Raw genomic sequence first — 119,688 nt, forward strand, 5'->3', positions numbered from 1 at the left:
GGCCCAAGTAATTCGAAGTAAGCCCAAGCTAATGGCCCTGCCTACCTCCGAACAGAGCACAGTTGTTGTTAGGTGCCATAGAGGTGGTTCTGACTCCCAGCGACCCCATGTACAACAGAACGAAACACTGCCCAGTCCTGCGCCATCCTCGTAACCCTTCCTTGCTACGTTTGAGCGGGTTGGCACCCAGAGCGCTACATTCCCCGACTAAACCCGAAGTAAGCCGAAGCCTGTGGCCCTTCCCCCAAACTGTGAGCGCAAGCTCCCGATTCTGCCCGAAGGAATCCGACGCCCTAGGCCCCGCCTCTTTCCGAAAGCTAAGCATCAGGCCCCGCCTCCTTCCCAGGTTCAATCCGCCTTCCCTCCCCGAACAGAAGCCTCTGGCCCCACCTCTTCCCTCCTGGAGCCCCGCCCTCTACGTGCCCGCGGCCGGGCTCTGTAGATCCAGGACCCGGGGTCCACCGGTGGGCTCGTTCTTCCCGGTGGCTCCTTCCCTGCCCAGCGCTGAGCCCTGACGGTGTCCGTGCGCCCGGCTCCCAGAAAGTGGAGTAGGTGGTGCGGGGGCGTCCTGAGCGGGGGAGGCGTGGCCGGACCTGCGGGGCCCAGTAGGCTGGGACTGCTTGGCCGCCTCCTGCCCCGGCGGGGCCGAGCTGCGGGCCCAGGTAGGTCGGGGCGCCCCGAGGACGCGCGGAGTCCGGACAGTGGGGAGGGGTCTTTGCGGATCCGCGAGTTGATGGTATGCGGAGGCGGCTCCTGGAGCACGGCGGAGCACAGGGGTGGCGTAACCGCCTGTGGCTTTGCTGGGGGCGGGATCAGAGCCGCGCCGGTGCGTGGGACCTGTTGGGGTTGGTGGGCGCAGAGGAGGCGAGGTGGGGGCGTCCTCTCGGGAGTCGAGGTAGGAGAGGGGGTCAAGAGGGCCAAAAGAAGGGTAGGCAGGAGGCTCGGACTCTTCCAGGTCCAGGGTTGGGGGCCCCGATACATGGATTCTCAAAGACCAAGGGGCTAGGGGTTTAAAAGAGGGTGGTCCAGAGTACTGGATCATGGAAGCAGGAGGGTGATGGGAGGTCCGAATTCGTGAGTTCTCGAAGGGAAAGGGGCCGGGAGGGGGATTGTTTCTGGATTCTCAAAGGAGGGTGAGTCTGGAAACCTGGGTCCTCAGTGGGGGAGGGGCGGGGGGGGCGCTGAGAAGGCGGAGTGGAGGCTCCCTCTCCGGGTTCCAGGTAGGAGGAGAAGTAGGCGGGAGACTCGGGCTCCTTTGGGTCCAGAGGGTCCTGATACCTGGCTTCTCAAAGAGGAAGGGGCTGGGGGATCAAAAGAGATCTAGATTCCTGGATCCTCCAAGGAGAAGGGTGGCAAGGAGGCCTGGATTCCTGCGCTTTTAGAAGGGAGGGGACCGCGAATGGGGGGTCGTTTCTGGATTCCCAAAAGAGAGGGAGTCTAGAAACCTGGGTCCTCAATGGGGGAGTGGGAAGGGGAGCTATGATTTCTGAATTCTGAAGGAGGGGGTTGGGGCCTGGATTTCTGGATCCTTGAAGGAGAAGGGGGTTGAGGGATTTGGACGCTTGGGTTCTCAAAGGAGAAGGCTACAGGCTTGGACTCCTGGGTTCACAAGGGAGAGGTCTGGGGTCTGGATTTCTTAATACTGGAGGGAGGAAGGGACTGCAGGTCCAGAGTTCTCAAAAGAGGGGAGCTGAGGCCCATACTCTAGAATCCTTGAAAACAGGATTAGGAGTTGGATTCCTGGACCTTTGAAGAGGGAGGGGGCTTAGGCTGGACTCCTGGGTTCTCACTGCAAACCTGTGCCCCCCCCACCACCCCAGACCATGTCACCAGAAGAGTGGACATACCTAGTGGTTCTTCTTATCTCCATCCCCATCGGCTTCCTCTTTAAGAAAGCTGGTGAGTCAGGTTCCCTCCCCAGCGGAAAATAAGGCGGGGGGGGGGGGGAGCCCAGGGGGATGAGGGAGGGACCCTTAGAAGGATCCAGGCTTACTGTCTCTTCTCTCCACAGGACCCGGGCTGAAGCGATGGGGGGCAGCAGCTGTAGGCCTGGGGCTTACCTTGTTCACCTGTGGCCCCCACACCTTGCACTCTCTGATCACCGTCCTTGGGACCTGGGCCCTCATTCAGGCCCAGCCCTGGTGAGAGTTTGGTAGGGGAAGGAAAGGAGAATGCAACCTGTTTACTCTGGGTCTTTATCAGTTCCTGCCTAGTCTCTGAATGTCTCTTGTTTATTTCTTGGTGTCATTTGTCTCATCTGCTTTTTTTCTCACCTGCTTTTTTGTGTCCTGTGTGTTTGTCCCAGTCGTCTACATCCTTGCCCTTGAGAGAGGATACACGGTTCATATTCACATTCTATTTCTGTCTCTGTGTGTCTCTTTGTCTTTCTGTGTCTCTGTTTATATGTCTGTTTTTCTTTGTCTCTCTCTCTTGTCTTGGTCTGTGAATTGTGGAGGTAAGGAAAATCCAAAAACTGCAAACTCTTCACCCTGAACCTTCTCTTCTTTTCTCTTCTGCATGGCTGCACCTTTTCCTCCTGTCTCTCCATCACACTCATTCTGTCCCCATCTCCCTCCCTTCCATTTTCTCTCTGCCCCTCCTCCCATCTCTGCCACTTTCTCATTTCCTCCTCCATTTTCACTCTCTGCAGGGGGGTAGGGAGGGGTTGGAGGTGGATTTATAGCTAGAACCTGGGGGTGGGAGAGGCAGAGGCTGAGGTCCCTCCTGCCTTTGTCCCAGCTCCTGCCACGCCTTGGCACTGGCTTGGACCTTCTCCTATCTACTGTTCTTCCGAGCCCTCAGCCTGCTGGGCCTGCCCACACCCACGCCGTTCACCAATGCCGTACAGCTGCTGCTCACACTGAAGGTCAGACGCGGGGGGCCTGCCATTCAATGTGAACCCAACAACCCGCCCATGCTTCACCTCCTCCAACTGGGACAGGGTTTACTTCCCTTCCCATTGTGGGTGGGGTTTTATCTCCTACACACCCCTAGGGGGTGGGAGTTTTCCTCTCAGATGCCCCCTGGGAATAGGGTTCACCTTTCAGGTGCCCTTGGAACAGGTCTTCACCTGTCCACTGTTCCTGGGGTGAAAGAAATAGAGTAAGTATTGTAATAATAGGTGCCATTTGGCACTTCCCATGTCTTGCCATGTGCCAGAGGGTGGGCTGGGTGCTTTACCAGTGCTGTTCTTGAATCTTTATTGTTGTTGTTGGTTGCCGTCAAGTCGGTTCCAACTACGGCGACCCCATGTGTGTCAAAGTAGAACTGCTCCATAGAATTGGCAAGGCTGTGACTTTTCAGAAGTAGATTGCCAGGCCTTATTTCTGAAGGACTTCTGGGTGGGTTCAAACCGCCAACCTTACAGCTAGTAGTAGACTGCTTAACTCTTGGCATCACTGTAGCAAGCAAGCCATTTTACAAAGAGGAAAAGCAACTCAGGAGAAGGCACTTGGCAAAGGTCACAAAGGCTCTTAACACATATCGGAATCACCTATTGAAATGAGTGAAAACATAAATCCCAGGCCCGCCCCAGAACTCCAGAGCTGTGAATTCTTACCATGTGCTAGGCACCGGCAACATATCTGTGACTAGAACAGTCATGTGAGGTAGCTGGCCAGGTCTCTTCAGCACTTTCGTATTCCCAGCGGGAACTTCTGGATAGGTAGCAGTTGTTAGTTGTTATTGAGTCAGTTCCAACTCATGGTAACCCCATGTGTGAGAGTAGAACTGCCCCAAGGGATTTTCAAGGCTGTGACTTTTTGGGAGCAGATTCCCAGGCCTCTCTTCCAAGGCACCTCTGGGTGAGTTGGAACCGCCAACCTTTTGGCTAGTAGTCGAGCGCTTAGCTGTTTGCGTGACCCGAAGGCCTTGAAGTAGGTCGGAGTTGGTTAGCTGAGAGTTGAAGTTGTAGGAGTTGATTAAGAGGAAAGTGAGGAAGAGCATTTCAGGATGTAGGGACCAGTCTGTGTGTGACAAGCAGGCCAAATCCTACAACCTGTGCACTAGCTGAAAATCCTGGTGGTGTAGTGGTTAAGTGCTATGGCTGCTAACCAAAGGGTCGGCAGTTCGAATCCACCAGCTGCTCCTTGGAAACTCCTTGGGGCAGTTCTACCCTGTCCTGTAGGGTCGCTATGAGTCGGAATCGACTCAACAGCACTGGGTTTGGTTTTTTTTTTGGTGCACTAGCTACAACCACTCTGCAGAGAATGAAGGGGAAAGGGCAGCAGGGGCCACGGTGAGGAGTTTGGACCAACATCAATGGAAGAGGTTTTTTTGTTTGTTCCTGGAAGAAGTAATGGGACCAGATTTACATGAATTTTCTTTTCAAATCCACTCTGGATGCCTAAAGGTGAAGTAGAGCAGAAAAGTTAGGATGAGTACAGGTGACATTTGATAGCAGCTTGACATAGGTTGTCATTGGATCACTCAGAGTCCCAACAGGAAATGCCACATTTAGGATAATTTAAGAAGGTTTTATTTACAAAGGAGTACAGGATGTTAGGAGTTCCTGGGTGGTGCAAATGGGCAGTTGCTGCTACTAACTGGAATGTTGGTGGTTTGAGTCCACCCGGAGGCACCTTGGAAGAAAGGCCTGACAATCTGCTTCTGGAATGTCACAGCCAAGAAAATCCTAGGTAGCACAGCTCTACTTTGCAACACATGGGGTCGCCATGAGTCAGAATTAACAGCAAGTGATTTGGTTTGGGTTTGGGCAGGATGTAGGGGAGCCAGAAAGACTAGTGCAGGGAGCTGTGATTACTAGTAGCAAAGCTGTTACCACCCCTGGACCGAGTGGGACAAGAGGGGAGGCAGGTAGTAGATCCTGGAAGGAAAAAGGGGTCTGTAGAACCACCCAAAGGAGCCCAGGTGGTGCAGTGGTTAAGCACTGGGCTGCTAACTTCAAAGTTTGAAGCTGCTAACCACTTGGGAGAAAGTTGTGGCATTCTGTTTCCGTAAAGATTACACATTGCTGTCTAGCTGATTCTGACTCATAGCGACCCTATAAAAAAAAAAAAAAAATTTTTTTTTTTTTTTAAAACAGTAAAATTGCCCCATAGGGTTTCCCAGGCTGTAATCTTTATAGGAGCAGGTCACCGGGCCTTTTCTCCTGTGGAACCTCTGGGTGGGTTTGGACCACCAACCTTTTGGTTAGCAGCTAAGCACTTAACCACTGCACCACCAGGGCTCCTTCTTTAAAGATTACAGCCTTGGAAATCCTATGGGACAGTTCTCTTCTGTTCTATAGGGTCGCTATGTGTCGGTGACTCAACAGCAGTGGGTAGAGCTACCCTCCTATCAAGGGTCATAGCTGTCCTAGGTAATATCACAAGGGAACAAAACCCCTGCCCTACTCTCCTGTCTTCTTCCCTTTCCAGCTACAGCCCTCCTTTGGCCAAGCCCAGCAGGAAGCTGGAGGACACAGGAGACCTGTTGATGTAGGATTGACCTTGGGGCCTGGGTGGAAGGGGATAGGAGTAGATCTGGAGGGGCAGGCAGGAGACATTCAGCTCAGTAGGAGTCCCTCGTGTCATGCAAGTGGTTAAGTCACTCTCCTGCTGAAAGGCTGGCCAGGAACCCATCCATAGGCACCTGGAGGAAAGGCCTGGTAATCTACTTCTGAAAAATCAGTCATTGAAAACTCTATGGAGGACAGTTCTACTGTGACATGCATGGGGTCGCCATGAGTCAGAATCAACTCGATGTCAACCGTTGTTGGTAGTAGAAGTGGGTGAAGGGGACAGACTTGAGAGACGGAGGGAGTGGATTTGGGGAACAGGAAAGGTTTCTGGCCTGGGCAACTCATAGGATGGCGTTTCTTGAGGGGAAACACTAGAGGAGGATTGACTTTGGAGAGAGTAATGACGTGTTTCATTTTGTATATGTTAAATTTAAGGTGCTGGTAGACATCCAAGGAGCCCTGATGGCACAGTGGTTAAGCACTCAGCTGCTAACCAAAAGGTTGGCGGTTTGAATCCACCAGCCGCTCCACAGAAGAAAGATGTGGCAGTCTGCTTCTGTAAAGATTACAGCCTAGGAAACCCTGTGGGGCAGTTCTACTCTGTCCTGTAGGGTCGCTATGAGTCAGAGTCCACTCAACAACAATGGGTTGGGTCGGTAGACATCCAAATGTAAATGAGAACGGACAACTGGATGAGCAGGTCAGAAACTGGTGGGGGTAGATCCAGATGGGGATAGAGTTTGGGAGTTACCAGCAGAGAAGGAGGGTGAGAATGGTTGCACAACCTGAGGAATGTTGTAGTCACCGTCACTGTTGAATTGATATATGTTTTGCTGTGTATATTTTCTATTGCAACAACTAAAATGATAAATTATGAGAAAAAGAAAGAAAACTTTATGGAGCACAGTTCCACTCTGACACACGGGGTTGCAATGAATCAGAATTAACTCCATGACGGTTGGTTGGTTTTTCACACATGACTCTAAATGCTAGGAGCTGCCTTGGAATACAGATAAAATTCCCAGCCCCGAACTCCCAGCAACTGTTGCCTGCTTGTCTGTCAGCCCCAGAGGCTGCTGGGAGTGGCAGTTGAAGGGAGACAGGTGTGAGGAAGGGCACAGGGTCTGACCTGGCTCCCTGCCACGCCTCTTCCTCCCAGCTGGTGAGTCTGGCCAGTGAAGTGCAGGACCTCCACCAGGCCCAGAGGAAGGAGATGGCCACGGGCTTCAGCAAGGGCCCCACCTTGGGGCTACTCCCAGACGTGCCCTCTTTGATGGAGACATTCAGCTACAGCTACTGCTACGTGGGAATCATGACAGGTGAGCGAGCCTGGCCCTTCAGGGCTGCCTCTCCTTCTCTCTGTCTTCCTCCGTCTCCATCCTCCACCTGACATTAGTGCCTCTTCTGTGTTCTCACCCTGCCCTGGGTTACCTCTGTCTAGAATCTGCCTCTCTGAGGATGAACCTTTGTGTCTGGGCTTGCCTGCTAGGCTCTGTGTTTGACTCTCCCACTGGCCCAGAGCTCTGCCAGGGGAGGGGCTAAACAGTTCTTTGCTTTTCTCCTTACAGCTTTTTGTTGTTGGGTGCTGTCAAGTTGATTCCAACTCATAGCGACCTCATGTGACAGAATAGAACCGCCCCATAGGATTTTCTAGGCTATAATCTTTACGAGAGCAGATCACCAGGTCTTTCTTCCGAGGAGCAGCTGGGTGCGTTTGAACCATCAACCTTTCGATTAGCAGCTGAGCGCTTAACCATTACACCACCAGGGCTCCCGTCCTTATAGCTTACTGGGAGCAAATAGGAGATTGAGATAAAGGAGGAATACATATACAGTAAAACCTGCAAAAGCCAGAACCTGTGTGAGGTGGAAATCTGTCAGAGAAGGAAAACTCAAATATTTTCCACTAAAACAAGTGATAGAATACTGCTAACACTGTACCCTGTCAAAGGCGGGAAACTTACGAGATCCAGAAAACAAGGCAGTTCCATAGAGTTTGGCTCTCAGAGGTTTCACTGTACAGCCTGATATTCCTACCACGAAGGGAACCAATGTTCATAGCTTACAATGCCATTTAAAGAAAGTATTTTTCATTCATGTTTGCCTCATATGAGGTTGTCTTTTTTGTAACTTTTTTTTGTTCACTTATAATCACATACTGTGCAATTTACCCATTAAAGTGTAGAGTTCAGTGGTTTAGTATATGCACAGAGTTGTGCAGCCATCACCACAGTATAATTCCAGAACATTTTCATCATCTCAAAAAGAAACCCCATGCCTTTCCATTCTTTCTGTCCATTTTGTGTTGTTAGCTGCCATCGATTGAGCTCCTGAATCACAGTGACACCATGTGCAACAGAATGAAATATACCCAGTCCTGTGCCATCCCCATGATCAATTGCACATTGGACTGTTGTGATCCACAGGGATTTCACTGACTCATTTTCAGAAGTAGATTGCCAGGCCTTTCTTCCTAATGCATCTTAGTCTAGAAGCTCCACTGAAACCTGGTTAGCATTGTACCAACATGCAAGCCTCCACTGACAGATGGGTGGTGGCTGGACATGAGATGCTTTGGTCAGGAATCAAACCCGGGTCTCCTACACAGTTGGCAAGAATTCTACCATTGAAGCCCTACCGTTCCCCTTCTATCCCCTGGCAACCACTAATCAACCTCCTGTCTATGGATTTGCGTCTTCTGGAGACTTTTTTTTTTTTTTATAATATTATGTTTTCAGTGAAAGTTTACACAGTAAATTAGGTTCACATTTGAAAATTCTATACAATATGATCAGTGACATTAGTTATGTTTTTCACAATAAGCCAACATTCTCTTTCATTGTGTTCTGTTTGTTCCATTTCCGGTACTCTACCTTCCCTGCCCCCTTATGTTCTCATCTTTGCTTTAGAGTAATTGTTGACGTTTTAGTGGATACTTCTTACAAACGGAATCAGACAATATCTGGTCTTTTGTGAACACATAAGCTTTTCTAACAGGTATCCACTCCTGTTAATCTCCATTCCTCCCTCCTTAGCCCAGGCCACCATCCTGTCTTACCTCAGTGGCTGCAAGTCTCCCCACTGACATTACCATCCGCCTATAAACCCACTCAGCAGCCAGAGGGATCTAGTTAAAGGGTAGATTGCTGCCTGCCACTTTTCCTGTTGGAAAAGCCCTCAACGGTTTCCTGTTGCAGTTAGAGTAAAACCCAGACCGCTCCTCAGTGCCTGTAGGGGACCGACATGCTGCCCTCTGATTTCTTCTCATGTCACAGGTGCACTGCTCTTCTTTCTGTCACTCATTTATACCGAGGTCTCCCCCACCTCCCTGGGTCTTGTCTGTATGTCTCTCCCCTCCTGGTCTTTGGCCCACCTTATCAGTGCCTCAGTCCCCCCTCGTTCTTGGGGTTTTTGTTGTTCCTTATCTAATTTTCTGTCCTTTTTTCTTTCTGAGTTCTTTGCCCTTCCCTCTCTCTGGTTCCTCGCCTCCTTCTCCCTGGGTCTCCCTTCCTCGCCTAGGGATTCTGTTCCCCCCTGTGTCTGCATCCCTCCTCAGGGTCTCCATCCCACCTCAGGATCCCTATCCCCCCTCAGGGTCTCCACCACCCCTCAGGGTCTACACCCCACTCTCTGAGGTCTCCATACCCCTCTTGGGGTCTCCATTTCCCCTCTCCGGGGTCTATGTCCCCCCCCGCCGCCTCAGGATTTCTATCCCCCCTTTCGGTCTCCATCACTCCCTCAGGGTTTCTGTCCCTGTCAGGTCTCCATCTTCCCTGAGGGTCCACCATCCCCCTGGGGTCTTCGTCCTCCCTTAGTCTCTGTCCCCCTCAGGATCTCCAACCCCTCCCCTCAGGGTCTCATACCTGCCCATCCCCCAGTTTCTGCCCCTCCATCTCCCTCTCAGCGGTTTTTCATCTCTCCTCCCCCTACCCCATCTCCCAAGTCTCTGGCCTCTTTCCTCTGAGTCTTGAGTTCCGCCCACCCGTGCCCCATCGTGATACAGGTCTCTCACCACCTGCCCTCCTTCTTGCCACAGGCCCGTTCTTCCGCTACCGCACATATCTGGACTGGCTGGAGCAGCCCTTCCCGGGGGCTGTGCCCAGCCTGCGGCCCCTGCTGCGCCGAGCCTGGCCGGCCCCGCTCTTTGGCCTGCTCTTCCTGCTCTCTTCTCACCTCTTCCCACTGGAGGCCGTGCGCGAGGACGCTTTCTACGCCCGCCCGCTGCCCGCCCGCCTGTTCTACATGATCCCCGTCTTCTTCGCCTTCCGCATGCGCTTCTACGTGGCCTGGATTGCCGCCGAGTGCGGCTGCATTGCTGCCGGCTTCGGGGCCTACCCTGTGGCCGCCAAAGCCCGGGCCGGGGGCGGCCCCACCCTCCAATGCCCACCCCCCAGCAGGTCAGGCGGCGGGAGGGAGGCTTCCCAAGACCCACCTGGCCCCCTCACCAAGGGCTGGCCCTGCCTCTAGTAGCCAGGGGCACAGGGGGGGCAAGTTCACTACCTGTTGTTAGTGGAGTATTGCCTTGGTAGAGAAATGGAACTCCCGATAATTCTGAAAGCCCTTCATTGTAGTGCTGTCTCCCCTTGTTTTTTTGTTAGTTGCCTGTTGAGTTGATTCAGACTCATGGCGCCCCCATGTGTGTCCGAGTAGAATGGCTCCATAGGGTTTTTAAGACTGACATTTTTGGAAGCAGATCTCCAAGACTTTCTTTCGAGGTGCCTCTGGCTAGTCATTTGGCTACTCCTTTGCACCACCCAGGGCCTCTGTAGTGGAGAATTGCTCTTGGTTGCTAGGAAGAGGAAGGTGGTACATCAGCAACCACAGGCTGTTGCCATGGAAGCATCACCACATAACCAGCTCAGTCCTGGTTGCTCAGGATACCATTGTTCAGCCATGATGGAATGCCCTTGGTTGCCAGGCAGATGGTTCCCTAACAACCAAATTCCTCTTTGCTTGGAAGCCAGGGTCCCTAGTAACCACGGATTGCCCCTTCTTGCTGGTAATGTTGCTTTTTGCTGCTACAGAAACAGCAGCCCGATCAGCCAAGCCCTGTGTGGAAGGAAGTGACACCCCCTGAACATAGAGCAGCGCCCAATTGTCCCCTGTTCCTAAGAAACTAGCATCCCTGCGAATGGTGTCCTCTAGCAGAAGGCCCACCATTCCTAGCAACTACCGGTTGTCTTCCTGTTGCTGAGGAAGCTGAACCCCCCATTAACTGTGGATTGACTCTTGTTCCTGGTGATAATTATCTACCAGCACCTTTGTTGCTGTTGCTGGGTGCTGTTAAGTCAATTGCAACTCATAGCAACCCCATGTGACAGAGTAGAACTGCCGCATAGGGTTTCCTAGGCTGTAGTCTTTATGGCAGCAGATAGCCAAGTCTTTCTCCACTGGAGCCACTGGGTAGGTTTAAACCACTGACCTTTTGGTTAGCAACCTAGTAGGTGAGAGCATAACCACCACACCACCAGATGTCATTTTCCTGAGAGACCAAACCAAACCCATTGCCATCAAGTTGATTCCAACTTATAGCGACCCTATAGGACAGACCAGAACTGCCCCCATAGGATTTCCAAGGCTGTAAATCTTATGGCAGCAGACTGCCACATCTTTTTCCTGTGGAGCGTCTGGTGAGTTCAGACCACTGACCTTTTGGTTAGCAGCCAACCACGTAACCACAGCACCACTGGGGCTCCTTGTACCATTCCCTAGCAGTCATGAACTGCCATTCTGTTGTTGGGGATGTAGCTCCCCACATGAACTTATTGCCATCACCCCAGTGTCCAGGGGCTGACCTCCAGTTAGCGATGTTGTTCCCCCAGAAAATGTAAGGTAGGACCCAAAAAGGCTCTCCTAGTCCTGCCAGGCCCCACTCCTAATGAATGGCTCCACTCCTATCTTGAGCAGCCCCTAAGGGTTCAGACAGGCCAGGGATATTCCCCAGAGCTGCAGACATTGGCACATATGACCTGGCTGGAGATGACACTTCTTAAACAATTACAGGGACCAACAGCCAAGAAAAGGCCCTTTCCTGGAGCTTTTCTGAATACAGAGGCCTTGTTGCTAAGGAATGCCCTTTCCCTAGCAACAGAGGCCGTCAAGGTGTCACGTGGGCCTAAGATATCTCCCTAGCAACCATGAACATCCTTCTTAGGAGTGGTACTTCCCCCAGTGCCGAACAATTTAGATATGACCTTACTGGGAAGCTTCTCAGAATAGACTACACTTGATTGCTAAGGAATGGCTTTTCCCTAATATCTGAGCCTAGTGAAGGTTGCTAAGGACTCTTAGCAACCATAGCATTTCGAGGCTCTTTGTGGCTGTTGCAGGCTCTCTTACCAAGAGAAGGAGAACCCCACTGTTGGTGAACTGGGCCCCCCACCTTCCTCCCCACAAAGCTACCTCTGGGCTATACTCCCCATTGCCCTAGCTAGTCCAGTGGCCTTCGTGCTGTTCCTGGCCAGAATCCCTTCCTTAGTGTCCATCCGGGGCTGGGACAAGAACAGGCGTCGGGAGATGGCCTGGCTGAGCTGCATATCTGTCCCCCTACCCTCATCCTCCACCCTCCTCCAGTCTGGAGAAAGCTGCAGCCCTGGAGTACGACTATGAGACCATCCGTAACATCGACTGCTATGGCACAGACTTCTGCGTGCGGGTGCGGGATGGCATGCGGTATTGGAACATGACAGTGCAGTGGTGGCTAGCACAGTATGTCTACAAGAGCGCACCTGCCCGCTCCTACGTCCTGAGGTGAGCCCACAAGAGAACTACGTCTCCCAGCACGACCAGGGCAGCATGTGGTTTCCCTGGCTATGCCTCAGCCCCTGAGGCTCATGGGAATTACAGTTTTTCAGCCATTTATGACCCCCCCCACCATACTTACTGAGGTAAGTCAGTTACCCCCTCTCTGGGTCTCAGTTTCTATTTATGTAAAGTCAGCCTCATTCGACAGAAGCAGCCTCCTGAAGAGGTTTCAGCCTGTGGACTCGGGAGCCAGACTCTGGAATCTTGGCCCTGCTGGTTAGTTAGAAACCTTAGAGGAGTTAGTTGACCTCTTGGTTTTCTCAGTTGCTTAATGGGGATGATGCTGTTACCTGTTTCACAGGTTGATATGAGAATTAAGCAAGATAAAGCATGAAAAGTGATTAATGTGAGGCCTCCGTATAGCAAAAAAAAAAAAAAAAAGGCCAAACCATCACCCTCAAGTCGATTCCAACTCATGGCGACCCAGCATGTGACAGTAGAGCTGTTCCATAGGGTTTTCTTCGCTGTAATCTTTATGGAAGCAGATCACCAGGCCTTTCTTCTGCTGTGGTGCTGGGTGGGTCCGAACAGCCAACAGTTAGGTTAGTAAAAGAGTGCAAATTGTTTGCACTACCCAGGTTTCATCATTTCTCATTCATCAGCTATTTCTGTGCCACACAGTATTGCCTCTACAACGTTAGGAATAAACACTGGAAGTACGAACTATTATCCCCATTTTAAAGATGAGGAAACTGAGGCTCAGAGATATTTAGTAACTTGCTGAGTGTCATCAGCTTGGCTCGAGCCACCAGGTGAGGTCAGGTTATACGGTGACATGCTCTCATGACACAGTAGTTAAGGATGGCAGCTATGGAGCTATACTGCCTGGGTGTGTGATGGAATTTACCCTTAAAGAGCCATTCTGGCCATGTGCGGAGAATGGAATGGGGTCGGGGAAGGGAGCAGGAGATAAAGCAGGGAGAAGACACATTTGGAAGCTGTGGTTGTTCAGGTGGGAGATGACGGTGGCCTAGGAGAAGGACCAGTGGCCCAGAAGTAGATGAATTTGAGAGGGAGAGTCATGACTGGAGGTAGACATGAGAGAGGAACAGAACATGACTTCCAGGTTATGGATGTGAGCGATTGAGGGGATGGCAGTGACATTTCCTGAAAAGGGGAATACTGGGAAAGAGGAGGTTTTGGAGATATGTAGGATGAAGAATAAGGTCCCTGGGTGGTGCAGTTTGCATTCAGCTGCTAACCTAAAGGTTGGTGGTTCGAACCCACCCAGTGTCACCACAGAAGAAAGACCTGATGATGTGCTTCCGTAAAGATGGTAGTTGCTGTTGTTAGGTGCCATCGAGTCAATTTCAACTCGTAGCACCCCCATGTGTGACAGAGTAGAACTGCGCCATAGGGTTTTCTAAGTTGTAATCTTTATGGGAAGGAGCCCTGCTGGTGAAGTGGTTAATTATTTGGCTGACAACCAAAAGGTCTTCGATTCGAACCCTCCAGCCACTCCACTCATTTCAAAGGTGTGGCGATCTGCTTTCATAAAGATTACAGCCTTGGAAACCCTATGGGGCAGTTCTGCTCTGCAACACATGGGGTTGCCATGAGTCAGAATCGACCCAGTGGCAACTAACGACAGGATGAAGAATCAGGAGTTCGGTTTACTCTCGTTAGCTCTGAAGCGACTATTAGGTTTCCAGCTGGGGTTACTGGATGGGATGTTAGTTATGTGATTATGGCGCTTACGGGAAGGGTTGGCGTTAGAAGTGGGCACTTGCGTATCATCAAGGCACAGGTGATATTTAAAGCTCTAGGACTGAGGGCCAGGTCAACACCAGGGTACACCAGTGTTTAGACCAATAGTCCTCAACAGGGACAATTTTTGCCCCCAGGGGACATTTGTTAATGTTTGGAGGCATTTTTTGTGTGTGTGTGCTTTAACTGAAAGTTTACAAATCAAGTCAGTCTCTCATACAAAAATTTATATACACCTTGCTATATACTCCTAGTTGCCCTCCCCCTAATGAGACAGCACACTCCTTTCCACTCTCTTTTTGCGTGTCCATTTGGCCAGCTTCTGACCCCCTCTGCCTCTCATCTCCCATCCAGACAGGAGCTGCCCACATAGTCTATGTGTCTACTTGAGCCAGGAAGCTCACTCTGGAGGCATTTTTGATACAACTTTTTGCGGGTGCTACTGGCCTGTAGTAGTCAGACCCAGGCATGCTGCTCAACATCCTACAACTAACAGGACAGTCTCTGTATGGATTGAATTGTGTTCCCCCAAAATATGTGTTGTAAATCCTAGCTACTATACTTGCAGTTGTGTAGCCCTGGTGGCACAGTGGTTAAGAGCTTGGCTGCTAACCAAAAGGTCAGCAGTTCAAATCCACCAGCCACTCCTTTGAAGAGTAGCAGTTCTCCTCTGTCCTATAGGGTTGCTATGAGTTGGAATCAACTTCATGGGATTCTTGTGGTTATAATCCCATTTGGGAATGGTCTTCTTTGTTACGTTAATGATACAGTGTTTGTGTAGGGTGTGTCTTAAATTAATCTCTTTTGAGATAGAAAAGAGCAGATTAAGCAAGCAGCAAGAAGACAGAGATGGGGGAAGATAGATGCCAGGCCACAGGATCACCAAGGAATAGAAGGTGAAAGAGACAAAGACCTTCCCCCAGAGCAGACAGAGAGAGCCCTCCCCTAGAGCCAGCACCCTGAATTGGGCTTCTACTAAACTGTGAGAAAATTCCTTTTAAAGCCACCCACTTGTGGTATTTCTGTTATAGCAGCACTAGATAACTAAGACAGTCCCCCATGACAGAGAGTGATCTGGCGCAAAATGTCAATAGTGCTGAGGCTGAGGAACCCTGGTGTAGACAGAGGGAAGAGGAAGAGGAGCCCGGAAAGGAGACGGAGAAATAGCCAGTGAGATAGGAGTCAGGGAAGTGTTCATTCCTAGAGGCCCAGGGAACCAGGTGTTCGAGGAGGAGGGCGTGGTCTTTGTGTCCTATGGTGCCAAGAGCGTCAGCGAGATGAAGGCAGGTCACGAAATACAGACAGAATACAGACCTGTGAGTACTGTGCTCCTTTAAAAAATCATCTGTATGAGACCAAACAGTCAACAATTACAGTGAAACCTATGAGAGCCCGAACTCAACGAGACTGCCTTGTTTTTGCTGGTCTCACAAGTTTTCTGCCTTTGACTGGGCGCAGTCACCACTTGTCTACAGCTTTCTACTTAGTGGAAAGTATTTGAGTTTTTCCTCACACAGGTTCCAGCTTTTGCAGGTTTTACTGTGCTTTAAAACAAAGATGAGACTGTAAGAGGGCAGGGAAATGAGATTAATGGAAATGAAACTAGAACAGAAACAGTGAGAATGTTCATGCGTTGTGAAGAATGTAACCAATGTCACTGAACAACTTGTGTAGAAATTGTTTTGTGGGAACCTACTGAACTGCTCTGTAAACCTTCTGGATGGTGGGGCTGGGTGTTCCTGGGTTCCTGAAGGAGGCAAATACCCATACCCTCTTCCAGTCTTTGGGGGCTAAGGAAGAGGACTCCTGGATCTGAGAGAGGAGGTGCTGGGGACACAGTCTTCTGGGTCTGAGGGAGAAGGGGGTGGGGCTCAGACTCCTGGGTCTGACAAGAGGGCTGGGGACCCAGACTCCTGGTTCAGAGAGGAGGGACTGGGGACCAGCACTCCTGGGTCTGAGGGAGGAGGGAACCAGGAGCCTGGACTCCCAGGTCCTGACTCCCAGGTTCCCCCCTGCCAGGAGCGCCTGGACAATGCTGATGAGCGCCTACTGGCACGGCCTGCACCCTGGCTACTATCTGAGCTTCCTGACCATCCCGCTGTGCCTGGCAGCCGAAGGCCGCCTGGAGTCAGCCCTGCGGGGACAGCTGAGCCCTGGGGGCCAGAAGGCCTGGGACTGGGTGCACTGGTTCCTGAAGATGCGGGCCTATGACTACATGTGCATGGGCTTCGTGCTCCTCTCACTGAGGGACACACTCTGCTACTGGGCCTCCATCTACTTTTGTGTCCACCTGCTGGCCCTGGCCGCCCTGGGGCTGGGGCTGGCACTGGGCGGTGGCGGCCCCAGCCGGCGGAAGGCAGCACCCCAGGCCTCTGGCCTTGCCCCGGAAAAGCTCCGGGAGGAGTGAGCTACTCCGACGTGTCCCTGCCAGTCAGCCCACCCAGCCACCACGCTTTCGCCTAGAAATTCTGTGAATCAGGCTGCTGTCGCCTACCCCGGAAAAGAGTCCTGGAGAGAATTCCTTTTGCCCTGGCCACATACTTTGCTCTTCAGTGAAGCAAAGCTGGGGTCGTACCCACCTCCTGCTTCCCAGCCCTGCGCCCTGAGCCCTTCAGCTGATCAGTCCTGCCCCCTCCTGTAAAATCAAGGTATTGCCCAGAGAAGAGCCCCCCTCTACACCTGCTACAGCACCCCAGGTATTCAGAAAGCACAAAGTGTCCCCGAAACATCAGGGGCTGCTGGGGGAGGTGGTTTCTTGCAGATTCCCTTTCTGTGAGCCACATGATGGGGCTAAGAGCTTCAGGGCGAGGCTCCAGGAGTGGGGGACCCTCTTGTCTCTTTTGCTCTACTTTTATTCTCATCAGATCACTATTTGAGAACTGGAAGAGGACAGAACCTTCCCATTCCATCGAGGGGAAACCAATGTGCAGACAACCAGGCTTTGGTACTGCTGTTCTCCTTGAAGCTTCTGTCTGAGCCACCACAGGGCCTCAACGCCCTTGTCATCCGCTTATCTTGGTCCCACAGCCTAAGACAGGGTCAAAGTGTTGAAATCGTTCCCAATAAAGTGTTCCACAAGACAGCCATGTGTGCGTGTGCGTGTGTGTGCGCGCGCCTCTGGGGTATGAACCGATGAGCCTGACGCTGCAGAATTCTAGCATCCTGAAATGAAGCTAAGGAGCCCTGGTGGCACAGTGGTTAAAAGCTCAGATGCTAACCAAAAGGTGGGCAGTTCAAAGCCACCAACTGCTCCTCAGGAGAAAAATGGCCGTCTGCTTCAGTAAAGATTAAAGATTACAGCCTTGGAAATCCTATGGGGCTGTTCTACCCTGTCCGTAGGGTCTCTGTCTTAGTTATCTAGTGCTGCTATAACAGAAATACAAGTGGATGGCTTTAACATTTATTTTCTCACAATTCAGGAGTCTAGAAGCCTGAATTCAGGGTGCCAGCTCTAGGGTAATGTTTTCTCTTAGCTCTGGGAGAAGGTCCTTGTCTCTTCTAAGCATCTGCTCCTGAGCAATCTTCATGTGGCTTGGCATCTCCCCCCATCTCTCCTTCTCTCACTTGTGTAATCTCTTTTATATCCCAAAAGAGACTGACTGAAGATAAGCTGTACTCTTATCCTGCCTTATTAACATAACAAAGATAACCCATTCCAAATAGAATTATAACCACAAGCATGCAAACCAAAAACCAAATCAGTGGATTCCAACTCATAGCCATCCTAAAGGCATGGAGGTTAGGATGTACAACACATACTTTTGGGGATATAATTCAATCCATAACAGTTGCTAAGAGTCAGAATCTACTCGACGGCAACGAGCCAAGCTGCCAGCTCAGGGTGTCACCGGGGACTTCAGTTCCCAGGAGGTGTTTCTGAACCATGGCCCAGAGTTTATGGAACCTGTACAGCCTTGCCTCTGGGCCACCTGGTGGCCAGGTACAGACCTAGCCCAGGCCCCTCCCTTACCTGGGGCAGTCCCCGCCCTGGTGGCCACTAGAGACGGCAACAGACGAGCCCAGGGGCCATGGAAGAGAGCCTGACCTGGGGATCTGACACGGGGGGCGCCTCTAGGGAGTGGCTGGCACCCCGGGAGGCCAGACCAGGTAGGGGAGCGAGTGGGGTTCAGATCCACCCCTGGTGGAGTAATCCTCAGACTGGGCGGAAGTCCTGGGGGAGGAGAAGAACAGAGGCCTGGAGTTCTGGGGGAGGAGGAATCTGGAGACCCAGACTCGGGTCTTGAAGAAGGAGAGGGCTAAAGGCTGGAACGCAGGGGTGTCTGAGGAGTGTGAGAGGCAGGGGGCCAGGACTCCAGAATAAGAGAAAAGGAAGTTAAGGGCTGAATTTCTCAGCCCTGGGCTCAAAGGGGCTGGGGAATCCACACTTGGGCTCTTGAGGAAGTTCGTCGGGCTTTTGAGACTCCTAGGTCTGAGGGAGGAGGGGGCTGAGCAGAACTGAGGGAGGAGGGGCCAGGACTTCTGGGTCTGAGGGAGGAGGGGACTCGAGTGGGTCCTCTCACCCCCCTGCCCTCCTCCAGGCCCGTCCCTGTCCTCTGTGCTGAACGAGCTCCCCAGCGCTGCCACCCTCAGGTACCGAGGCCCTGGAGTGCTGCCTTGGGGGGCACTGGAGGAGCAGGATGAGGATGAAGGAGGGAGCATCCAGGCCTTTGTGGAAGCCACCCAAAAGGAGCTGCTGCAGGACCCTCGCCCCTCCCGGGAGCTGCCCTGGCCCATGCAGGCCAGACGGGCACACAGGTGAGACATACTTCCTGCTCAGACCCCAGGGGCCCTGAGGTGGGGCCATTTCTCTCATGTCCTGGCTTCTTACTTTGCCTTCTATCTTTCTCCTCTCCAAGTATCTCTCTTAGTGTCTTAACTTCCATGCTTTTGTTGATACTTCTCTGGGTCCCTGACTCTTCTCTCTCTCTACCAGGGTCTTGTCTCTGTCATCTCACATCTGCATCCAAACCTGTCTCCGGCTCGCTGTCTCTGTCTCTCCCTGTTTCTCTCTCTGTGTTGGAAATCTGTTATTTTTTCCTGTTTTACGTCTTTATCTCTGCCTCCTCTCCTTTTCGTAGCCTGTCACTCTCTGTTTTACTTCTTTCCTCTCTCCCCTACGTAATTTACGGGGCCCAGTGAAAAATGAAAATGCCAGGCCTCTTGTTAAAAAATTATTATGCATTTTAAGATCACAACAGCACAATATGAAGCCAAGCTTTTCTTCCTTCCTTCCTCCCTTCGTTCCTCTCTTCCTTTCTTCTTTCCTTCCTCCCCACCTCCTTTCTTTCCTGCTTCTTTCCTCCCTCTCTTCCTTTCTTCTTTCTTTTCTCCCTCCTTCCTTCTTCTATTTCTTTTTTTTTTTTTTTAACACATTTGCCTACAGAAAATGCATGAGACAAGGATATACAGCTTTAAAGAATATTTATAAAGTGAGCACCCAGGTAAACCCTAAGGCAAGAGACAAAACATTGCAGCAGCCCAGGTGCCCTTCCCTGTCACCTCCCTTCTCCCACAAGGCAACCCTTTCCCTGACTTTTGGAATCATCACTTCCTTGTTTTTCTTTATACCTTTATCTCCTGATATGCATTCCTAAAGGAGCCCTGGTGGCACACAGTTAAGCACTCTGCTGCTACTCAAAGGTCAATGGTTTGAACCCACCCAGAGGCTTCATGGGAGAAAGACCTGGCTATCTTGTAAAGATTACAGCCTAGAAAATCCTATGGGGGAGTTCTCTTCTGTCACGTCGGGTCGCCATAGTTGGAATTGACTTGACGGCACCTAACGACAACAACATGCATCCCTAAAGGATAGCGTCTCATTGTGCTTTTTTGGGAACTTTAAGTAAATGGAATCGTGCAGTATTTATTCTTTGGTGCTTGGCTTCTTATGGTTGTTCTTGTGTGTTATAGAGTCCATTCCCACTCATAGCGATCCCATGTGTTACGGAGCAGAACTGCTACATAGGGTTTTCTGGCCTGTAATCTTTACGGAAAGGGGCCCTGGTGGTGCAGTGGTTAAAGCACTGGGCTGCTAACCAAAAGGTCACTGGTTCGAACCCACCAGCTGCTCCAAGGCAGAAAACTGTGGCAGTCTGCACCCACAAAAATTTACAGCCTTAGAAACTCTACAGGGCAGTTCTACTCAGTCCTATAGGGTCGCTATGAGTCGAAATCAACTCATGACAACAGGTTACAGAAGCAGATGGCCAGGTTTTTCACCTGTGGGCCGCTGGGTGAGTTTGAATGGCAACCTTTGTTTAGCAGCTGAGTGCTTAACCATTGTGCCACTAGGGCTCCTTATGGTTAACATTAGGTTTATTCCTTTTTGTTGCTTTACGGTAGTCCATGTGATGAACATACTACAGCTCACTTCTCTGGTGCTATTGTTGGGTTGGTTCTGCATTTGGGTTGCTTCCAGTTTGGGGCTGCTAAGCCCTTCATAGGACTCCCTGTGTGGTGCAAATAGTTTACTCTCTCCGCTGCTAACCAAAAAGTTGGAGGCTCGAGTCACCCGGAGGAGCCTCTGAAGAAAGGCCTGGCGATCTTCTGAAAAACTAGCCATTGAAAATCACATGGACCACCGTTCTACTCTGCCACACATGGGTTCACCATGAATCTGAACTGACTCAACAGGCAACTGGCAAGCCCTCCATTGCCTGTCTCTTACTCCATTTCCCTTCCAGGAAGAGCCACACTGGGAACGAAGTGGCCCATAACTCGGGGTCCAGGGCGGCACACTGGGCCCAGAGGCTTCGGAGGTCCAGGGAGAAGATGGGGGAAGGTTGGCATACCCTGCAGCCCTGGGCGTGGACGCTGAAGAGGATCGGGGGTAAGGTGGGGTTGAGGCTGGAATGCTGGGAACCAGGCTGGGGAGCAGGCCCGCCTGGAGGAGGCCCGGGGCCTAGCAGCAGGGAGGAGGTGCAGGGGGGAGGGGGAGTCTTGAAGCCCGAGGGTAGGAGGGGCAAGGAGGAGGGGCAGCCTTGGAGCCGGCGGGGAGGAGAGGCGGGGGAGAGAGGCGGAGCCTGGAGCAGGCGGGGAGGAGGGGCAGAGGGAAGGGGCGGGGCCGTAGCCTGATAACCGGAGGCTTATCTCTGCTTCCCCCTTCAGGCCAGTTCGGGGCCGGCACCGAGTCCTACTTCTCCCTGCTGCGCTTTCTGCTATTTCTCAACGTGATGGCTGCTGTACTGAATGCCTGCATGACGCTGCTGCCCACCTGGTTGGAAGGGACCCCCCCGGGGCCCCCCAACCCTGATACCTCCTCACCTTGCGGCTTCTACAACCCGACCCTCCAGGGGCTGGTTACTTTCCCCACCCAGCTCTTCAACTTGCTCTTGGGAGCGGTGCGTGCAGGAATCCCAGGAAGGTTCCCCACCCATCTCTGAGCCCAGGTGCCCTCGAGGAGCTGGATCTCGAACCATGACCCCTACAGCCTGATGGCCCAGCTTCCTGGCCCCTTCTCCACCCAGCCTCAGCCCTACGGCGACCCCTCTTTGCCTTTCCTCCCCAGGGTTATCTAGAATGGTCACCTCTCTTCTATGGATTCTACCCGCCCCGCCCACGCCTGGCGGTCACCTACCTGTGCTCACTCTTTGTCACTGGCCTCCTCAGCCTGCTGCTCATCCTGCACCGGTCAGTGACACCCCGCATGCAACCCTGGATCGGAGGGGAGGGAGAGGTGGTGGTAGAGCTTCCTCCCCAAGAGTCTTGAGCTTTGCTCTGCGGCCCCTTTCTCTCTGTTTCAGTCAAAATCAATATTAAAATGTTTAACTGCTAGAGGCTAGGGGGTGGGTCCCTGGGTGGTGCAAATGGTTTGTGCTCGACTCCTAACCTAAAGGTTGGTAGTTTGAACCCACCAGCAATGCCACAGAAGAAAGTCCTGGCTATCTGCTGCTGTAAAGCCAAGAAAACCCTACGGAACGGAGTTCTACTCTATAACACATGGGGTCGCCAGGAATCAAAATCAACTGGACAGCAACGGGTTAGATTCTAGGGATGCCAGATGGGAAGTTTCTCCCTCCTGTAGCTTACAGTTTAGTGGGGTGATAAGATATTCAACAAATAAGCAAGCAAATTAATTACATAATTTCTGTAAAGGGCCAGGTGGTAAGTTTTTTCAGCATTGTGTGCCAACTACTCAACTCTGTCATTGTTGCACACATACAGCCATATACAATATGTAAGCCAACTGGTGTGACTGTGTTCCAGTGAAACCTTATTTACAAAAACAGGCATTGGACTGGATTTGGACTGTGGGCCGTAATTTACCTACCCCTGTGAGAGAGAATAATGGGCAGCAACTCTCACTCGATGGAGTGGACAGTAAAGGCCTCTCTGAGGAGGCGACCTGGTTGGAGACCAAGACCTGAAAGATATGAGGGAGCCAGCCAGGTGAATAGGCAAGCCACTAGCTTTCTGGACAGAGGAAACTGCAGGTGCAAAGGCCCTGTGGTAGAAACAATATTGGGGTGTTCTAGGAAAGGAAAGGCCAGTATGAGGAGGAGGAGGGACAGGAATTGAGTTCAGACAGGTAAGTGGGAGGCCACCTCAGACAGGCTCTGGCCGGCCATGCTAGTAAGGAGCATAGACATTAGGAGCAAGGAGATGCTGCGGAGCAGGTTTTAAACGGAATGCCATCTGATTTGCATTTTAAGAAGGTTCCACTGACTTGAGAACAGAGAATGGATTCTAAGAGAGCAAGGGTGATGGAAACAAGGAAACCGCATGGGAGGCCACTGAAGCTGTCCAGGTGAAAGATGGGCCAGGAGATGGAGTCTCTTTGCCCGCATCTCTCTGTTTCTGTCCCTTTCTCTGATCTCTCCCCACCCCCACCCCCACCCCAGTCTTACAACCCCTCATTCTTTGGATCTCTACCCCTTTCTCTCTGGCTCTCTGTCCCCCCTCACTCTGGGTCTCTATCCTCTTCTCTCTGGGAGTCTCTCCCCCTCTCTCTGGGGGTCTGTCCCCCTCTCTCTGAGTCTCTGTACCCCTCTCTCTGGGTCTCTATCTCCCTCTCTCTGGGTCTCTGTCCCTCTCTTTCTGGGGGTCTGTTCCCCTCTCTCTGAGTCTGTCCCCCTCTTTCTGGGTCTGTGTCCCCTTCTGTCTGAGTCTCCATCCCCCTCTCTCTGGGTCTGTCTCTCCCCCCACTCCTCAGTCTCCCCCCCCCCCCAGAGTCTCTGTCCTCCCTCCAGTCTCCATCTCTCTCACTTTGGGTCCCAGTTTCCCTTCTGTCTGGAGCTCAGTCTCTATCATCTAGGTTTTTGCCTCTCTCTTTTGGGGTGTCCCTTCTCCTCTGGGTCTGTCTCTGTCTCTCTTGGTCTTTGTCTCCGAAGACACTGTGTCTCTGCCTCTTTGAGCTGTTCTCCACTAGGTGGCAGCTCGACAGATGTCAAGGGTCTTGTTAGGTGCCTTCGAGTGGGACTAATAGCACCCTATAGGACAGAGTAGAACTGCTCCTTAGGGTTTTCCTAGGCTGTAATCTTTACAGAAGCAGATCACCAAGTCCGTCTCCTCGGGAGCCCCTGGGTAGGTTCCAGCTGCTGACCTCTAGGGTAGTGGTGGAGTGCTTAACTGTTCCACCACTACGGCTCTGGGCTCATTTTCCCTGGTTGCCCCATGAGATAGGTGATCCTGTCCACACTGGGCCTCCTGGCTTTCCCCTCTTTCAGCTCAGTGTCCGGCATGAAACAGACGTTGTTGGCCGAGTCGGGGACTCTGACGAGCTACAGCCATCGCGTGTTCTCGGCCTGGAACTTCGGCCTCTGTGGCGATGTCCACGTGCGGCTGCGCCAGCGTGTCATCTGCTACGAGTTGCAGGTGCTCTTAGGAGGTGGTTCCTACGACTAGTGGGCGTGTCTAGATAGGGAGGGATGGGGCGGGGCTGAACTAGAACAGGGCTTAAATCAGAGATGGGGGTTGAGTGAGATGCTGAGAGGGACTTTCTTCTAGAAAATCTCAGATGCTTGAGGTGGAAGTGTACTGGAAAAAGCAGCCTGAAGGGGCGTGGCCTAAATAATTTTTGGTCAAACAGATGGGCGTGGCCACAAAGGGGACGGGGCTACATAAAATAGAACAGGACCTCTGGGCCCATCTGAAGTGCTGGGCGGGGCCGATGAGGGGCGGTCTTGGATGTGGTGGGGGTGCTTGGCGCGGGGCCAGCAGAACTGTGTTGTAGCCTTGGAAGCCCTGGAAGGGATGGAACAGGGACCTCTTTAGAGGGGCTGGGCTGCGTCAGTTCAAGTTAAGGCAGGACTCAAAACCAGTGGCCGGGCCTGCGGGAATGGAGCCGAAGAGGAAGTCTCTTCTGGCCTCAGGTGGAGCTGGAGGAGGCAGTGGTGCGGCACCAGGCTGCAGCGCGGACCCTGGGTCAGCAAGCCAGGGTGTGGTTGGTGCGGGGGCTGCTCAACCTGCTGGTGATTGCGCTTCTGGGTGCAGCCCTCTATGGAATTTACTGGGCTACGGAGTACACCGTGGAGCTGCAGGTGCGAAAGGTCTTGGAGGTGAAGAGGTTGGAGGCCCTGGACCTGCCTGTCGAAGGGAGGAGGGGACTGAAGTCTAGGATTCCTGGAAACTTAGAAGAGGAGGGGTAGAGGGAGGGGGGAGGTTGGAACCAGATTTCGGGGGCCCGAATGAAGACGAAGCTGGAGGAGTATTTTAAGCATGGGTCTTATGGGCCACCCCCAGAAGCCCAGATAATCTTCCGTTGGTCCACCTTCTCTCCCAGGAGAATTCCTTTGTCCAGCAGACGCCACTACTAAAGCTGCTGGTGGATTACCTTCCACCCATCTTCATCTCCGTAGTCAACTTCGTGCTGCCACCTGTGTTCACGTTCATTGCCTCGCTGGAGGGCTACAGCCGAAGCCGCCAGATCATTTTTATCCTGCTCAGGTTCCAGCCTTCCAGGCTAGGGATTGGTGGTTGGGGAGCTGGCTGGAGGGATGTTGATTCTGAGAGACAAGACACAGAAATCCCGAAGACAGGGATCCAGGGAGATCTAGATTCATCCTGACTTTGTCACTGAGCCTCAATTTCTTCATCTCTGAAATGGGGAGAATCGTGAGCACGTTCCACGGAGGAGGATCTAGCAGGTGGTGAGTACTGGTCAATGCTAACTCCCTTCCTCCCTTCCCCTGCCAGGACTGTGATTCTCCGCCTTGTCTCTCTCCCGGTCCTGCTCATCTCTCTCTGGAATAAGATCACTTGCGGGGGCAATGCCGAGGCTGAGAATTGCAAAGCCTGTGGCTACAGTTACAAAGAACTTCCGGTAAGAAGGACAGGGAACCCAGACTCCTGGGTATGAGAGAGGAGGGGGCCCTGGACCTCCGGGTCTGAAGGAAGCGGGGCCTGGGGTCCCGGACTCTTAGGTCCTGAGGCAGAACGGGCCTGTGGCTGGAGATCCTAGGTCCCCGAAGGAAGAAGGAGCTGAGTGGGTCCAGAGAAGGGCTAGGGGGCTGGAACACCCCCCTGAGGACAGGGGTATGGATGTTTGAGAAAACTGGACGCCCACAGAGGAAATATTGATAGGATCTTATCGGCTTGCGATTTGGAAATCCGCATGCATGGGTCCTGAGGTCTTTCTAACCCGTTTTCTTCCTTCCTCAGTGCTGGGAGACCCGGCTGGGGCAGGAGATGTACAAACTCCTGCTTTTTGATCTGCTGACCGGCTTGGCAGTCACGCTACTCATCCAGTTTCCTCGAAAGTGAGAGCCTTTTCGCGGTGGCTCCGCCCCTAATAGAATAAGCCCCGCCCCACCATCTTTTTTCTATAGCTACGACCCTGACGGCTTGGTTTCCTGGGCCTGAGTCCTCAGGTCCCGCCCCCTCCAATTCCGCCCCTAAGGCCGTCTGGCGGGCGTTGTCCCCAGCCCCTGTCCTCTAAACACACCTCTTCGCTCCCTCCACGTGGGATATTGAAAGCTCCGCCCTCCCTTGGATATGCTCTCTTCCGATTGGTGGGCGGGACGGGTGAGGTGGAGAAACCCCGGGCCGACACGCCCCTGACTCGGCCCGGCCCCGCCTCTCAGGCTGCTCTGTGGCTTCTGTCCCGGGGCGCTGGGTCGTGTGGCCGGTACCCTGGAGTTCCAGGTGCCCGGCGAGGTGCTGGAGCTGATCTACGCGCAGACAGTGGTCTGGGTGGGGAGTTTTTTCTGCCCTTTACTGCCCCTGCTCAACACGGCCAAGTTCCTGCTACTTTTCTATCTGAAAAAGGTGCGGAGTGGGGAAGACGCGGGGTTCTGAGCGGAGAGGTATTGGGGACCTGGACTACTGGGGTCAGGGAGATGAAGGGACTGAGGGACATTGCTCCGAGGTTCTGGAGGACGAGGGGGCTGAGGACCCAGACTATCAGGTCTTGAGGAGGAGTTGGGGGCCTGGACTCCTGGGTCCGAGGGAGGAGGGGGCTTGGATCCCTGACTCCTGGGTCCAAGGGATGAGGGAACTGGGGGCCAGGACTTCAGGGTCTGAGGGAGGAGGCCATAGGGGCCCGGAGTCCTGGGTCTGAGGGATGAGGGGGGTGGGGGCCCAGAGTCTTGGATCTGAGGCAGGAGGGGCTTGGGGTCCGGAGTCCTGGGTCTGCGAAAGGAGGGGGCTGGGGACTGGACTCCTGGTTGTGATGGGGGTAGGGAGGTGGGGACCTGGATTCCTGGATGTGTTGGGGGAAAGGGGACTGGGGACTGGACTTCTGGGTCCTGAATGAAGAGGGGTCAGGACTCCTGGGTCTGAGGGAGGAGGGGCTGGGGCTCAGACTCAGTGTCACAAGTCTCCTCCTTCCCCGCCTTCCTTCATCAGTTCTACCTTTTCTCCACCTGCTCCCCGGCTTCCCGCACCTTCCGGGCCTCCGTGGCGAATTTTTTTTTCTCCCTGATCCTCCTCCTGGCTCTGGCCGTCTCCGCTGTTCCCGTGCTTTATAGCATCTTCCTGTAAGTGTGAGAGGAGTCCGCCTCTCGATCCCTCCCTCCACCCTCATCCAGGACTCTGACTCCTGGCCCTACTTAACTCTACCCATCTCTGACTTCAGGATCCCGCCCTCCAAGCTGTGTGGTCCATTCCAGGGACAGCCATCCATCTGGGCCCAGATCCCTGAGTCTATTTATGGCCTCCCTCGGGCCGCTCAGAACTTTCTCTTCTTCCTGGGGACCCAGGCCTTTGCTGTGCCCCTTCTGCTGTTCTCCAGGTGAGGGGGCCCGGATTCCTGGGTTGTAAGTTTGTGTGTGATTTGAGGGCCATGCCACCTGCATCCGAGGGAGGAGGAGACTCAAACTCCTGAGTCTGCTGGAGGAAGAAGCTGGGGGCCTAGACTCCCGGTCTGAGTGAGGAGAGGGCTGGGGGCCTGGACTACTGGGTCCAAGGGAAGAGGAGCTGAGGCCCTAGATCCCTGGTGTCTACGGAGCCAGACACTGAAGACATTCTAAGAGTGTTTTGGATGTGGCTTCTATTCCTTGTCTCCTGCAGCATCCTCATGGCATATACAGTGTCCGTGGCCAACTCATATGGGCGCCTCATCTCTGAGCTCAAGCGCCAGATAGAGACGGTGAGGCAGGCTGGGTACCTGGGAAAGCTCCTGGAGAATATGGAAAGGGACATGAGGGAGGGAAGATGTGTCTCACTTCCACCTGTTTTTACTCAAGGAGGCGCAGAATAAAGTCTTCCTGGCACAGCGCGTTGTGGCGCTGAGCTCGGCCAATGGGGCTCTGTGACTTGCGCAGCCTGGCTCAGAATGAAGTAACCACGTTCGGGTTCCAGATCTGCCCCCAGGCTTTGTGTCATACCCTTTGTAAGCCTCGACTATTCACATCTGTAAAATGGGAGTACTGGAGAAGACTGCACTCTTCCAGCCTAGGATTTGGAGAATTCTGGCCGTCAAGTCCCTGACTCTATTGAAATTTTTCTTTTATCAATAAATACAACTGGAAGCTGCTGGTGGTGCAATGGTTAAGTGCTTGCCTGCTAATGAAAGATCAGTGGTTCAAACTCATCAGCCACTCCTCTGGAGAAAAATGTGGCAGTCTGCTTCTGTAAAGATTAAAAAAAAAAATTAGAGCCTTGGAAACCTTATGGGGCAGTTCTACTCTGTCCTATAGGGTCACTATGAGTCAGAATCAACTTGACATTAACGGGTTTTGGTTTTTGGCTTGAAGGCTGCTGAGCGCTCTTTGAAACCTGTTTTCTCAAACCGGGCCAGGGCTTCATCCTAGGATGAGCCAATCAAATGTATTGGAATTTGTGATGGTGTTACACGCTTTTCCGCGAGACGACTTGACAGGCATGAGAGCCAATCGTCGGCGGCTTCTGCAGCGCCTGGGGCGGGGCCATCCATGATTGACTCAAAACCCTGATAAGAGGTAGTCACTAGGCGCTACCACGCGCGGATTCGAGGTGATGGGTGGTGGACGACTCAGCCAATCACCTCTCGCTACAGACCTACAGGGGGCGTGCTGATTAGCCCGAGACCAATCTGAGGCCGAGGTTGGGACAACCGGGGGAGCACAGCCTCGCCAATCGGAAGTGCCAGGAGGCGGGTCTGACAGTCCGAGGACGGTTACAGCGCCATGAATATCTTGCCCAAGAAGAGCTGGCATGTCAGAAACAAGGATAATGTGGCGCGCGTGCGGCGCGACGAGGCCCAGGCCCGGGAGGAGGAGAAGGAGCGGGAGCGGAGGGCGCTGCTCGCTCAGCAAGAGGTAAGCCTGAGTCTGAACGGGCGGGTTCCAGGGGCCGAGCCCGGAAGTGGAGTGGCGCGCAGTCGCAGTGCGCCCCTTGTGTAATCTGGGCTCAGGCTCTGGTCTTGCTCGTTGGGGACGTGTCTCTCGCAGAGCTGCTCAATTCTCCTGTGCCTACCTCCACGAAGCCTCCCCTGACCCCACCCTCGTCTCGGCTTCCTCCACGCTTGCGTTCCAAGTGTCCAGAGTAGTGCCTGGCACAGAGTAGATATGCGCTGAATGAATATAATGAGCCTTTGCGAGGTCGAAAGGAACTGTGATCGCTTTTAGTTTCCTGCACAACCTGTAGGGTCGCTATGAATCCGAATTGAGTGGACGGCAACGGGTTGGTTTTTTTGCACAACCTTCACATTTATTGGGCACCTGAAGTGCCCTTGTGGCTAACGGTTTAGTGATTGGCTGCTAACCGAAAAGCTTGCAGTTCGAGCCCACCAGCGGCTGCGTGGGAGAAAGACTTGGCGATCTGTTTTGGTAAAAATTCCAAAACCAAAAAACCCGTTGCCACTGAGTCGATTCCGACTGATAGCGACCCTATAGGACAGAGTAGAAACTGTCTTACAGAGTTTCTCAGGCTGTAATCTTTACAGGAGCAGACTGCCTATCTTTCCTGCAGAGTTATTGGTGGGTTCAAACTGCCCACCTTTTGGTTAGCAACTGAGTGCTTAACCACTGCACCACCAGGGCTCCTTTCTGTAAAGATCAAAGCCTATGGGGCAGTTCTACTCTGTCACATGGGTTCACCATGAGTCGGAATCGACTCAATGGCTACTGGACGCCAAGTAACAACGACCTCTGCTTGGTATATACCTGTGTCGCTTACCTGATCCTCAGCTAACAACGTTGGTATATACCTGTGTCGCTTACCTGATCCTCAGCACTGGCTGGAAGTGGTACCCTGGGCTCTTTCCTTATTCACATGTATCAGCAGAAGTTGTAAGTATGACTGGGGAAAGTGACTTGGGGCCATGCCTGAAATTCAGATCATCTGTTCTAATACATTTGCCCTCATGGGGCAGTGGATAAGAGCTCAGCTGCTAACCAAAAAGACAGCAGCTCAAATCCACCAGCTGCTCCTTGGAAACCCTATGGGGCAATTCTACTCTGTCCCATAGGATCACTCTGAGTCAGAATTGACTTGATGGCAGTGGGTTTCATTTGGTTTTGGTCCTAATACAAAGAAGCGCTCTTGGTGCAGTGGTTAAAGTGCTTGGCTGCTAACCAAAAGTTCAACAGTTTGAACCTGCCAGCCGCTCCTTGAGAGAAAGATGTGGTGGTTCTACTCTGTCCTATAAGGTCGCTGTGAGTCGGAATTGCCTTGAGGGCACTGGGTTTTGTTTAGTGTTTTTGACCCTAATACAGGGTTTGGCTGCCTCTGTAGCTGTTTTGTTTCACTTGACTGGGAACCCCTCTGGTTTAGGCCAGGGATCCTCTTTCCAGCCAACCTTGATGACCCACGGATTACTATTTGAAAGGCAGCTTTTAAAACTCAGGCATTGCCTCACCCCAGGATGGGACAGGGGCCTCTTTGGGCTCCCAGTACCCCAGGACCATGGACTGTGATGCTCTGTGGTCTGCACCAGACTCTCAGCCCCTTGAGTCACCTCTGGGTTCTGAATGCCTACAATGCCCCTTTCCCCCAGGCCCGCACAGAATTCCTACGCAAGAAGGCCAGGCGCCAGAACTTGCAACCTGAGCTTGAAGCAGTAGAGGTGGGAGCCCCAAGTCCTGGCCCTGTGGACCTGTTTCGAGAGCTGCTAGAAGAAGGGAAAGGGGTGACCAGAAGCAATAAAGAGTATGAGGAGGAAAAACGACAGGAGAAGGTAAGCTGGCCTTGCCGATGGGGCTTGGGGGGGGCACTTGGGTGTGACCAACAGGAGTGTGCAGATATGGTGGGAATTAAATGAGTGAACTACATAATTTAGAACAGTACCGGACCAGCACCCAAGAAGTGCTGGCTATCGCTATCCAGGCACCCACAGGATTTGGCTAGTCACCCCAGCTATGGAGTCTGTGGGTAGTGCAAATGCTCAACTACTAGCTGAAAGGTTGGTGGTTCAAACCCACCCAGAGGTGCTTCAGAAGACAGGCCTGGTGATCTGCTTTCAAAAGATCACAGCCTTGAAAACCCTATGAAGTAGCTCTACTCTGCACGCATGGGGTCACTGAGTTGGAACTGACTTGAAGGCAATTAACAACAGCCTGGCTGTGGGGTTGCTAGGTGCAAACCGCTCAGGTCTCCAGCCTGAGGTCAAGACCCTACAGGGGCAAGGGAGAATGAAGAAAACCAAAGACACAAGGGAAAGACTAGTCCAAAGGACTAATGGACCACAACTACCACAGCCTCCACCAGACTGAGTCCAGCACAACTAGATGGTGCCTGGCTACCACCACCGAGTGGTCTGACAGGGATCACAGTAGAGGGTCCCAGACAGAGCTAGAGAAAAAGGTAGAACAAAATTCAGACTCTCAAAAAAGGACCAGACTTACTAGTTTGACAAAAGACTGGAGAAACCCCGAAGAGTATAGCCCCCGACACCCTTTTAACTCAATACTGAAGTCACTCCTAAGGTTCACTCTTCAGCCAAAGATCGGACAGGCCCATAAAATAATACAGGTAGCTCAACCATGTATACGAGACTACATGGGCACACCAGGGGTTAAGGACGAGAAGGCAGGGAGGGGACAGGAAAGCTGCATGAATGGAAATGGGGAACCCAAGGTTGAGAAGGGGGGAGAGTTGACACATCGTGGGGTTGGCAACCAATGTTATAAAATATGTGCGTTAATTGTTTAATGAGAAACTAATTTGCTCTATAAACCTTCATGTAAAGCACAAGGAAAAAAAAAAGACCCTACAGGGATGTGGAATGTGCCAAGGGAGTAATAGTGGTAACTTGCTGGTTCATCATCTTACCTTCTGTGGCCTGTCCCACAAATTCTCGGGAGGTGTGGGGTATTCTTGTGAAGTGTCTGGCTTCCCTCTCGTTCTCAGGTGTTCCCTCTTCCTGACTGGTATACCTGCCAGGCAAGGCTTTTCAAGGGGCAGCACCACTCTCTGTGTGGGCCTTCCTGGCTTTTATAGCAACAGGGGTGGTGTTGGGGGTGGAACTCCTCATGAGGTGAGCTGCAGTGCACAGAATGGTCCCCTACAACTAAGAGCTGTCCTAGCCGTGAAGCCAGGAGACCCGTTTCCAAAACACTGCTTAGCATGTCCATCAGCTCGTCTTGTGGGCTCTGCCTTGCAGATATTGCTATAACTGGAGTCCTTCCATTTCTCAGCTCCTCCCTGCCCCTTCTCTCCCCCTCATTTGGAAGCTGCAGCAGCCTGCCTGGTCTTAAGTTCTGATTCCTACCCACTCCAGCTGAGACATTTTTAAAGTGTAAATCAGATGGGCACTCATGTGCTCCCAGGGATTCCCATCGCACTTTGAACCAGCCTCAATCACTCCTCTGCCTTCAACCCTAAAGTGTCCCTCACCCATCCCCTTTCCTCACAGTTGGTTACTGCCATTGCCAGTCTGTTATACCCCAGCTCTGGCGTAACTGGCTCATGAGGCCCTGAGTGTGTTTGCTGAGTGACCGACTGTTCCCAGGACCTTGGGATCTCAGGGCTGGGCCCCTTGAGGGCAGACCTGCTTGACACCCCCCGAGACATCCTGAGTGGCTGCACCCATCTCTCCTGTTTCTCTGGCCCCTCCAGGAGAGGCAGGAGAAAGCACTGGGCATCCTGACATACCTGGGCCAGAGTGCTGCGGAAGCCCAGACGCAGCCTCCGTGGTACCAGCTCCCCCCGGGCCGAGGCCCCCCCCAACCAGGCCCAGGTCCCGACGAGAAGATCAAGAGCTGCCTGGATCCTCTGCGGGAGATGCAGAAGCACTTGGGGAAGAAGAGGCGGCACAGCGGTGACAAGGGCAGGCCCAGCAGAAAGGAAAAGCCTTTGGAGAAACAGCGCCCCAAGGAGTAAGCCGAAAGGTTCAGTCCAGAGCTAGCCAGGCAGGAGGGTTGGCTGGTGCGAGCAGTCTCCAAAGTGAACCCAAGACCCTCTCGGGGTTGGGGTGGAGGTCTGTGAAGTCACACTCATTTCCATAATGACAGTTTGTCTTTTCCACACTCCTCACATGCACAGTGGAGGCTTCCAGGGGCTACATGACGTGGTGGTTAATGGGACATACGCTTGTGTTCTCAAGATCGGTTTCGTTTCTAATGCGGTAAATGTTAATAGATATGAGCCACACAAACAAGAACCCTTAGGGGTCATCAGTTTAAGAACATAATGGCTCCTGAGACCAGAGTTTAAGATCTGTAGAGGAAGTCAGTGTCCCAGATGCTTCCAGATGCCAGGCCCCACAGGGATGCACTGACTACAGTTCTTTTCTACTAAAGGGGAACTGAGGCCCAGAGAGGGCTAGGGAGTCGCTCAGCGTCAGATACCAAAATGAGCAGTGGGTTTCTTGAGCTGGAGGGAAACCTGATTTTGAAGGCTGGGGAGGACAGAAGCCAGAAGGCACAAACATGTGCCCAGGAGGAAGGCTGGCCTGCTGATCCTGGAATTGGTCTGCTTCCTCCCGCAGGCTTTAGGAGCTCAGAGTGGGGTCATGTGAGGAGAAAGCAAGGGGGTTTGAGGTGGCCACTCCCTCAACTGAAAAGAGATGGGAGGGGTGGGCCCTCCTGGGGCCACCCAGCCTGCTGACCTGACACCTGCCCCCCCAGGCCCCCATCCCTGGACCAGCTTCGAGCAGAACGTCTCCAGCGAGAAGCAGCTGAGAGGACCCGGGCAGAGGCCCTGTTGGCCCGGATCCGAGGTGGGGCCCCCCAAGAGGACCCACCAGAGGAAACAGACGAGCGGCGGCGGCGCTACAACTCCCAGTTTCACCCCCAGCTGGTCCGGCGCCCCCGCCAGCAGGATGCCTAGCCCTCCCACTGACTCGTGCTGAGCCGAGGCCCCAAGTGTCTGCTCCCAAGGGGTACAGGAGAGGCTGCTGCTGCCAGCCGTCATATAAAACTATTTATTCATAAATATTTTCCAAAATGAAAATAGGTTTACCAAAAAATGTCCCTCACTGGGGAGGGAAGGAGGGGGCAGCCCTCGCCCCTGGGCCCCCAGGGTGGGGCTGAGAGGAAGAAAAAACCTCCTGGCCCCCTCCCTGCTTCCTGGGGGAGGGGGCTGCCCTGTGGCCAGGGGGGGCTCCCCCCAATCTTCCAGGGCAGGGCGATCAGCATGCGGGGGAGAGGGGTTGGATGGAGGGAGGGGGGCCAAGTGTCACTGGAGGTCCCGGTCCTCCAGGTAGCGGTACTCGAAGGTGAAGCCTTCCTTCTTCCGCTGGCCCCACTTCTCGTAGTCGAAGTAGATGTAGGTGCCCTGGCCGGGGGAGAAGGCGGTCAGTGAGGGGACGAGGAGGGGGTGGCTGGGGTCTGCCAGGCACACACACCTGGCTTGTTCCACCCTTGCAACTGTGCCCACTTTAGAGAGGGAAACTGAGCAAGGCCCCACAGCAGAGTTGGCGCTCCACCCCAGGCTTGCTGAGAAGCACTGCTGCTCTTCCTTCACAAGGCTGTAGCTTTGAGCACCCACTGCATGCCAAGTGTGTGACATGTGTTCCGTCATCTTGTCAGAAGTTTTGGGGCAGTAGACTATCATTACCCCCGTCCTAGAGACTGGAAGAGGCCCAGAGTCTAAACGCAAGCACCCTTCGGGGATATCTTACTGGTGACAGTGGGGTGGGCATTTCTGAATGGCTGGGTGTCCTGAAGTACATTGACTGGAGAGTTATTTGGGGCAGCCGTAGTTAACACTGGAGGGACTGCAACGGAGAAGGGCTGGGCTCCGAATGGATCAACGTCCAAAATGCCTCAAAAAATGGCCCCCTGAACGAACGGGGGCCAGGGGGATGAGTTCTCTAGGACAAGGACCACACCTCATTCTACACACTGTCTTCCAAGGGGGCTTGGCATTCTGTAAATATCTGATACAAGCAAAATGTGGAACACACCAACCAGAAGGAATCTGAACATTAACAGAATACGTCGGTAACACTTAACTTTGTAGCAGGCACCACTAAGTACTTCACATGTTATTAATTCATTTAATCCTCGTCACAGTTGCATAAGGAAGGTCCTCTTACCCCCATTTTTACAGAGGAGGAAATCAGGACAGAGGTTCCAGTGACTTGCTCAAGGTCACCAGCTAAAGCTGGACTCAAACCCAGGTGTCTGGCTCCAGCATATTTTGAGAGAAGTGGGAGGTTCCAGTCAATCATTAAAACATGAGATGGTCATGTAAGAAAACAGCTTCCCCACTGAGTATCTGTGGACATGGGTGATGTGGGGTAAAGGACACCACAGGGTCAGAGAACCCCAGACCCCCCAGGCTGTGCCACAGAGGAGGGGGTGCAGTGGAGGCATTAATTAGGCTGGTGGCTTCCGGAAGGCTTACTCTGAGGAAGGGCATTAGGTTAAGACCTAAAGGACGGCTAGGAGTTGGATGGTCACAGCATTCCAGGCAAAGCGGGTGGTCTGAGAGGGGAAGAGCTTAGTGAGCTGGAGGACCTGAGTTGCTGCGGAGGATGAAGGAAGGAGATGGGGCCTGGAGTCACGTGTGAAGTGTGGACCTGGCCCGATGACACCAGTGGGATGGGGGGGACAGGGAGGGCCTGTCACCTGTTCAAACTCGTCGGTAATGGTCTTGGGCTCCTCGTGCCGCTGGAACCACATCATATACTTGGTGTGGAATCGCCAGGACTGCTTCTTTAGGGCCTTGGCTGCCAGGTACTGCGCCTTAGTGCCCTGGGGAAGAAGAGTGGAGGGGGCGTCAGGGGGCTGTCAACCAAGTGACAGACCAGGGGGGTAGGTTGGGCATCAGAGCTGGACCTGGGCCTCTGCCTCAGACCAGAGCTCGGCTGGACCACCCAATTGGAGCTGGGGATGGGGGAAAAGAACATACCGATGCTGACCAGGAGAAGGAAAGTGAGACAGGAGTGGAGATGGCTTTCAGAGAAGCTTTGAGAAGGAAGAGAAACTAATGTGATGAGAGCTGAGACAGGAGGCAAAGAAAAATCCTCCACAGCATGAGGGTGGAGGTTACTCATCACTCACTAGGGTCATGAGGAGGTTGGCTGGTTCCCTAATGCAGGCCTGAGAATGTGCCAGTGAGCACAGCCTGGACTACAAGGACCTACCCCAGTGGGGAAAGGGCTGTAGACAAGTCTAAGTGGGGCTCCCTGACTCCTATACTGCACAGCCCAACCTGACTGGGAGTCCAGTCTGACCTGGAAATGGGGACAGGGACAAAGGTGGTTTGGGGAGGGGGGCCCAGGACTGGGGGACAGGAAGGGGGTGCGGTCCCGGTAGCCGCAGTGGGGAACCCACCTCACCCCTCCAGCCCGAGGGGGGACGGCGGCGGTGGTGGCGAAGCCGGGGGGCACGAGGCTGCCCCGGGGCCCTGCTGTACCTCCAGATAGTAGAAGATGAAGAAGAGCGTCTCGGTCGACAGGCGCTGGTAGAACTCCACAGTGTCTGAATGTGGGGGCGGCATCTGGTGGTGGTAGGGGGGCGTCGGACATGGGTTCCGGGGCAGGTACTGCCTGTGGGGCAACAGTGTGTGTCAGTGCCAGCTGCCTGTGGCTCCTGACTTCAGGGCGGGTCAACGTCCACCCACTCTCTTGATACCCCGACGCTCAGGTGCAGGATTCCAGCAGGACACCCCAGACCTAGGGTACCGTGTTCCCACCTGCCATAGATCAAGACGGGGGCTTCTGGGGCACCTGATCATTCCACCTCCTCTGGAGAACCTACACCATGTGCCCAACCCCCAGGCCCCAGTCTATTACCACAGGCTTAGCACCTGATCTTTTTGCCAACGGAACCAGCAACCTTTACCTACAGTCTCTCAGCACCTGGCACCTGATCCCCTGCCATGCATCCATCCTCCCTCTGCCTCGAGTCCTGGCCCCCAGCCCGTCTGGCCTCTCACCGGATGCGCTCGGAGTCAGAAGGGTGGGGCATGTGGTGCCAGGCGGCCTCTTCCATGGCCTGCTGGTAGAGCTGCTCCTTGGTGAGGGGCACAGGCCCCAAGGGACACACGCCCAGGGACAGTGGGATGTTCACCTCTGACAGCTGCAGGGGTGGCTGGGCCGAGGCTGGTGGGGCCGACGTACTGCTCAGGATGATGTCTGTGGGGAGGCAGGGCCAGGTCCCTTGGTGATGAGGCCAGCCTGGGGCCCACCCCTCCTCTATGGCATGCCTCTCACACCCCCAGACCCTCACCTCGCTCTGTCAGGTGCAGCGTTGGCACAGGGTCCTCAATGCCGGAGCTAATAGCCGCCCGCTCCGCCATGGACTTCAAGGAGCTCAGAGGCTCAGGGGCCTGCGGGGAGAAGTGCCTAGGCTGAGGCCCTGAGTAGAGAACTGGGCTGGGGGAGTAAGCACAGAGCCCAGCACCCTGCCTGTGGTAGTGGGAGGGTACCCGAAGGCCCATCAGAAAAGGCCATCAGATGTCAAATGTAAAATGCCCACAGCCTGGATCCCCCTTCTCAGGCTCTACAAATGCGAGAACATTCCGTGTGGCACCGTGATGGGGAAAAAAAACAGAAACAGCTAAGTGTCCCTCGATGGAAAAATGCCTGGGAAGTGTGGACCCTCAGGGAGACCATGCAGCGACTTTGATAACAGTTGTTGTTAGGTGCCATCAAGTTGGTTCGGAATCATAGTGACCTTACGTATTACAGAACGAAACACTGCCCAGTGCCGTGCCATGCCACAATCGTTGTTATGCTTGAGCCCATTGTTGCAGCCACCGTGGCAATCCATCCCGTTGAGGGTCTTCCTCTTTTTTGCTGACCCTGTACCTTACCAAGGATGATGGGACTGATCCCTCCTGATAACATGGCCAAAGTATGTAAGACATAGACTTGCCATCCTTGCTTCTAAGGAGCATTCTGTTGTACTTCTTCCAAGACAGCTTTGTTCGTTCTTCTGGCAATCCATGGGATATTCAATATTTTCCACCAACACCATAATTCAAAGGCATCAATATTTCTTTGGTCTTCTTTATTCACTGTCCAGCTTTCGCATGCATATGAGGTGATTGAAAACACCATGGCTTGGGTCAGGCATACCTTAATCCTTAAAGTGACATCTTTGCTTTTTAACACTTTAAAGAGGTCCTTTGCAGCAGATTTGCCCAATGCAATGCATCTTTTGATTTCCTGACTGCTGCTTCCATGGGCGTTGACTGTGGATCCAAGTAAAATGAAATCCTTGACAACTTCAGTGTTTTCTCTGTTTATCATGATGTTGCTTAGTGGTCCAGTTGTGAGGGTTTTTGTTTTCTTTATGTTAAGGTATAATCCATACTAAAGACTGTAGTCTTTGATCTTTATCCGTAAGTGTTTCAAGTCCTCTTCACTTTCAGCAAGCAAGGTTGTGTCACCTGCATATTGCAGATTGTTAATAAGTCTTCTCCAATCCTAATGCTATGTTCTTCTTCATGTAGTCCAGCTTCTCGGAGTTGCTTGGCATACTGATTGAATAAATATGGTGAAAAGATACAACTCTGATGAAGCACACTTTTCCTGATTTTAAACCACTCAGTATCCCCTTATTCAGTTGGAATGACTGCCTCTTGGTCTGTGTACAGGTATCACATGAACACAATTAAGTGTTCTGGAATTCCCCTTCTTCACAATGTTATCCATAATTTGTTATGACCCACACAGTCAAACACCTTTGCATAGTCAATGAAACACAGGTAAAACATCCTTCTGGTATTCTCTGCTTTCAGCCAGGATCTATCTGAGATCAGCAATGATATCCCTGGTTCCACTCCCTCTTCTGAATCTGGCTTGAACTTCTGGCTCTGTTGATGTACTACTGCAACCATGTTTGAATGATCTTCAGCAAAATTTTACTTGTGTGTGTGATATTAATGATATTGTTTGATAATTTTTGCATTCTGTTGGATCACCTTTCTTTAGAATGGGCACAAATATGGATCTCTTCCAGTTGGTTGGCCAGGTAGCTGTCTTCAAATTTCCTGACATACACGAGTGAACACTTCCAGTGCTGCATCCGTTTGCTGATGTATCTCACTTGGTATTCTGTCAATTCCCGGAGCCTTATTTTTCACCAATGCCTTCAGTGCAGTTTGGACGTCGTCCTTCAGTACCCTTGGTTCTTGATCATACGCTACCTCCTGAAATGGTTGAATGTCAAGCAATTCTTTTTGGTACAGTGATTTCCTTCCATCTTCTTTTGACGCTTCCTGTGTCATCGTGTTTTCCCCATAGAATCCTTCGATATCGCAACTAGAGGCTTGAATTTCAGCTTGAGAAATGCCAAGTATGTTCTTCCCTTTGGGTTTTCTAAGTCCAGGTCCTTGCATATGTCATTATTTTACTTTGTCTTCTCGGGCCGCACTTTGAAATCTGTTCAGCTCTTTTGCTTCATCATTTCTTCCTTTCGCTTTAGCTACACTGTGTTTAAAAGCAAGTTTCGAAGTCTCTCCTGACATGCATTTTGGTCTTTTCTTTCTTTCCTGTCTTTTTAATGACCCCTTGCTTTCTTCAAGTATGATGTCCTCCTCCTACTTCTCTGATCTTCTTCAGTCATTAGCATTTAATGAGTCAAATCTGTTCTTGAGATGGTATCTAAATTCAGGTGGAACATACTCAAGGTCATACTTTGGCTCTCATGGACTTGTTCTAATTTTCTTCAGCTTCGACTTGAACTTGCATAGAAGCAACTGGTGGTCTGCCCCACAGTCGGCCCCTGGCCTTGTTCTCACTGACGATATTGAGGTTTTCTATCTTTTCTTTCCACAGATATAGTCAATTTGATTCCTGTGTATTCCATCTGATGAGGTCCACATGTATAGTCACCATTTATGTTGGTGAAAAACAGTATTTGCAATAAAGAAGTCATTGGTCCTGCAAAATTCTATCACTCAATTTCCCGCATCAATTCTAAGGCTGTATTTTTGAAATACCAATCCTTCTTTTTTGTTTCCAACTTTCATGTTCCAATTACCAATAATTATCAATGCATCTCGATTGCATTTTTCAGACTGCAGAAGTTGGTAAAAATCTTCAATTTCCTCATCTTTGCCATTAGTGGTTGGCACATAAATCTGAGTAACAGTCATATTAACTGGTCTTCCTTGTAGGTGTATGGATATTATCCTATCACTGACACCACTGTACTTCAAGATAGATCTTGAAATGTTCTTTTTCACAATGAATGCAACACCATTCGTCTTCAGCGTGTCGTTCCCGGCACTGCACACCATGTGACTGTCTGATTCAAAATGGCCAATACCCGTACATTACAGCTCACGAATGCCAAGGATATCAATGTTTATGTGTTCCATTTCATTTTTGACAACTTTGAATTTTCCCGGATTCATAATTTGTACATTCCATGTTCTGATTATTACTGGATATTTGTAGCTGTTTTTTCTCATTAAGTCATGCCACATCACCAAGTGATGGTCCCAAAAGCTTGACTCCATCCGTATCAAGGTTGACTCTGCTTTGAGGAGTCAGCTCTTTCCCAGTTGTATTTTGAGTGCCTTCCAACCTGAGGGGCTCAACTTTCAGCACTGTATCAAACGATGTTCCACTGCTATTCACAAGGTTTTCACTGGCAAATTTTTTCAGAAGTAGACTGCCATGTCCTTCTTCCCAGTCTGTCTTAGTCTGGAAACTCAGCTGAAACCTGTCCACCATGGGTGACCCTAATGGTATTTGAAATACTAGTGGCATAGCTTCCAGCATCACAGCAACACACAAGCCAGCACAGTATGACAAACTGACAAGATGTGTGTGGTAGAAGCCTAGGTATAGATAAAATGAAGATGCTCTATTTCCAGATGCTGCTGCTTAGGTGCAGAAAGGTCAGTGTGTGCCCAGAGTGTGCTGGGGCCGGGACATCTGGTTGCAGAGTGGGTGCTCACTCTGCCTCCCCGCGCACAGGACCTCAGTGCGCACCATCACCTCACAGCCAGCCCACGCTCCCTCCTGCAGGGTGGACACCTGTCTCCCTCTCTCTGCTGAACTCCAGCCCAGCCAACCACCTGGCCATGCAAATCCCAGGCCCCTTCCCTGATTTCTGGGGTGGGGGTGGGGGCGGGGGGGAGATTGCTCCTAGGTGGGTCCTGAGCAGACACAGCATCCCGTGCTGTCACAGTCTATTTCACCCACCCAATGTTAAGCTTCCTTAAAGAAGGAACTAGGCTGTCTTGGCCCAGAGCAAACTTCCACAAGTCTCTGCTCAGCTGAAGTGGTTTCTTAAAAGGGAAAAGGAGGGCAGCAGGCTAGATGATGGTCCAGTGTTTTATGAGGAGAAATGGGGACAGAGGTTGGGGGTTGAGAGTAGGAGAGAGATGAAGACAGAAACCCAGAAAGAGCAAGTGAAAATACTCATAAGAAAGGGGAGGAAATGCAGGAAAGCAATGACAGGCCCCGAGAAAGTGAGAGCGCCAGAGATCTGGCTGTGGCTAAGCACAGAAAGATCCAGAGGAAGAACAAGTACAGGAAAGGGACAGAAGCCAGAGAAACAGAGACCCTGCACAGGCTTAGAGAAAACGGGACAGGAAACACTAGCACTTGGACAGCAGGGCCTGGACACCAAGGTGGACGTGTCCAAGACAGTAAAGAGAGGGGCAGGCTTGGGGCCCAGCGGAGAGCATATGGAAAGCTCACCTTGATCTCCGGGGCTGTGCTGAACTGCGGGGGCCCATTGAGTAGGGCCCCCGCTGCCTTGGCCTCACTGAAGCTGGGCGTCGGGGAGCTGGAGGGATTCACAGGTAGTGGCACCAAGAGGCTGGGTCCCCCGGCGTTGTTCCCTGAGCCTGGGGCCACACCACCAGCCCCTGGTGGAGCTGCCACACTGGGTTCCTTTCTGAGTAGAAGACAGAGAAGAGGGTGCTCAGAGGAAGCCAAGAGTAGGGAGGTATGGGCAGAGAGAGGGAGGAGTCAGAGAGAGGGGAGTCCAAGGTGGGATCTGGAGGGACAGATGGAGGTAGGCATGAGGAGAGGCAGCTTGCTGTAAGATCCCAGGGGCAGAGCAGACCCCAGCCTTGGGAGTCACCGCTTATCAGTGCTGCAAGGCAGGGAGCAAGGCTGCTCAGGACACTCCCACAGAAGACCACAAGGGCAACTAGCAGGTAAAGGGGAGAAGAGCTCTTGGGACTTCAGCAGGGAATAGGCAGGCCCTGGGGAAGGGTCCAGGGAGGGGGAACAAAGGTGTGGGAAGTGAATGTACCAACCACAAACCCAAGCACTCTGAGCAGAGTGGATGGAAGTCAGGTGCTTCCCCCAGGACAGCCTAACTAAGCCTGGGAAGAGGCCAACCAAGAGGGGACCTTCCTTCATCCCTCAAGGAGACCAGAGCTCTCAGGGCACTATTCTGGAGACATGGGGAAAAGCTTGGAGGGGTGGTGGGGAAGTGGAAGGAGGCCTTTGGGCTGTTGCATTCTGGAAGACTGACGGGAGCCACAGTGCGGTTGGGCATGGGTGGTGGGGGAGAAGGGAGAGAAACAGGAGCTCCTGTGGACAAGGGGCAGTCGGAGCACATTCCAGGAGGCACCCACAGTGGGTGTGTGGGGAGAGAAGGGAAATCCCAATTATAAGAGGAAACACTTCAGAACATTCCAGAGGGCAAAGCTGGAGATGTATGCAGCAAGTGTCCCAGGTGGGAAAAAATGGTACACAGGTCTAGCCAAGGTGGCAGATCAGTGAGGGATGGGCGGTACCCATGAGACAAGGGCAGGGGAAGGAGGCGGGGTGGCCAAATCACTCACGAGGTGCTGGGAGGTGGGTTGTGGGGGCCGGGCGGGGGACCCAAAGCCTGGTTGTTGGTGCTGCTGCCCCCACTGCTGCTCAGAGCCACCTCTGCTGGGCTATCTGCCACCACGGAACTGTAGCCTAGGGCAGGAGGAGGGGAAGAGAAGGGGCTGTGGGCTACTATCCCAGTCTCCCCTCCTGCCCCACACCCCCATCTCCCCACTCACTGGTGGCGCCGTTCTGCTTGCCAGCACCTCCAGCTCCACTGCTGTTATTGCTGCTGCTGCTCCCGCCTCCTCCTCCTCCACCACCACCTCCCCCGCCAGGCTGGACACTGGGGGGCCGGGGCTGGGCTGTGCTGGGCCCACTGGGGGCTGGTGGGGCCACAGCCTGGGCATAGGGAGCAGGAGTGCCCGAGTTGTGGCTGGGAGCTGGACTGGCCTTGGATCCCATGGCACTTGAGGGTGCTGCTGGGGCGGGGGCCCCATTGTTGCCAGGGGTGGTGCTCAGGGCAGAAGTGGCAGGCGGGGGGCCGGAGGAGTAGCTTGGTGGCACAGCTGGGGACTGAGGGTGCTGGTTGCTGTGTACAGGCTTGGAGCCATTTTTGGCTGGAGACTGGGTGGGATAGAGAAGAGGGTCAGGACACCCTACTCTCGGCAGGCAGGTCTCTCACACACCTGGCCTCTGACCCGGCTGAGGTTTCATCTTCCACACACTCGCCTCCTTGCTGCCCCACTGCCGCTCTTGTCCACGTGGCTCCACTCACTGCCACCATACTGACGGGACTCCAATCTATTTCTGGCCATACCTGGATCCCCAAGGCCTCCCTGGATACTTCCCCACATGTCCCACCAGGATGGGGTACACCATTTGTGTCCTCAGTAAGAGAGAACAGTGGGAAAAACCTGTCTGCCCAATGACAGCGGATGAGGTGGAAACACCTAAATCTCTATCAATACGCAATTAGGTGGTACAAACCAAAGGTCCAGCAAGGACTCTAACGTCTTCAATACGAGATTAGCTATGACGGTCTACATGTTTAAGGGTAGGAGGCAAAATATCTGGCCCTCAGCCTCTGCCTCTCTCCCGGACCCCCTGCCTACCCTGCCTCTCCCCTCACTGCTCCTGACCAAGGACAATTCCCTGCCCCTAGTCTCAGCAAGGCCCACCCCATTAGGACCATCTGCACGCTAGCCACAGAGGGGATCCGGACCCCTTGAACGCCTGCTTCCCGTGCCTTCCTCCTGTGGCAGCACCGTCCACAGCGCACTCCTATCCTGGGGCATCAGCAGAATTCACAGGGGCAGTGCTGAGATATGCTGTGTACTGTCTGCCCCTCATGGAAGCTGACAATGCCCATCAGCACAGCAAAAGCCCCGAGAAGCCCCCTAGAACAAAAACCTGACAGATGTTCCTAACGTAATGTTTTTCAGCCTTGTCTGACCCTTTCAGAGCTAGTCTACAGGGTCCACACTCCTCAGTCTGACGATTCAAGGTCCATCACAATGAGGCGCTGGTCCCCCACAGACCCTACCTGTAGTCTCGATACCGCTACGTTTTTCCCCAGGACGCTGGCTTTCCTACCTGCCATGCCTCTCCCCAGAGTGTCCACTGTTTCCTGCTTTCTCCTCTAAAGCCCAGCACACAGACCGCTTCTGAGCACCATCTCCTGACTGCCACCCCAGCCAAGGTGGTACCTGGTGACACCCACTGCACAGATCTGCCAGGATCTCCCTCCAGGGCAGACATTGACCCTTAGCCCACCTCTGCACCTCCAAGACCTAGTGCACTGCCTGGTACTCGGCCCTCATCCACCTCGGGGAGCATGTGAATGAGGACGGAGACACTTGTCACATCCAGGTTCTGACCCACCTGGCTGACCTCACTATCTGTTGATCGGCCCCTCTTCTTGTCGTCCTCGGAGTTTTCCTGAGAGGGAGACAGAGTCAGAAGTCCTTGTGAACTCTGGGCCCTATATACAAACGTCAATTTCTGAGCCACCCAGGATCTAGACCAGGCGTTGACCCCAGCCCTGGGGAAAGCCCCACCACAGACTAGGACTGGACCTCCTCTGAGAACCCACTAGATCCTGCTTCTGGTGTCCTGGTCTCCTGAGAGCCAGCCACCCACTGCCTAGCTCTAAGGACCCAGAAACTGCTCTCCTTATGGGAACAGCCCCTGGGTTCCACCCCAAGGCGCCCAGTGCCCAGTCTCCCTCAGGCACCAAGCAGGGGCCCCTCTCACAGCATACACGAAGGACCCAACTCCCAGAAGTAGAGGCCTCAGCCCTTTCAAGGTCTAGACAGACACCTGGACCCCTGCGTCTTCAATGACCCTCCCCAAGCCACTCCTGAGAGACCCTGCTTCCATTTCTTGACTTCCAGCACCCCCTCAGGAACCCAGACCCCTGCTCCCTGGGCTCAAGGGGACCCTGGATGCAGACACCCAGCCTCACCGTGGTGCAGTTGGCTGGGCTGGGCGGGATAGGCGAGCTGGAGGTGGTGGAAGTAGGTGTGCTGCTCGACTGGTTGAAGACCTCATCCTCCATGTGGCTGTGGCTGGGTGGGGAGGTGGCGACCAGCGCCTGTGCTGTGGGGCAGCAGGGGGGTGGGCTCAGCCAGCTCTGGTGCCCTCCCCTGACCCTCCCCCCATGCCCACAGGCCAGCCCTGGGGCCTCACGAATGTCCTCGAGGTCCAGGTCGTCGTAGAGGAACTCGTTCTCCTCGAAGTCAGGGTACTGGGAGGAGTCGACGTAGTACTCGACATCGTCCTTGATCTTGCGGATGGCGTCGACGAGGATGGAATCATTGTCTAGCATGCGCAGGATGGTCTCCAGCATGCGCACGTGATAGCGGTGCTTCTCGATGTGCCGCTTCAAGCCCTCAATCCGGTCCTGCTTCTGCTGGCGAGCCCAGGGCCAGGCTCAGGGGCAGCCCGGCGCCTTTCCCGGCCCTCCTGCCCCCACAGAACCTGTCCTCAGTCCCAGACCCCCATGAGACCCAGAGGCCCCACACCAACCCCTCCCGGCTCGGGGCAGCATGGAGGCTGCCTGCCCCGACTTCTGTGGGAACCCCATCTCAGGCCTGGACACCTAGGGGATCCGACAGCTCCCACCCCAGGCCTCTTGAATTCAGGAAGCCCAAAGTCTACTCAGGTCCCTGTGACCCTCTGAAAGATGCAAAGATCCTAGCACCTGCCTATAACACAGGCCCTGTCATACCCAGCTGCCTGCTGGGTGCCCCCCCACCGGGTTTGACCACCTTCTGGGATAAAGAAATACCCACCACACTCAAACAGTAATAACAACCATCCCCATTTGTGCAAAGCTTGCTGTTTATCATCACAATAATCTTCATCATAACCAGGACCACCCTCCATGCCATCCACAGGTAACCCCAGATTCCAAAGCCCAGCCCCTAGGCTCTCTAGGGACCTTACCCACCCCCAAGACCCCACCCCACAACTTCCTTTAGGATTTGACATTTTAGTCCCAATTCCAAACCTCTCTCTCTTCAAGGAGAGAGCACAGGGTCCCAAACCCCTCAGTCTTAGACATCCAACTCTGATGGCACAGCTCCCAGCTCCCCAGCCACTCCCCAGCTTCTGCGAGGACAAGCTCTGTTCCCTGTGCCAACAAGCAGAGACAGCTTGGATCCCTTTGAACTCAAACCCTACAAATCTGGAGTTTTAGAATCTGGGCCTCAGAATCATGGCCTTTAGTACAAAATCTCCCCACCCTGTGGGACTCTTTGGATCTCATACTTGCTCTGCAGCTCAAGTTGATCTCACTGCCTTCCTCCTAAACCACTTCTCTCCTCAAAGGCCCTACTGCTCTCACACAGACACCCAGGCTAGACCCCTGAGGCTGTCTCATGTCCACCTGGCCCATTTCCAGGCAGCTGCAAAGTTCTGCCAATTCTGCCTCCACTATCCCAGCTCCTCACCTCTGGCCCCATGTGCCCTGAGGATCTAGCCCCCACTTCCGCAGCATGCCAGCCCATCGCTATCTTCCACCTCGGGCACTGGGGCTCCCCCTACTCACATCCTTGTCGCCCTTCTTCTTGCGTGTCTGCACCGACAGGGACTCCACCTCACTCTCAAACTGGTCCACCTGCATATTCAGGGTGTCGATGGTGTTCTAGGGGGCAGGGGAGAGAAAGTCAGCCCAGAGCCCCTTGTGGGCCAGGGAGGGCAGGACCCCCAGTGCTCACCTCCTCTTTTCAACCCCAGCTCACCGTGAGCCACTGGCCAACCTCTTCCTTCTCCTTCTGGGCAGGGTCCACCTTTTGGGCCAGACCCAGGCCCTCCTTGCTGTAAGCTTTGGTTTTGGTCTCTCGTTCCACCACCTTGAACCGTTCCATTTGCTGTGGAGAGTGCAGTTGGTGGGAGAGACAGTGACTACGTGAGCCTATGGCCCCTCCTTTCAAGCTCCGAGCACTTCCCCTCCCTTAGGCATGGAGACCTTCCTCCTCTTCCCAGGACCTCTGGGGGACCCAGGAATCAGGCCACCTTCCCCCCTAGGGACCTACGCTCTGGGTGCCTACCGTCTCAATAAGCTTGCGGTTGTCTATAAGCTGCCTCTTATCCTTGATCTCGTTGGATGCTACCCATGTCTTGATCTGGTCCCTCAGCCGCTGCGGACAGGAACAGCAGGAAAGTCAGATGGCTTCAAGTCCTGGAAATTGAGGCCCCTGCTCCCACCTCTCCAGGGACCCAGTCGTCCACTCCCACTGTACCCTCTACCCTCAGGACACAGATGTCCGGCCTCCCCAGCCCCCTCACTTGTAGCTTCTTAATCTCCTTCTTTAGATCAGCCTCATACTTTTCTTTCTGATTCGCGTTGGCTGCATTGTGGAGCTGAGGGGTAGAGAGAACGCAGGAGTCAGCATGGCAGTGGCAGTCCTAGTGTCTGTGCCAGTGGAGGGCGGGGGCTTGCCACCCTCCTCCATGAGCCTGAGGCCCTGGGACCCAGCCCTCCTGATCCACCCCAGAGGGCTCTTCTTTGGTCCTTGGCACCTGGTCATGTAGCCCCTCTCCCCGGCTGACACCCAGAGATTCTGAACCTCCTCCCACTCTCTCCTCCCTGGAGACCCAGATTCTTATAGCCCCAGCCTCTGTACCTTCTGCCAAATATCCTCAAACTGCTCCACGCCCTCGGACACCTTCTTGAGGCAGCGATCAATCTCACCTGGCCAGGGGAAAAGGAAGGCTCTTAGGTTTCTGCCAAGGCAGCAGGCGTCTAATGAGAAGGTCAGAGAAGAGAGCACATGGTACACAGGCAATGTGCAGTCCAGTACCTTGGAGTTTGCGCTTGTCCGCCATCTTCCCTGCCCTACAGACGCACTCTCTTCATACTCCCTTGGAGACGGACGCTGCTGGGGGAGATTGGGAACAAATACAGTTATTTCCCGGCGAGGCTAATCGCAGAGACAGGGGTGTGGTTGGGAACGGCCAGGGAGTAACTGTGCAGGTGGGATGGTAACGGAGGACACATCTCCTACCCAACCAGAGACCAGGCCCACGATGACCCAGCCCAAGCTCTGGCCTGCAGGGGAACTCGAGAGGCTTATTGAAACAAAAAGTTATACCCTTTTGTGTGCCTCTGACCCAGGAAGTGGAAAATTCCTAAAGCATGGAATACCTTCTCCCCAGTAGTCACACTCAAAAGGCTATTTCAGAGCAGGCAACAGTTACGCAGCACACAGCTGACTGCTGGGGAGAAAGGCATGAGACCTGGAGCTCACACTTCCTGTGCAGAGGGGCTGGGCACAGGGGTGACTAGGATCTCAGCACCAGGAGAAGTGATCCCCTCAGTCCATTCATGAGACAAGAGCAGGGACACCTCATGGAGGTGGGCCTGAGAGTGTGTACAGATGACCTGTGGAGAGGGCCAGCAGGTAGGGTGACAGGAGATGCCTACAACTCTGAGGAGCTGAGACCACCACACAGACAGGATCTTAGACCTCCACGAAGGCTGTGTCAGGGCAGAATCCTTAAACCAGAAGGTAACACTCCTAACTCAAAGAGGCTGACACCAAGACAAGCTGGGAACCTGGGCCAGCCCCAGAGAGGGCCAGGAGAAGATCTACCTCTGACAAAGAGGGAAGGGGGTGGCTGGCTAAAAGGGAGTAATCTGCACTCACAAAGGAATTCCATATCAAATGAATCGGAAACTTAGACTCAAGGAAACAGAAACCAACATGGCAAATGCCCAATACTGAGTGAGGGACTCCCCACCCTAAAGGAAGCAACATGCAACTCAGAGGGGCCTGGCAACCAAGGGGAGTTGAGTTGCTGGGAGCTGGCAGCTGCACCTCCGGCCCCAACACCCACACCAGCGGGAGTTGCAGGGAGCTGTGGGAGGGTCATGCTACTAGGACTCCACAGGTGGCAGCAAAGGTTCCCCCCACAAAGGAGCTCCTGTGGATCCAAGGAGCCCCTACTCTACGGGCACAGAGTAGCCCTGAGCTATTGAGGCTGAAGCATCCCTACACCAATGGCAGAGCCCAAACTCACCCAGAGGGAAGTCAGACCAAAAGGAGTCCCCACCCAGGGAGAAGGTACCATCTCTGAACAATCCTGTCCAATAGAACTTTCTCCCATAATGGAAATATCCTGTATCTGTGCTGTCCAATATGGTTGCCACTGGCCACACGTGGCTACTCAACGCTTGGAATGTAGCTAGTGTAACTGATGAACTTAATTTTTATTTTAATTAATTAAAATTTAAGTTGTTACACATGACTAGGAGCTGCTGTATAAGGCAGCATGACAGACCGAGCTTTAAAACAAATGGCCCACAAAGGATGGAAAAGGTGTCCTAACCCCAGGGAGGCTGTACCCGACTCGCTGTAGGGATCCATTCCAGGAGGTGGCAGGTCGGGGTGGTACCTCAGACTCACACCAAATAAAAAATCAAATCTACTGCCGTTGAGTCGATTCCAACTTATAGCCACCCTACAGGACAGAATAAAATTGCCCCACAGGGTTTTGAAGACTGTGATCTTTATGGGAACAGACTGCCACATCTTTTCTCTCACAGAGTTGTCTTCTGGATTCAAACCGCAGACCTTGTGGTTAGCAGCCCAGCACTACTGCACCACCAGGGCTCCTTACCTTAGTACTCAAAGTAGCTTCAATCTCCTCAGTAAAAGGTCTGACAAAAAAAAAAAAAAGGCAGTACCCTCATGCGGGGTCAGGTAACAAGCCCTACATGGGACCCAATCCTGAGATGAGGAAAATGCCAGCTCCAAGAAAGCAATGTAGTCAGACACAAGGGTCCAGGAGGCAGTTCCGCAGAGGAGATGCCAACTAAGGTGAGGCCTGGACGTCAGCACTGAGGGGTGCTCCCATATTACCTACAGAGAAAGGTCGCCTCCTGCATGCAGGAAACAAAAACATTAAAGGAGAGCTTGCTCTTCCCTCCACCTCAGGAGCCCAGCATGGGATCTGGGCTGGGGCTCTAGGTCAGAGCAAGAATATGCCTTAGAGTTTACACCCCCAGGCAAAGGGCTCTACACCTCAGCCTCTACAGTGAAGGAAGGGGTCAGGAAACTAGCCCAGGGGGGAAGCTAATCTCCTCACAGAGAGGGGACCATCCTACTGGGGCAAGAAGTCCTAAAGGAGTCAGAAGTGAGGCGCGGGGAACAAGAGCCCTAGCCCAGAAAGGTGATATTTGGAACAGAAAAGTCCGATAACAAAGTGGGCAACAGCTCAGGCCCAGAGAAGATCACGCCAAAAAGTGTCACTGATGCGGGGTTAGGCAGCTCCTCCACAGAGAAGGGGTGAGAGCTATACTATAGGCCTGGGGCATCATCTCCCCCAGAGAGGCTGCGTCCTTCAGTGGCCAGGAGCCTTGGCCACAGTGGAGGCACCATCCCCCCACAGAAAAATCCCACACTGATAGGGTACTTGTACCTTAGACCCGCACAGCAAAGGGCCAGGGAGAAAGGAAGATGGAGCTTGAGTCTTGAAGGAGACCTTCCACCAAAGAAAAGCCCTCCTCACTCCGGGGACTGACCGTGATCCCTGGGAGAAGGTCACTGTAACTGGGCCCGTTCTGAGGGGGTGGGCACCTCAGGCACTGCAGAACTAGTACTCTCACAGTGAGGGGCCGTAAACAGACATGGCAGGATCAGACGCTCAGCCCAGGAGGAGACTTAACCAAGAGGAGGCCTTTGTCTATGAGAGAGGCACATCCCACACGTGAGGAGCCCAAAATGACCAGGTGGGGTGGGGTGAGCAGCACATCATACCCACAGGAGCCAACAACCCTTACAACAAGAAACCAAAAATAAGATAGAAGGGCTCCTAAAACTTCATCTCAGGGGAGATGACACTGTCTACATAAAGAAGCCTGCCAAGGAGTAGGGTGGGTGGGCAGAAGGCTTAGTCCTGAGAAGAAACACAGGTGGCTTTTAATCTTGAGCACTGTCAGGTGTCCATACAGAAAGGCCTGGTTCCATGGGGTGAGGCACCTTAGATCCAGGGAGCTACACCTCCACAGCAAGGAGCTACGAACCGGAGTAGGCACAGCTCTGGCTGGGAAGTGAAGTCAGAGGGCAAGCCTTAGCCCTGGAGGCAGGTGATGCTGCCACATGGAAGGCAGCCGATAAGGGAAGGTGGGGCATTAGGTCCTAGGGTGGTGGGGCATTAGGTCCTAGGGTGGAGGTCCATTCTCCCCACTGAAAAGGCCTCATACTGAGGGTGGGGGACTGGTTGCACCTGAGCAGTCCTTGGTTCCAGAGAAGGGGATGACGGTGAGATCTGTTTCCAAGTCTCAGGTACCTGACACTCCCACTGCAAGGAACCGTCACCTTAAGAGAGAGCAGAGCCTTAGTTCCACAGAGACAGCACAAGGAGGAGAAGAAAGAGCATCAGCCCTAGGCACACATGCCAGAGCAGGATCCTTAGCTCCACAGTGGGGGAACACACCGAGGTATGGACACCTTGAATCCAGGAGAGAGATGCTACCAACATCAAGTAAGGCAGGAACCTTACCCCTGGAGAAGGCAACACCAGAAAAGGTTTCTTACTCTGAAGAAAAAGCACAATTCCGGACAGAAAGGCCATACCCTACAATACAGGAACCCATGTTTGGGAAGCCTCATGTGGGGTGGGGATGTGAGCCAAGAGGGTTTCTCAGTGTTGCCGAGAAGTTTACACACCCACAGTGAGGGACTGACACCAATACCATGGAGGTGTGGGATCCTAGGCCCTGGAGAGATCACACTCCCAAAGAAGGGACTGATGTGGAGGGGAGTAGAAGCCTCAGACCTAGGAGAGGTGACAGTCGTATCAGATGAGGTGCCAAAAAAACCAGTACCACAAGGGCAGAAGCAGTACTCCTGGGGGAGGTGACAGCTTCTGAACTAAAAGCAAAACCAAACCCACTGCCGTTGCGTTGATTCTGACTCACAGCAACCCTACAGGACAGAGTAGAACTGCCCCACAGAGTTTCCAAGGAGCGCCTGGTGGATTCAAACTGCCAACCTCTTGGTTAGCAGCCGTAGTACTTAACCACTACACCACCAGAGTTTCCGCTCCTGAACTAGGCATGTGCATTTAGGAAATGGGGTACTTCCACTGCCCACAACAGGAAATCACAAACAACATAAAGTGGGAGCTTGGGATGTTTCACCAAGACAGGACCAGGTATCTGAAGGGAGCTAAAAAGCACCCCCCTATCAATACTGCAGTGGCGATGACATCACAAGAAAGCCTACCGTGAAAGAGGCAAATGAGAGAGGCAAGTCACTGGGACCCAGATGGAATCACATCCGAAAAGTCAGGGGCAGAGGACACCAAGATCAAAGGGGTGAGACCTGTGACCTCAGGTAATAGAGGAGAGTTTTGAATCCCAAAAAAAGTCATGCTCCTCCCAAATGGAAGCCCCAGACTCTGATATGTAAAAAGCCTCAGTTCTAGGGGACTTTTCCCAGGAACAGGGAAAACCTACAGGTTGAGCGATGGAAACTTTTGAGCATGGGAGGGAGGTTAAGTCCAACTATAGGGAGCTGGGCACTTCAATCCAGGGTTATCCATCCTCCAAATCTCCAAAGAGGACCCCCATCAGATACCAAGGGGAACTAGAACTTTAGATGGGAGGGGGGGTCATACTCTAAAGAGATGGCATCAATGGTGGTGGGGGGGTGCAGAAAAGTGAGCCCCCCCAAGAGGGGTACTTGGGCTGGAGAGCTAGCACCTGCACACCAGGATTAAGGTAGGCGCCCAGGCCAAGAGGTGACCCGCCAACAAAAGACACTGAGGCTAAGATGGGCAGAACCCGACCCCAAGGGGGTGGGCACCTGAGCTCCTCCCAAAAGGAAGCCCTGGGCTCAGAGATGTAGAAACCTCGGCGCTAGGGGACTTTCTCAGCGAGCAACGGAAGAGCTACGGACTAAGAGGTGGAAACTTTGAGCGCGGATGGGACGTTAAGTCAACTACAGGGAGCCAGGCTCTTCGATCCAGGTGGGGTTATCCCCTAGATCGCCAAAAAGGCTATCCCATCAGATACTAAGTGGAAGCTCACACCTACTTAGACCTAAGGGGTGGGGAGTTTATACTCCAGAGACTGCATCAATGGTAGGAGGAACACCCTCCCACAAGAGGGGTCCTCGGGCTGGAAGGCTGGCACCCGTGCCCCAGCCAGGCGGTGACCCCCAAAAGAAGGCACTGATGCCGGGGGGGGGGGCAGACCCTGACCCCCGAGGGGGCGGGCACCTGAGCCGAGGGGCGCAGACATCCTTCCAGAAGGAGCCAATACCAACAGGGAGAGGGGCGGGCCTCGTACACGGGAGGGCGCACCCCTCGCACCCCGACCGAGGGGCCCGACACGGATGCCACGCGGGGCGGGGCCGGAGCCCAGGGTCGCGGGAAGGGCCCGGAGCGGCGCCGAGAGGCGTGAAGGCGGAGGAGAAGGGAAGGGCAGGGTCCCGCGCACTGAGGGGACGGACGGCGCTAACGCAGCGACGGACGCCTAATGCGGCAGCGGCGGGGGCGGAGGACCATGTCGCGACAGGCGGGGCTCTCTGTCGCCAGGGCGGGAGGCCGCGGGGACGGCGGACGATGGCGCCGCGGGAGAGGAGGGGAAGAAGGGGTCCGGCCCAGTCGAGCCTGACGCTCTCACCACAGGAGCTGGCGCCGCCGCTGAGGAGCGTATCGCGACAGGCGGGGGAGGCGAGCGCCCGCCGCCTTTTTCTCGCGCCCCGGGCCCGGGCGCTATCGCGATAGCGGCGCGAAGCGGAAGTGGGGTGGGGTAATTGGGCCCGGGGTTGTCTGACGACGGGGTCGGGGCTCAAGGGAGGCCGCGGCGTCTGCCGATAGCTCCGCGGAAGCTGACCGGGCCCGGTCCAAGATGGCGGCGACGGAGGAGGCCTCCCCTCCTCTCTTCTCGTCTCTGGCGCCGACCCGCCCTCGAGCACAGAATATAGGCCTATCATTGATCCTGCAACATGTCGCTCTCGCCGCTGTGGCGGGCCCTATTGGTTCTCGGCAGGGATGCGGCCAGCCCCCTCTCTTCGATTGGATAATTGTCCCAAGGCGCGGCGTTCGATTGGCCTCACGCACGGGCTGCTCGGATTGGCTCAGGGTTTCTCCCCCGCCCCACCTCCTTCTCCCGCCTCAGGGCACAACACGCCAGCGCGAGGACCCGCAAGTCACTCAAGAGGTCCGTGTCGTGCTGATTGGATGCGCCCGCCCCCCTCTCCTAAGCCCATTGGTCTGAGGGAGGAGCTAGGCTGATCAGGGGCGGGAAGTCGTCCGTCAAGTTTAGAGCTGTTTTTAATTGGTTACTAGAGCATTTTCGGACCTCAAACCATTGGTTGGTCCCGGAGGTGGGCGGAGAAAGCAGAGGAAGGCATGGCGAGTGGGCGTTAAAGGCCGCGCACCTAATGGTAGACAGACAGGTGCCTTCACAGCGGGGCTGGGCTGAAGCCATCTGCCAATCAAAACAACTGCTGGACCCAGGGGGAGGGGCTTAGTAAGAAAGTCCATCTTTTGCCTTTAATTGGTCCAGAGTGTCATCATTCATCCCAGCTTAGCCAATAGTGGCGAGTGGGCGGTACCTGCTCATAAAGCGTGTGAAAGAAAGTGTAGTAAGCAGATTTGGGGCAAATTTGGGGCGAATTTGGGGCAGGGTTGCATCCTTTCGCATCCCTTGTGTCCTGGCCAGGCAGGCCGAACCCTGTCTCCCAGCTTCACAGTCTTTCTCCAAATGCCTGTGTGTGACACCTCTGAGACTCGGTATTTCCTAAAATAAGGAAGGAAGCAGGACATAGCGTCCCCAAGGTACTGGCACCAAGCATAGCAAGGATGCTTGGGAAGTGTGTGGAGTTTCGGTCCTGCCTCTGGTGACGTCACCGTCGGACAGTAAATCTCCGGTGCACCCAATTTCTCCAACGTTGTGAGGATTGCGGTGGGAATGCTTTAAAGCGCTGCAAAAGGTACAGATAGATTTCGCTTTTCCCTTCCTCGGTTGCCTCCTTAATGCCCTCAGATCTCAGTTCCGTTGTATTTTCTTGAGGGGGAAACTTTCCTGACCTCCGCTGCTGAGTGCTGAGGTGAATCCTGTTCATTACGATTTATTTTTGCCTTGTGCATTGAATTACGGTGTTGGCAAAGAATATTGAATATATCATGGACTGCAGAAAAACGAACAAATCTGTTTTGGGGAAAGTATAGCCAGAATGCTGTTTAGAAGCAAGAATGGAGAGGAGAGACTTCATCTCACTTACTTTGGACATGTTATCAGGTGGGACCAATCCCTGGAGAAGGACATCATGCATAGTAAGGTAGAAGGTCAGAGAAAAAGAAGATGCTCAATGAGATAGATTGACACAGTGGCTGCAACAATGGGCTCAAACATAGCAATGATTGTGAGGATGGCACAGGACCAGGCAGCATTTCCTTCTGTTGTACATGAGGTCGCTGTACGTCGGAACCGACTTGATGGTACCTAACTTTTTTTTTTTTTTTTAACAATAACTGGAGCCCTGATGGTGAAATGGTTTAAGCACTCAGCTTTCGAACCCACCCAGCAGCTCAGCAGGAGAAATACCTGGTGATTTGCTCCCGTAAAGATTGAAAAAAACCCAAACCCTTTGCTATCGAGTCAATTCTGACTCATAGAGACCCCGTGGGACAAAGTAGAACTGCCCCATGCGGTTTCCAAGGAGCAGCTGGTTGATTCAAGCTGGCAACCTCCTGGTTAGCAGCTGCTTTCTTAACCACTGTGCCACCAGTAAGGATTACAGCCTAGGAAATTCTGTGGGGGCAGTTCAGCTCTGTCACTTGGGGTTGCTATGAGTCTATCCATGGCACCTAACAACAACAACCGTTATTTACATAATTATTTGAGTTTCCCCTTCTGGGCTTGCATCTCCAGCACCTAGCACGTAGGAAGCACTCAGTAACTATTTGCTGGATGAGTGAACAAACACAAGGAATAACTTGTAGTTGAGGACTGGTGCTTTCTGGGTCACACAGTGCAGAGCGGCACAGTCAAGCTACAAAGCCAGATCTGCCCACCACCTCTCTAGGTGGAGGAAAGATAAATCCAACGCAGCAGCTAACATTTATTGAGCCATAATCTAAAGTGGATTTCTCAAAGCGAAGTCTGCACAGCCTACATCAGAATCATCAGTGGCAGGGAGGGAGGGATGCTCTAAAAATGCAGATTCTTAGGCACACACCGGTAAACCAGCTGCTGCAGAAGTCAGCTCTGACTCATGGCGACCCCATGTATGTCAGAATACAACTGTGCTCCACAGGGTTTTCAATGGGCGATTTTCTTCCAATGTTTCTCTGGGTGGGCTCGAACTGCCAGCTTTTTGGTTAGCAGCTGCGCGCATTAACCACTGCAGCACCGAGGGACTCCTAGGCACACACAGACCTATGTGAACCTTCATTTTTACGAACATCCTGGGTGATTCTTGTGTTTGTTAGAGCTTGAGAGTCGTTTCTCTGTTGTTGTTGGGTGCTGTCCAGTTGATTCTGACTCATAGCGACCCCATGTAACAGAGTAGAACAGCCCCCATAGGCTTTATAGGCTGTAACCTTTACCAGAGCAGATCAACAGGTCTTTTCTCCCACAGAGCAGCTGGTGGGTTCGAACCACCAATCTTTCAGTTAGCAGCCACCTTTGCACCACCAGGGCACGTTGTCATTGCTCTAGAACCGTGCTATTCAAAATGTGGTCCCCTGATGGAGCAGTGCCTCTCAGACTAGAACATGCATAGGAAGCATGGGAATCCCTAGGGATTTGTTGAAAAGCAGATTCAGAATCAGTGGGTCTGGGAGTCCACCAGCCTTACAAGTTCCCAGGTGATGCTGATGGTTCAGGGATACACTGAATAGCAGGGTTGTAGAGTAGTGGTTCTCTACTTAGCTGCACATTAGAATCATCGGGGGAGCTTTAGCAACTCCAGATACTCAAGTAGGAGCCAGGCATGAGTAGTTTTTAAAACTCCTGAGTTGATTTCCAGGCTAGTGTGCAGCTAATCTGAGAGGCACCGGTAGACTTTTCTAAAGCAGTGGTTCCCAAAGTGGGGTCCTAGGATAAACAGCATAAACATCACCTGGGAACTTGTTAGAGACGTAGCTTTGATCTGCATCCTTCTTGTTGTTAGGTGCCATCCAGGTAATTTTCGACTCATACCGACAGCTTAGAACTGTCCCATAGTGTTTCCTAGGTTGTCATCTTTATGGGAGCAGATTTCCGGGTCTTATCTCCTAGGTGGGAACTGTCAGCCTTTCAGGGAGAAGCCAAGTGCCACCAGGGTTTCTTAACTCCATCCTAGGCCTGCTGAATCAGAAACTCTAGAATCCAGCCCTCCATGTTTTAACAAGCCCTCCAGGTGACTCTGAGGGACACGAGAGGGAGTCCCTGGGTAGTGCAAATGGTTAATGTGTTCAGCTGCTAACCAAAAGGTCAGAGGTTTGAATCTACCCAGAGGCACCTCAGAAGAAAGGCCTGGCAATCTACTTCTGAAAAATCAGCCATCGAAAACCCTATAGAGAACAGTTCTACTCTGACACACATGGTGTCACCATGAGTCAGAACTGGTGTGACAGCAAAGCTTAGTTTTGGTTCTATAGAGTACTTAGGACTGTAGGGCCAAGGGAATTGGAGTCTTTCCCAAGATTCATCCCACTCCCCACATATTTGCAGATGCCAGTAGTCTGGCCAGAGGTGGGGGATTCTAAACAAAATTGTGGACAAAGGGCCCTTCCCTGGAAATGATGGCACCATCAACCTAGGGTTTGTCGTTAAATGGAACCTCCCAGGCATGAGAGCAGAGAGCTGGATGGTGTCCTACCACCGTTGCTAAACATTTTGATCAAAGATTCTATACAAGAATCCTGATCAAAAGGGGAAAATGCAGGACAGAATTTCAAATTCTCATGGACTCCGGACTTTCTGGAACCATGGAGGCTGGATGAACCCCTGAATGTATTGCTGTGAGATAATCTTTAAGCCTTAAACCAAAAACCCCCCCTGAAGTCTTCTTAAAACTATAGTTTAGCTTAACTAGTAAAGAATGTCTGCCTTAACACTGTACTCTTTTAAGATCTATCTATGTATGATCAAATTGACAACAGCCACTCAAAAGATCAGATAGGAAGCTTAGGGGGCAGTGTGTATTAATGGGGAAGGAACAACTCCGAAAACGTGGGTGAGTGTAAAAATGGTGTGGCAGCTGTGTCAGACCTCCTCATCTAACTTCATAAGGTGAAGGAGAATCAAGATAAACATCAGCCCAAGACCGATTGCCGTGAGGTGGTCAAACATACCTTCACCCTCCAACCTTTTCACCAATTCTGACACCAGCCATCCCTCCCATGGCACTCTGTTTCTCTGCTGGGTTTGATAATTTGTTGCAATGGCTACACAGAACTCACAGACCATACTCACGATTATGGGATTTATTAGGGAAGAGACAGGTTACAATTCAGGATAAGGAATGACTCGGGATACAGTTCTTCCATCAGGATAGCTGTGCCCACAGGCAGGCCTCTCTGTGGGCCTCTTGACCTGGCCTCTGCCCTGCTTGGGGAAAGTGTTACAAAGCTCTTTTAGCTCCGCCGACATGTGCCTGAAGGCCCCCACTCTGCCAGCAAGCCTCCTGCCTGAAGCTGCTCAGCTCTCTTGCTCTGCATGTCAGCTCACCCATGGTAGCTGCCTTGCTTGGTGGGCCAGGAAGCCCACCATACTGTCTGGTGCCAGTCTCCTGGTTCTGCTGCCACTGCTTTCCTGCTGCTGTGTCTCGCCACGCTGCACCTTCTCAGGTTACAGCTATCTCCTGGGTCTAGGAGGTTCTCAGCGCAGCAACCCCGGGTCCAAAGGATGCACTCTACTCCCAGCTCTACTCCCCTCTTCCTGCCTCTGGAATGGTTCATTTTAAGCCTAGTGGGAAGGCAAAGCTGACCAACCCCTTCATTAGGGTTATATACATCTTATTTGCATGGTCCCACCCCTTTGAGGGTGCCATGCACCTTATTTGCACTGTTAGCAAACTTGTCCAATCCCCTCGGTGTGCCACAAGCACCTTATTTGCATAGTCCCGCCCAATCACTGTGGCGTTAACAAGATCATGCGTGGCTAAAAGGGCCATATTAAGTAATTCACTGCACTGCACTGAGAATGGTTGCACAATGCAAAGAATGTAATCAATATCACTGAATTGTACATGTAGAAACTGTTAGTGTGTTTTGCTGTGTATATTCTCAACAATAAAAATGAAAAAGGAGGACCCTCCAGGTGTGGGAACCCTTTGAGAGGAAGAAAGGAGGAAAGAGGCACTGAGACCAGGACACAGTCTTGGGCTGAGGGTCTGAGATTCCGTAGCCACATGGAGCCCTGAGTGGTGACGGCGAGGCCCAGAGAGAGGAACAGCAGAGCAGGATTTCAAAGACAAAACTCCCCAAGCCAGAGAGAGACCCTAAGAGGTGTGACCTAGAGGGGGAGAGAAAGATGGCCCGAGACCTGAGGTATCAGCTTCCTCACTAGCACTGGCTCATCTGTGCACCCACCTTCAGGTTAGCTCACAGACGAGCTGACCTTGCAAGTCAGGGGCTAGAGCCACCTCAAGACTGCTGTGAGCACAACTCCAACCACAGTGTGGATAGTGTTCCCTGGAGCCATTCCTCCTCAACCTTTGCAGGAAAACCATCATCAACAGCCACACTCTGGGACTCTGCTGTGTGGTTCCCTTGCCTGGAGTGCCTTCCCTGTGGCCTGCAGGCTGCATCCCCCCTCAGCCCTCACCTTCAGCCGCAGTGAAGGCAGCCCTGGCTGAGCTCCCAGTTCCCAAGGTGGACTTGGCTGGGAGTGAGGGGGTTCTTTTGCTCACCTGGAACAAACTTTTACAGCAATTAGTTCCAACAAGGGCAGGAAGCCTGCCTGCTTCACCCAGGGTTGGGGCTAGGTTAAACAAGGGGAACTCAACAAGTATGTGTTAAAAAATAACAACAGCTGTTAATGGGCCCAAGGAGCCCTGGTGGTACACTGGCTAAATGCTCAGCTGCTAACCGAAAGGCCAGCAGTTCGAACTCACCAGTTGCTCCGTGGGAGAAAGATTTGGTAGTCTGCTTCTGTGAAGACTGCAGCCTTGGAAACCCTATAGCCAGGGGTGGATTAACTGATAGTCAAGGTAAGCACAGTGCTCACCTTGCTTAGCAGAGCATGTGCAGTGAACAATTCCACATTTTTTCACCACACAAAGATTCTGCCTCTAGGTATGCCTGGCACCTGTCTCTCTCCCAACCCCACAGCACCTCCCTATAGAATCAAAGCCTCTTTTCAAATTTACAATTCTTGATGGGTGGATCACCCAGTCAGCAAGGACAGCAGGAGTTTACTTCCTAATCTTAAGCACAAGTAAGCTTCTGCTTATCTTGCTAACTGGGTAATCAGCCCCTGCCTAGGGAAGTTCTACTCTGTCCTCCAGGGTTGCCAGGAAGCAGAATCGACTCGATGGCAATAGGGTGCTGGGCCCAGGTGGTGAGCTCAACGTTAAGAGCTTTCTGGGCATTACGTTGCACCCTCACAAGCGTCTGATGGTGCAAGTGTTGATTATCACCATCTTTTATGGATGAGGAAATGGAGGTTTGGAAAAGCAAGGCCACCTGCCCAGGGGGTGACACCAGCTGAGGCCCACCAGCGTTGAATGTCTCACACTGGCCATACTGCATGGATATCAAAACGAACTGAAGTCCACCCAGGGCTTTAGAAACAGAGGGCTGTCCTATTCCTGGGCTCCCATGACGTGGATGTCCCAGCCAGGATTGGTCCAGGTGCCACCTTGATGGAACGCCCAAGCTCTTTCCCATAAAACCTTGTCACTTGGACTCCTCCTGGGTGTTTGACAAGTGAGCATTCTCTGAGGACAGATCCTGGTGGTTTTTAATTGCAGTTTTTCCAAAAGCATCTCCTTTCTCAGTTTAACAAAATGAAACAAAATACCAGGCAGGATGGAGACCACTTGTGCCCCCAAGTCGGGCAGCGCCCTCAGTTCTTGGGGAGACTGGTCCACACCTCTGCCGACCCCTCCCTGGACAGTCCCCGCACAACGGCCGGGGCAGGGGATGATGGGAGTGCAGGTTCTCCCTGCCAGGACCTCCCATCCCTGATCCCGACCCCTCAAAGAGGGCCTGGCCTCTGTGTCCCTTGGGTGGGTGGCTCCTGGGGGGGGAGGGGCAGCTCCTCAGGTAGACATGATGCCACTCTTCTCGCTCTTGACCTTGAGGAACTCGGCCATGCTGGAGAAGTACTTCTGGTTGGCCTCAGCCACCTTCTTCTCGGCCGCCTGTGGGTTCACAATCTCCAAGCCCTAAGCAAGGGAAGAAGGAGATGGGACTGTGGGGAGACTGCCTGGAGTCTAACAGGGGCCTCTTGCCCCCACTCAGTAGGAGAATCATGAATCTTCAGAGCCCAACAGGCCTGTTTAAATGGATCTCAGGATTCGGGGGACATGAGAGTGGTTTACTTGTCCCCGTGTCCCCCACCTTGGAAGACTGAGTCAGAGGGTTGGGGATGGGGGTGGGGCACTTGAGCATGTAAATGTTTAACACATTCCCCAGGTGATTCTAAAAACACCCAAGTCTGAGAATAGCTGATCATGTTCAGTTTCTGGATGAGAAAACAGAGTCCCAGAGCAAATTAACATCAGCACTGCCCACAATAACAAAGACCAATTCTGGGTGCTGATGATGTGGTCAGCACCGTCCTAAATATTTTCAATGCAGTCATTCTTAGCTTCTCATCGGGGCCCTCCCTGGCCACACCAACACTGAAACCTCCACTGATCTGCTTCCCTATCTCCCTTCTTTCTCTCTTTAGCAGTCAACAACCTCAAATATACTACAGTAAAACCTGCAAAAGCCAGAACTTGTGTAAGGTGGAGACCTGTCAGAGAAGGAAAAATCAAACACTTTCCACTAATAGAGGGTGACAGAAAAGTGGTAAGCCTGCACCCTGTCAAAGGCGCAAAACCTGCAAGACCCAGGAAAACAAGGCAGTCCTGTCGCATTCTGGCTCTCACAGGCTTCACCATATATGGAGCCCCTGCCAACCGAAAGTTTGGAGGTTCTGGTCCACCCAGAGGTGCCTTGTAAGAAAGTCCTGATGATCTACTTCCGGAAGGTCAGCCATGGAAAACCTCATGTAGCACAGTTCTATTCTGACACACATGGGTTGCCATGAGTTGCAATCAACCCAATGGCAACTGGTTTTTTAACAAGCAACATATTTTATTTATACGTCGCCTGCCTCCAGTAAACCCATGAGAATTGAGGCTTGTTGTCTGTTTTGCTCAGGACCATATCTCCAGCACCTTGAACAGTGCCTAGGACATCGTAGGTAGGTGCTCAACAAATACCTGCTGACTGAGTAAATGGGCTCATTATTCCTCACAGTCATGTGAGAAAGAGTAGCCCTGTTTTATGGATGGGTACTCAGGACCATTCACCGCCTCTTGCCTCTGCTGTCTTTGGGTGTTCACTCAGGGCCAGGAACCGTGCCATGCCCGTGTGCCACACCACAACAACCGTGTGAGGGTGCTACTTGCACAACACCTACTTTACTGGTTGTTGTTGTTAGTTGCCGTTGAGTCTATTCCGACTCATGGCAACCCATGTGTGCAGGATACGACTGTGCTCCATGATTTTTTGGATGTAGATCACCAGGTCTTTCTTCCAAGGCACCTCAGAGTGAATTCAAACTACCAACCCATTGGTTACTAGCCAAGTGCTTAACCATCTGCGTCACCCAGGGACTCTTTTAGTATGTTAGGAGATAAATGCTATGGAAAAAAAGAAATAAGGAAGTAGGATGAGGAGATGTAGGAGATCAGGGTTCAGATTTTAAATTGGGTAGTTATTAGTTGCCATCCAGGAGATCAAGACTCATGGCAGCCCCACGTGTGCAGAGTAGAACTGCTCCATAAGGTTTTCATGGCTGCAACCTTTCGGAAGCAGACGGCCAGGTCTTTCTTCCAAGGTGCCTCTGGGTGGGTTCAGACCACCAGCCTTTTGGTTAGTGGCCGAGCACTTAACCATTTGTACCATTCAGGGACTCCTGTAGTCCAGGTACAGAAGCAGAAGCCTGGGGAGGGGCAGTGAATTTCCAAGGAGGCTGGTGGGGGCTGGAGGAGTACCTGGAGTGGGGTGAAGGCCACGCTGGAGGCGGTCCCCGAAGAGCGGTCCCGGATGGTGGATTTGCCACCGTATACCACACTCTGCTTCTGCAGGGTCCGCTGAGGGGAGAGAGGAGGGGAGGGCAGGGGTTTGGGCCTGTCCACCCCAAGTGTCCACCTCACCCCCAGCCTCCACCTGGACCCAGCCCATACCTGCAGTGTCTTGGAGATCCTAGCTTTGGTGGCCTCGTTCACTTGTGTCTGCCGCACACGCCCACTGCCCGATTTGCCCAGGTGGCCCAGGCTGAAGCCCAGGTCCTCCTGGTAGGCATCCTCCTCAATCTGGGGGGAGGGGGGAAATGTCCTGGAGATGAGTTACTGGGCCCCTTTCTCCACTAGCCACTTGGCCACCCCCACCAGCTGGAAGCCCAACTACAACTCACTCAGTCAACTGGTCCCAGAGCCACCCTCGATTACCCACACAGGTAACCCTTGCTTAGGGTTATCTGTGCACGTGAGCCATGCTGAGCCCTGGGGACCCTGTGCACTAGGGGGTGCTGCGGACCCAGCAAGAAGTCGAATACAGTTGCTGCTCCCTAAGCTACGGGTTGAGAGAGGCCATTTTCTCTTATACGTATGTGGAAGGGGGTTGTCAAGGATCAGGACAGGTTTCGGTGATGAGGTCTGAGCTAGGTCTTGCAGGACCAGTAAGATGCTTAGGTAAGAAAAGAAGACACCAGCAGGGTGAAGCATGGGGGTGGGAACCACGAAGGCTAATTATATGTGTGCACTTGGAGATGACCAGTGATAATGCGGATGGGCCTGATCCAATCAATCAAAGCCTTTAAGAGCAAACACTGAAGTTCCCTGGAGGGAAAGGAATTCTGCCTCAAGACTGTGATGAAGAAATCTTGCCAGAGTGTCCAGCCAGCCGCTTGCCCTGTGGATTTCAGACTCAAGACTCCAACATCAACTCTTACCTGAGTTTCCAGCCTGCCCTACAGATTTGGGACTCAAGACTGCTAGGATTTTCAGCCTGCAGCCTAACCTGTGGATTCTGGACTTGTCAGCCCCCATGATTCTGTCTCTCTCTCTCCCAAACACACGTTGCCATCAAGTCGATTCTGACTCATAGTGACCCTATAGGACAGAGTAAAACTGCCCCATAGGGTTTCCAAGGCTGTAAATCTTTATGGGAGCAGGCTGCCATATCTTTCTCCCACAGAGTGGCTGGTGGGTTCAAACTGCTGACCTTTTGGTTAGCAGTTGAGTGCTTTAACAACTATACCACCAGGTCTCCACACACACCCATCACCCCTATTGGTTCTCTTTCTCTGGTTCTGATACAGCAATGTGCAGATGGGCACAGCGAGGAGCCAGTCAAGCCGTAGAGCAGGACACACGAAAGGGCAGGGAGGGGAGAGAGGAGAGGCCAGCAGGCCAGATCCCAACTGTCCTCAGATGCCCGGCTGAGACACTCGGGCTGATGGAAGCCACAGGACGGCTTAGAGCCGGGGAGCGAGGTGGGCTCTGAATTGACTTTATAACTGTCTACATGACCTCTGGATATAAGAACCCCTTCAAATGGGACAGGAGTCCTTGGGTGGCGCAAATGGTGAATGCGCTTGGCTGCTAACCGAAAGTCTTAAGGCTCAAGTCCACCCGGAGATGCCTTGGAAGAAAGGCCTGGCACTCTGCTTCTGAAAGGTCACAGCCCTGAAAACCCTATGGAGCAGTCCTACTCTGCATATATGGAGTCACCATGAGTCGGAGTCGACCAGACAGGAACTGGTGGTAGCCCACACGCATATGCCCCCACTAAATGTTTTTTCTAGATTATGAATACTAGTTATAAAGTACTAGTTATATATTGGGAGGCCCTGAGTGGTACAAATGGTTAATGTGCTCGGCTGCTAACTGAAAGGTTGGAGAATCGAGTGCACCCAGAGGTACCTCAGAAGAAAGGCCTGACGATCTACTTCTAAAAAATCAGCCTTGGGGGCTGGATGAGTGAGAAGAGGAATGGCTGGATGCCAGGGAGGGGCCGGGATTATAGGATGGAGAGGAGGGATCGCAGCAGGAGACGCAGGACTGGTAGGGTGGGAAAGAGGACAACCAAGGCTTCCTGGTGGGAGCGTAGGTCAAAGAAAGGGATCTGACCTCTCCAAAGCTCATGCGGTTGGCCTGCTTGCGGATCTCCGTCAGCCCCAGCCGCTCTTTCATCTTGCGGTACCTGGAGACAAGTAGGAAGGCACCAGGGAGCCGGTGGCAAGGGTGTGAGCCCCATCCCTTCCTGACCCTCTCCTCTGCCGTTGGCCCCCGGGCCCTCACCTGCGGCCGCCGCGCTTCTTCCGCTGCCCGTCCAGGGGTGCAGGCAGCGGCTTCACTTGCTTCACAGGCGGAGGCTCCTGCCATTTATCAAACTTGCGCTCAATCTCATCCTTCAGTTCATAGCCCACCTGGGGGAGGGGCGAGAGAAGAGGCTCCTGCAGCCCCTTACACAGGCCTTCCTTCATCCATCGGTCCTTCCGCCCACTTCCTCCTGAGCCTCTGGGCCCTCCTCCTCTCTGCCTCATCTCCTCGCAAGACTCCAGGTCCCACCTATGACCCAATGACTTTCAAACTCCCATAACGAGCTCAGACCTCACCCCGAAGGTCTGGTCTACACAACAACCATCTACACAACCACTGAATATTTAACAGCCCCTTCAGACAGCACAGGAGTCCGTGGGTGGTGCAGACAGTCAATGCACTCAGCTGCTAACTGAAGGGCTGGAGGTTCGAGTCTACTCAGAGTTGCCTCAAAAGGCCTGGCAATCTGCTTCTGAAAAGTCACGGCCTTGAAAACCCTATGGAGCATTCCTACTCTGCACACATGGGGTAGCCGTGACTTGGAAGAGGCTTGATGGCAACTAACAACAGGAGGTGTATGGAGTCCCCGGGTGGTGTAAACTGCTAACCAAAGGTTGGAGGTTTGAGTCCACCTAAAGGCGCCTCACAAGGCCTAGCAATTTACTTCTGAAAAATCAGCCACTGAAACTGTGTGGTGCACAGTTCTACTCTGACACACATGGGGTTGCCATGAGTCAAGGTCAAATACATAGCAACTGGTTTCCCACTGGACACACTAGCCTTTGTCCTATCAAGTATTTATTCCTGGCCGGTTCCCTGCTCATGGCTCCCGCCAGAGAGACCACAGACTCACGTGGACAGATGGGACGGGCCCCCTCCCCTCCATCCTTGCCTCATACCTTCCCCTCTGTGCTCTCGTGGAAACTGTCCACGCGCGCTGCCAGCGTGCACTTGGCAGCCACCAGCCGGGCTGCTTTCCGCCGGAGGTCCTGGGGCAACAGAAAAGGGAGGTGGGACCTGGGTGACCCAGACAGACGGATGGACGGAAGGCATAATCACCACAGCAGCGGCTGCTCCTGGTCGTCAGAGCAGACTTGATCCCGGGACCTAGGAAGGAGGCTTTATAGCCATGCCTCCCCTAGTCCTCCCGCCAGCCCCGTGGGAGAAGTGCTCGTATCCCCACTTCATGGAAAGCAGAGGGAGAGCAGGGGTGGGGGGTGGGGCAGACACTTGCCCAGGCGACAGCGTTGTTCACTGACAGAGCTGGATTCCAATGTCAGCCTGTCTGTGACTCTGGAGCCCCAGCTCTTAACCACGCTGAGACTCCCTTGCAGACCTATGATGTCTATGGCCTGTGCCTGATCCAACCCTGAGATGTATGGAAGACACTCTCAAGCTGAGGAGGGGAGGCGCTTGGTGAGAAGCAATGGGAGGAACGGTGAGGCCCGATGTGCACCAGGGTCCCCTGAACTCATTTACTGCACACCACCCTCAGGGGGGTGAGGGTGGTGATGACAGGGATGACGGGGGGTGACGAGGTGGGTAATGGTGGGTAAAGAGAGGGGTAATCAGAGGGGTGATGAGGAATGAAAAGGGGGCTGAAGAGGGGTTACAAGGGGGATAATGGAGGTAATGAGGGGGATGACAGAGGGGGTGACATACAGTAGCAGGTATGTGTAGTAAAGGATTTAACTTTGCTCAAAAAGAGGTCAGGCCTTCACCCTCCACTCCTGGGAGGTGGTCTGTTTGCCTGGGGTAGCCAGAGAGTAACCATGTGATGGAAGGTGCAAGTTTGGGGTCATGCAGCCAACCATGTGGGAAATCAATTAACCAGTCATGCCTAACGGGGGAGCCGCAATAAAGCTCTGGACACAGAGGCTCGGGTGAGCGTCCCTGGCAGGAAGTACTACACGCATGCTGTCACACATCTATACAGGACAGTGATGTGTCCTGACTCCCGGAGGAGAGGACAACAGAAGCACTGCATTTGGACCCCTCCTGGACCCTGCTCCACGTGTCTCTTCCCTCTGTTGATTTTAATCTGTAGCAGTCAAGAAATCAAATGATGTACTGCACTGGGCAAATCAAATCAAAAGATGTCTTTAAAGTGTTAAAAAGCAATGATGTCACTTCGAGGACTAAGGTGCAGCTAACCAAGCCATGGTATTTTCAATCGCCTCACAAGCATGCGAAAGCTGGACAGTGAATAAGGAAGACCAAAGAAAAATTCATGCCTTTGAATTAAAGTGCTGGCAAAAAATATCGACTCTACTATGGACTGCCAAAAGAATGAACAAATCTGTCTCACAAGAAGTACAGCCAAAATGCTCCTTAGAAGTGAGGACGGCGAGACTTCATCTCACATACTTTAGACATGTTATCAGAAGGAACAAGTCCCTGGAGAAGAACATCATGCTTGGTGAAGTAGAGGGTCAGTGAAAAAGAGGAAGGTCCTCAACGAGATGGACTGACACGGTGGCTCCAACACTGGGCTCAAACACAGCAACGATCGTGAGGATGGTGCAGGACCAGGGGCAGTGTTCTGTTGTACACAGGGTTTCTATGAGTTGGAACCAACTCGACGGCACCTAACAACAGCATGACACCCATTCCCTGTAATAAATCGTAAACTGTGAGCATAATAGCTGTCAGTGAGCATGACAGCTGTCCATGAATTCAGTGAGTCCTTCTAGTGAACCACTGAACCTGAGCATGGTTTGGGGACGCCTCAGCCTTGTGAGCTGACACTGATAATGCTTACCATGTGCTGGGCCTGACCTTGGTGTTCCCCACACTCTGAGTCCCTGCCATACCCTGTGCAGGTGCTGTTCTCCCAATCTGCAAACGAAAAGACTGAGGCACAGCGCACTCACACCTCTTGCCCGAGGTCACCCAGTTGGTAGGTGGCGCTGCCAGAACTCCAGCACCTGCCCGCCTGGCTCCAGCATCCTTGTTGCAATGCCCCATGCCACCCTGTTCCCCAGGATCCTGATCACTGCTGTCACTTTCACAGGTGAGGGGCTGAGGTGCACAGCAGGGTGACAAACTCAGGCTCACGTGGTGTTATGGATTGAACTGCGTCCCCCCAAAACACGTGTTAGAATCTTAACCACTAAAAACCCATTGTCATCAAGTCAATTCCAACTCACAGCAATCCTGTAGGATGGAGCAGAACTGCCCCATAGGGTTTCCTAGGCTATAAATCTTTACAGAATCAGACTGCCACATCTTTCTCCTGAGGAGCGGCTGGTGGGTTCGAACCGCTGACTTTTCAATTATCAGCCGAGCGCTTAACCACTACACCACCAAGGCTCCATCCTAACTCCTATGCCTGTGGAAAGAAGACTTGGTGGCACAACAGTTAAGTGCTTGGCTGCTAACTGAAAAGTCAGCAGTTCGAACCCACCATCTGCTCCACAGGAGAAAGATGTGGCAGTCTGCTTCCATTAAGATTTACAGCCTAGAAAACCCTGCGGGGCAGTTCTACTCTATTGCTATGAGCAGAAAATCAACTCAAGGGCACTTAACAACAACCCACCCATGGATGTGTAATTCCACATGGCAGAGGGTTTTCTTTGTTACATTCAGGAGGCCATATCAGTATAGTATAGTGTGCCCCAAACCTAATCACTTCTGAGTTATGAAAAGTACAGATGAAACAAGGACACAAGCACTAATGGGGGGAAGACAGATGCTGTGTGGAGATCACCAAAGAACCGAGGCATGCCGGGGCTGGAGAAGCTGAAAGAAACAAGGACCTTACCCTAGAGCCGACAAAGAGGGAGCCTCCCCCTAAGCCAGTGCCCTCAATTAGGACTTCTAGCCTTCTAAACTGAGAGAAAGTAAATTTCCATTCGTTAAAGCCACCCACTTGTGCTATTTCTATAATGGTAGCACTGGATAACTAAGACAGAGATTAACACACACGGCCTTTGGTGACCAGGCTGTTAGTGGCACAGTGGACAAGGACAGACAAGGTGGAGGACGAAGGCTCACAGCACGAAGGGGTGGGTGGCTCACCGGGGGCAGGGACTGCACAATGTCGCTGTGGTAGATGTAGCCCGTGTGGGGCAGCACAGAGGTTGATGAGAAGCCGGAGAGCGTCTTGCGCTGGGCTCCAAGCAGCATGATGTTGCAGGCGGGCATCTTGGAGAGGTTGGTCAGGCCTCCAGCCACTCCTGCAGCAGGAGCGACAGGGAAGGGTCGGGTCAGAACCATGGGGCATGCTTGGGGGCTTGCTGTGTGCTGTACACTTTAACTCAAGTTTGTGCTTGGATCCCTGATTTGAGGCGGCCTCGAGAGGCAGGTCAGATGTCCCATTTCAGAGGGGGAAATTCAGACATGGTTCAGATAGGGGAAGCCACGTGCCTGAGAGTCCTGGGGGCAGGGAGACCCAGCCACTTAAACAACACAGTCAGGATCAGCATCCCAGTCTTGCAGAGAAAATGGAGGCTCAGGGCTTGACTTTACAATCCTGAGGCCACCTCGAAGAATCCCACAGCAGAGCCAGGAGCTGCCTCAGATCTGCCCACCAAGGGAGGAGCCCTGCTCTTCCTGTGGCCACCCCACCTCCCTCCTTTACTGCCTGTTTGCCCCTAGCTGTGCTCATTATTTGGGGACAGAAACAAGGTCAGAGTTTGCATCCTTTTCTCTGCCTGTCGGCACGAAAAGCAGGCTATTCAGACTCTGTGAGCACAAGGAGAGACAACAGGCAAGAGCAAGAGAGATGCAGTGCTGGGGCCCCGGCCAAATACCCTGCTTTATAGAAAAAGGGCATGACTTGCCCGAGGTCACACAGCAAGTCAGCCTACCCCAGACACCACTGCAGGGGACAAACCATCACGGCGGGGGATGCTGCTCGACACCCATGCCCGGCCCCAAGGCCTCACCCATTATCTTGGCAGCAGTGGAAGCTCCGATGATGATGGAGAGGTTGGGTGCAATGAAGGACATGCGGGACTCCACGTACTCGTAGATGCGATGCTTGGAGGCGTTCAGCTCCAGGGCCATGTCGCAGGCCTCCTCCAGCCGCTCCAGCTCCTCCTCCGACAGCTGTTGCCTGTGGGGGGGCACGTGGTATGGGTGGGATGGACCCTGGCCACCCTCTCAGGTGTCCCATCTCACTGCTGTCAGATGCCCTACCCCTCAGTGTGTGTGCACACGTGCACGTGTGTGCATCTGCATGTATGTGCGCCTGTACATGTGTGCATTTGTGCACATGGACACAGACATACATGTATGCACGTGTATGCATGCGTGTATACCTGTGTATATATGTGTGTATGCACATGTATTCCTGTGTGTGTTATGTGCAACACGTGTACGTGGGTTACAACCTGGCTGTATGCCCCAGGACAGATGACCTGGCTACCTTAGGCCTGGCCTCCCTCCTCTGTGATCCTGGCCAGTGGACCAGCGCCTTACACATAGCACCAAGAACCCAAAACCAAACCCAGTGCCATCGAGTTGATTCCGACTCATGGTGAACCCAAGTGTCACAGAGTAGGACTGAGTTCCATTGAATTTTCTTGGCTACACTCTTTAGTGAGGCACACTGCCAGGCATTTCTTCCATGGTACCACTGGGTGGATTCAAATCTCCAACCTGACACACAGCAGGAACCCCCCAAATACCTGACCGCTGGGTGGGGGCAGGGGCGGGGATGGACTGCAATTTTGAACAGGGGGCTCGGAAGGCAAGGGAGCAAGCAATGCAGATGCCGGGGGCACAGCATTCCAGCTGAGGAAACAGCAGATGCTTTAAGGCAGGTGCATGCCTGGCACACAGTAGTCACTTGGATCATTAGCCCACGGCCCTGTCCAATCACACACCCATTCCCCCATCCCCAAAAAGTGCAGACTGGGTGGTGTCGGCCTCTGTGTTATTTATGAGGCACACAGCAGTGAGCAAAACAGACAGAATCCCTGCCCACATGGGAACTTTCATTCTAACGGCGGGGGGGCGGGGGGGGGGGCGCAGGGAAGACATACTGGGACCCAAAAAACCAATCCAGTTGCCGTCCAGTCAACTCCAACTCATGGCGACCCCGTGTGTGTCAGAGTTGAACTATGCTCCACGGGGTTTTCAATGGCTATGACCTTTCAGAAGTAGATCACCAGGCCTTTCTTCCAAGATGCCTCTTCAACTGTCAACCTTTCGGCTAGCAGCTGAGAGTGTTAACCATCTGCACCACCCAGGGACTCCATACGAGGAACACTTGTAACTACATGTTTACTCTCTGCCTCACCCCTTGAGACTACAGGCTCCTTTCGGGTGAGATGGCTCCCTCATTCCCTGTGGGACCCTTCGAGCCCAGCTAAACACACGTAGAACAGAACTGAGCTGTCCTCCTGAGACTGAGACCCTAGAATCCCCAGACTGTCTTTGCCTGGTAGGTGGGTCTGAGGCAGGCCCTGGGTCCTTCTCCCTGCTGTGCACATACCCCTGGGTGGTGGAGGCGGTCACGCTGACTACCATGATGGTGGCGTTGGTCAGGATCTGCTGCAGGTTCTCATTGTTCTTGCACTTGTCCAGGCTGTTGCCCAGCTCCTGGGGGTGAGAGATGAGGAGACGGGCAGAGGATGGGGTGTGGAAACTGTCTTCACTCGAACCTGACCCCCTCTACTTAAATCCTCTATGGACTTGCCCACAGAATGCTGTTATGGGCTGAACTGTGTCCCCCAGAAAGATACGTTGAAGCCCTAACTCCTGTAGCTGCTGAATGTGGCCTTGTTTGGAGAATTAGGGTCTTTGCAGATATTGTCAGTTAAACACAACACACTGGAGTCGGGTGGGTCCTAATCCTGTACAATTGGTGTCTTATGAAAGAGGAGGACAGGCAAGGAAACAGTCACACACGGGAGGAGGAAGACGCAGCTACAAGCTAAGGGTTACAAGCAGCCACCAGAGCCCTCAGAACGAATCAATATGGCCAATACCCTGATCTGGACTTCTAGCTTCTGAAAACTGTAAGAGAATAAATTTCTGCTCTTTAAAGCCGCCCATGTTGTGGGATTGTACTACTGCAGCACAAGGAAACTAAAATCCCCAACCCTGAAGGTCCGGTTATGGATTTAACTGTGTTCCCCAAAAACACAAGTTGAAATCCTAACCCTTGTACCTGTAAATAATGTCCTTGAACGGTATAAAAGGTTGCACTCGATTACTAACCTAAAAAAGGAGAGCTGGTGGTACAATGGTTAAGTGCTCAGCTGCTAATCAAAAAGTTAGCAGTCTGAATCCACTGGCCACTTCACAGGAGGAACAACCTGGCAATCTGCTTCCATAAAGATTACAGCCTAGGAAACCCTATGGGGCACTTCTACTCTGTCATATAGGGTTGCCAGGAGTCAGAATCGACTTGACGGCACCTAACAACAACTAACCTAAAGGCTGGTGGTTCAAACCCACCCAGCAGAACCACAGAACGAAGGCATGGCAATCTGCTTTGGTAAAGGTTACAGCCAAGAACACCGTATGGGGCACAGTTGTATCCTGACACACACACAGTCGCGTGAGTCGGAATTAACTTCACGGCAACTGGTAAGGGGAGAAGCCAAGAGTGGGGCCCTGTCTCCCTTACAGGCTGGTGGCGGTCAAGAAGCCTCGGTTCTTCTGCAGCCCACTGTCCCCCCACCCCATCTCCCCTCCGCTCACCTTGACTGTGCGGATGTAATCCAGCGCATTGGGCACCAGGGACTCCAGCTCGGGGAATCGCTTCGAGTACTTATCCCGTATGAACTTATGGATGATGTCTAAGGCGCACAGGGAGAGGAGGGGTCTGGTGAGGCGGGGCAGGCTCTGCTGGTGTCCCAGCATCCGCTTCCCCTTTTTCTTTTAGGAACTGCGCCCCTGAGTTCTAGCTGGGTAGACGGACACCCAGGATGAAGGCTATATTTATCGGTTGCCCTTCATACTGCTGTTATCAGCTGCCAGCAAGTTGGCCCCTGACCTGTGACGACCCATGCACGAAGGAACCAAACACTGCCCAGTCCTGAGCCATCCCCGTGATTGGTTGCAGATTGGACCATTGTGATCCATAGGGTTTTCATTGGCTGGATTTTGGAAGTACAATGCCTGGCCTTTCTTCCTAGTCTGTCTTAGTCTGGAAGCTCCGCTGAAACCTGTTCAGCACCACAGCAACATACCAGCCTCTGCTGGCAGATGGGTGGTGGCTGTGCATGAGGTGCATTGGCCAGGGACTGAACCCAGGTCTCCCAGAAGGAGGATGGTAATTCTACCACTGGGTCACCACTGTCTCGTGCCCTTAATACCAGAGTGGCCACATGGGTTAATCCTGGTCCACAAGACATGGGCTGAAGCAACCTGTGTGATGTGCTTAGGGCCTGTAGGGAAGCATCTGATGGCAGGAAGCTTTAGGAAGCTGAGGTAACCTGAAGGACATTCTCTTTGTGGGATTGTTATAGAGGATAGGAGTGAGCCACACCTGGCTACAGGGCTAACGGAGGTTCTAATCCTCTTTCCCGCCATGGTCTCCCGTGACTGGTTTCTTTTACTTAGGAGCTGGCAGACAGGACCTCTCCAGAATCTGCATCACACCCCTAATAACTGTGCCCTTCTCTCCTCTCCCATGCCTTGCTGGTAGGGACGTGGAGGTGCTGGCAGGAGGTGGAGCAGTCACCTTGGACCATGAAATACATGGCCAACCAACAAGTCAGAAGAGCCTGGGCTCCACAGGTGGTCAAGAAGCTGTGCAGGCTGGAATAGCTCACCTAGACTTTATGTGATCAGAAAAGCCACTTCCCTCTTGTCTAAGCCACCCTGTTACAACAGCAGAACCTACATTCTAGCTAATATGAGGGGCTTGTGAAGCTGCCATTATGACGGGCTTGTGAACCTGCTAATACAAGAGGCTTGAGAGCAGAACCCTGGGAGAAGCCGGTGGAGGAAGTGGCCCAGGTTCCTGCCTGTCTCCCTCATTTGGGGATGAGGGAAGGTTTGGGGGCCACCGCCCTCCTCACTGGCCTCTCCTGGCACTCACTCAGTTCATTCTCGATCTCCACGGTCAGGTTGTTGGCGTCCACGATGACCCGGTATTCAGGGGCCGCCTCTACTGGGCCCATCACTGTGAAGACAAGATAGCGTGGGTGTGAGTGTGACTCTAAACACCCCCACTCCTCCACCGCAGGGAGACTGGGGTGAGCTGGAGGGAAGAAGCAGAATGGTAAACCAGAGGCCAAATTAGATTTTTTTAAACAACTTTTAGTGACAAGTAATTCACACACCATCAATCACCCACTTAAAGTGTGCAATTGAATGGTTTTTAGTACATTCACAGATACATACAACCATCACCACAGTCAATCTTAGAATACTTTTATTACGATGAAAAGAAACCCTGCACCCTTTAGCTATCGCCTCCCCCTGTTCTCCTCCTTCTACACCCAGACCTAAAACTAAAATCCAGTTACCATCAAGTCAATTCCAACTAGTGTGTGACCCCATGTGTGTCAGAGCAGAATTGCTCCATAGAGTTTTCATGCCACAAGCAGCAAGAGCCAAGGGGTCTGACAGGAGGGTGGACGGGGAAGAGAAATTACCTTCTGAAGCTTTGGCTTGCTTGCTTATATACTCCTCGATCTTCATCATGATCTCAGCAAACTGTGTGGGAGGGAAAGTAAGATCAGACGCCAGGAATCTTCACAAAGAAAGTGCTCCTGCCCCCATCGGCCCCTCCCAGGAACTTCTATTTAGAGTCTGCCTGCGAGCCTTGTGGCCTTCTCACCATCTTGCTGTCCCATAGCTTGGCGATGCTCTTGACTGAGTCCCCAGAAAGGTCCAGCTGTGTTTCCTCCTGCACATCCTCAATTGCTGGCTCCTCTTCTTCCTCCCCATAGCTTCCTCCTTCCTCCTCTTCAGCCGCCTCCTCGAGGTCAGCCAAGAGCTCGTCTGCCAGAGACATCCCGAGGCCTGTGGGCAGGAAAAGCAGAATTCCTTACAACCTTGCCCAGTCCAAATCCTTTCACATTGCTGGGAGGGGATTCTCCTTCAGGAGGCCCTGTTCCTTCTTTATCATCCCAGCACATAGGAAGGTGCCCTGATGATGCAACAGGGAAAAGGCTGGCAGTGTGAACCCACCACCCCTTCTGTGAGAGAAAAGACCTGGCGATCTGCTCCCATAAAGATTAAGGCCTAGGAAACCCTACGGGGCAGTTCTACTCTGAGTAGAACTGTGCGTCGTTATTGACTCCATGGCACACAACAAAATGCCTGTTCCCTCTCTACTTACCCAACACCTCCTCAGCCTTTAGGTCTCATTTTGCAACTATGAAATCACCTCCCTGAACCACACACCACACGCCCTGTGTGTCTTCTACCCCAAGGCACGTCATACATTTGTGATTACTTAAGTGACTACTTGATTAAGGCTACCTCCCAAGGCATTAAGCAAAGGCCTAAGTGGGCAGGGAACAATATTTGCTCCAACCATATTCCCAGGGCTATAGCATCGCAGGAGCACTTACCCAAAGAGCAATCTATAAAGAATCAAGCAACCTATAAACACCCGCCCCTCTCCTTCCACACTTCCTTCTCAAGACCCAGAAGTCTGGTCTCCCGCTTCCCCTCCTCTTCATCATACCTACCTTTTCTCTCCTCAAACGACTGTTTCTAAAAAACAAGCCTCCCAAGAGCGGTCGGCGCTCACTGATGACGTAGCACACTCGCGTTCTCGAGAGCAAAGCTACCGTCTGTTTAGCCACCTACGGTGACGTTTCCCGCTGCGTTTTAAACAACAACTTTATTAGCAGCAGCAGCTGCGGGGCTCAGAAGGGGTAGAGCGGGAATGCGGAAAGGGGCTTAGCAGGCTCACGGCTCGCCGTGGACTGGGTCTGGTAAGCGGAGGATCGCCGTGGCCGAACGACAGGGTGTCGAAACGAGAGTGGCAACTCAGAAGACTGGTGGTGGCGTTAGACGGGAAAGCGAGACATTCAAGCAGGGACTCGGGGTGGAGGTGGAAGTGGTGGTGGTGTGGGAGCGAAACCGGAAATAGGGAACTACAACTCCCAGGAGGCATCGGGTTTCGGGCCCGGTTTCCTTAGCCGCGAAGCCTGATGGGACAGGTAGTTTTTTGAACGCCTTGAGCTAGAGGTTTGAAGGGGTCGGAAGTTCCCAAGCCTGGGGCGCCCGGAGCGAGAGTGAGATGGAGCTGGAACAGAGAGAAGGGTAAGTGGCTGAACCGTTCAGAAAAACTACAATTCCAAAAGACACTGCAGCTGCAAATATGTAACCTTCTGCGCTTTTACCCTAAGGGCTGACGGGAGTTGTAGTTCATGCAACTATTAAAAATCTATCCCCTCTCCCCGCCGCCCAGAGGTTTTTTAGGAACTGGGGTCTGCCCTCGAGCATCCTGGGGGAGAAGGCTGGGGGCCCGGACTCCTAAGTCTGAGAGAGGAGCGGGCTGGGGGATGGGACCCCTAGGCCTGAGGGAGGAGAGCCTGGGGGTCCGGACCCCTGGATCTGAGGGATTAGGGTCTTGAGTTCGCCTGGGTCTTGGGGGAAGATGGACTTGGACTCTTGGATCCTGGGAGGAGGGGTTGGGGACCCGAATTCTGTGGGGCCTGGGAAGCGGGGGCTGGGGCCCCGGCCTCCGGGGTTTGAGGGAGGAGGGCTGGGTGCCTGAAGTCCTGGGTCCCTGACCCCCTTTGGCCCTACAGGACCATGGCAGCCGTGGGCTTTGAGGAGTTCTCAGCGCCGCCAGGCTCGGAGTTGGCGCTGCCACCGCTGTTTGGCGGCCACATCCTGGAAAGCGAGCTAGAAACCGAAGTAGAGTTTGTGTCCGGTGGTCTGGGCGGCTCGGGGCTTCGGGAGCGGGATGAGGAGGAAGAGGCTGCCCGAGGCCGGCGGCGGCGCCAGCGGGAACTAAATCGTAGGAAGTACCAGGCACTGGGTCGGCGCTGCCGGGAGATCGAGCAGGTAGGTGAGTGCGGATCCCCCGGTTTTGGGATCCCCTGGCCTAAGTTACCACCTCCTCTCCGTCCCCACCTGTCCACATGTCCAGCCTTCCTTCCAGTTTTCATTTACCCGTTCATTCATTATTCGTTTTCTCAACACTATGCAAGACTCTCTTGGGGAGCTGTCTCCTCTAGGAGCTTTCCTGACAACCCAGATTGTTTCTGATGTTGCACAGTGCGTCTCATGCTCTCCACTGACCACAGGCTCACAGGAACTAAAGCATTTGCCCAAGTGGAGCTGGGATTTGAAGGCAGACAGCATGAACCTGTACCCATTCTTTAACCACAACGCAGCCCCTCAGAACATGGAGGTACAGGCCCACCTTCCTGGGACTCCCTGGTGGAGAGCTCAGGGCAGCTTCTCCAAATCTTAGGGTAGGCAGAGCTGTGAGGCTCCATAGTATCCAGTCTAACAAACTTGTCTTTATTCTAAGATTTGGCTCAATTGTCACTTCCTTCCTGCTTCTCAAATCTGTCCCCTCCTCTTCATCTCCTTACCTCCTACCCGGCTCAGGCTTCAGTTTCCTCCCTCATTGCCTGGCCTCCAGCCTCTCCCCTTCCAGGAGACCAGCTTCAGAGAGTCTTTCAAACACCCAGACATGATTCTGTCCCTCTCCTGCTTGAAAGTTATTGATAGTTCTATCTTACTCTCAAAACAAACAAACAAAAAATCCAACAAGACTTATTAGACTGGTTGAGAGTGGAGGACTCCCCAAGACTGTTGCTCTGAGATAGTCTTTAAACCTTGAACCAAAACTAGTCCCTGAGGTCACCTTTTAGCTAAGTAACAGATTGGGTCACAAAATAAAGAATATCACCTGTGAGTACTGTGCTGCTTTAAAAAACCACCTGTATGAGACCAAATGGTCAACCATGGTTATGCCATTGAGTCAGTTCTGACTCATAGCAGTCCCAAGTACAACAGAACGAAACACTGTCCAGTCCTGTGCCATCCTCACAGTCATCGTTACGCTTGAGCCCATTGTTGGAGCCACTGTGTCAATCTTTCTCATTGAGGGTCTTCCTCTTTTTCACTGACCTTCTACTTTACTGAGTATGATGTGCTTTTCCAGGGACTGGTCCCTCTTGATAACATGACCAAAGTAAATGAGATGAAGTCTCACCATCCTCACTTCTAAGGAGCATTCTGGCCGTACTTCTTCCAAAACAGATTGTTCATTCTTCTGGCAGTCCGTGGTATATTCACTATTCATTACCAACACTGTAATTCAAATGCATCAATATTTCTTCAGTCTTCCTTATTCATATGCTTTCACATGCGTATGAGGCGATTGAAGATACCATGCTTTGGGTCAGATGCACCTTAGTCCTCAAAGTGACATCTCTGCTTTTTAACATTTTAAAGAGGTCTTTTGCAGCAGATTTGCCCAATGTAATATTTTTTTTTTTTTAATTGTGGTTTAGATGCAGGTTTACAGAACAAACTAGGTTTTCATTAAACAGTACACATACTGTTTTATGATATTGGTTAACAACCCCACAACTTGTCAACACTCTCCCTTCTCGACCTTGGGTTCCCTATTACCAGCTTTCCTGTGCCCTCCTGCCTTCTAGTCCTTGCCTCTGGGCTGGTGTGCCCCTTTAGTCTTGTTTTGTTTTATGTGCCTGTCTAATCTTTGGCTGAAGGGTGAACCTTGGGAGTGACTTCATTACTGCGCTAAAAAGTTGTCCAGGGACCATACTTTCAGGGTTTCTCCAGTCTCTGCCAGGCCAGTAAGTCTGGTCTTCTTTTTTGTGAGTTAGATTTTGTTCTACATTTTCTCCAGCTCTGTCCAGGATCCTCTGTTGTGATCTCTGTTAGAGTAGTTGGTGGTGGTAGCCGGGCACCATCTAGTTGTGCTGGACTCAGTCTGGTGGAGGTTGTGGTAGTTGTGGTCCATTAGTCCTTTGGACTAATCTTTCCCTTGTGTCTTTAGTTTTTTTCATTCTCCCTTGCTCCCGAATGGGTGAGACCACTGGAGTATCTTAGATGGCTGCTCACAGGCTTTTAAGACCCCAGATGATAACATTTTCTTTATAAATTATGTTATGTCATTTGAGCTAGATGTTCCCTGAGACCATGGTCCCCATAGCCCTCAGGCCAGTAATTCAGTTCCTCAGGAAGTTTGGATGTCTATGGAGCCTCCATGACCTTGCCTTTTACAAGTTGTGCTGGCTTCCCCAATATCATGTACTGTCTTACCCTTCACCGAAGTTACCACTTATCTATTTTTATTGTCTAATTATTCCATCCCCACCCCTCCCCTCCTTCGTAACCATCAAAGATTGTTTGTATGTGTGTGTGTAAACCTTTTCATGAGTTTTTATATAGTAGTGGTCTCATACAGTATTTGTCATTTTCTGATTGACTTATTTCAGTCAGCATAATGCCCTCTAGATTTATCCTTGTTGTGAGATGCTTCACAGATTCATCATTGTTCTTTATGGTTGTGTGATACTCCATTGTGTGTATGTCCCATAGTTTGTTTATCCATTCATCTGTTGATGGGCATCTGGGTTGTTTCATTGTTTGATTTTTTGACTGTTGCTTCCATGGGCATTGATTGTGGATCCAAGTAAAGTGAAATCCTTGACAACTTAAATCTTTTCTCCATTTATCATGATGTTGCTTAGTGGTGCAGTTGTGAGGATTTTTGTTTTCTTTATGTTGAGGTATAATCTATACTGAAGCAAGGTTGTGTTGTCTGCATATCAACAATTAATGTACTTTAAAACAAAGATGAGAAATTAAGGGGACAGAGAAACTAGGTTAATGGAAACAGAACAATCAGAATGTAAATATTGAGAATGTTCACACATTGTGAAGAACGTAACCAATGTCACTGAACAATCTGTGTAGAAATTATTGAATGGGAACCTAAACTGGTGTGTAAACCTTCACAGAAAACACAATAAGATATTATTAAAGAAAAGAACTCTAAACTTCTTGATCTGGGGTTCCTGGCCTTCCAGGATCTGGGCCCTGCTTACCACTCCATCCTCATTCTCACCAAAGCAGTTACCCCAATGATTCAGACAAGACAATGTGGTGGTGTGGTGATGGTCACAGAACACGGTGGATGTAATTAATGTCACTGGGTTGTATACTTACAGATGGTTAAAATAGCATGTTTCATTATTTTATCGCAATAACGTTAAAAGAGAGAAAGAATATGAATCTGAGGCAGGGGCCATGGGGATGCAAGGGGAGAAGCAGACCCAAAACCCAAGGGAAATTCAAGAGGCAGAAGGGACAGGAAGTGAGGGGTTATTGGGTGTCAGGGTGTGGGAGATTTGAAGGGCCTGGGCTTTGAGCCTGTGGTCAGTGGAGAGGATGAGAAGCACACATGAGACATCAGGGATACAATCTGGGTTGTCAGGGAAGCTCCTACAGGAGACAGTGTTCCAAGAGCCTTGCATAGTGCCTGAAACATAAGAGGTGTCAAGGAAGCAATAATGGAAGAATGAGTACATGAAAGATTCATTCAGCTAGGCCAGGAAGGCTGGGCATGTAGACAGGTGGAGATTAAATGAATGGGAGGGTGAGTGGAATGGCATTGACTTGTGTTTTCTTCCACTTCCTTCCAGGTGAACGAGCGGGTCTTGAACAGACTCCATCAGGTACAGAGGATAACACGGAGACTTCAGCAGGAACGGAGGTAAGTCCTTCCAAACCCGCACAGGGCCCCTGTAACTCTGCCCCTAAACTGGCTTGCCACCACTTGCCATCTCTCTGCCATCTTCCCTGTCTGCCTGGCCTCACAGGCCTGAAGGAGGAGAGGACGGAGCTGGGTGCTGGCAGCTGAGATGGACCAGGGGAAGGCCAGGTGGAGTGTGTGTGCTCTCTCTGAACAGGGAGCACAGCAGAATGGGAGAAGCACAAGCATTAGCATCTCAGACCTGGTTGCAAGCCCTTTTTTGTTGTGTGACTCTGAGCAAGCGACAGCCCCTTTCTGAGCCTATTTCCTGTCAGCTAAGAGGGTGTTGGAAACCCTGGTGGCATAGTGGTTAAGTGCTACAGCTGCTAACCAAAGGGTCAGTAGTTCAAATCCACCAGGCACTCCTTGGAAACTCTAGGGGGCAGTTCTACTCTGTCCCATAGGGTTGCTATGAGTCGGAATCGACTCAGCGGCACTGGGTTTGGTTTTGGTTTTAAGAGGGTGTTAAGGAGCTGTGGTGGCACAAACGGTTAAGCGCTTGGCTGCTAACTGGAAGGTTGGAGATTTGAACCCTCCTGGCAGCTCTGCAGGAGAGAGACCTGGCAATCTGTTCTCATGACAGCCCAGGAAACCGTATGGGGCAGTTCTCCTCTGTTACACGGGGTTGTTATGAGTTGGAATCGACTGGACGGCACATAGTACTGGAGCTGCAGTAACAAAACACCACAAAGTGGATGGCTTTAACGAATATAAATTTATTCTTTCATGGCTCTGGAGGCTAGAAGTGCAAATCAGGGTAAGAGCAGTGTTGGTTCCTTCTAAGGGCTCTGAGGGAGAATCTGTTCCACACCTCTCTCCTCAATTCTGGTGGCTGCGGGTAACCCTTGGCGTTCTTTGGCTGCTTGTTGATGCATCTGCTTCTGTTGTCGCATGGTGTCTGTCTTCCCCGTGTGTCTGTCTCCATGTCTGTTCTCCCCTTCTGTTGTCGCATGGTGTCTGTCTTCCCCATGTGTCTGTCTCCATGTCTGTTCTCCCCTTCTGTTGTCGCATGGTGTCTGTCTTCCCCGTGTGTCTGTCTCCATGTCTGTTCTCCCCTTCTGTTGTCGCATGGTGTCTGCCCCGTGGGTCTGTCTCCATGTCTGTTCTCCCCTTCTGTTGTCACATGGTGCCTGTCTTTCCCTGTGTGTCTGTTTCCATGTCTGTTCTCCCCTTCTGTTGTCGCATGGTGTCTGTCTTTCCGTGTGTCTGTTTCAATGTGTGTTCTCCCCTTCTGTTGTCACATGGTGCCTGGCTTTCCCTGTGTGTGTTTCCATGTCTGTTCTCCCCTTCTGTTGTCGCATGGTGTCTGTCTTCCCCGTGTGTCTGTTTCCATGTCTGTTCTCCCCTTCTGTTGTCGCATGGTGTCTGTCTTCCCGTGTGTCTGTTTCAATGTGTGTTCTCCCCTTCTGTTGTCACATGGTGTCTGTCTTCCCCCTGTGTGTCTGTTTCCATGTCTGTTCTCCCCTTCTGTTGTCACATGTTGTCTGTCTTCCCGTGTGTCTGTTTCCATGTGTGTTCTCCCCTTATGTGAGACGTTAACTTAGAAGGGATGAAGACTTTACACCAAAATTATCCCTTGATGTTACCTTCTGGTGAAATAACAGATTGGCTCACAAAATAAAGAATCTCACCCATGACTGATGAGCTCCCTTAAAAAACCATCTGTGTGAGACCAAATAGCCAAAAATTACTCTGAAGCAAAGAGGAGGCGGTAAGGGGTCAGGGAAACTGGAGTACGGGAAACTGGAATCCTGGAAATGGTGCAGCCAGAACACAATGAATGAAAATGACAACACATTGTGAAACACGGAACCAGAATCAGTGGATAATTTGTGTTGAAAGTGTTAAATGGGAACCTAATTTGCTCTGTAAACTTTCACTGTAAACACGATAAAATGTTAAAAAGAGAGAAGGGATTGAGGTTAGAACCTACCCTAAACCTGTATGACCTTGTTTAATTTAACTGATAAGAAAAGAAAAACTCTGTTTTCAAACAAGGTCACGCTTACAGGTACAAGGATTAGGACTTCAACATATCTTTTGGGGGGACACAAGTCAACCCATAACAGGCCATCACCTCGTGCCTGGATTACCGCCAAGTGTTCCTAACTGGTCTCCCAGATCCTCCCTTACCCTCTCCCCCAAGTCTCTTTTCTCAGCAGCCTAGTAAACCCTTTTTTTCCTGTTTGTACCATTATATAAAAACAAACAAAACCCGTAAACCCACTGCCAACTTACAGTGACCCCTTAAGAAAGGCTACAACTGTCCTACAGGGTTTCCAAGGCTTACGGAAGCAGACTGCCACATTTCCATAGAAGAGCTTGTGGGTTCGAACCACCGACCTTTTACTTAGCAGCCAAGCGCTTCAACCACTGCACCACCAGGGCTCCTTAATTTGTACCATTAGCCAATATTTTATGTGATTTGATATCAACTGTTATCTCTGAGCCATCTATAAGTTATTGTATTAGTTTACTTTGTTTGCTCACCATGTCTTAGCTTCTTGCTTTGTTTTGTTTCGATATACCCAAATAGGTTACTAGAGTGAGCTAACTTGATTATTGGTGAGCCTTTGAAGCACTAACATCCTGTTACCAGATGGCTAGACCTTTTACCAGGTATGTGAGCCTAGGAGTCCATTGACTATTCTTGTATAGATTCAGCTCAGGTGTCCTGGTAGTCGGTCACCTAGTGCGTGGTGCACGCTCTCACCTACAATCTTAGAGAAGCAGTGATGATTGGTGTACGTGCAAGTTTCTGGTAGCAGCAGGAGCTCACACTCTGAGGAGGGCAGGGGGCTGACAGCTTTTCCCCAAATATCTGTGAGGAAGGCATGTTCCTGTTCTCTAGAGCACTCTGGTGGGTGGGCTCTGTGGCAGTACCATAGGCATCCAGTGCTTTTTACATAAGGACTGGTAGGCACCACTTATCCTTGGAGCCCTGTTGCAGGTGGCTAGGTGGTGTGGGTGGAGCCTCCAGTTCTCAGGCCCCAGCTGTGGGTAGGTGAGAGGCCTGTTTAATAGGCAGAGTGGTATCAAATGTCAAAAACCTGCCTCTCCAGCACACAGCTGAAACAGTTACAGTCAGACCTCAAACAGATTTGCCCTTGCAATATAACAGCCCGATCCTATCTGCTGTAATCGGGCCACCTGGATCTATGCAGAGGTGAAGACAAAGTCTGTGGACTGCTTGGGCCTGGACTAGAGCTGCTTCTGCTCTGAGTTTTCAGATTAGGGTAGTCAGCAGAGTATTTTTCCTCCATTTGTTAGTTTGTGCCTTCTCCAAGGCCAGGGGAATGGCTCAGGGAGCGCAGCAGGGCCTATCTCTGGCCCAAGGAAATCAACTGTTAATGAAGCTGGCTGGGGCAGTGGGAGGAGAGATCAGATAGTTCTTTGAAAAGGAGGAGCTACTAGATCCTCTGGTAAACTAGACAAAATCACTTATCTTGTGCCAAGAGCACTGTTTTATCTCAGATTCTGGAGGTGTGTGTGGATTGTGTGTGCTGGCTCCACGGTCACACCAGGGGGTCAGGGCTGCAGCACCTCACTTGCCTCCTTTTGCTGAAGCAGCTGCATCCAAAATGCCACCGCCAGCCCCATCTCAGTCACACCAGGGAGTCAGGGGTGCACCACTTCACTTGCCTTCTTTAGCTGAAGCAGCCACATCCTGGGACGCTACCACCGGCCACGCCGCAGGGGAATAGGGGCTGAGGTGCTGCCACTGACTCGGCAACTCCTTGCTGCCTCTGCACCATCTCTCTGTTCCTCTGTCACTCCGATTTCTTAACTTTGCCTTTGATGCTCAGGGTTCCTGTCTTGTTATATATATAATCGATTCACTTGTTTTCTCGGGTCTTTGTTGTAAGAGGGACCACTGGAACCGCCTTGACTACTCGGCCATCTTGGCCCCACCTCTCTTACGAGCCCATAGTTTATTTTGCAGTAGTTTACAGCTAAATATCAAAAAGTTGGGTAAGTATCTGAACATGCTAAGTTTCTCTTACTAGTTTCATGTGGGTCAGTGAAGGTAATGATTCTTACTGAATGTTCTATTTGGAGCCTGGCCCATTGGTTCTCAAAGTGTGGTGTCAGCAAGTTCCCGTCAAGTCGATTCTGACTCATGGTAACTCTATGTATGTCAGAGTAGAACTACCCTCCATGGGGTTTTCTTTTTAAGGATTTTATTTATTTTGTTGTTGTTGATAATATATACAGCCAAACATATACCAGTTCAACAGTTTCTACATAAACAATTCAGTGACATTGATTACATTCTTCAAGTTGTGCAACTATTCTCACCCTCCTTTTCCGAGTTGTTCCTCCACAATTAAGATAAACGCATTGCCTCCTAAGGTTCACATCTAATCTTTGAGTTGCTGTTGTCAATTTGACTCCCTATAGATAGACCTTAGAAGAGCACAATGCTCAAGGCAGACATTCTTTACCAGTTAAGCTAAACTATTGTTTGGTTTAAAAAAGACTTCAGGAGATATTTTTGGTTTAAGTTTTAAAGATTATCTCAGGGCAGCAGTTTCAGGAGTCCATAGGGTTTTCTTCTTCAGGGTTTTTTTTTGTGTGTGTGTGCTTTAAGTGAAAGTTTACAAATCCAGTCAGTCTCTCATACAAAAATTTTTATACACCTTGCTATGTACTCCTAGTTGCTCTCCCTCTAATGAGACAGCACACTCCTCCTCCACCCGTATTCCCGTAACCATTCAGCCAGCTTCTGTCCCCCTCTGCCTTCTCATCTCCCCTCCAGACAGGAGCTGCCCACAGTCTCATTTGTCTGCTTGAGCCAAGAAGCTCACTCCTCACCAGTATCATTTTCTGTCTTATAGTTGAGTCCAATTCCTGTCTGAAGAGTTGGCTTTGAGAATGGTTCCAGTCTTGGGCCAACAGAAGATCTGGGGACTGTGACCTCTGGGGTCCTTCTAAGCTCAGACCATTAAGTCTGGTCTTTTTAGAAGAATTTGAGATCTGCATCCCACTGCACTCCTGCTCCATCAGGGATTCTCTGTTGTGTTCTCCATAGGGTTTTCGGTAGCTGATTTTTCAGAAGTACATCCCAGGCCTTTCTTCTGAGGTGCCTGGGAAATGGTCACAAGTGCAAGGACTCAGCCCCCACCCCCCGCCCGCCCCGACCAACTGCTTTAGAAACTCAGGTGGTGGCTAAGTGGTCCTTTTAAATGTAGTACATGCCAACTCACTCCTCCTCTGCTCAAGGCCCTGCAGTGGCTCCCATTGGACCCATCATCGTTTCAACAGTTGCCAAGACCCTACATCACACAGTCCATTCATTACATTGGTGTAAAAATGGTGTGGGGGCGGAGTCTGACCTCCTCTAACTTCTCCAGGGGGAAGGAAAATCAAGATCAACAGCCCAAGGCTGACTCCCATTAGACGGAGTTCAGTCCTGCCTCCTCTCTCCACCATCTTTACCAATTCTGACACCAACTGTCCTCCCACGCCACTCTCTGCTTCTCTGCTGGGTTTGATAATTCACTGCAAGTTCAGGAACACTCAGGATACTGTTCTTCCATCAGGACAGCTTCTTTCCAGCCGTGCGTGCAAGCATACCTCTCTCTGGCCCCTGGCCTCTGTCCTGTTCAGGCATGCTACAAAGTTCTTTTAGCTCTGCCAGTAAGCGCCCAGAGGCACTCCACTCCACCAGTAAGCCTTGTCCCAAAGGTACTCAGCTTTCTAATTCCATGGGCCAGGAAGCCCACTGCACTGGCTCCTGCTAGTACCTCCTGCCACGGTTTCTCTGCTGCTGTCTTCAGTGTTACAGCTCTCTCTAATGGTCTCCTGGTTCCAGGAGCTTCTCAGTGCAGGAATCTGCTCTTGGCTGTCCTTCCTTGGTGGTGGTGGAGTCTTCTTTCCTGCCTCTGGGATGGCCCATTTCAAGCCCAGCGGGATGGTAAAACTGACCAATCCCCTTGGTTAACCTTACTTGCAATCCCACTCAAGTGAGTTACAAAACCATGGTGAGAAAGGCCAAACAAGTGTTCCTCCACACCACGACTGGCTGCCTTGCTCTACCTAGAACACACCAGGCATGCTCCCACCCCAGGGTCTTTGCACATCTATTCCTTCTGCCAGAAATGTTCTTCCATCATTCCTTCACCTCCTTCAGGGACATGAAGCCTCACCTGCTATTTTAGTTATCTAGTGCCCAGTAACAGAAATACAAGTGAATGGCTTTAACAAACAAACTGATTCTCTCACAGTCTAGAAGGCTAGAATCCCAAATTCAGGGTGCCAGCTCCAGGGGAAGGCCTTCTCTCTCTGTTGATTCTGGGGCAAGGTCCTCGTCATCAATTCCCCCTGCTCTAGGAGCTTCTCAGCACAGGGACCCTGGATCCAAAGGATGCGCTCCACTCCCAGCGCTTCTTTCTTGGTGGTATGTGGTCCTTTTTCTCTCTGCTTGATTCTGTCTTAAAAGAGATTAACTCAAAATACAACCTAACTCTACAGATTTGATCCTGCCTTATTAACGAAACTGCCTCTAATCCTGCCTCATTAACATCAAAGAGGTTAAGATTTATAATACAGGATAATCACACCAGATCCCAAAATGGACAACCACACAATACTGGGAATCATGGCCTAGCCAAGTAAACATATTTTTGGGGGACACAATTCAATCTGTAACGCCTGCTCAGTGAGGCTTCCCCTCATGGTCCTTTTGTTAAGGTACAGTCCTTCATCCAGGTATAATCAACCCTCCTTCCTTCATTCTGACTTAGTGTATTTGGCTGATTTTTTAATTGCTGCAAGAACCAGAGTTCCATAAGCACAGGGATCTTTGTTTTGTTCCGTGATGTATCCTGCCATCTTCAGTGTTACATACAGCCCTCTCTCCAGGTCAATCAATTAACAATTGTTAGGTGCTGTCAAGTCGATTTTCAGTTCATAGCGACCCCATGTGACTGCCACATAGGAATTTCTAGGCTGTAATCTTCATGGGAGCAGATCGCCAGGACCATCCTGTGGAACCGCTAGGTAGATTCGAACCACCACCGTTTCAGTTAGCAGCCTAGCACTTAATCTTTGCTCCACCAAAACAAATCAAAACCCACTGCTGTCAAGTCTGACTGATAGGCACCCTATAGGAGAGTAACACTCCCCCATAGGGTTTCCTAAACTGCAGTCTCTACAGAAGCAGAGTGCAACATCTTTCTCCTGTGGCGCACTGGTGGGTTCGAACTGTGGACCTCTTGTTTAGCAGCCAAGCATGGAACCACTGCACCACCAGGTGTCCTTAATTAGCATTTAAAAGAAAGAAAAAACCTTAGAAGCAGGGTAGGGAGAAAGAAGGCACCAGTAGGATATTTTCTGCACATACCCAGGCACTTACCTATCTCTCTTTTTTTTCCAGTTATGTGAAATAATAACTCTCACATCTGAATGCTCAGTACGAGATTTCATACTAAGTGCTTTGTAGGTATCATCTTATGTCACTGTCACTATCACGGCAGTCCAGCCGAGTCAAGGCTGTCTTCTCTCATCGACAGAGCAGAAAACCAAGGCTCAGATTGTCTTGCCCAGGGCCCACTTGCTGGTCAAGTGCTTGGAACCCAGATCTGTCAGCCTCCAGAGCTCATAACTTTCTGAGTCAAGGACAACTTTGGCTTCAAAGGGAATCAGCACTGGGCTCTGCTGTCTGCCCTTTTTACTCAACTGCTAACTGAGAACATTACTTGTCTAAGTTATCTAGCACTGCTATAACAAATGCCACCAAGTAGGTGGTTTTAGCAAACAGAAATTTATTTTCTTACAGTCTAGGACACTAGAAGTGTGAATTCAGGGCACTGGCTCTAGAGGAAGGCTTTTTTCTGTCAGCTCTCGGGAAGGTCCTTGGCTCCTTGGTGATCTTCATGCGGTGTGGCATCTGTCTTTCCCCATCTCTGCTTGCCTCTCTGCCTAATCTGCTTTTTTTGGTATCTCAAAACCCATTCCACAGGTAGAGAGGTCAGGAGTTACACACAACACACGCTTTTGGGGGACACAGTTCAATCCATTAATGTGACTCCACTGGCGCTTCTCTCCCATGCAGGTTCCTCATGCGAGTGCTGGACTCCTACGGGGATGACTACCGGGCCGGCCAGTTCACTATCGTGCTGGAGGTGAGGGCACCCCTCTTCTGAGTGGGCCAGGGGAACTGTGAGCAGCCAGGACCCCATTTCCACCCACTTTCCCTTCCCCCCTCCAGGACGAGGGCAGCCAGGGCACTGATGCCCCCACCCCAGGCAATGCTGAGAACGAGCCTCCTGAGAAAGAGGGACTGTCCCCGCCCAGAAGGACCCCGGTACCCCCCGAGCCCAGCAGCCCGGCTGCTGGGGAGGGGCCCAGTGGGCGGAAGAGGCGGCGGGCACCCCGGGATGGACGTCGGGGAGCAGGAACTGCGCTGACCCCAGAGCTGGCCCCAGTGCAGGTGGGGGGTGGGTGGGACCAAGGGGGTGCAGGCCCAGGGCAGGGGAGAGCAGGAGAACATGGAGGGGATGCAGGGAGGGCTGGAAAAGGTCTGCAGTTGGACAGTAGAAGAGTTGCAAAAAGGCAGGCAGGGTGTTGTGTAGAAAAGGAGGCAAAGATGGAGAGAAAGAAGACCTGGAGAAGGTTAGGAGTAGAGGAGGAAGAAGGAGCAGAGAAAATTGGGTGGGAAAAGAAGGGGATGCAGGGGGAGTTGAAGCAAGTTTGGACCTAGGGATACTGGGGTTGCCTCTGAAGTCCTGGAGGCAAAGTTGTCCGGCCTGGGAAAGCAAGACTAGGAGGCTGGTGGGCACTCGCCGGACTCCAGGACCACTTACACCCTATTCCTCACCTCCCCAGATCAAGGTCGAGGAAGACTTTGGCTTCGAAGCGGATGAGGCCCTGGATTCAAGCTGGGTGTCTCGGGGGCCAGACAAACTGCTGCCCTACCCCACCTTGGCCAGCTCCCCCTTCGACTAACACGCCCCCCAATAAACTGACCCCCACATTTTGTGGCCACTGTCTGCGGCCATGCCTCTGATCACACACACAAAGTCTGGGGCAGCTTTTCAGGTTTTTATTGGGGGCCACAGGGGAGCCATTGTGGAGGTGCTCACAGTTTCTTCAGCCACTCCAAGCTGGGGCCTTGGGGGTCCTGAGGGTGGCTGGGCACGTCGGGCATATTCCCATCATCTCGGAGGGGCACTGTGAGATGGGAGGGTGGGCCGTTGAGACCAGCACAGCTCCAGTGCTGGCCTATCTTATATTCAGAGAGGGAATCACAACCCCGAGGGCAAGAGAGAGGAGGGTGGAGAGGACAGAGAATCAGAGATGCAGAGAGCAGCTGGGAGACAGACCTAGAGATATGGGAAACCAGAGAGGGAAGAGACACCTGGAAAGATGGAGACCCAAAAAGACAAAAATCCAGACAGCAACAGAGAGGCAAACCCAGAAAGGGATATGTTGTTGGGTGCTGGTAAGTCAATTCCTACTCAGCAATAGCATGTGACAGAGTAGAACTGCCCCGCAGGGTTTTCTCGACTGTAATCTTTACAAGAACAGATCACCAGTTATTTCTGTGGAGCCACTGGGTGGGTTCGAACTGCTGACCCTTCAGTTAGCAGCCGAGTGCTTAACCTTTGTGCCATCGGGGCTCCTTCAGAGAGGAACAGAAATCCAGAAAGACAGCAGAAACTCAAAGCACAAAAATGGACAGGATTAATTTTATGGTCTATGAATTATTTCTCCATTAAAAAAAAAAGATCCCAAGAAAACCAAAACCAAACCCACTCATAGTGATCATATAGGACAAACTAGAACTGCCCCATGGGGATGCTGAGGAAAGACCCACCCTTAATTATCGTTCCCCAGCACAGGGAGACTGGGTCTGTCCCAGAGGACCCTACTTGGCTCCTACTCACCTGGGTAGCAGTAGGGGGTGGCCTGGTTGATCATGCTGGCGTACTTGGTGTAGGGGCTGAACAGGGGCAGAATTATAGCTGTGGAGAGACACAGGGTGAGGCCCAGGAGGTGGCGGCACTGGGGAGGGGGAGGGAGGAGCATGGGGACAGAAAATGAATTTTGGCAAAGGAGGGGGGGTTGAGTGCATGGGGGTTTGGGGGCAGGGAGGTGTAGCACCCTTACCCTGCAGGGCACCTTGAGAATCCCCATTTATGGGTAGGGGATTTGTTTACAAGTCTTTTTAGGGGGTGGGGGTGGAAGCCATGCACTTACGGATACATCAGCCCTAGAGGGCAAAGGGAGGAAGTGGGTGCTCAAGGAATGAGTGTGTCTGGGTGTAGGGGTGTTCATGGAGCATCCGGGAAGGGAGGTGTCTTGGGAATGTTCCGCAGGAATGATGAACTGTTACTAACTGGGAGCGGGGAGGAACAGTCACTGAGGAGGTACAGACTGAATAAGGTGGGAGCGGGAGTCCTGGGGGGTGGAGTGTGTAACAGGAATGTTCTAGGCCAGTGCTGGCCGATAGAAAGATGACATGAGCAATATAAATAATTTTACACTTCCTAGTAAGTCACATGAAAAATATACACGTAAAGTTAGTTAAAAAAATATATTTAACCTGATATATCCAAAACAGTATCACCTCAACGTGTCACCAGTATAAAAAATTATTTTACATTCTTTTTGTCATATTGTTGTTGGGTGGCATCAAGTCAATTCCAACTCATACCAACACCATGTAACAGAGTAGAACTGCCCCATGGCATTTCCATAGGCTGTAATCTTTACAGGAGCAGATCTCCAGGTCTTTCTCCCAAGAAGCAGCTGGGTTCGAACTACCAACCTTTCAGTTAGTAGCTGAGCACTTAACCATTGAACCACCAGGCTCCTGGTCACACTACAGCTTCAAGGTTCAGTGTGTACTTCCCGCCCACCCCATCTCAATTCACCAGCCCCATTTCAAATGCTCAATGGCCATGTGTGGCTCCTAGCTGCCCTACTAATCGGCCCGACCAGCTTACCTGAACCTTACCCAGTGTGTGGCCTTTAGCACACAGTATTGCCAGTGTGAGGGAGCCCTAGAGGAGCAGTGGTTAAGTGCTCCCCTGCTAACTACAATGTCCGTGGTTCAAACCCACCAGCCGTTCAGCAGGACCAAGATGTAGCAGTTTGCTTCCGTAAAGATTACAGCCCTCGAAACCCTGTGTCACATGGGGTCAATATTTGTTGGAATCCATAGCAATGGATTTGATTTTGTTGGCCTATTGCCAATGCCTTTAAACTCTGAAATGCAGAATCCTAAGCTCCATCCCAGGCCTACTGAATCAGAACCTACGTTTAAACAAGGCCCCCTTCCCCACTTCCAGTGATTCCAATGCTCTCTGAAGTTTGAGCAACCTTGTTCTAGAGCAGAGGTTCTCAAACAGGGTGGCATATTAGAACGGGTGCGGCATTTTCACAAAATACAGGTTCCCCAGCTCCTTCTACCCAACCAACTCAATGCAGGCTGTAGGTGTGGGAGGCAGGGGGCTCCCGGGCAGTTCTACTCTGTCCTATAGGGTCGCTGTGAGTCAGAATAGACTACAAGGCAGTGGGTTTGCTTTAACGGTCTTCAATGCACAGCATGGAGGGTAAGAGCCTCTCCTTTAAACGGATAGCGAACCTCTTGGACCTGGGGAGGGCGGTGAGGGGATTATGCAATATTCTTGAGGGAACTGTAGTTCCTGGGAGTGAGGGGTTGTAATGTTTGGGATAAGGGTCGTCAATGGAAAGTCGTTGGGTATTGGCACACTGGTGACGGCACAGAATGTTCAGGGCAGCGATGGGGCCTTGGGAATAAACATGGAACGCTAGCGGTGGGATGTTGGTTGGGGGGGGGGATTTGATCTTGGGGGTAAAGATTGGACGCTAGTGGTGGGCGATGGGGTCTTCGGGGTAAAGTGGAACGCCGGTGCGGGGTGATACACGTTTACGCCTGGGGCACTCACGCACCGAGTCCCGTGATGGTGAAGGATGCGACCAGCACCGGCTCCTTGCCCCAGGCATTCTTGAGGTAGGCGGCGAGTCCTGGAAGGATGGGCGAGGAGGGTCACCTCTAAAGAGTCTGCCCGCGGTGACCTCTAACTCTCTTGTGCCACCCCTGCCCAAAGAACTCCTTCGTAACCTCCCTTCGTGACCTCGGCGTTCCCCTGCGGCACGGACCCCCACCGTCTCCTCGAGTGCTCCAACACACCTTCTCCCGGTCTCTGCCCGGGGAGGGGAGCGGTCCTGAAATTACCCGAGCCCCCGCGCGCCTGGGACGCCCGCACTTACTAGCCGCCATCTTCGTCCCGGAGGGGGCGGCTTGGACGCGGAGCACTCTGGGAGTTGTGGTACGGCCCAGCTGAGTTCGCGCGTGCGCCCTGGAGCAGAACAGAATTTCCCAGGTGGCGTAGTGTTGAAGAACTACCGCTGCGCCCAAAAGCTCGGCAATTCAAATTCACCGGGCGGTCCTTGGAAACTCTGGGGCAGTTCTACTCTGTCACAGGGTCCCTATGAGTCGGAATCAATTCCATGGCAATGGGTTTTTTTTTTGTAGCGGCGGGAGGAGACAGAGCGCTCCAAGTTTAAGTGCAGCCGGTCTTTGTACAGCTGGCGCGTCTGCTGTTAGACCTTTAGGCTCTTTCTCTCAGCCTTGAAGTCTCTTCGGAGGAGTATCTTCAAGTCCTCCTGTTGCAACTCGTCTAAGGCAAAATCCTAGATTCCACATTTAACAGCTTACTTATGAAACGTCATTTTCCAGATTGAAAAACGGAGGGTCTGAGCAGTCGAATGAATGGCGTGTTTATTATTTAGGTCTCAGCCCTGAATAATCTTGTCCAAGAAGTGCTAGCTCTCACCCTAGACGGGTTAGGAGCCGTCTGTGGCTCTCGCACTGCCTTGTACTACCTTTCCGCCGCCCCCATTAAAGCTCAGATCGCAATTTCATATATATATATACCCAAAACCAAACCCAGTGCCGTCGAGTTGATTCCGACTCATAGCGACCCTACAGGACAGAGTAGAACTGCCCCGTAGAGTTTCCAAGCAGCGCCTGATGGATTCGAACTGCCAACCCTTTGGTTAGCAGCCGTAGCACTTAACCACTACACTACTGGGGTTTCCATATATATATATACACATACATGTAAATTTTTGGTGACAATATACACAACCAAACACATCTATTCACAATTTATACATAAACTGTTCAATGACATCGGTTACATACTTCACATTGTGTCACCATTCTCACTATCTCTACCCACATTGTTTCATCACCATTAATTTTGACTCTCTGTCCATTAAAGTTCTCACCTTTGCTTTAGATGAACTGTTGTCAGATTAAGCTCGTATAGATAATTCTTTATAAGAGCACTATGCTCAGAGTATACTTATTCAATATGTATGCTGAGCAAATAATCTAAGTAGCTGGATTATACGAAGAAGTACGTGGCATCAGGACTGGAGAAAGACTCATTAACAATCTATGATATGCAGATGACACAACCTTACTTGCTGAAAGAGAAGAGGACTTGAAGCACTTACTGATGAAGATCAAAGACTACAGCCTTCAGTATGGATTACACCTCATCATAAAGAACACAAAAATCCTCATGAGCTGAACCAATAAGCAACATCATGATAAACAGAGAAAAGATTGAAGTTGTCAAGAATTTCGTCTTACTTGGATACACAATCAACACCCATGGAAGCAGCAGTCAAGAAATCAAAGAACACATTGCATTGGGCAAATCTGCTGCAAAAGACCTCTTTAAAGTGTTAAACAGCAAAGATGTCACTTTGAGGACTGAGGTGCACCTGACCCAAGCCATGGTCTTTTCAGTCACCTTAAATGCATATGAAAGCTGGACAATGAATAAAGAGGACCAAAGAAGGATTGATGCCTTTGAATTACGGTTTTGGCAAAGAATATTGAATATACCATAGACTGCCAGAAGAACAAACAAATCTGTCTTGGAAGAAGCACAGCCAAAATGCCTCTTAGAAATGAGCATGGCGAGATTTCACCTCACATACTTTGGACATGTTATCAGAAGGGACTGGTCCCTGGATGTCTTAGGCTGGGATCTCCAGAGAAGCAAAACCAGTGATGTATATATATATATATATATGGCACTGGGTACATGTAGGGAGAGAGAGATTTAAATTAAAGAAATGGCCCATGTAGTTGTAGAGGCTGGAAATTCCCAAGTCCATGGATCAAGCTAGAGGCTTCTCCTGACTCAGGTAGCTGCAGGGCTGACAAATCCCAAGACTGGCAGGTAAGATGGTAGGCTGCTGGCTCACAGGCTTCAGAGGCTGATGAATCCCAAGATTGGCAGGTAAGCTGCTAGCTCAAGTCCCAAGAACCAGACGTCAGACAATGAGCCAGGTGCAGGATCCAGACTAAGTAAAAGCTAGTGAGCTTTGCCAGAAAGTCAACATATATTGGATGTAGGCCACACCTCCAAGGAAACTCTCTTTCAACTGATTGGCTGCTCATAGCAGATCTCATTGTGGAGGTAATTATATACATCAGATCTCACTATGGAGATGATTACATCATTACATAGCTGCCAAACTACATCATAAGTGCCAAACCCAGCCAAGCTGACACACAACGATTATAGTCCGCCCCTTGTCAACTTGGCACCCGTATACATCTCCCTAAACCATACAAAACCTCTAAATAAAAACAACCATAAAATCATATTTGCAACTAACCTGATGCAACAAACAGGTGTACAACTGAAAACACACTAGCCCTGTTTATGTCTTACATCTAATAAGTTCAGAAAACAAAAATATACGATGCACACATACAAGGAAGAAATACTCATAACAATTACAGTCCTCATTTCTACAACTGGTCACGTGGTTGTAGCTGGTATTTAAAACTACCTTCTTCCACCAAGAGTCTCTTCAAGGCAATCTAGGCTTTTAACTTACGCATTGCCATTGGGTCAATTCTGACTCATAGTGACCCTATAGAACAGAGTTGAACTGCCCTGCAGGGTTTCCAAGGAGTTGCTGGTGGATTTGAACTGCCAACCTTTTGGTTAGCAACCTGCACTCTTAACCACTGCGCCACCTTAAAACCCTTCCAGCCTCTACCCATTCAGTTTCAAAACAGCTTCCACATTTTAGGTATCTGTTAAAGCAGCACCCCACTCTGGGTACCAAGTTCTGTCTTAGTTATCTAGTGCTGCTATAACAGAAATGCCACAGGTAGATGGCTTTAACAAACAGAATTTATTCTTTCACAATTTATTGGGCAAGCGGCCCCAGGGTCAAAGACATGCTCTGCTCCTGGCTCTTCTCTTTTGGTGGTATGAGGTGCCTGTGCTGAGAGGCTCCTAGACCAGGGGAAGATTGATGACAAGGACGTTGCCCCAGAACTGACAGAGAGAGAAAGCCTTCCCCTGGAATTCAGCTGGCACCCTGAATTCGGACTTCTAGCTTCCTAGATTGTGAGAGGATAAATTTCTGTTTGTCAGAGTTATCCACTTGTGGCATTTCCGTTACAGCAGCACTGGATAACTAAGACACTGGAGAAGGACATTATGCTTAGTAAAGTAGAGGGTCAGCTAAAAAGAGGAAGACCCTCAATGAGATGGATTGACACAGTGGCTGGAACTATGGGCTCAAACACAGAAACAATTATGAGGATGGTGCAGGACCAGGCAGTGTTTCATTCTGTTGTACATACTGTCGCTATGACTCAGAAACAACTCAACGGCACCTAACAACAACAACAACATGCTCAAGGCAAGTACTCTTTATTAATTGGCTAAACTACAGTTTAGCGATGGCTTCATGGGATTATTTCAGTTCAAGGTTTAAAGATTATTTCCCGGCATTAGATTTGGGGTTTCCCCCAGTCTCAATGGATCCAATAAGTCGGGTTTCCACATGAGTTTGAAATTTTCTTCCATACTTTTCCTCTTTTTGACCAAGATCCACCTGTCAGGTCCTTGATCAAAACATCCAACAATTGTAGCTGAGCACCATCCAGATTATACCTTTTTGAACTGACTTGTTCCCGGTCTGTCTTTCCATTAGACTGGGAGCTGCTTGCAGGCACGGATGGGGTCTGATTCCCCTCTGTGCCACTGGCATCAAGCAGCACAGAGTCTAGGAAGGAATGAGTGCTTCATTAAAAAAAAAAAAAAAAAAAAGTTGGATTAATGCACACAGCTGGTTAGGAATGCCTCCTCTCACAACTTTTTCCACAGCAGCATGGGATGGTGACACAGCCACTCAGGGGCTCCCAGATCCCTCCACCCTTCTCTATACAGGGCTTTGCTTCTGGCTTTGTGGTGTTGCCTCATTTCTTGGAAGGTGACAGGGCACAGCTCCAGCTTGCATCCAGATCTGCCCACCATGGACCTGCTGCTGCTCCTCTTGCTGCTGATTCTCTGTGAGCACTCCCTCTTCTCCCTGGGCCCCAGGCTGGGCTGGGGGGCAGGGAGACAGGCTCTGAGGACCCAGACACCCCGAGGGAGCAGGGGGCAAGGAACTGAACTACAGAGTCTCCCAAAGGGCGGATGCAGGTTTACCAGGCAACACTAGCTGGGGGTCTGGAATTCTAGGCCAGAAAGAGGGGACAAGCCTGGGGCCCAGACTCCTAAATTCTAAAACAGAAGGAGGTGGGGGTCTGGAATTCCTGGGAAGAGAAGGGAGTTGGGAGCAGGATTCTCTGGATCCTGAGGTGGTCTAGGGTTCTGGACTTCTGGGCCTGAGGGAGGAGGGGCTGGGGGCCCAGACTCCCAGGTCTAAGGGAGGAGGGGCTGGGGGCCTAAACTCCCAGGTCCTAGAGGATAGATAGCCTGGACTACAAGATTACTGAGGGGAGAAGAGGTGGGGTCTTAGATTCCCAAGCCCCTAGGATAGAAATAGGTTGGGGGCCTGGCTCCTGGGTCCCTGGAAAAAGACAGAGGTGTAGGCAGGACTCCCTACATCCTGGGAGAGAAGGGGGCTGGGTGCCCAAACTCCTGAACCCCAGGGACGAGAAACTGTGAGCTCAGCATACTGGAAAATGTGGAGCCCCAGGGCCTGAACTCTTGGATGTACAGGCAAGAGGGGGCAGGGCCCAGACTCCTGGCCTCTTAAATTGGTGGGGAATTGGATTCCTGGCTTCTGAGAGAGGAGGAAATAGAGGCAGGATTCTTCTTTCCCTGAGGAAAGAAGGGCTGAGTACTCAGATTCCTGGGCTGCCAATGAGGTGTGGCTGAGAGCAGCCTAGGGCTTTGACAACACTGACCACTCTCCAAGGAACCCTGGTTGCTCAAAGTTAAGCACTCCACTGCTCTCCGAAAGGAGAAAGATCTGGCGATTTGCTTCCATAAAGATTACAGCCAAGACAACCCTACTCTGTCATATGGGGCTGCCATGAGTCACAATCGACTCAATAGCACCTAACAACAACAGCTCCAACTTCCACAGGGCCTGAATGTCATACAGATATCACTTCGCCTGGTGAGTAACATCCCCCAGCCACCCTCCTTGACACCTTATTTCCAGCTACTCAGGTTTATTTTGGTGCACAGCTCCACCCTAGACTTCCTTCTTTCCTGTCTTTCCTCCTTTTCTCCTTCCTCCTTTTCTCTGTCCCTCCGTCTCTTCTTTCCTTGATCTCTTTAGTGACAACGATGACGTTATGGTCAAGATCATGAATTTTGGTGCTAAACAGACCTAAGCTGGAACGTGGGTCCCTAGAAGAAGAGGAGTTGGGAGGATTTTCTGGATCTTGAGGCAGGGCTAGGGATCTGGACTCCAGGGTCTGAGGGAGGAGGGGAAAGGAGGCCTAAACTCCTAGGTCCTGGAGGAGGAGTGGGCCGAGGGCCTGAAATTCCAGATCACTGAGGGGAGATGGAGGTGGGCTATTAGATTCCCAAGCCCCTAGGAGAGAACTAGGCTGGGGACTAGGCTTCTGGGTCCTGAGGGAGGAGGGGACAGTTTCACCATCTGTATCAGTTTTCTAGGGCTGCCGTAACCAAATATCACAACTGGGTGACTTAAAACAACAGTTCTGGGAGATGAGAATCCAAAATCAAGTTTCATGGCTCACTCTAAAGGCCCTAGGGGAGGATCTGCTCCATGCTTCTCTTCTAGCTTCTGATGGTTGCCCGCAATCCTTGACATTCCTTGGCTTGTAGATGCATCACTTTAATCTCTGCCTCCATCTTCACATGGCCGTCTTTCCCCTGTGTGTCCATGTTTCCATGTCCAGATTTCTCTCTGCTTATAAATTAGCAGTCATATTGGATTTAGGACTCACCCTAATTCAGTATGACCTCATCTTAACTTGATTACCTCTACGAAAACCCTGTTTACAAATAAGGTCACATTCACAGGTTCTGGGTGGACACGACTTTTTGGGAGACACTATTTTACCCATTGAAGCCCTGGTGGCATGGTGGTTAAAGCACTCAGCTGCTAACCAAAACATTAGTGGTTCAAATCTACCAGCTGCTCTGACGGATGTGGCAGTTTGCTTCTGTAAAGATTACAGCCTTAGAAACCCTATGGGACAGTTCTACTCTGTCCTACAGGGTCGCTATGATGCAGAATCAATGCAACGGCGAGTTTTTTTTTTTTTTTTTTAATTTCACCCATTATGCTGTCATATTAATTAGATGACCTTCAACAAACCACTGCTCGCCAAGAATCACTTTTTTTCTCTGTAAAATCGGCTACTGTAAGGATGTAACGGTGTAGGGCTCAAGAAATAGCAACTAGTACAATTCCAACTATTCCCCCAGCTTTTCCCATTTGGAAGCCCTTTCCCACAAAAGTTGTGTGTCTCACCCTAAGATATTTCTAGATTTCTTCCTAGGTTTTCTGACATTTGGATGTGAGAGACCGCTCCTTTCTTTCAAACCTTCTCTCACTATACCCCAACCTTAAATAAGAATCACCTGGAGAATAACACTTTAGCTATCAATTTATTTTAATTCAGTTTTTTTTTAATGATGAGGTTAATATAAAGTCATGGTTTTAAAAATTAAATTATTACCAAAGGTTATAAAGAGAGGAGTAACAGCTTCCCTCTTCTCTCTTTCCCATTTCCTTAATCCTCTGAATCCTTACAAAAAAATTTCCATGCATTCACACACATGTACGACCTTATACACGTCTTCTTTTATGTACTTTTTTTGCTAAAGCAAAAATGATATTCCATGACACATTCTATTTTGCAGCTTACATTTTTCACTTCATAATCTCCCTTGAAGATATTTCTGTGTCACTTTTTTTTTTTTTTTATATAGCTAGCTCAAGGAGCTCTGATAGCACAATGGTTAAGTGCTTGGCTGCTAACTGAAAAGCTGGCAGTTCAAACCCATCCAGCAGCTCCGTGGGAGAAAAGACCTGGTGATCTGCTCCCATGAAGATTACAGCTTAGGAAACCCTACGGGGCAGTTCTACTCTGTCACATGGGGTTTCTGTGTGTCAAAAGTCGACTTGATGGCACCTAACAACAACACAGCTAGCTCAACTTTTTTTTTTTTAACTGTTGCCATTGAATTGGTGGATTCTGGTTGATTTGGCCATTCCACTCTTGGTGTATACTTAGGTTGTTTCCAATTTTTCACCTTCACAATCAGTGTCCAATGAGAGCTCCAGTATGAGCTCCTTGTGCACATGTGTGTGCATTTATCTAGGGTGGAGTGGTGGAATTGTGTGGGTCATTGGTTATGCTCTTTGTGTATCTTGATAGAAACTTACAAATTGCCTTCTTCAAAGGGCTCCTATCAAGTGCACTCGAGTGCCCATTTCACTGCATCACCCAAATGGAATATTAACCATTGTTTTAATTTTTGACAACCTGATTGGCAAAATATTTCCTGTTGTTTTATTTCCATTTTTTTTTTTAATAATTACCACTAAGGTTGAGTAACTTTTTCCCCCAAATGTGTTTTGATCAATTGTGTGCTTCCTCTTCTGTAAATTTCCTATTCGTTCCCTTTGTCCAACTTTCTATATTCTTAATCTATGTCGTTTATGAGTAAAAGAATTTCCACCAATGTAGTCAAATTTATTAATCTTGTCCCTTATGAATTTTTCATTTTGTATTTAAAAAAGACCTTACCTACCCCAAGGCAAATATATTTTCCCACATTTTCTTCTAATGCTTCTGTAGTTTTTTTTTTTTTTTTTTTAACATTTAGGTCTTTAACTCATTTGTAATTTGTTTGGGAAATGGTGTGAGGTAGGGATCCAACATTACTTTTTCCCCCAAATAGATAGCAAATTGTGTGAACTATTGAAATATGTTGCAAATATTCAGGAGTGCTATTTAAAATTATGGATTTCTGGGGCCCACCCCATAGTTTAACAACTAGGCAGTAAAGCACAGGGTTTGTGTTTGCATTTGTATTTTGCATCCTACTCCTCTTGTTTGCAGCTGGTTTTGAGAAGCCCTGATTGTAGTTCAGCTCCACCTCCATTTTACAAACAGGGAACCAAGGCAGAGAAAGGGGTATTGATTGCTCCAGGTGACTTTCCTCCTTCCCCACCTCCCTCTTCATCTCCTCGGGCTGCCAGGAAGCCCAGTGACCCAGGCATCTCCATCTATTCAGTCCCCCCAGCCTCATACCCCAAGCCATGGCTGGAGGCTCAGCCAGGCGCAGTTGTGACTCCCAGGGTCAACGTGACCTTGAGGTGCCAAGCTCCCCAACCCTCCTGGAGGTTCGCACTCTTCAAGGCTGGAGAGATTACCCCAGTGCTGCTTCGGGATGTGGCTGCGGAGCTGGCGGAGTTCTTCCTGGAGGAAGTGACCCCAGGCCAGGGAGGCAGTTACCGCTGTTGCTACAGGAGGCAAGGGTGGGGGCCAGGGGTCTGGTCCCCACCCAGTGATGCCCTGGAACTGCTGGTGACAGGTGAGGTCCAGGTGGGGAGGAGTGGAGAGGAAAAGGGGCACAGGGGTGATGCGATGGGGGAGAGAAGAGGGATAGAGAGATATAGGGGAAGAGAGACACAGGAAATACATACATGTATCTATAAATACATACATAGAGAGACAGAGAGACAGAATGATTCACAGAAATAGATGCATGGGGAGAAGGGACAGAGAATACAGGGAGAGAGAGAAAGGGAGATATACACAGAGCTACGGATAGAGATTGATTAATTTGCAGAAACCAAAGACAGACATGGGGAGAAGGGACAGAGAAATACAAGGAGACAGGCAGAGAGAAGTATATAAATAGATTCACAGAGACACATGTGGAGAAGGAGCAAAGAAATAGAGGAAAGAAGAGAAATGGAGAAGGGCAGGCTTAAGTAATGACACAGAGGGGAAAAAAGCTAACAGAAGAGAGAAGGAAGAAGAGTCCCTGAGTGGCACAACTGGTTTGCACTGGGCTGCTAACTGAACGTTGGTAGTTCAAACCCACCCAGTGGTACTGCAGAAGAAAGGCCTGTGATCTGCTTCCATAAAAATGGCAGCCAAGAAAACCCTATGGTGCTCAGTTCCACTGTATCATACATGAGGTCACCATGAGTTAGAAGCAGCTTGATGGGAACAGAGGCAAAGTCTCAGTGAAACAATCACATCCAGATAGAGACATATACTATAGAAACAGTGGCTCTATGTTGCCCCCCTAGGTGGCTCAGTGGTGATTTTATCCCCATAGGTGACATTTAAGGAGTTCTGACAGCACAGTGGTTAAGTGCTCGGTTCTGTTAGAACCCACCAGCCACTCCTATGGCAATGTTGCGTAAAGATTACAGCCTCGAAAACTCAAATGGGCAGTTCTACGCTGTCCTATACAGCTGCTATGAGTCGGAACAGACTCCACAGAAGAGGGTTAGGTGACATTTGGCAATGCTTACAGACATATTTGGTTGTCACAACTTGGGGGATGGGCATACTACTGGCATGTAGTGGGCAGAGAACAGGGATGCTTCTAAACATCCTGTGGTGCCTGGGACGCACCCCTCTCCCCAACAGAGAATTATCCAGCCCCAAATGTCAGTAGTATGGAGGTTGAGAAACTTTGGGAGAAACACAATGAGAAAGACTCAGAGAGACACAACCATCTGAAACCCTGGGAGAGAAAGAGTTGCACAGAGAAACAGACACAGAGAAAGAATTTAGTGAGGCCCAGACGGGAGGGGAAAGGAACATGCAAGGAGAGAGACACACACAAAAAAGGCGTGCTTGGAGAGGAGACTGGGAGAGATGGAACATGACGCACAAAGACAGAGACAGACATGGAGATGGAGAAACCGAGGGAGACTCAGAGAAGGTGAGAGACAGAGACATGGAGAAACTGGCTGAGACAAAAGGAGAGAGAGAGAGAGAGGAGAAATGGAACAAGGGGAATGAAGTGCAGGAGGAGGGGGAGACAGGAGGAGGGAGAGGAGGAGAGGATGGAGGAGGAGGAAGGAGGGGAGGAGGAAGTGGAGGACGGAGAGCAGAAGGAACAGATGGCGGGAAGAGGCCCAGGATTCGGCGCCCACCCGCGCTCAGGCCCTCCCCTCCTGTCCTCCGCACAGACGTACTGCCGCCACCGTCGCTGGTGGCACTGCCCGGGCCGGTGGTGGCGCGCGGCGCGAACGTGAGCCTGCGCTGCGCGGGCCGCGTGGGCGGCATGAGCTTCGCTCTGTACCGCGTGGGAGAGGCGGCGCCGCTGCAGTACCGCGACTCAGCGCAGCCTTGGGTCGACTTCCCCCTGCCCGCCGCCCGCGCCCCCGGCACCTACAGCTGCTACTACCACACGCCCTCGGCGCCCTATGTGCTGTCGCAGCGCAGCGAGCCGCTGGTCGTCAGCTGGGACGGTGAGGCCCCGCGGACATGCACCCACCCCTCGGTCCTCAGACCTGGGAGTCCTGGCCTCCAGCCCCTCCGCCTTCAGACCGGGGAGTCGTGGTATCCAGCCTCCTCCCTCAGACCCAAGAGTCCCGGCCCCGCCCCTTCCTGCCTCAGACTAGGGAGCCTACGATCCCCGCTTTTATCCTCCGCCCCGCCCCAACTTTGAGACTGGGGAGTTAGGTCCCCAGTTCCAACCTGGGAGGTTGAGACCTAGAGGGTGGAACCGGGACTTCGGGGTCCGCACACTGAAGGTCTCTCTCCCTCCTCTTGACCCCCAGGCGCTTTACCCTCGGACTACACCCAGGGGAACCTCTTACGTCTGGGGCTGGCTGGCCTGGTCCTCATCTGCCTGGGCGCGCTGATGGCTTTTGACTATCGCAGCCAGAGCTACGCTGCTGGGGGGCTCCTGTCATGAGCCCCAGGGGAACTGGATAAAGACTCTGGCAGCTTGAGAAGACTTGCTGGAGAGGGACGGAGAAGAAGCTGAGACCCCTGGGGTTGGACTGGCAATTTTCGAAGCCTCACAGCCTGTGAACCTCATCCCCCACTGCTGACCCCAATTTATAATAACCAGCCTTCGCCTGTGCCCCCAGCTCTGTAGCTTCCTTCTGGGCCATTTCTCCACAATTTCACAGTTGAGCCGGAGGTGATAAACCAGAAAAACCAAACCTATTGCACTTGCGTCAATTCTGGCTCATAGCGACCCTATAAGACAGAGTAGAACTGCCCATAGGGTTTCCAAGGCTGCAGTCTTTACCACAGTAGACTGCCATATCTTTTCCCCTCCTCAGATCGGCTGATGGGTAGAACCACTGACCTTTTGGTTAGCAGCCCAGCTTTTTAACCACTGAGCCACCAGGGTTCCAGAGGTGATATCGTGGTTAAGGCTTCCTAGTCAGAAGACCTCAGTTCCAATCCCGGTGCTGCCACCTGTTCGTTGCGCTGCGTTAGAAAAGCGATGTTCCCCAAGCCTCGGTTGCTTTCGCTATAAAATTGGCGTGCTGATAATACCTACTTCCTAGGATTGTTGAATGGATTAAGTGAATCACAGAGCATTTAAAACAGTAGCTGATGGTAGTAAGCACTCAATAAGTGTTAGCTAGGGTAATTATCAACAATGCGTACCAGACTTGCAAGACCTGGAACGAAGGTTTCTGTCTTTTTTTCTATTGTGCATGCTCCAGCTCACTTTTTAAGACATTCAGTTTTTTTCATAATATCACTCTTGGTCTTGGAGCAAACCGAGCCTAAACCCCTCCTCAGACCGCCTCGCGCTATAGACCAAGATCTGACCAAGTAGAGCCCCACCCCCAATTCCAGCTTTATTTGCATGGGGCTGTTCTCCTTGAACCTCGATTATGTAAGGCTGGGTTCATTGCTAGGCAATAACAGGGGGCGTGTGCACAGTACTGCTTTGACCAGGACTTGGCGTTTGATTGAGTTCCCGCTGTGTTCATGGCTTCTGTCTCAGTTGTGGTCAAGCCATTCCATGTTGCAGCCTAATGTTTGTGTTCATTATTTTACTTCCCTTCCTCCCCAAGGCCTGACTGATCTACACATTTTCTCCTGAATTTATTAATGTAATTTCTTCTAGTTTTAATCTGGCTAACCTAGTGTCTCTGCCATCCTCATACGCATAGATTTTATGTTTGAGCAATTTTTGCCGCATAATGCCTTATGTGTTCCTTTCTTGGTCTATGTCGTAATTTGGGTGGAGTATACACCCTCTGCTATTATTTTAAGTTTCCCAACCTACTCCTCCTCTGTCCCCACTTTATGGAGAAGAGGATGACATTCGATTTTTTGACAATTTCATTTTTGGGCAGCCCCAGCTCTGCCACTCAGTAGCTAGGTAACCTTCAACAATATACAGACCCTCTTGTTTTGTTTTGTTTTCTTCTTCTCTGAAAGGGGAAACTAGAAATACCTACCATACTGGGTTCCAGAGAGAGTTAAATGAAGTAACCACCCCCCAACACATAGTCAGAGCTTGAGAAATCTTTAAATCAGTGGCTGTAATTTTTTCTTTTTTTGGACTGGGACGTAGAGTAAGAAGTAAAGTTTACATTGCGACAATGTTCTCACACACATATCCCAAACACTCAAACCTGTGGCCATTGAGCTGATTCTGACTCATGGTGACACCATGTATTACAGAGTAGAACTGCTCCATAAGGTTTGTTTGGCTGTAATCTTTATGGAAGCAGATCACCAGGCCTTTCTTCCATGACACCACTCATTTGCTCATTAAATGGATAAATATGTCATTTATTTACTCATTCATTCATTCTCTGTCATCTATCCATTCATTCATTGAGTCTTATTCTTATTTCTTTGTATTCATCCATCCAGCCTTTTACTAGCTCTCATTTATGCACAAATCTATAATTTCATTTGCCCTTATCCGTTCCTTCTCCCATTATTCCAGCCATTTATCCATCCCTCTGTTCATCAATCAATTTTTAATCTACTCATTTCATTATTTATTTAGCTATTTAATATCCATCAATCTACCCATGCATTTATCTATTCAGTAAGCCTGGGATTTCTTCATCATAGTTTATCCAGTGGCTAATGCAAGGCTTGGCAGAGACCAAATGTGTAGGGAGTAATAATAGTCATACTAATTTCACTTTCTACCATGAATACCTTTCATTTTGCCAGGTGATACACGTATGTTTTTCCTAATCTTCAACCAACAGCCCTCCAAGACACAGGTGGGACATCAGGGGAGTCTGTGCGGTTGTTGTTAGGTGCCGTTGAGTCAGTTCTGACTCATAGCGACCTTACGTATAACAGAACGAAACATTGCCCGGTCCTGTGCCATCCTCGCTGTAATAGGTATGTTTGAGCCAATTGTTGCAGCCACTGTGCTCATTCATGTCTTTGAGGGTCATCTTCTTTTTCGCTGACCCTCTACTTTACCAAGCATGGTGTCCCTCTCCAGGGACTTTATGGTTAGGGTGCTGTTTTTTCCCCTTGTAGTCATCTTTTAAACAACAACAGCTATCTATTCCAGTTTGTCGAGTCAAGACTTCTGGACTTCATAGGCTTTAGTCTCCTTTCTCACTTTGGGGACCAGGAAGAGGAACTTTATCACATTTAACATCTGCAAATCAGTTTATGGTTCTTGAGGCAGTGATTCCTTGTATTTGTCGCCCATAAATGCTCAGAGTTTCCAAGAGTTCATAAAGAGACCGTGGTGTACCTGGTGTAGCCTCTCCATTCTATCCTCTCTTACCTGGTGAACTCTGCTCATCCTTCAGGTCTCAGATTAGATACTGCTTCCTCTGCAAACTCTTGGTTGACCCATATATGCTGCCACAGTGCCTTATGTTCCAATTGAAGCACTTGTTTTAGTGTGTTATGACTCTGTCTCCCAGACTAAGGAGGCCTCGTAGCACAGTGGTTAAACACTTGGCTGCTAACCAAAGGTTGGTGGGTGGAACCCATCATCTGCTCCACAGGAGAAAGATGTGGCAATCTGCTTCCATAAAGATGACACCTTGGAAAACCTATGGGGCAGTTCAACTCTGTCCTATAGGATCGCTATGAGTCAGAATCAACTGGATGGCAATAGGTTTGGGTTTTGGTCTCCCAGACTACACCACAAGCTCCTTCCAATAGGAACTAGGTTGTTTTATCTCTATATCCCCAGGGCGTGGCCCACAGGTTGTTATTAGGCACCATTGAGCTGGCTCTGACTCATAGAGACCCCATTACAACGGAACGAAATACTGCCTGGTCATGTGCCATCCTCACAATTGTTGCTATGTTTGAGCCCATTGTTGCAGCCACTTGTCAGTCCATCTTGTTGAGGGTCTTCTGATTTTTTGCTGATCTACTTTACCAAGCATGATGTCCTTCCTTCTCCAGGGATTGCTCCCACCTGATGATGTGTCCAAAGTTAGCAAGATGAAGTCTCACCATTCTCACTTTTAAGGAGCATTCTGGCTGTAGTTCCTCCAAGACAGATTTGTTCATTCATCTGGCAGTCCACGGCATATTCGATACCCTTTGCCAACACCATAATTCAAATGTACCAATTTTTGCATTGGTACACAGGATCTCTTAGGAAATGTACGCAACTTGATTATGTATGTTTCCTTCAGCTCTCCATGCTGAAGGCTACATAAGTAGACTCCACACTTCTACCCTTCTACAGTAGGCTGGATAATGGTCCTCAGAGATGTACACTTCTGGAACCTGTGAATATGTTACCTTATGTGGCAAAAGGGGTTTTGCTGACATTAAGTTAAGGATCTTGAGATAGGGAGATTATCCAGGAGTAGCTGGGTGGGTCTGTATAATCACAAAGCCCTTTGCCATTAAGTCATTTCCAATCATAGTGAACTCATGTGTGACAGAATAGAACTGCCCCATAGGGTTTTCTTGGCTGTAATCTTTATGGGAGCAGATCACCAGGCTTTTCTTCCACAGTATCACTGAGTGAGTTCTAACTGCCAACCTTTAGGTTAGTAGCTGACTGCAAACCAATTGCACCACCTAGGGACCATAGTGGAATCATAGGTTCCTTATAAGAGGGAGGAAAAAACCCTGGTGTCATAGTGGTTATGTGCTACGGCTGCTAACCAAAAGGTTGGCAGTTCAAATCCACCAGATGCTCGTTGGAAACTCTATGGGGCAGTTCTACTCTGTCCTATAGGGTTGCTATGAATCGGAATCAACTCAATGGCAACGGATTTTTTTTTTTTTTTTGGTATAAGAAGGAGGCAAGAGAGTGTCAGAGAAGGAAATATGACGACAGAAGCAAAGGGAGAGAAGATGTGGTGACCATGGAAGAAAAAGGTCAGAGGAGTGCAGGTGAGTCTTGATGGAATGCCTTGTGATCCTCCTGGGGAGGCTTGTGAGGATCTACTGTGAGGCTGCCTTAGTTATCTAGTGCTGCTATGACAGAAATACCACAAGTGGATGGTTTTAACAAACAAAAGCTTATTCTCTCACAGTCTAGTAGGCTTCTGAATTTAGGGCATCAGCTCCAGTGGATGGCTTTCTCTCTCTGTTGGCTCTGGAGGTGGTCCTTGTCATCAGTCTTCCCCTGGTCTAGGAGCTTCTCAGCGCAGGGACCCTGGGTCAAAAGGACATGCTATTCTCCTGCTCTTGTTTCTTGGTGGTATGACACCCCTAACTCTCTAATCACTTCTCTCTCCTCATACCTCTTGTAAGATAAAAGGTGATACAGGACACACCCCAGGAAAACTCCCTTTACATTGGATCAGGGATGTGACCTGAGTAAGGATGTTACATCCCAACCTAATCCTCTTTGACATAACCTCATCTCACCTTATTAACCACAGGCAGAGATTAGGCTTTACAACACAGAGGAAAATTACATCAATCACAAAATGGAGGCAACCACACAATACTGGGAATCATGGCCTAACCAAGTTGATAGATATTTTGGGGGGACACAATTCAATCCATGACAGAGGCCATCTCCTGATCACCTCCCTATTTCCCCTGGGAGGCTGTTGTGGGACGGTTTCTCATCACCTCTCATGTTCCCATGAGCTGTGGGCTTTCTGAAGGAGCCCTAGTGGTGAGAGTGGCTAAGTGCTCCTCTGCTAACTGAAAGGTCAGAGGTTTGAACCTACCGGCTCTTCAAGGGAGAAGGATGTGACAGTCTGTTTGCATAAAGATCTCAGCCTTGGAAATCCTGTCCTATAGGGTCGCTATGAGTCAGAATTCACTTGACGACAATGAGTTCCGTTTTTGATATGGGACTTTCTGCCCTGATATCCTCAGGGTATAGTTGCAAACTATAAGACCTCTTGGAATCCCTGGGTGGTGCAAATGAATGCACTCAGCAGCTAACCATAAGGCTGGAGGTTTGAGTCCACCCATAGGTGCCTTGGAAGAAAGGTCTGGCAGTCTACTTTCCCAAAATCAGCCATTAAAAACCCTATGGAGCACAGTTCTACTCTGATACACATGGGGTTATAAAATTGCTTAGTTGCTGTCTAGCAGCAGGATATCCCACAACTCATATTGCAGTCATTTGGACCCTTTTGTTTCAGTGTCCTCTGCTCTGTTGTGTGGGATAAGGACCCCATGGAGCTGGCACCTTTGGCTTATTATTATTATTGTTGTCTGTATAAGTCATACTTACTGAAGAAAGCAAAAGGTTATTAAAAAGACAGGAAAGAAAGAAAAAAACAAAATGAATGTCAGAAGGGACTCTGAAACTTGCTCTTGCATGTAGAGTAGCTAAAGTGAATGGAAGGAATGATGAATAAAAGAGCTGAACAGATTTCAAAAGGCAGCTCAAGAAGACAAAGTCTTATAATGAAATGTGCAAAGACCTGGAGTTAGAAAACCAAGAGGGAAGAACAGGCTTGGCATTTCTCAAGCAGAAAGAACTGAAGAAAAATTCAAGCCTCAAGTTGCCATACTGAAGGATTCTACAGGGAAAATATTAAACGACACAGGAAGCATCAAAAGAAGATGGAAGGAATACATAGAGTCACTGTACCAAAAAGAATTGGTCAATATTCAACCATTTCAGGACATAGCTTATGATCAAGAACCGATGGTATTGAAGGAAGAAGTCCAAGCTGCACTAAAAGCATTGGTGAAAAACAAGGCTCCAGGAATTGATGGAATACCAACTGACATGTTTAAACAAATGGATACAGCACTAAAGGTGCTCACTCGTCTATGCCAAGAAATTTAGAAAAAGCTACCTGGCCAAGAAAGTGGAAGAGATCCATTTTTGTGCTTATTTCAAAGAAAGGTGATCCAACAGAATGCAGAAATTATCAAACTATACCATCATTATCACAGACAAGTAAAATTTTGCTGAAGATCATTCAAAATTGGTTGCAGCAGTACATCAGCAGGGGAACTGCCAGAAATTCAAGCTTTACTCAGAAGAGGATGTGGAATGATGGATATTATTACTGATGCCAGATGGATCTTGGCTGAAAGCAGAGAATACCAGAAAGATGTTTACCCGTGTTTTATTGACTATGCAAAGGCATTCAACGGTGTGGATCATAACAAATTATGGATAACATTGCAAAGAATGGGAATTCCAGAACACTTAATTGTGCTCATGAGGAACCTGTACATAGACCAAGAGGCAGTCATTCAAACAGAACAAGGGATACTGCATGGTTTAAAGTCAGGGAAGGTGTGTGTCAGGGTTGTATCCTTTCAACATACTTATTCAAACTGTATGCTGAGTAAATAATCTGAGAAGCTGGACTACATGGGTATCAGAGATGAAGACTCATTAACAACCTGCAATGTGCAGATGACACACAGCCTTCCTTCCTGAAAGTGAAGAGGACTTGGAGCACTTACTGATGAAGCTCAAAATCCACAGCCTTCAATATGGATTACACCTCAACATAAAGAATACAAAAATCTTCACAACTGGACCAATAAGCAACATCATGATAAACAGAGAAAATATTGACGTTGTCAAGGATTTCATTTAGCTTGGATCCACAATCAATACCCATGGAAGCAACAGTCAAGAAATCAAAAGACTTATTGCACTGGGCAAAAAAGCCAAGTTTGCTGCAAAAGACATCTTTAAAGTGTTCAAAAGCAAAGATGTCACTTTGAGGACTAAGGTGGGCCTGACTAAAGCCATGGTATTTTTAATTGCCTCATATGCATGTGAAAGCTGGACAATGAATAAGGAAGACCAAAGAAGAATTGACGCCTTTGAATTATGGTACTGGCAAAGAATATTGACTATACCATGGACTGCCAGAAGAAAGAACAAATCTGTCTTTTACAGCTAGAATGCTCCTTAAAGGCAATGATGATGAAACTTTGTCTCATGTACTTTGGACATATTAACAGGAAGGACCGGTCCCTGGAGAAGGACATCATGCTTGGTAGAGAGTCAGTGAAAAAGTGGAAGATTCTCAACAAGATGAGTTGACACAGGATGCAACAATGGGCTCAAGCATAGCAAAGGATGGCACAGGACAGGGTACAGTTCCGTTGTGTTGTACATGGGGTCACTATGAGTCGAAATTGGCTTGACAGCCTCTAACAACAACAACAATAAAATTCCTCACTACCCATCTGTCAGTTTGTCATACTGTGGTGGCTTTCATATTCCTGTGAGGCTAGAATCTATGCCACTGGCATTTCAAATACTAGCAGGATCACCCATAGTGGATAGTTTTCAGCAGAACTTCTAGACTCAGACAGACAAGGAGAAAGGCCTGGTGACCTACTTCTAAAAATTAGCCAATGAAAACCTTACAGATCACTACAGAGCATTGTTCAACTTGCTCGCTTTGGACACCACCAGGAGGAATCAATCACTGAGGGAGGACATCATGTTAGGAGAAGTAGCAGGCCAACTAGGGTAAGGGAGACTCTCAGTGAGATGGATTGGCACAGTTGCCACAAAGATGGACTTGAACGTGCCAACGATTGTGAGGGTGATGCAGGAATGGGCAGTGTTTCATCCTGTTGTGCATGTGGTCTCTATGAGTTGGGAGTCGACTCAACAGCAGCTAACAATGACAAGAAGAAATGAAATTTTAGAATCTAGACTTAAAAATTGAAGTCTTCATAATTTAGCAAAGGAGGATAAGGAAGAGATTAAGGGGGTATCTTCTCTTCTTTGTAGCTACAGGGGGAGGGAAGGAAGGCGGGAGAGAAGGATATAGAAGGAAGGGAGAGAGAGAGGATATCACACATCACACACACACACAGGGATTGATTCTGTGTCATAAAACTAGCCCAAAGACCTAGCTTGATAAGGTGATATTCAAAAAAAGATATTCAAAAGACTACACCTTTGTTTCCCTGTGTAGTATGGAGAGCTGTAGATATTTATAACAGTTGCGAATGTGTTCCATTCTCTGGTCCTATAAATTTGTTCTTGGAAGTACAACTTGCACCAAGTAGCCTTGTAAGAGTTCAAAGACATTAGAAATGATTGCCAGCATCGCAACAATAACTTTCAAGGAGTATCCTTGGGGCTGAATGGAGGTGTTACTTGATACTTTATTACCCTGGCAACAATGTTATAATTGACATTACTGAATTCCCAAACAGCAAAAATCCTTGTAAAACAGTTCTGCCCAATCAGAAGGGCTCATTGGCACGTTGTTCTTCTCCCACATTCCTGATGGAAAAAAAAATTAAATGCCTAAGACTCTGCTAGATTTCTTAGTCTAATGAGAGTTTGAGAATCTTGTTTCATTTCAGTTACAGCATCAATTAATAGAACTGAGAGAAGAGAGTCATCCCTGATTTTGGCTGTTGTGAAGGACAGGGGAGACAGACATTAAAAAGGCAGTTACACAATTGATTAATTAGTTGCAGTTGAGATAAGTAGTGTAAAGACAGTAGGGAGGTACTCAGGGAAGTCTTTACTGAAGAAGGAACTCCTAAAATCCTTTTTTTAAAAAAAAAAATATTGTGTTTTTAGTGGAAGTTTACACAACAAATTAGGTTCCCATTTGCCAGTTTCTATACAAATCGTTCAGTGACATTAGCTACATTTCCCACAATATGTTAACATTCTCTTTAATTCTGTTCTGGGTGTACTGTGTCCAGAGTTCTAGTTTCACTGCCCCCTTATCTGCTCATCTTTGCTTTAGGGTAGCTGTGGACATTTTGCACTCATAGACATGGTTTTTTAATGGAGCACCATCCTTTGGGTAATATCCTTTATTTTGTGGCCAATTTGTTATTTTGCTAAAAGAACCTCAGGAGATAGGTTTGCTTCAAGGTTTAAAGAGTATCTCAGGGCGATAGTCTCAGGGACTTCTCCAGTCTGAAATGGTCCAATAAGTCTGGACTTCTTAAGAATTTGAGCTCTATTCCATGTTTTCCTCTCATTCTATCCAGGCCCATCTACTGTGGCCCTGTTCAGAATGGTTGGTAGTGGTAGCCAGGCACCCCTAAGCTGGATTTTGAGGGATGAGTAAATGTTAGCCAAGAAAAAAAGGGGGGCAGAGGGAACTCCAGACTGAGGGAACAGAATATCAGATCTGAGGTGAGAAAAAGGCTGTGTGTCCCACCCAATTGGTTCTCAAACAGATGCACATGAGAATCACCCCAAACACACCCCACTGCCATCAAGTCCATTCCGATGCATGGTGACCTCAAGTGTCGCAGAGTAAAATTGTACTCCATAGGGTTTTCTTGGCTGTAATCTTTATGGAAGCATGTTGCCAGGCCTTTTTTCCACAGTGCCACTGGGTGGGTTAGAACTGTCAACTTTTAGGTTAGTAGTCAAGTATAAACCGTTTGCACCACCCAGGGATAATTGCCCAGGCGTGTTTAAAAGACCTGACACCCAGGCCTTGTCCTATACCTATTATAATAACCATAATCTTCAGGCGTAAAACTTAGGCATCAATATATTTTTTAAACTGCTCAGAAGCCAGGTTTGAGAATCAGTGGTCTAACTCATATCTATCTTCCTTTCTCTAGGTCTTGCCATCTACTTAGCCCAAACTTAACTTTTGGTGACAAGATATTTTTAGAGTTGCAGAAGTATGGACTATTAACCCTTTTTTTTTTTTTTTATTAACTGTTATTGAGCTTCAAGTGAACGTTTACAAATCAAGTCAGTCTGTCACATATAAGTTTATATACATCTTACTCCTTTCTCCCACTTGCTCTCCCCCTAATGAGTCAGCCCTTCCAGTCTCTCCTTTCATGACAATTTTGCCAGCTTCCAACCCTCTCTACCCTCCCATCCCCCCTCCAGACAGGAGATGCCAACACAGTCTCAAGTGTCCACCTGATATAAATAGCTCACTCTTCTTCAGCATCTCTCTCCTACCCACTGTCCAGTCCCTTTCATGTCTGATGAGTTGTCTTCGGGGATGGTTCCTGTCCTGTGCCAACAGTAGGTTTGGGGACCATGACCGCCGGGATTCCTCTAGTCACAGTCAGACCATTAAGTATGGTATTTTTATGAGAATTTGGGGTCTGCATCCCACTGATCTCCTGCTCACTCAGGGGTTCTCTATTGTGCTCCCTGTCAGGGCAGTCATCGATTGTGGCCGGGCACCAACTAGTTCTTCTGGTCTCAGGATGATGTAGGTCTCTGGTTCATGTGGCCCTTTCTGTCTCTTGGGCTCTTAGTTGTCCTGTGACCTTGGTGTTCTTCATTCTCCTTTGCTCCAGGTGGGTTGAGACCAATTGCTGCATCTTAGATGGCCGCTTGTTAGCATTTAAGACCCCAGACACCACATTTCACAGTGGGATGCAGAATGTTTTCATAATAGAATTATTTTGCCAATTGACTTAGAAGTCCCCTTAAAGCATGGTTCCCAAACCCCCGCCCTTGCTCCGCTGACCTTTGAAGCATTCATTTTATCCCGGAAACTTCTTTGCTTTTGGTCCAGTCCAATTGGGCTGACCTTCAATGTATTGAGTGTTGTCCTTCCCTTCACCTAAAGCAGTTCTTATCTACTAATTAATCAGTAAAAAACCCTCTCCCTCCCTCCCTCCCTCCCCACCTCGTAACCACAAAAGTATGTGTTCTTCTCAGTTTATACTGTTTCTCAAGATCTTATAATAGTGGTCTTATACAATATTTGTCCTTTTGCCTCTGACTGATTTCGCTCAGCATAATGCCTTCCAGGTTCCTCCATGTTATGAAATGTTTCACAGATTCGTCACTGTTCTTTATCGATGCGTAATATTCCATTGTGTGAATACACCACAGTTTATTTAACCATTCATCCTTTGATGGACACCTTGGTTGCTTCCAACTTTTTGCTATTGTAAACAGAGCTGCAATAAACATGGGTGTGCATATATCTGTTTGTGTGAAGGCTCTTGTTTCTCTAGGGTATATTCCGAGGAGTGGGATTTCTGGGTTGTATGGTAGTTCTAGTTCTAACTGTTTAAGATAACGCCAGATAGATTTCCAAAGTGGTTGTACCATTTTACATTCCCACCAGCAGTGTATAAGAGTTCCAATCTCTCCGCAGCCTCTCCAACATTTATTATTTTGTGTTTTTTGGATTAATGCCAGCCTTGTTGGAGTGAGATGGAATCTCATCGTAGTTTTAATTTGCATTTATCTAATGGCTAATGATCGAGAGCATTTTCTCATGTGTCTGTTAGCTGCCTGAATATCTTCTTTAGTGAAGTGTGCGTTCATTTCCTTTGCCCACTTTTTGATTGGGTTGTTTGTCTTTTTGTGGTTGAGTTTTGACAGAATCATGTAGATTTTAGAGATCAGGCGCTGGTCGGAGATGTCATAGCTGAAAATTCTTTCCCAGTCTGTGGTGGTCTTTTTACTCTTTTGGTGAAGTCTTTGGATGAGCATAGGTGTTTGATTTTTAGGAGCTCCCAGTTATCGGGTTTCTCTTCGTCATTTTTGGTAATTTTTTTTTTTATATAACTTTTATTAAGCTTCAAGTGAACGTTTACAAATCCAATCAGTCGGTCACATATAAGTTTACATACATCTCACTTCCTACTCCCACTTGCTCTCCCCCTCTTGAGTCAGCCCTTTCAGTCTCTCCTTTCTTGACAATTTTGCCGGCTTCCCTCTCTCTCTATCCTCCCATCCCCCCTCCAGACAAGAGTTGCCAACACAATCTCAAGTGTCCACCTGATATAATTAGCTCACTCTTCATTAGTGTCTCTCTCCCACCCGCTGACCAGTCCCTTTCATGTCTGATGAGTTGTCTTCGGGGATGGTTCCTGTCCTCTGCCAACAGAAGGTCTGGGGACCATGGCCGCCGGGATTCCTCTAGTCTCAGTCAGACCATTAAGTTTGGTCTTTTTATGAGAATTTGGGGTCTGTATCCCACTGATCTCCTGCTCCCTCAGGGGTCCTCTGCTGTGCTCCCTGTCAGGGCAGTCATCGATTGTGGCCGGGCACCAACTAGTTCTTCTGGTCTCAGGATGATGTAGGTCTCTGGTTCATGTGGCCCTTTCTGTCTCTTGGGCTCTTAGTTGTCCTGTGACCTTGGTGTTCTTCATTCTCCTTTGCTCCAGGTGGGTTGAGACCAATTGCTGCATCTTAGATGGCCGCTTGTTAGCATTTAAGACCCCAGACGCCACATTTCAAAGTGGGATGCAGAATGATTTCATAATAGAATTATTTTGCCAATTGACTTAGAAGTCCCCGCAAACCATGTTCCCCAGACCCCCGCCCTTGCTCCGCTGACCTTTGAAGCATTCATTTTATCCCGGAAACTTCTTTGCTTTTGGTCCAGTCCAATTGAGCTGACCTTCCATGTATTGAGTGTTGTCTTTCCCTTCACCTAAAGCAGTTCTTATCTACTGATTAATCAATAAAAAACCCTCTCCCTCCCTCCCTCCCTCCCCACCTCGTAACCACAAAAGTATGTGTTCTTCTCAGGTTTACTATTTATCAAGATTTTATAATAGTGGTCTTATACAATATTTGTCCTTTTGCCTCTGACTGATTTCGCTCAGCATAATGCCTTCCAGGTTCCTCCATGTTATGAAATGTTTCAGAGATTCGTCACTGTTCTTTATCGATGCGTAGTATTCCATTGTGTGAATATACCACAATTTATTTAACCATTCATCCTTTGATGGACACCTTGGTTGCTTCCAACTTTTTGCTATTGTAAACAGAGCTGCAATAAACATGGGTGTGCATATATCTGTTTGTGTGAAGGCTCTTGTTTCTCTAGGGTATATTCCGAGGAGTGGGATTTCTGGGTTGTATGGTAGTTCTAGTTCTAACTGTTTAAGATAACGCCAGATAGATTTCCAAAGTGGTTGTACCATTTTACATTCCCACCAGCAGTGTATGAGAGTTCCAATCTCTCCGCAGCCTCTCCAACATTTACTATTTTGTGTTTTTTGGATTAATGCCAGCCTTGCTGGTGTGAGATGAAATCTCATCATAGTTTTAATTTGCATTTCTCTAATGGCTAATGATCGAGAGCATTTTCTCATGTATCTGTTGGCTGCCTGAATATCTTCTTTAGTGAAATGTGTGTTCATATCCTTTGCCCACTTCTTGATTGGGTTGTTTGTCTTTTTGTGGTTGAGTTTTGACAGAATCATGTAGATTTTAGAGATCAGGCGCTGGTCGGAGATGTCATACCTGAAAATTCTTTCCCAATCTGTAGGTGGTCTTTTTACTCTTTTGGAGAAGTCTTTAGGTGAGCATAGGTGTTTGATTTTTAGGAGCTCCCAGTTATCGGGTTTCTCTTCATCATTTTTGGTAATGTTTTGTATTCTGTTTATACCTTGTATTAGGGCTCCTAGGGTTGTCCCTATTTTTTCTTCCATGGTCTTTATCATTTTAGTCTTTATGTTTAGGTCTTTGATCCACTTGGAGTTAGTTTTTGTGCTTGGTGTGAGGTATGGGTCCTGTTACATTTTTTTGCAGATGGATATCCAGTTATGCCAGCACCATTTGTTAAAAAGACTATCTTTTCCCCAATTAACTGACACTGGGCCTTTGTCAAATATCAGCTGCTCATATGTGGTTGGATTTGTATCTGGGTTCTCAATTCTGTTCCATTGGTCTATGTGCCTGTTGTTGTACCAATACCAGGCTGTTTTGACTACTGTGGCTGTATAATAGGTTCTGAAATCAGGTAGAGTGAGGCCTCCCACTTTCTTCTTCTTTTTCAGTAATGCTTTGCTTATCCGAGGCTTCTTTCCCTTCCATATGAAGTTGGTGATTTGTTTCTCTATCACCTTAAAAAATGACATTGGAATTTGGATTGGAAGTGCATTGTATGTATAGATGGCTTTTGGTAGAATAGACATTTTTACTATGTTAAGTCTTCCTATCCATGAGCAAGGTATGTTTTTCCACTTAAGTAGGTCCTTTTTAATTTCTTGTAGTAGAGCTTTGTAGTTTTCTTTGTATAGGCCTTTTACATCCTTGGTAAGATTTATTCCTAAGTATTTTATCTTCTTGGTGGCTACTGTGAATGGTATTGATTTGGTGATTTCCTCTTCGATGTTCTTTTTGTTGATGTAGAGGAATCCAAGTGATTTTTGTATGTTTATCTTATAACCTGAGACTCTGCCAAACTCTTCTATTAGTTTCAGTAGTTTTCTGGAGGATTCCTTAGGGTTTTCTGTGTATAAGATCATGTCATCAGCAAATAGAGATAATTTTACTTCCCCCTTGCACCATTGCCAGTCCGGATGCCCTTTATTTCTTTGTCTAGCCTAATTGTCCTGGCTAGGCTTCAAGCACGATGTTGAATAAGAGCGGTGATAAAGGGCATCCTTGTCTGGTTCCCGTTCTCAAGAAAAATGGTTTCAGGTTCTCTCCATTTAGAGTGATGTTGGCTGTTGGCTTTGCTTAGATGCCCTTTATTATGTTGAGGAATTTTCCTTCAATTCCTATTTTGGTGAGAGTTTTTATCATAAAAAGGTGTTGGACTTTGTCAAATGCCTTTTCTGCATCAGTTGATAAGATCATGTGGTTTTGTCTTTTGTTTTATTTATGTGGTGGATTACATTAATGGTTTTTCTGATATTAAACCAGCCTTGCATACCTGGTATAAATCCTACTTGATCGTGGTGAATTATTTTTTTGATATGTTGTTGAATTCTGTTGGCTAGAATTTTGTTGAGGATTTTTGCATCTATGTTCATGAGGGATATAGGTCTGTAATTTTCTTTTTTTGTAATGTCTTTACCTGGTTTTGGTGTCAGGGAGATGGTGGCTTCATAGAATGAGTTGGGTAGTATTCCGTCATTTTCTATACTTTGAAATACCTTTAGTAGTAGTAGTGTAAACTCTTCTCTGAAAGTTTGGTAGAACTCTGCAGTGAAGCCGTCCGGGCCAGGGCTTTTTTTCTTGGTAGTTTTTTGATTACC

General features: G+C 50.5%; 8 protein-coding genes across 19 annotated transcripts; 5 read left to right on the top strand and 3 right to left on the bottom strand.

Annotated features, from left to right (window-relative positions):
• The first annotated feature begins 382 nt into the window (after nt 1-382).
• Nucleotides 383-17,054, top strand: MBOAT7 (membrane bound O-acyltransferase domain containing 7). 3 transcript variants are annotated; one of them, XM_049901172.1, is made up of 8 exons: nt 383-662; nt 1,821-1,899; nt 2,012-2,141; nt 2,740-2,866; nt 6,621-6,780; nt 9,498-9,858; nt 12,035-12,211; nt 15,992-17,054. In XM_049901172.1, exons 2-8 carry the CDS (start codon nt 1,824-1,826, stop codon nt 16,377-16,379), a joined length of 1,419 nt encoding a protein of 472 aa, XP_049757129.1. In that variant the 5' UTR covers nt 383-662; nt 1,821-1,823; the 3' UTR covers nt 16,380-17,054. The 3 variants fall into 3 exon arrangements, with proteins under 3 accessions (XP_049757129.1, XP_049757128.1, XP_049757130.1); XM_049901171.1 differs by lacking the exon at nt 383-662 and adding an exon at nt 714-895; XM_049901173.1 differs by lacking the exons at nt 383-662; nt 1,821-1,899; nt 2,740-2,866 and having other exon boundaries at nt 2,028-2,141.
• Nucleotides 17,055-17,955: 901 nt separating this feature from the next.
• TMC4 (transmembrane channel like 4) lies at nt 17,956-27,950 on the top strand. Its single transcript, XM_049900337.1, has 15 exons — nt 17,956-18,079; nt 18,511-18,727; nt 20,656-20,801; nt 21,080-21,312; nt 21,480-21,601; nt 23,638-23,785; nt 24,283-24,450; nt 24,693-24,856; nt 25,106-25,232; nt 25,571-25,668; nt 25,993-26,176; nt 26,756-26,886; nt 26,985-27,140; nt 27,419-27,497; nt 27,595-27,950. Exons 1-15 carry the CDS (start codon nt 18,001-18,003, stop codon nt 27,661-27,663), a joined length of 2,121 nt encoding a protein of 706 aa, XP_049756294.1. The 5' UTR covers nt 17,956-18,000; the 3' UTR covers nt 27,664-27,950.
• A 229-nt stretch (nt 27,951-28,179) lies between these two features.
• Nucleotides 28,180-33,688, top strand: LENG1 (leukocyte receptor cluster member 1). Its single transcript, XM_049900339.1, has 4 exons — nt 28,180-28,647; nt 30,327-30,506; nt 32,387-32,646; nt 33,397-33,688. The coding sequence occupies exons 1-4, from the start codon at nt 28,516-28,518 to the stop codon at nt 33,596-33,598; spliced, it is 774 nt and encodes a 257-aa protein (XP_049756296.1). The 5' UTR covers nt 28,180-28,515; the 3' UTR covers nt 33,599-33,688.
• A 48-nt stretch (nt 33,689-33,736) lies between these two features.
• On the bottom strand, nt 33,737-53,996 carry CNOT3 (CCR4-NOT transcription complex subunit 3). Of its 4 annotated transcripts, none has more exons than XM_049900334.1 (18): nt 53,593-53,996; nt 47,762-47,836; nt 47,585-47,652; nt 47,247-47,321; nt 47,009-47,098; nt 46,700-46,828; nt 46,507-46,602; nt 45,144-45,366; nt 44,920-45,053; nt 44,337-44,393; nt 42,692-43,079; nt 42,482-42,605; nt 41,382-41,580; nt 36,949-37,048; nt 36,656-36,854; nt 36,134-36,266; nt 35,344-35,469; nt 33,737-34,045 (listed from the first exon to the last, which is right to left on the bottom strand). In XM_049900334.1, the coding sequence occupies exons 2-18, from the start codon at nt 47,784-47,786 to the stop codon at nt 33,947-33,949; spliced, it is 2,265 nt and encodes a 754-aa protein (XP_049756291.1). In that variant the 5' UTR covers nt 47,787-47,836; nt 53,593-53,996; the 3' UTR covers nt 33,737-33,946. The 4 variants fall into 4 exon arrangements, with proteins under 4 accessions (XP_049756291.1, XP_049756290.1, XP_049756292.1 ...); XM_049900333.1 differs by having other exon boundaries at nt 47,762-47,839; XM_049900336.1 differs by having other exon boundaries at nt 33,738-34,045; nt 45,144-45,363; nt 47,762-47,839; nt 53,593-53,995.
• On the top strand, nt 52,852-90,163 carry TFPT (TCF3 fusion partner). Of its 6 annotated transcripts, none has more exons than XM_049900342.1 (6): nt 52,852-52,934; nt 77,125-77,383; nt 81,010-81,080; nt 89,176-89,245; nt 89,332-89,553; nt 89,949-90,163. In XM_049900342.1, exons 2-6 carry the CDS (start codon nt 77,129-77,131, stop codon nt 90,066-90,068), a joined length of 738 nt encoding a protein of 245 aa, XP_049756299.1. In that variant the 5' UTR covers nt 52,852-52,934; nt 77,125-77,128; the 3' UTR covers nt 90,069-90,163. The 6 variants fall into 6 exon arrangements, with proteins under 6 accessions (XP_049756299.1, XP_049756300.1, XP_049756302.1 ...); XM_049900343.1 differs by lacking the exon at nt 52,852-52,934 and adding an exon at nt 54,566-54,907; XM_049900345.1 differs by lacking the exon at nt 52,852-52,934 and adding an exon at nt 76,252-76,633 and having other exon boundaries at nt 89,332-89,427.
• On the bottom strand, nt 60,850-76,149 carry PRPF31 (pre-mRNA processing factor 31). The gene is made up of 14 exons (XM_049900338.1): nt 76,054-76,149; nt 75,195-75,379; nt 75,010-75,070; nt 74,451-74,534; nt 73,106-73,203; nt 71,892-71,998; nt 70,339-70,508; nt 69,470-69,627; nt 66,349-66,438; nt 65,429-65,556; nt 65,258-65,330; nt 63,311-63,439; nt 63,119-63,217; nt 60,850-61,294 (listed from the first exon to the last, which is right to left on the bottom strand). The coding sequence occupies exons 2-14, from the start codon at nt 75,369-75,371 to the stop codon at nt 61,169-61,171; spliced, it is 1,500 nt and encodes a 499-aa protein (XP_049756295.1). The 5' UTR covers nt 75,372-75,379; nt 76,054-76,149; the 3' UTR covers nt 60,850-61,168.
• On the bottom strand, nt 90,151-93,439 carry NDUFA3 (NADH:ubiquinone oxidoreductase subunit A3). The gene is made up of 4 exons (XM_049900349.1): nt 93,363-93,439; nt 93,042-93,116; nt 91,010-91,087; nt 90,151-90,293 (listed from the first exon to the last, which is right to left on the bottom strand). The coding sequence occupies exons 1-4, from the start codon at nt 93,370-93,372 to the stop codon at nt 90,202-90,204; spliced, it is 255 nt and encodes an 84-aa protein (XP_049756306.1). The 5' UTR covers nt 93,373-93,439; the 3' UTR covers nt 90,151-90,201.
• Nucleotides 93,440-97,454: 4,015 nt separating this feature from the next.
• On the top strand, nt 97,455-104,423 carry OSCAR (osteoclast associated Ig-like receptor). Of its 2 annotated transcripts, none has more exons than XM_049900347.1 (5): nt 97,455-97,491; nt 98,517-98,549; nt 101,636-101,953; nt 103,575-103,856; nt 104,169-104,423. In XM_049900347.1, the coding sequence occupies exons 1-5, from the start codon at nt 97,455-97,457 to the stop codon at nt 104,303-104,305; spliced, it is 807 nt and encodes a 268-aa protein (XP_049756304.1). In that variant the 3' UTR covers nt 104,306-104,423. The 2 variants fall into 2 exon arrangements, with proteins under 2 accessions (XP_049756304.1, XP_049756305.1); XM_049900348.1 differs by having other exon boundaries at nt 101,654-101,953.
• Nucleotides 104,424-119,688: the final 15,265 nt, after the last annotated feature.

Source organism: Elephas maximus, chromosome 11 (assembly GCF_024166365.1).
Source record: "Elephas maximus indicus isolate mEleMax1 chromosome 11, mEleMax1 primary haplotype, whole genome shotgun sequence".
Lineage (NCBI taxonomy): Eukaryota > Metazoa > Chordata > Mammalia > Proboscidea > Elephantidae > Elephas > Elephas maximus.

Excerpts from the sequence above, each read along its gene's own strand:
- MBOAT7 (XM_049901171.1), top strand. The coding sequence starts at position 734 with ATGGTATGCGGAGGCGGCTCCTGGAGCACGGCGGAGCACAGGGGTGGC. Across the intron at positions 2,867-6,620 it reads AGCTGCTGCTCACACTGAAG|CTGGTGAGTCTGGCCAGTGA; the intron begins GTCAGACGCGGG and ends TCTTCCTCCCAG. Across the intron at positions 6,781-9,497 it reads CTACGTGGGAATCATGACAG|GCCCGTTCTTCCGCTACCGC; the intron begins GTGAGCGAGCCT and ends TTCTTGCCACAG.
- TMC4 (XM_049900337.1), top strand. The coding sequence starts at position 18,001 with ATGGAAGAGAGCCTGACCTGGGGATCTGACACGGGGGGCGCCTCTAGG. Across the intron at positions 18,080-18,510 it reads ACCCCGGGAGGCCAGACCAG|GCCCGTCCCTGTCCTCTGTG; the intron begins GTAGGGGAGCGA and ends GCCCTCCTCCAG. Across the intron at positions 25,233-25,570 it reads ACAGTTACAAAGAACTTCCG|TGCTGGGAGACCCGGCTGGG; the intron begins GTAAGAAGGACA and ends TTCCTTCCTCAG.
- LENG1 (XM_049900339.1), top strand. The coding sequence starts at position 28,516 with ATGAATATCTTGCCCAAGAAGAGCTGGCATGTCAGAAACAAGGATAAT. Across the intron at positions 28,648-30,326 it reads CGCTGCTCGCTCAGCAAGAG|GCCCGCACAGAATTCCTACG; the intron begins GTAAGCCTGAGT and ends CCTTTCCCCCAG. Across the intron at positions 30,507-32,386 it reads AGGAAAAACGACAGGAGAAG|GAGAGGCAGGAGAAAGCACT; the intron begins GTAAGCTGGCCT and ends TGGCCCCTCCAG.
- CNOT3 (XM_049900334.1), bottom strand. The coding sequence starts at position 47,786 with ATGGCGGACAAGCGCAAACTCCAAG. Across the intron at positions 46,603-46,699 it reads AGGTTGGCCAGTGGCTCACG|AACACCATCGACACCCTGAA; the intron begins GTGAGCTGGGGT and ends CCTGCCCCCTAG. Across the intron at positions 37,049-41,381 it reads GCACAGCCCCGGAGATCAAG|GCCCCTGAGCCTCTGAGCTC; the intron begins GTGAGCTTTCCA and ends TTCTCCCCGCAG.
- PRPF31 (XM_049900338.1), bottom strand. The coding sequence starts at position 75,371 with ATGTCTCTGGCAGACGAGCTCTTGGCTGACCTCGAGGAGGCGGCTGAA. Across the intron at positions 66,439-69,469 it reads TTGTGCAGTCCCTGCCCCCG|GACCTCCGGCGGAAAGCAGC; the intron begins GTGAGCCACCCA and ends CTGTTGCCCCAG. Across the intron at positions 61,295-63,118 it reads TGGCCTTCACCCCACTCCAG|GGCTTGGAGATTGTGAACCC; the intron begins GTACTCCTCCAG and ends TCCCTTGCTTAG.
- TFPT (XM_049900341.1), top strand. The coding sequence starts at position 76,611 with ATGGAGCTGGAACAGAGAGAAGG. Across the intron at positions 76,634-77,124 it reads GAGCTGGAACAGAGAGAAGG|GACCATGGCAGCCGTGGGCT; the intron begins GTAAGTGGCTGA and ends TTGGCCCTACAG. Across the intron at positions 77,384-81,009 it reads GCTGCCGGGAGATCGAGCAG|GTGAACGAGCGGGTCTTGAA; the intron begins GTAGGTGAGTGC and ends ACTTCCTTCCAG.
- NDUFA3 (XM_049900349.1), bottom strand. Across the intron at positions 91,088-93,041 it reads CTTCACCATCACGGGACTCG|CTATAATTCTGCCCCTGTTC; the intron begins GTGCGTGAGTGC and ends GTCTCTCCACAG. Across the intron at positions 90,294-91,009 it reads CACCCCCTACTGCTACCCAG|TGCCCCTCCGAGATGATGGG; the intron begins GTGAGTAGGAGC and ends CCCATCTCACAG.
- OSCAR (XM_049900347.1), top strand. The coding sequence starts at position 97,455 with ATGGACCTGCTGCTGCTCCTCTTGCTGCTGATTCTCT. Across the intron at positions 101,954-103,574 it reads CCTGGAACTGCTGGTGACAG|ACGTACTGCCGCCACCGTCG; the intron begins GTGAGGTCCAGG and ends TCCTCCGCACAG. Across the intron at positions 103,857-104,168 it reads GCTGGTCGTCAGCTGGGACG|GCGCTTTACCCTCGGACTAC; the intron begins GTGAGGCCCCGC and ends CTTGACCCCCAG.